The following is a 121,896-nucleotide window of genomic DNA, read 5'->3' on the forward strand; positions in this document are numbered from 1 at the left end:
CTTGAAAATGCCAGTCAGTACTGTTCAATCACTTTTTAAGAAGTGGAAAATTCGGGGATCTCTTGATACCAAGCCAAGGTCAGGTAGACCATAAAAGATTTCAGCCACAACTGCCAGAAGAATTGTTCGGGATACAACGAAAAACCCACAGGTAACCTCAGGAGAAATACAGGCTGCTCTGGAAAAAGACGGTGTGGTTGTTTCAAGGAGCACAATATGACGATACTTGAACAAAAATTAGCTGCATGGTCGAGTTGCCAGAAAGAAGCCTTTACTGCGCCAATGCCACAAAAAAGCCCGGTTACAATATGCCCGACAACACCTTGACACGCCTCACAGCTTCTTGCACCCTGTAATTTGGAGTGATGAGACCAAAATAGAGCTTTATGGTCACAACCATAAGCGCTATGTTTGGAGAGGGGTCAACAAGGCCTATAGTGAAAAGAATACCATCCCCAGTGTGAAGCATGGTGGTGGCTCACTGATGTTTTGGGGGTGTGTGAGCTCTAAAGTCACGTGGAATCTTGTGAAAATTTATGGCAAGATGAATGCAGCATGTTATCAGAAAATACTGGCAGGCAATTTGCATTCTTCTGCACGAAAGCTGCGCATGGGATGCTCCTTGGACTTTCCAGCATGACAGTGACCCTAAGCACAAGGCCAAGTTGACCCTCCAGTGGTTACAGCAGAAAAAAGTGAAGGTTCTGGAGTGGCCATCACAGTCTCCTGACCTTAATATCATCGAGCCACTCTGGGGAGATCTCAAACGTGTGGTTCATGCAAGATAACCAAAGACTTTGCATGACCTGGAGGCATTTTGCCAAGACGAATGGGCAGCTATACCACCTGCAAGAATTTGGGGCCTCATAGACAACTATTACAAAAGACTGCACGCTGTCATTGATGCTAAAGGGGGCAATACACAGTATTAAGAACTAAGGGTATGCAGACTTTTGAACAGGGGTCATTTCATTTTTTCTTTGTTGCCATGTTTTGTTTTATGATTGTGCCATTCTGTTATAACCTACAGTTGAATATGAATCCCATAAGAAATAAAAAAAATGTGTTTTGCCTGCTCACTCATGTTTTCTTTAAAAATGGTACATATATTACCAATTCTCCAAGGGTATGCAAACTTTTGAGCACAACTGTATTAACAATTTATTCATGTGCAAATAAATTACTAAAATTTGATGACTAAACAGAAATAAAAAAAACTGCTATCTACCATTTAAATTACAATATTATTTTTTTAGATTATTTTTTACAAAGTTAAAGTTTTGTGTGAAATTGAGTAAATATAGTGCTAAGTAAGAGTTTATTATTCTAAAAAAAAAAGAAAATCGCAATTTTATGTTTATGTTATTTACTATATTAAATTGTGTGATATATCTGCATTGTATCGGCCTATCGGCCACCCTGCTCTCTGGATATCGGCATCGGCCATTAAAAAACCCATATCGGTCGACCACTACTAGTAAGTAGGAAAGCAGTTGCCTGGGACAACGGTCAATTATACAGTTTAGCTGTCATTCTACAAATTATTTGATTGCAGGATGCTATGATTGACCAATAATAATCAAGTAGCCTATTCCAGTCGTGTAGTAATGTTATGAAAATGTAAATAATCCAAGACTCTGTTATTTTGTCTGTATTTATTGATAGCTATTGACATCAGCAGTTACTTTTAATACTGCTTTATCAACTAACACACAAATGTAAATGTAAACTGTAGGTTCTGTTACTTCCCTAAGTTGCTTTCGATTTAAATGGGATGTCTAATGAAGCATTTGGGTCTAATGGTTGGCATTCATATTGTAACTTCTAAGGTTTTAGTTTAATCTAATATTTTATTTTAAATATATCCTGATTTTGTGTTATATAGCAGTAATGTTTTCCCCAACATCATCTGTGACATTAGTCATGACATCATCACCTAATCTTTAATTTTTATGCTGCAGTGATCTTTGTCCATGATTACAATGGTGTCATGATGGTACAATTCACGATTACTGTCACAAACAGTAATTCTATCCAAACTGTGCAGCCTAGATAGTTTCTGTAAAGCTCTTTATTTACAACTCCTGTGCTACTTACTGGCAGTGGTAAAACCTTAAAAATGGCAAATTTGTCATTTTAAAGAGATGTTATGGTCTTGGTATTCGACATTGGGAAAAACACAGCTTTGCTTTGACTCATTTAGTAGTTGGAATATTTCAGCGCATCACACATTGGTTAAACATCCAAACAAACACTTTATTGTAGTTGTCCCTGTAGTTTTATGGCAAAGAACCCATAAATTATTATAATGTTTTCATATGATGACCCAATATTTCCAGTCAAAGAAAGCATTCTCAGAGTGCTCTAAAATAATTTAAAGAAACAGTTTTTCCCCATAATTTACTCACCCCCATGTCTTTACAACCCTGAATTATCTCCCTTATTTTGTGAAACACAAAAGGAGGTATTAGGCAGAATGTCCGAGCTGCTATTTTCCATGCAAGTTTTGTAGCTCTCAAATGTAATTTGTGGTCACATATATTTAAACTTATTGCGTCACGATCTCTCATGTGACACAAAAACCAAAGCTGACATCAAACCTAGCGTGATGCATATAAAGGTAACATTTTAGAATTTTATGCAAATGCAAATTAGATTTATGAACTCTAACGGAGGGCAAGATTATCGTAACGACTTATATTCCCATGTTTTCCTTATAAGCAAGCTGTCTTATGGCTTCAGAAGACTTGGAATATATTGCACAAGTCATAAGGACTACATTTATGATACTTTAGTGGTGTTTTTTTAGTCCTTTTTTAGAACTTGTATAATTTAATCCTCCACTTTTGTTGTATGGAAAAAAGCAGCTTGGACATTCTGCCTAACATCACATTTTGTTTTTCATAGAAGAAAGAAAATAATATATGGTCAAAACAAAATGAGGGTCAATAATTTTTTAGGTGAAGACTCAAAAAATGTTACACTGAATTAGTGAGCCATATTTAGGTCAAAAATCTCAAGTATTTTTGAATTGTCATTTTTGACATTTGTCACCGCAAATTGAACAAAGGAAACTGAAATGAAACTCGACCCAAAACAATGCCTTACTTACACTCATGTCTGTTACATGTCACTATGTGTCAAAACAGCCGTGCTTTCTGGATTCAAAATTGAAACCATTTGTTTAAAAAAAAAAGAAGAAGTTTGGCTGTATACTTGCTCAGCTTTTGCATGAAAAACGTTTTTGGTCCCTTTACAGGAACAGCGGAAAAAACACAGACAAACGAAGACAGACATGTGTAGACGTAATGTGTTATGATATTAAACACATGTTGCTAAATTTCTCAATTATTTCCCACAATTAGTTTCCTTATGTCTTCCTATAATTATCAACCAAAATCATGCGTCCTTGGTGATGACATGGTTATCCGTGGTCTGGCATCACTCTCTGTAACGCAGCAGTTCTGTCCTGTTCCTGCTGGTTTGAGAACAGCCCCTATATGACGTATGTGGGAGTAAGAATTGATATAGCAAAAATGTTGTGTACTCCTCCATTCATTTGGAGCCAGTGAACACATTTTTGAGCCTGCGCCAGGAACACAGTGTACTGCAGGGAGAGAGAAAGAGAGTAGCGCGATGTTTGCTGGCAGGCTGCCCTGCAGAGTCAAGTTGATTCAAATAAAATTTCGTGTAGGCTGTTTGGTGCGCTGGAATGCTGATCGTGTCTCCACATGATAAGGAGGCAGCCGATTTTTCCAGAACAAAACCAGTTTGTGACAGCTACACAGACACACAGAGCCCATTGCCCCCCCACCCCCTTTTGCTGTCTTTTACAACCTGTCATAAGGCCCACGTTGTATCTTATGCATGTTAGTTTTATCTGTGGAAAGTATCTTCTCTTTGTCTTTTCTTTTTATTGTTTGTTTGAGGGCGTGTATAGACAGGAAGAGCAAAGCCACAGAAAAAGGGAAATAATAGCAGATACATGTGGAGGTGAGGGCGTGGTCGAGGGCCCGTCTGGGGAGAAAGAAAACGGTAAGGACATCCACCTGAGATGAATTGTGACTAATTACCGTTTCCAAGTTCACAGTGAGAGTCGGGGGAGATAAAAGACGGCCCAGTCCACCGAAAGAGAGAGAGAGAGCCCAGCTGAGAAGCTGCATGTGTGTTGGCCACTGCCATTGATCTGTAACAGGTAAAGGTGGGCAAGGAGGAGGCGGGAACCGGCTAAACAGTAAACATAATCTTTAATGATATAAATGAACTTAAAACAACATAAAACATAAGGACATAGACACACATGCAACGTGGCCGCGTGCATCTCTCTCTCTCCCGAACCAGCACCTCCGGTTCCCCTTTATCTCACTTTCCCGCTGGTCAGCTGATTCAGCGCCGGCCGTGCATCGACACGGCCAGCCACACCCTCCTCCTTGTCACACTCCTCCCCTGCCCGATTCAGGCCGGGGCACCACCGATCTGATCAACCAGCCCTCCTGGCGGATGGCAGCGGCGATGACTCCACAACAGCGCATCCCTCCTCCCTCCCGGGTTTCGGCACCACTGTAACAGGTAAAGGTGGGCAAGGAGGAGGCGGTAACCAGCTGAACAGTAAACATAAACTTTAATGATATAAATGAACTTAAAACAACATAAAACATAAGGACACAGACACACATGCAATGCGGCCACGTGCGTCTCTCTCTCTCTCCCGAACCAATGCCTCTGGCTCACCTTTATCTCGCTCTCCCGCTGATCAGCTGATTCAGCACCGGCCGTGCAGCGTGAAAGCCCGGCCACGCCCTCCTCCTTGTCACAATACATTTATGTAAAAAAAATTATACAAAAGTGCAGTTCGCACACTTGCTCCAGATCTTGAGCCTTGGTGCTCATGTAGGTTATTGAGGTTTGAGTCTGGATTGTGACGTGTCTAATTCCATTCCTCCTTTCTCTCCAAAAATATTTTCCTGTCTTCTCTCTACTGTTGTCAACAAAAAAACTGTCAAAAAATGTACGTTATAAAACAAATTATGAAAGAAAATAAAAATGAAATAAAAATACATAAATGTATGTCTTCTCTCTAGTATTGTCAACAAGAATTTATCAAAAAAAATCTAAACGAAAATTAAAAAGGAAATATACAAAATACATTTAAAAATAATATTACATATAAATATAATAACACTGTACCATTGTCTTCACATGTCTCCCTTACTAACAATATCCTCTTATTTTTTGTCTCCGGCTGATATCTCAGACTACTCGTCTAATGATGATGAAGATCCAGAGGAAAGCAGAACAGACTCATCTCTTCTTGATCCAGCTGAAATTGGCAAGCAGTCAGCCAGCGAGTGGGTCCGATCTGCTCAGGCGATTCTTCAGACACCTCAGAAACAAACAGCCAAAAGTGTCAAGACCCCAGAGGACTCCAGTAAAAAGAGGAGGAAGTTTGAAAGGTATGATTGGTGGAGCTTGGATCATTTCCGTTCAACTCCATGCATGATGAACCAAATTTAATTTGGATTTTCATTCTAAAAATGAAAGTTCATTCATCATTTACTCACCCCATGTTGTTCCAAACCCCTCTATTGGCCACATGCCAGACTCAGCATCAAAGGTCTTATTATCTGTGGCCACAACCTACTTACTGTAAGTGAGCAGTTTATAAGATTTTGTGAATGGGAGTGGATGTGAGGTTGGATGCCTGTCAGAGTTTGTCCCCTCATGGGGGAGCTGTGTCTCTGTTTGGCTCACGGCTGCAGGCCCACAGATGTTTCCGGCTGCGGGTCCACACATGTTTTCAGCTGACCCTCAGTCCCTGCTGCAGGCAAGCACAGAATAAGTTGCCCCTTAACCACAGATGTTAATGCTGTGACTATGTTAATTTGTCTGTTTACATTTTGTATTATGCCTTTTTATGAACTAATAAGTTTCATACGGGTGACCTGACAACACACATAAAGTAAATTAGAATAAAGCAATATGCATGTTATAAACCATAAACAAAGCAAATAACAGTTAATAAATTGAAGCAGAATGAATCTGATCCTTCCTTTCATAAGAAGCATGTCCTTCAGCTAACAAGCCTGTAAGTCTATAAAGTTTTATGAAAGACAAATCTTTTTTGGCTGAATGCGGATCTCTTTTTTGTAGTGTTTAAATCTGTGATTTCTCTGTGCAGTTAATTAGTTTAGTCTAAACTGATTTATTCTGAGTAAATCTTTCTCTTTGCTCAATTTTACCTCTGTAACTGAATCTGTGGGATTGAATCTATGGATCTGATTCAGACTGATTCTCCGTGATTGATCCTATGGGTTTGATTCCATGGAACTGAATCTGTGAGATTCTTTGAGAATGATTCTTTAGGATGGTTGCTGTGTGGTTGATTCTTTATGATGGATTCTGTGCAACTGATTCCTTGTGATGATTTGATTCCATGTGGTTAATTCTGTGTGGGGTTTTTTCTATAGGAATGATCTTGTTTAGTTGATTTCAATAGGAATGATTCTGTGTGATTTGATTCAGACTGATTTTATTCAATGGGATTGATTCTGTGTGGTTGATTCTATTGGAATGACCTTGTGTGATTGATTCTTTTGGAATGATTCTGTGTGATGAAATCTATGGGATTGATTCATAGTGATTTGATTCGATGGGATTGATTCTGTGTGGTTAATTCTATATAATTGATTTTTAAGGAATAATACTGTGTGAATGATTCTATAGGATTGATTCAGAGTGATTTCATTCTGTGGGATTGTTGTGTGTGGTTGACTCTATAGGAATTATTATCTGTGATTTAATATATGGGATTGATTCAGAGTGATTTAATTCTACGTGATCGACTATGGAATTGATTCTTTTTTGTTTATTCTACTGGAATGATCTTATGTGGTTGATTCTTTTGGAATGATTCTATGTGTTTAAATCGATAGGATTGATTCACAGTGATTTGATTCTATGGGGTTGATTCTGTGTGGTTGATACTATATACAGCAACAAGAACAAGTATGTGAACCCTTTTGAATTACATGCATTTATGTATAAAGTTTATGTATAATTTCTTAAAATCTGTTTTGATCTTCATCTGTTACAATAATGAACAAACACAATCTGTTTTAACTAATAACACACAAATTATTGTATTTTTCTTGTACATATTAAATACATCATTCAAACATTCAAAGTGTAGGTTGGAAAAAGCATGTGAACCCCTAGGCTAATGACGTCAACAAAGCTAATTAGAGTCAGGAGTTGGCAAACCTGGCATCCAATTAATGAAACGAGATTGGAGGTGTGTGTTAGAGCTACTTTGACATTTTGAGTTTGCTATTCACAAGAGGCATCTGCTGACATGGACCATACCACAAAAAAAGAGATCTCAGAAGACCTACGATCAAGAATTGTTGCTTTGCATAAAGCTGGAAAGGGTTACCAAGTTATCTCGAAGAGCTTAGATATTCATCTGTCCACAGTTAGACAAATTGTTTTTAAATGGAGCTGGTTTGGTACTGTGGTTAATCTCCCTAGAAGTGGCGATCCAGCCAAGATGACTCAAAGGGCATGCCACAGAATGCTCAATGAGGGAAAAAAAGAACCATATAGAGACAGCTAAAGACTTTAAGGAATAATTGCAACTGGTTAACATCTCTGTTAATGAGTCTACTATACAGAAAACATTAAACAGACATGGTGTCCATTAGTGGTTGACCGATATATGACAGTCTGTCTTCAAGTTTGCTCATATCTCATTTAAACAGATGTAATAAACCAACCTCACAAAACTTCAGCAGATCCAGCATCCTGTGGAGCACTCATAAATCTTCCTCTAAAGCATGTATTCTATCAGCCTCTCCTCAACAGTTCCCTGTTACATTTATCTTTCTTTTCTAATGACAAAAGGCATATATCAATAAAAATTCTATTATATACTGTCTGCAAATATGCAGATATCTTGTTAAAACAGATGTAATTCATGAACCTCACGAAAATTCAGCATTTTCTTCCCGTTTAGCGCTCATCTAATATCTTCCTCTGAAGTGCGTATTACATCAGCCAGAATCAAAAACTTCAGATCAGGATCAAAAGTTCCTCTGATTCACAAAACATGACGGTAACTCCATGACAATCCAAGCAGGCGATCCAGGCTGTTTAAACTGTCAGGAGATTGCTGCTCATACTGGATCCGCATGAGCGCGTGAGTGCAACTTCAAAGTAAATGTCTTATTCGCTATGCACTGTATGTGTAATTGGTTTGATTCTGTATTTGTTGAGGAATGCGATTGTTAATGTGGACATGCCATCCATGGTTGCTGGACTACTGTGTGTACTGTTATTTCCTTCTTCCTAATATATAAAAAAATTTCTTCATGTGCAAATAAATTACTAAAATTTGATAACTAAACAGAAATCAAAAGAAGCTGCTATATACCATTTAAAATACAATTTTTAAAATATTTTTATATTTTATATTATAATCATAAGTTAAAGTTTAGTGTGAAATTGAGTAAATATAGTGCTAATTAAGAGTTTATTCATTATTTAGCAATTGAATGTTTATGTTATTTACTATATTAAATTGTGTGATATATCAGCATTGTATTAGCCAATCGGCCACACTGCTATTTGGATATCAGCATCGGCCATTAAAAAACCCATATCGGTCGATCCCTAGTGTCCATGGCAGGACACCACGAAGAAAGGCACTGCTTTTCAACCAAAAAATTGCTGCGCTCCTGATGTTTGCCAAAGACCACCTTGATGCTCAACAACGCTACTAGGAAACTGTTTTGTGGACTGATGAAACTAAGGCTGAATTGTTTGAGAAGAACACGCAGCACTACATATGGCGTAAAAAGGGCACCACATACCAACATGAAAACATCATCCCTACGGTGGAGGGAACAACATGATTTGGGGTTGATTTGCTGCTTCGGGGCCTGGACCGCTTGCCATCATCGAGGGAAAAATTTATTTATTTAAAAAATGAAAAACTTAAACCAAAGACATTTCTAAGTTCAAATTGCACTTCAAACAAAACGAAAAAGCAATTAAAATAATGAAGTGGTCAAAAAAACAACAACATACACTATGTGGCCAAAAGTTTGTGGACACCATATGTGCTTGATGAATATTTGATTTCAAAACCTTAGGCATCAATTTCCTCCTTTGCTGTAATAACAGTTTTCACTCTTTTGAGAAGGCTTTCCACTATACTGTATGTAGTGACATGGCTGCAGGGATTTGCTCTCATTCAGACACAAGGCTATCAGTGAGGTCAGGAACTGATGTTGGTCGATGGGGCTTGACTTACAGTTGCTGTTCCAGTTCACCCCAAAAGTGATCAGTGGGGTTCAGGTCTGGGCTTTGTGCAGGCCAGTCAATTTCTTCCACGCCAGACACAATAAACCATTTCTTTATGGACCTCACTTTGTTCACAGGGGCATTGTCATGCTGGAACAGAAAAGGGCTATCCCCAAAGTTGCCACAAATTTGGAAGCACATAAATCCCAAGCCATTACATAAAGAAACATTAAGATTTTTCTTTACTGGATAAATGGAGTAACCAAATTCGTTAATTAGAAGAGGGTGTCCACAAACTTTTGGCCATATAGTGTATATAACAGCATTTCCATTTACCGTCACGCAAGTATCCGTCTATGACAACAGGCAGAAAATTACTAATACAAATTAAGATCTAAAAATAATTATAAATGTAAACATAATTATACTGATGATAATAATCACTGAAATATAAATCATGGTTCAAGGTGAACGTGTTTTTGTATTATTTTATGATTTAATCACAGATGTATAGGCTATATATAAAGTGACCCTGCAGAGTTGCGTTCACAATGAACTGTTCTGTGGAAATAAAGCGAACTGAACTCAGAGCACCTCCTGAGCTGAAATGGTCTGAGGTCATTTGTAGCATTCTCATAGACAACATTATTCTTGCAAAAAAAAAAAGAAAATCAGAAGACTGAAACCCTTTACATACGCGTGTTCCACGAGACTGCACGCCTCTGAATAAACAGCGCATCAGACATGCACACAGACGGCTTTTCTGTCATCTGTTCTTCAAAATATAATAAAATGTGTTTCTCCAAGTGCGTATCTAACAGCATTTCTTGTGTCATTCCAAATCCGAGACGTCTTACAGTTACCCACCATGCACATTATATTCGCTACCTGCAACTAAACGTCTTCTGTCAGTGTACATACAATGTTGCCTGTTTAATTTGATATGTTGGTAAAGAACATCTGGCTTTCAATACGTTATTTAGGTTCATTTATCATGGGTAGCAAACTCTTCATTATGCAACTATTCTTTATTTAAGGCTATTCTATTCGATAGGCTATTGTAGTGATAATGGAAATTCCATTCATAATGTTTCCCCCTTTTACCCGGTATAAAATTTCACACCGGTGTTGTCCCTTGTACCAAAGTAAAACCGGTAACACTGTACACCGTGGCAACCCTAGTGTTCAGTAAAGACATATAATTGTTTGTGTATTGTTTGCTTAAGCACATTGTGTTTGTCTATACTTGTGACATCACTGAAGATGAGATCACATTTTATGACCAATTAATGCAGAAAATCAGCAAATTCAAAAGGGTTCACATACTTTTTTTTTTTTTTTGCCACTGTAATTGATTCTATAGGAATGATAGAGACTGTGTGATTGAATCTATGGGACTGATCCAGAGTGATTTAATTATACAGGATTGACTATTGGAATGATCTTGTGTGGTTGATTCTTTTGGAATGGTTCATATGTGGTTGAATCTACATGACTGATTCAATAGTCTGAAGATGTCAATCTGTCTGATTGATTCTTTGGGACTAATTCAAAGTGATTTGATTCTATTTGATTGATTATATAGGAATGATTCTGTTTGATTCTATAACTGATTCCATGTACCGTAATATCTCTTTATAGAGGAGGTTTTGCTGAAAGACTTAACCGACTCCACAGCAGACAGAGATCAGCCATCAGTTTCTGGAGACATCAGTGCAACTCAACCACATCAGCTGTTAAAACATGTTTGTTTATGAACAAACTCATTAACTTGACTTTTGTTCTGGTATCATTTTGTCAGATCATGAGACATGAGCCCACTGTTGCTGACCACAAATGAGAATATTATTAGAAATAATTGTCATTTGTATACTCTCAAGGCCCTTGTCCAATATGTGCCAGGAAAACATTTAATCACCAACCAGAGTTTTTTTTTTTTGTTTGTTCTTGATTTGCTTATCATGTATCTGTAAAAATCTGTATGAAATCTCTGGAATATTCCATTGATCAGCTTTTACAGTGAGGTACAGTTAGAACAGTAGGAGTCTTTGTTGGCATGTTAAAAAACACGTACAGAACACCCACCACTGTGATACAGGTGATATTGGGACTTAATTGTCTCTCAACCAAAGTAAACTTCTGAAAGTGACAGGAAACCACAATCTCACACACACACACACACACACACACACACTCAGTCATATACACATGAAATCACAATTCAGACAAAGACACACGCCTTACGTTTTCATTTTCCATGGTATAACGACTTTCTTTTCATTTGGTAGCCTACAAGGGGTCTTTGGTATGTTTGTGTGTTTAGAGGGGGCTGTTCAAAAACGTTAACACTTCAGTTGACAGTGGAAAGTCCAAAAAGTTAAAATGCACATGGAAATAAAACGTCTATGAAGCACTCTTATGTGAACAAGAGCAAAAGTCATTCTCAAAAATGTCATCATGCATCTCGTCATGTTTAAATTTCTGTAATTTTACAATAAATAATAAATGCATAGCCAACCAGCATTACAACAAGCAAGTCTTTTTTGTGGCTTATTAGTCTAATATCTCCAGAAAATGTTAAATCTCTCACTACATTTGTTATTCGTCTTAAATGTTTTTTTTTTTTTAATAAAATGTATGGTAGTTTAATAAATGCTCTTGTCTTCCCACATGTACTTATTCATGCATTCCTGTCTGTGAATTGCTAGCTGACTAAGCCTGACAACTCTAAATTTAGTTTCAATTTCATACTTGATTTGGAAAAGTGATTTAGGATTACTGGACATGGCTATGGGCAGCATTGCTGCACATTTACACTGGCATCATTCCCAATAAAATTCCACAGCCCAAAGAACGCAACTCCCACTTGCAAGATTTATTATTATCAGTTTTTATAGTCCATCGTATTAGGTGTTCTTATGGCTAAAAAAATCAGATGTCAGTGGGTGCAACAACAGTGAACTCTTTTGACACAGTTTTAAAACAAAAAAGCTAAAAAAATAAATAGTCTGTGTTCCATGGTTTTGTTTTGCATGTGATTGGATGGAGTAAACATAGCCTTTTTCTCTCTCGCCCATTGCCTGTTTTAATTTTGTGCAGAAATTTTCCATTACACATCGCCCTGAAGTTTTTCTGCTGAAGTCTTGGCTGGGGTTGTTCTAATTTCAGCTGAGTCAATTGTGTTCATTTGTCCAATGGAGTGGGCCGGCCAACTATTCGCTGAAAAGTCAGCATGGGAATATAACTGCATGCATCCCTTCAGAGAGCTGGATTTTATTTCAGTTCCTCAGAACTGGCTGAAATGAAAAAGTTTTCAATGCTTAAGCCAAAATATCCCTCTGCTGTTATTAATTTACTGGGCCTAGGTTGTATCGTCATTGTTTTGCAAATCTTAACTTCGTGAATGAAACAGTCTTTTTGGGCTGATAAGTTTGTAAAATTAAATGTATACTTTTAGGCCAAGTGTTTATGCTGTTATAGCATTTTACATCAAAAACATTTAACATTAACTTTGATTATTAACAGTGAAAAACTATAAGCAGAGAAGTCAACATGAAATCAAATTTGACACACATTTTTTGACAAACATTTTGGGATAAAATGTCTTTTAATTCTTATTTTGATTTTCTAATCTTTTATTTTCTTTATCATTTCCATGTTAAGTAGGGATGGGACTATATATCGAATTTCGATATATATTGCAAACCAAAAAATGACGAACCATATCCTGGCATAACTTGATACTTAAGAAATTTGCAACATTGTTTTTTGTCCATGTGATCATAAATGAAATGACCTGTCAGACATCATAATCTCTCTATCGATTAATTACGTGTACTGTTTTATTTCTTGTTCTATGTCCAAGCTGACAGGCCGGGTTTGCTAATGCTGAGGATTCTGGGAGTTTGGGAGGAAAGTGTCATGCAGGCTGCTCTATGTGACAGACTGCCAAAGAGAGAGAGAGGTGTGTGGCGCTTTTCAGCAAGGATACGGCCGCCCAGCTGCAGCCTACGCCCGGAGACATCTTCCACATTTTACCTCCATGGTGTTAAACCTGGTCCTTCTTACAGAACAAAATTAGTCTGTAAAATGAATATAGAATAAAGAAATATGGAGTATAGAAAAAAGGGATATAGGACTACGTAAATATATACGTTTTGACTGTTAGTTTATTGTGTTTGGTAATAATCGATATTGTTTTCTTATGCAGACAACCATATACAAATTGAACACGATCTGATAATAAACAATATTGACAATCCCTTACATTTTCAAGGTTGTTTACATTCATTTATATATTTGTAATTTTTAAATACATTTTTAACTCGATTTTGAGATTTTTAAAAGAAAATGAGAGTGGTTTTTATCTTTACTTTACTTTATTGTCCACTGACATGGACATTTTTCTTTGGCTTCTCACAAAAGTACACAGACACAGAAGAAATAGAAAGCACAAAGTAATCACACACAAGAACTACATAAAATCCAATAAGAAAATACATCGTACACCATTATGGTCTTGCCATTCTTACAATTCTAGACAACTTATTTTTGCTCCTCAATCCCAGATTCCCATACCAAACTTTTTTATGAAACATTAAAATACTCTCCACATGACTCTTGTACACCATTTCCAAGACTGATCTGCGCAAAACTCATCAACACGATGCTAGAGTGTTTTGGGTTTTTGCTAGGGCATTGCTATGTGGTTTCAAGGGTGTTCTGAGTGTTTTTTAAGCATGTTGCTATGCGGTTGCTAGGGTGATTTGGGTGGTTGCACAAGTCTGATCACTCAGAAAAGTAATAGCACACCTCTTGTATAGTGATGGGAAGTCCGATTCATTTCCGCGAACCAGTTCTCTCGGACGGTTTGTATCAATGAACCAGTTAAAAAAACAATTCAGCAGTTCTTTTCTAACATCATGATATTCACGCTCAAATATTCAAATAATGCCATTGTGAACTCCTATTGTTGATTATTACTTTTTATTCAGTTAAGTTATAATAATAAGTTTAAGGTGTTTATTGTCATCTGTGTTTCATTCTGTGATCCTGCATGTCGAATAGCCTACGACTGTCAAATATTGATTACATTTTGGATAAGTTTCCTACAATAAAGTTTTGCTTCTAAAGCACCCAATACAGACACTGATGCACAAATGCGGATATCTTCTATGTATCTAAAGCAAATAAAGAGAATAAACTAGTCTTAATCAACTCACCGGAAACCATGATTCAGCTTATAACAACCTAAAATATAATCTACAAGCACAATAAACAATAGTAAAATTCATTTACATTATATTTTCAGAACATTTTGTTTGTTAAACAAGAAACATACATTTCACCCCAGTCTTGCTCAAGTCCTCAGTACACGCATGCTCATAGTATCAGCAGCTCACTCATAAGACTCCACTATAATACTCGACAGTTATTTGGACTGGCTCATTCGGTTCATTTTGAGTCGGACATGACCGAAAAGCTGACTTTCCATTCTGCCTGTAGGTTTGAGTCGTTCATTTTGAACAGGTTCTTTGGTTCAATAACTGGTCTAGTAACTCGTAAGAGCCACCTAGCCTGTATGCGTCTGACTCGTTCGTTTCGAACTCGGTCTCAGGACTCAGGCTACTAGTCATCTGCATTCAGTTTAGTTTTAGTATGTTGTTGCTGATACATACTGTAAGTTAATGAAATTCAGATTTCTTGAAAATGTCTATCACATACAAACACAACTAAAAAGTAATATATTGTTAATAATTTATATTAGTAACATCATCGATGAATGCCTACTTAATTCTCACACCTTCATTTGCAAAAAAAAAAAAAAAAAAAAATATATATATATATATATATATATATATATATATATATATATATATATATATATATATATATATATATAAACAGAAATAAACATCTGTAGGTTTATAAATGTTTTATTTGTCAACTGCCATTAACATCTCAACATATAGCAAGTCCTCTCTAATTTTCTGCAAACTTCAACAGTTAGTGAGTCCGGCTCATTTGGTTCTTTTTAAGTCGGACAGTTTGACGTGCTCCATACAAGTACTTCAGCTGTGCGTCTTACATCATCAACCCAGAACTAAAGTTCGATTCAGTTCGATATTGTGAACTGGCTTGACCGGTTACATGCTGAGAATTGGCTTTAAAGAACGATTTGTTCAAGAATCGGAGAAAACAATTTGAGATGTCCATAGCTGAATGAGTACCATGGCAAAGTTTAATACTTAGGGTTAAGCGTTTGTTACAGTGCCTAACCTTAATATGAGAAATAGTGATAGTGATGCTAGCGTTAGCAGGTACCACTAATATATCTATAGCTTCCAGTTTTTATCTAAACGTTAGACGCACGCACACTACAACTGTTTTGTGATACTCTTTAGTACAGTCAACGTCAGGCGCATGTGCAGACGACGTATGAACTGTGTAGGAATGTGCACTGGTAATCGAATAATCGAGAACTCTTTCTGCACCAGCTAGCTGTAGGAATGTGTACGGGTAATGTGGGTAATGTGCACCAGCTGTATGAATGCGCATGGGTAATTGATTAATCGAGTACTCGTTCTGCACCAGTTAGTCGACTATTAAGAAAAACGACTCGAATATCGCTATTTTATTTTCCTTTGCACATTTGCCTGCTGTGGGCAATGCTGAATTACACTGTACTTTCCCTCTGGATCTCTCACCAAATCTTGCAGTTAGAATTGTGTCCACCGGGGCTGCTGTGGATGTGTGTTCGTCGAGGTGTTGGATGAGAGAAGGAGATATGATGGTGCCTTTGTGTGCTTTCAAGCAAAGCAATGTGTGGCAGCACTACTAGTATTTTGATTCTTATTGCATTCTATTCTATTAGTATTCTGCTCTTTTTAGAGTCATGCATACCAACGGACAAGGACCTGTTTTTATAGTGGAAAAGAAATACGAAGCGGTACAAGAAACTCTTAAGCTTATCAGACCAGTATGTGCGTTAAATATCTGAACATGGGCAGAGCGTATTTTATAAAAAGAAAACTTTCACCACTTGTTTTTTTTAAAATAATAATACGTGAAATTATAAAACTGTGATAACCTTTATGTAGACTCAGAGTTTATTCATGTGCATTACCCTATTGCTGTCAGTATTGGTTTGTATGTAAGCTCCTGGTGAGTGCAAATGTTTTTACGTTTTACTGTTATTTTTAAATCTTTTTTTATTATTATTATTATTAATGAATATTGTTCATTTAATTTTTTTCCCCAAATGAAAAGCATAGTTAGTTGATTATAGCTTATTTCGAAACCTTCTTGTCAGTTTATATTACAGGCAGTATTTGTGCTGCTCTTGTAAGTTTTCGAGAGACACTTTTTTCCTGTTAGTAAATACGGTTGTCAGTTCCAAACAATGACTGAGTAAGCATAGCCCCTCTCTCTCCCTCCCATGTAGCGTTGCTCCCACGTCATTCCCCCAGCTCCAGGGAATGGCATGCATACCTCTTCCTGGCAGCTCTGAGCTCATTTCCAGCAAGCTGGGAAAAAACAGCGCTGGATCCTTTTTCTTCCCTTGCCTTTTTCCCTTTTTTTTCCAGGGTGCATAAAGCAGTGGATCACAATAGCTGTGACAGAGGCCAGAGAGAGGAATAGAAAACACATGCAGCACAGTGTGTTACTGGCACAGTTTCTCCTCTTGTCTCACTTTCTCTCCCCCTGCCGAGTGTTTGCTTTAAGGGCAGGCAAAGTTGACCCTGGAAAGTCCAAGAGTTCATTTTACCTTGGAAAGTCCACAGAATTAACTCCAGTTCAGCCCCCAAAGTGTGCAGTAGAGAACATGGGCAGCAGATGCTAGCACTTTCCATTTATCCATCAAATATACTTACAAACGTACAGGTAGTTGATAAAATAACATAGACATGGAATGTTGTTTTTTTTAAGTTCCGGATTTTAGGTATAAAAAAGTATTTTTATTACTACATACATTCCACATTGTACAATAATAGTAATGTCATCAAAATTATGAAATAACACAAATAGAAGTATGGCAATTATGTAGTGACCAAAAATAGGTTAAATTAATCAAAATAGCCACTAGATTCCAGCTCTCACAGTTTTTGCATAGTATTGAGGGAGTTCCCATGTATGCTTCACACTTGTTAAATGCTTTTCTTTCAATATCTGGTCAAACTCATCCATTACAAAAATAATAGCATTTCTTTCTTTTTGTAAATAAATTTATACAATTTATATTTGTCTACTATTTTCAAGCATTTGCAGCCTTTGCCTTTAGATCAAAACTTTTTTTGATTATGAGAAACAAATTCAATGTAGTATTTCAACTTCTGACTGATAGTGTATGTATAAGATAAAAAGTGTATATTTAAGGTGCTGTATCTTTTTACCACCATTTTTAATCACGTGTAAGCTCTTTGCAGTTCACTTAAATAGTCCTGTACTGCAAAATACAAATATTCCATGTAGTCTCAATGAATATGTGGTCATGTATAATAAAATAAAATCAAAAAAGGGGTTTTAGAGAGAGTATGGTATGTTATTTTGCAAGTTGTACTGCTTCCCAACCTCCCAAATATACATTTAAAGGGATAGTTCACCCAAAAATGAAGATTCTCTCATCATTTACCCACCCTCATGTCATCCCAGTTGTGTATGACTTTCTTTCTTCTGCAGAACCAAAACGGAGATTTTTAGAAGAATATTTCAGCTCTGTTGGTCCATACAATGCAAGTGAATGGTCACCAAAACTTTGAAGCTCCAAAAAAACATAGTAAAAAAGGACTTAAATATTGATGTTTCTCACCCACACTTATCATATCGCTTCTGAAGATATAGATTGAACCACTTAAGTCGTATGGATTACTTTTATGCTGCCTTTACATGCTTTTTGGATGTTCAAAATCTGGCCACCTTTCACTTGCATTGTATGGACCTACAGAGATGAGATATATTTTTTTAAATCTTTGTTTGTGTTCAGCAGAAGAAAGAAAGTCATACGCATCTGTGATGGCATGAGGATGGGTAAAAGATCAGAGATTTTTTTATTTTTAGGTGAACTATCCCTTTAATATATTCATCATTATACAGTGGTGGCCAAAACTATTGGCACACTTGGTAAATATGAGCAAAGAAGGCTGTGAAAAAAAATCTGCATTGTTTATCCTTTTGATCTTTCATTCACAAAATTCACAAAAATCTATCCTTTAATTGAAGTAAAACAACTGAAAGAGGAGAAATATCTCATTATTAAATAAATATTTTTTCTCCAAATCATGTTGGCCACAATTATTGGCACCCCTAGAAATTCTTATGAGTAAAATATATCTGAAGTATATTCCCATTCATATTTTATATGTTTTAGTGCACATGGGTGACTAGGCACATGAAATTGTTCAGCCATGACTTCCTGTTTCACAAGGGTATAAATATGAGGTAACACACAGGCCAAATTCCCTAAATCATCAATCACAGTGTGTTAGACTAAAGAATATAGTTCTGATGTGCAGCAAAAGGTTGTTGAGTTTTACAAAATGGGAACTGGCTATAAGAAAATAGCAAAAGCATTGAAAATGCCATTTCCACCATCAGGGCAATAATTAACAAGTTACAATCAACTGGAGATCTTAAGAATCGGCCGGGAAAAGGACATGTGTCTATATTGCCTCCACGCACAGTGAGGAGGATGGTTCAAGTGGCCAAAGAATCTCCAAGGATCACAGCTGGAGAATTGCAAAAATTAGTTGGGTCTTGGGGTCAGAAAGTCTCAAATAAAATATCAGATATCACCTACATCACCACAAGTTGTTTGGGAGGGTTTCAAGAAAATAAGCCTCTGCTCTTATCCAACAACAAACTCAAGCGTCTTCAGTTTGCCAGACACTACTGGAACTTCAAACGGGACCGGGTTCTGTGGTCAGATGAAACAAAAAAAGAGCTTTTTGGCAGCAAACACCAGAGATGGGTTTTGCGCACACAGAGATGAAGAAGTACCCAATGCCCACGGTTAAATGTGGTGATGGATCTTTAATGTTGTAGGGCTGTTCTTCTGCCAGAGTTCCTGGACATCTTGTTCGGATACATGGCATCATTGACTCTATCAAATACCAACAGATAAAAAATCAAAACCTGTCTGCCTCTGCCAGAAAGCTTACAGTGGGCCCTGGTTGGATCTTCCAGCAGGAAAATGATCCAAAACAAACATCAAAATCAACACAAAAATGGTTCACTGACCACAAAATCAAGATTCTGCCATGGCCATCCCAGTCCCCTGACCTGAACCCCATAGAAAATTTGTGGGGTGAACTGAAGAGGAGAGTCCACCAACATGGACCTCCGAATTTGAAGGATCTGGAGAGATTCCGTATGGAGGAATGGTCTCAGATCCCTTGCCAGGTGTTCTCCAACCTCATTCGACATTATAAGAGAAGACTCAGAGCTGTTATCTTGGCAAAGGGAGGTTGCAAAAAGTATTGAATAAAAGGGTGCTGATAATTATGGCCAATGCGTTTTGGAGAAAAATATTTATTTAATAATTAGATATTTCAATTGTTTTACTTCAATTAAAGGTTACATTTTTTTTATTTTTTATGAAAGATCAAAAGGATAAACAATGCAGATTTTTTTTCACAGCATTCTTTGCTCACATTTACCAAGTGTGCCAATATTTTTGGCCACTGCTGTATTTGTTTGAACTTATAAATTATTGATCAAAATCTTCTACCAGTTTTTATATTATTTCAGATGGAAATGTAATTTTTTTTTTTCTGTCAGTCCTCTTAATCATGCATTAAAGTGAGTCAAATCAAAATATTCAAAACAATGCTGGTCCTTTATGTTCTGTCTGTATTCCAATAGTGGTATATATCCGGTGGCCAGCTCAGTCTATCACACATCACACACACACACACGCACGCACCTCCTACACAATCCAGTAATGAAGGAAATACCTGTCATCGCAGGGCTGTGATTACACCTGTACCGCACCCTCACCTGTTTCTGCTCTGACGTCAGCACAGTCTGTTATGTTTGTTCTAAGACTTCCTGCTTCGATCTACCAGTAAAGAAGTGTGTCACTATTTGAACTTTTCTTAAATATCAGTTAAGGCTTTGTGTCCTGTGGGACTGATAACTTTATCTTTAAGATTTTGCTTTGTATTATTACAGCATTTTTATTTCCTTAAAACATAAGTATCCAATTCAGTAGATCTCTTGTGTTCTAAGAACTTCCATTTATGTCGTTCTGGTAGTATTTGTAAATAGCTACACAATAGATACAATTCTTTTTTTGTGATTCATCCCCCTCTAATTCTTAATCGAATGAATTAAGCAATTATATAATGTATATATAAATATTATTCAATATTTAATATAATATAATTACATTTACACTGCAAACACATTTTCTAAACATTTTTTGTCTATAGTAATATTTTACTTTTATTCTAATAAAAATATTGTAAATAATATTCATTTACATGAGAAGCAATATTGCAAAAGATATTAAGACAGAGAATATATCTTGGACTTTATTTTTCTTACCCTGCTGGAAATTTTGTTGTTGTTGTTGTTTTAAGCATAAACCTAATTTTAAATATTACATGTTCTTAGGTGTGACAACCCTTCTACATATTGTGGCCATTATTATTTCTGGATTGTGCATTTGAATTCACAGAATTTTTACAAAGTGTGTTACTTATTAATTATAAATAAACCATCGGTTTTTCATATCGCTATTTTCATGCTTATAACCATTATGCTTATGGTTTTAATTTGGTCAATAATCGGCTGATAAATATCGCTGGCCGAAACATTGGTGCATCTCTAGTTTTTGCAGTGTGTATATATAATGAAATTAAATAAACTGTATAATAATATTAATCATACCACACAGTTAAAAGGCTTCTTTGCGTCAAATTGTTTTTGACCAACGAAGTTTGGAAAATCTAATGTTCCATTTAGCTAAAGGTCATTTTCCGTCCTGTCACTCTTGGTTTGTCAAAGATTGGAATTTTCTTGCCTTTTTTCTTAGATTGACAACATTGAAAAACCTCTTGTTTGCACAAGGGTGGAGAGAGCCACCACCTCTCCTGTGTAAACTTGCCTGTGCTGGCTGCCCTCAAGCTACTCACAGTTGGCTGAAATTCAATAAGTTCACTTAGATTACTCCTCTCTGCTGGCACCTGTAAATTTTTCTCTCAGGGTAGGATGATTTGAATGCTGACGTACGTGCTACGTCACATGACATGAGCTTTGCAGGCCTCGGCTTGTAGTAGTGGAGCTGTCAGCAGTGCTTATGTTTAGAAAATATCTGTTTCTTTTTTTTCTTTTTTCTCCCCTTTTCTCCCCAATTTGGAATGCCCAATACCCAATGCGCTCTAAGTCCTTGTGGTGGCGTAGTGACTCGCCTCAATCTGGGTGGCGGAGGACGAATCTCAGTTACCTCCGCGTCTGAGACCGTCAATCCGCGCATCTTATCACATGGCTTGTTGAGCACGTTACCACGGAGACCTAGCACGTGTGGAGGCTTCACGCTATTCTCCGCGGCATCCACGCACTACTCAACACGTGCCTTACCGAGAGCGAGAACCACATTATAGCGACCATGAGGAGGTTACCCCATGTGACTCTACCCTCCCTAGCAACCGGGCCAATTTGGCTGCTTAGGAGACCTGGCTGGAGTCACTCAGCACGTGCTGGATTCCAACTCGCGACTCCAGGAGTGGTAGTCAGCGTCTTTGCTGATATCTGTTTCTTAAACAAATTACCCTACATTCAATGCAAAGACTCACTGGGGCTGTTTGTAACTAATGATAAATTCTCGTGGTTTCCCTGGTAGCACATTTTAGGACAAATCGCCGTTTTGGTAATGGCACTTCCCCATTTTATTGCTGGACCAAACTAAAAAAATAAATATAAAATGTAATCTAATTTTAACTGAAGAAGCAAAAATTCCAATATTTTGTCATATTTAATCAGTGATTTGAAATATGCTTTTGACACAAACTTTGTGAACAAATTTGCTGATTTAGATTTTTTTGCCTGCTTGGTTACATACTTGGTTAATTTTACCATTCATTTTTTTTCCCATAGGGATTTCATAAAGTCCTTTATAAAAGAGTTCTAAGCCATGGACCAAACCAGCAAGCCCTGACAACATTACAAATGTTTGATTTGAAAATCGGATAAAAAGGCAAACATACAAGACTGTGTAACTTATCCCATGAAGCACTGCAAATTGATTGCGTCATTTATAGTGCATTATGGAAGTGGGTGGTCGTTGCAGAGCTCTTTTGATTGAAATTTTGTAGATCGTGATTCTCTGCTTGTTGGATTTTCCCCCTCAGGATCATGGGTAGTGTAGTTCTTCACTACAAATTCTACTATTAAACGTTTTTTATTTTTATTTTTTTTAAATGATATTGAAAGAATGTTGACTGATGGCTTCAATAGAAGCATCCCATCAATGAACAACCTCATAGCTCACAGTAGTTCTGTCTTTAAAGATTTATAAGTTATCTTCAAAAAAAATCAATTCGCCTATATTGAAAATTTTATTGGATTTTTTACTTCAGGAACCATGGTGTTGTACTCGTTTCATACTTGATACATCGGAAATGACTGGTAGCCCATCAGCAATAACATGGCACTGTCCAATTTAGTCCCAAAGTTTACCAAATGTAATTCTTTATTGTTAGCTTTGGCATTATCTTGTCAACTGCCATCGTCACTATGTTGGCTTGACGAAGCCAAAAAACTATGATTCTAGTAACTTTTGTTTAGGTTTTGTTTTTTCCTAAATCCCTTAACCGAAACCAACATTTCTGACACTAACTCCCGGCTTGTAAGGCTAATGCACATGCGTGTTCTAGAGTTGATTGACAGGTGACAGGACTTCCTTTCTACATCCGTTGACCGTTGGGGCTCAGAGATCCTTGGTTGAGCGTTCCAATTCCTCCCATTCATTTTAATAGAAGTGACCCATATCTACTAAATAATCTCTGTCTTTAATCTGCTTAAAGTTGCTCTCACTCTCTCTCTGTTGATCAATCTGACGGTTTATCTGACTTGTGACTGTCTATCTAGCTAGCTAGCTGGCTATTTGTCTTATTGTAATGTCTGTTTATCCATCAAACATCAACATTTTTAAACTAGATTAAACTTTCAGATAAGACTTTGTCAAGCATAGAGAAGAATCGTAGCAAACCACAAAATTGGTCAAATGACATATAACACTTGTTTTGTCTCTGTGTGTGTATTTTTGCACTAAAAGTGCACCATTATCCTGAGAGCATAGCTTGTATCTCAGTTGACCTGTTAGATACCTAGTATGTTAACTTCAACAAGTTTGGTGTTTTGACATGAAGATTTTTTTTTAGTGCATGTGAATTCAAGAATGAGAATATCTCTTACAGAAGTGGAAAAGAGCATCTTCTTGATCAGTTAATGTCATTATTTATCACCAGCGGTTGTTTCCAGGGGAAGGGCTTGAGGGCACGTGGTGTACCTGTGGTTATTCTTTGTCTCTTTTATATGTGTGAGAAGTGTGGAGGTGGTTGGCTTACAGTTCACTCAGACTCATTATTTAAGGACACTATGAATTTGATTTCAATTTTCAATTTGTGTAGTGTTTTTCTTTAAAAAAAATCAAAAGCAGCATAAACACCCCGTCTACAATTAATACAAATGGCACGATGCATGTCCAGCATTAATCACGTCAACAGAATTACTGTTTGTTGACCACGTTTTTTTTTTTATTTCGTCAATGATTAGCAAAGAAAGATGCATCTTCTAAAGCTTCTTAAAAGTAGCTTAAACTATACTTCAGTGTGCTATATTCATTAAATGCTATTCAGGAGCTCAGGTTTTCCTGACATTGTTCTTACGTTGTTCGTGTTCATAAATATTATGGTTGATACATGTTTAAATAATGAAATGTTTATATTGTTCATTTTGGTTTAATTTGGTCTGTTACAGTTTGACATGTTTTCTTGTCACTTTGCAGAAGTCAGAAGTTTACATACACCTTAGCCAAATACATTTAAACTCAGTTTTTCACAATTCCTGACATTTAATCATAGAAAACATTCCCTGTCTTAGGTTGGTTAGGATCACTAATTTATTTTAAGAATGTGAAATATGAATGTGAATAATAGTAGAGAGAATGATTTATTTCAGCTTTTATTTCTTTCATCACATTCCCAGTGGGTAATAAGTTTACATACACTTTGTTAGTATTTGGTAGCATTGCCTTTAAATTGTTTAACTTGGGTCAAACGTTTCGGGTAGCCTTCCACAAGCTTCTCACAATAAGTTGCTGGAATTTTGGCCCATTCCTCCAGACAGAACTGGTGTCACTGAGTCAGGTTTGTAGGCCTCCTTGCTCGCACACGCTTTTTCAGTTCTGCCCACAAATTTTCTATCGGATTGAGGTCAGGACTTTGTGTTGGCCACTCCAATACCTTGACTTTGTTGTCCGTAAGCCATTTTGCCAAAACTTTGGAGATATGCTTGGGGTCATTGTCTATTTGGAAGACCCATTTGCGACCGAGCTTTAACTTCCTGGCTGATGTCTTGAGATGTTGTTTCAATATATCCACATAATTTTCCTTCCTCATGATGCCATCTATTTTGTGAAGTGCACCAGTCCCTCCTGCACAAAGCACCCCTACAACATGATGCTGCCACCCCCATGCTTCACAGTTGGGATGGTGTTCTTCGGCTTGCAAGCCTCACCCTTTTTCCTTCAAACATAATGGTGGTCATTATGGCCAAAAAGTTCCATTTTTATTTCATCAGACCATAGTAAATTTCTCCAAAAAAAATATCTTTGTCCCCATGTGTACTTGCAAACTTTAGTCTGGCTTTTTATGGCAGTATTAGAGCAGTGGCTTCTTCCTTGCTGGGCAGCCTTTCAGGTTATGTAGATATAGGACTTGTTTTATGTGGATATACACTGGTGGCCAAAAGTTCAGAATACTGTACAGATTTTGCTGTTTCGGATGGAAATTGGTACTTTAATTCACCAAAGTGGCATTCAACTGATCAAAAAGTGTAGTCAGGACATTACTGATGTAAAAAACAGCACCATCACTATTTGAAAAAAGTCATTTTTTATCAAATCTAGACAGGCCCCATTTCCAGCAGCCATCACTCCAACACCTTATCCTTGAGTAATCATGCTAAATTGCTAATTTGGTACTAGAAAATCACTTGCCTTTATATCAACACAGTTGAAAGCTATTTGGTTCGTTAAATGAAGCTTAACATTGTCTATGTGTTTGTTTTTTAGTTGCCACAGTATGCAATAGACTGGCATGTCTTATGGTCAATATTAGGTCAAAAATGGCAAAAAAGAAACAGCTTTCTCTAGAAACTCATCAGACAATCATTGTTTTGAGGAATGAAGGCTATACAATGCTTGAAATTGCCAAAAAACTGAAGATTTCATACAAAGGAGTACACTACAGTCTTCAAAGACAAAGCACAACTGGCTCTAACAAGGACAGAAAGAGATGTGGAAGGCCAGATGTACACTATATTGCCAAAAGTATTCGCTCATCTGCCTTTAGACGCATATGAACTTAAGTGACATCCCATTCTTAATCCATAGGGTTTAATATGATGTCGGCCCACCCTTTGCAGCTATAACAGCTTCAACTCTTCTGGGAAGGTTTTCCACAAGGTTTAGGAGTGTGTTTATGGGAATTTTTGACCATTCTTCCAGAAGCACATTTGTGAGGTCAGACACTGATGTTGGACGAGAAGGCCTGGCTCGCAGTCTTCACTCTAATTCATCCCAAAGGTGCTCTATCGGGTTGAGGTCAGGACTCTGTGCAGGCCAGTCAAGTTCTTCCACACCAAACTCGCTCATCCATGTCTTTATGGACCTTGCTTTGTGCACTGGTGCGCAGTCATGTTGGAACAGGAAGGGGCCATCCCCAAACTGTTCCCACAAAGTTGGGATCATGGAATTGTCCAAAATCTCTTGGTATGCTGAAGCATTCAGAGTTCCTTTCACTGGAACTAAGGGGCCAAACCCAGCTCCTGAAAAACAACCCCACACCATAATCCCCCCTCCACCAAACTTCACAGTTGGCACAATGCAGTCAGACAAGTACCGTTCTTCTGGCAACCGCCAAACCCAGACTCGTCCATCAGATTGCCAGATGGAGAAGCGTGATTCGTCACTCCAGAGAACGCGTCTCCACTGCACTAGAGTCCAGTGGCGGCGTGCTTTACACCACTGCATCCGACGCTTTGCATTGCACTTGGTGATGTATGGCTTGGATGCAGCTGCTCGGCCATGGAAACCCATTCCATGAAGCTCTCTACACACTGTTCTTGAGCTAATCTGAAGGCCACATGAACTTTGGAGGTCTGTAGCGATTGACTCTGCAGAAAGTTGGTCGACCTCTGCGCACTATGCGCCTCAGCATCCGCTGACCCCGCTCTGTCATTTTACGTGGCCTACCACTTCGTGGCTGAGTTGCTGTCATTCCCAATCGCTTCCACTTTGTTATAATACCACTGACAGTTGACTGTGGAATATTTAGTAGCGAGGAAATTTCACGACTGGACTTGTTGCACAGGTGGCATCCTATCACAGTACCACGCTGGAATTCACTGAGTTCCTGAGAGCGGCCCATTCTTTCACAAATGTTTGTAGAAGCAGTCTGCATGCCTAGGTGCTTCATTTTATACACCTGTGGCCATGGAAGTGATTGGAACACCTGAATTCAATTATTTGGATGGGTGAGCGAATACTTTTGGCAATATAGTGTACAACTAAACATGAGGATAAGTACATCAGAGTCTCTAGTTTGAGAAATAGACGCCTCACATGTCCTCAGCTGACAGCTTTATTGAATTCTACCCGCTCAACGCCAGTTTCATGTACAACAGTAAAGAGAAGACTCAGGGGTGCAGGCCTTATGGGAAGAATTGCAAAGAAAAAGCCACTTTTGAAACAGAAAAACAAAAAGAAAAGGTTAGAGTGGGCAAAGAAACACAGACATTGGACAACAGATAATTGGAAAAGAGTGTTATGGATCTTAAACCCATTGAGCTTTTGTGGGATCAGCTAGACTGTAAGGTGTGTGAGAAGTGCCCAACAAGACAGCCACATCTATGACAAGTGCTACAGGAAGCGTGGGGTGAAATGTCACCTGAGAATCTGGACAAACTGACAGCTAGAATGCCAAGGATCTGCAAAGCTGTCATTGCTGCACGTGGAGGATTTTTTGATGAGAACTCTTTGAAGTAGTTTAAGAAGTTCTGAAAATTTTGTTAAAATTGTAATAGTAATTTTTCACATTATTAATGTCCTGACTATACATTGTGATCAGCTGAATGCTACTTTGGTGAAGAAAAGTACCAATTTCTTTCCATAAAAGCAAAATCTGCACATTATTCCAAACTTTTGGCTGCCAGTGTAGATACTTGTCTACCGGTTTCCTCCAGCATCTTTACAAGGTCTTTGCAGTTGTTCTGGGATTGATTTGCGCTTTTCGCACAAAACTACATTCATCTCAAGAGAGAGTGCATCTCCTTCCTGCGGTATGATGGCTGCGTGGTCCCATGATGTTTATACTTGTGTACTATTGTTTGTACAGATGAACGTGGTACCTTCAGGAGTTTGGAAATTTCTCCCAAGGACGAACCAGACTTGTGGGAGTCCACTTGGATGATTTCTTTTGATTTTCCCATGATGTCAAGCTAAGAGGCACTGAGTTTGAAGATGGGCCTTATAATACATCCACAGGTACACCTCCAATTCAGTACATCTCCTGTCAGAAGCTAATTGGCTAATTGCCTAAAGGCTTGACATCATTTTCTAGAATTTTCCAAGCTGCTTAAAGGCACAGTTAACTTAGTGTATGTAAATTCTGACCCACTGGAATTGTGATATAGTCAATTAAAAGTGAAACAATCTGTCTGTGTACAATTGTTGGAAAATATACTCATGTCATGCACAAAGTAGATGTCCTAAACGACTTGCCAAAACTATAGTTTGCTAATATTAAATCTGTGGAGTGGTTAAAAAATTAGTTTTAATTACTTAAACCTAAGTGTTTGTAAACGTCTGACTTCAGCTTTAATTATCAAGTAAAATATGTTATTTTCATCAACTAAAATTACACTCACTGGGCACTTTATAGGACTTTATACTATTTAGGAACACTATTGTCCTAATTAAGTGCCCTACGTTGTCTTCTACTGTTGAAGCTCATCTGCCTCAGGGTTTGACGTGTTGTGCATTCTGAGATGATATTCTGCTCACTACAATTGCACAGAGCGGTTATCTGAGTTACTGTAGCCTTTCTGTCAGCTCAAACCAGTCTGACCACTCTCCGTTGACCTTTCTCATCAACAAAGCATTTCCGTACACAGAACTGCCTCTCATTGGAAGTTTTTTTTATTTTTGGCACCATTCTGAATAAATTCTAGAGACTGCTGTGTGTGACAATCCCAGGAGATCACCAATTACAGAAATACTCAAACCAGCCCGTCTGGCACCAACAATCATGCCACAGTCGAAATCACTGAGATCACATTTTTTTCCCCATTCTGATGGTTGATGTGAACATTAACTGAAGCTCCTGACCTGTATCTGCATGATTTTATGCATTGCACTGCTGCCACACAATTAGCTGATTAGATAATCGCATGAATAAGTAGGTGTATAGGTGTTACTAATAAAGTGCTCAGTGAGTGTAAATGTCAGTTTAGTCAGAGTGCAAATAACTAAAATTAAGGAATATGACAGGAGGAAATATTTACAAATTTTAAAGGCTATTTTCGTCAAAATACAAAAGTTGTGATTAAAATAAAAAACTGGGTCAAATCTGTTTCAGAAAAACGCTCTCAGTTACCGCATACTTTGGAAAATGATGACGTTAGAAAACTGAAAGCTGAGTTTTCAAACGTGTGGATGTTACCTAAATGTTTCCATTTTTTTCTGCCTCAGGAGTTGTCCTGGGTGGATGGAAGGGGAGTTAGGAACTCTCTGCTGGATGCAGTGGATCATCGGGAGTATTGTGGATCATCGGGATCTCAGAGCGGTCCTGTTGAGGTGTTGGTCCAAAGGATCTACTGTGTACCCATCATGGACTCCTTTAAAAAGAGCTTCCCTCCAGCACAGAATGCTGGGAAGACCTCCACCAGAATCAGCACCACCGGTTCACATTGGCAGGTACCAAACCTTGGTGTTTTGTTTGTTGTTTTGTGTTATTTTATGTCTCATTTTTAGGTCCGTTTGGGTACATTTTGTGTACAGAATTTAAAGTTCTAGTTGAAAAAGCAAACACATTTATATAGGGATCGTTCTCCCAAAAATGATCAAGAACCCTCTTGTTGTTCCAACCCGTATGAATTTCTTTCTTCCGTGTAACACAAAAGGAGATGTTAGGCAGAATGCATCTTTTTTCCATACCATGAAAGTGAATGGTGACCGATAAGACCCGATAACATTTATTTTTATGTTCCATGGAAGATAGAAAGTCATACAGTTTTGGAACAACATGTGGGTGAGTAAATGATGACAGAATTTTCATTTCTCGGTTGAACTTTCCCTTTAACAGCATTTTTCTCCCCATTTCATTTTTTTATTTTTATTTCTTGTTTAGCATTAGGTTTGGGTTAAGTTAGGTTAGGTAGGATTAGGGTTAGGTTAGGGTTACCCTAACTCTCGCAAACTAGCATGTTTTAAACAACAATTGGAGCCGAAACCAGCACATAGGTCTTGTTTAGTCTTGTTTGTTGACCTTGAGATCTGCTATAAGTAAATATGACATGCAGTTTATCAGTGACTCCTTTGTCTGTAACCTGCCAAACTAGTTTAACAAACCAGTAACAAGTTTACTTTTCAAAACATTTGTCTAATACAATTTGCAGTTATGCAGTTATCATGCAAGGGCCTAATATGAATATCAACAGATGCACTTTGTCAATCTGAAATCCAATACATTTTTTGTTGTCTGTGTATGTGTATACTAGTTTTACAAGATATCTGACTGTCGTCAGATTTTATGTTTGCTGTGTGTGTGGACGTGTACCCAATGTTCCGGTGACTGTATAATTAGGCCAATGTCTGTTGTAAACTCCACCGCTATAGCTCCAAGAGGTCAATCTCCTCATAAGAGTGATAAATGGAGAGAGAGAGAAATAGAGAGCAACTTTGCTCCATATTCTGTTAATAACTAACCAAACAACCCCTCTTAGTACACTGAGTACTCTCTCTCTCTCTCTCTCACTCTCTCTCTCTCTCTCTCTCTCACTCTCTCACAGTTCTTCAAGCCATATGGTAAGACTCTACAAACATCTGTAATTAAACCCAGCGATGTCAGTAATCTATTGCTACATGCTTCTAAGGAAAACAGGATAAAAAGGAGAGAAAGAGATAAATAACTGTGACATGCAAGGGAAAGAAATGTGAGAGATCTGGCCCTGAATCAACATCTAACCAAACAAAATTTTTACATTTTCTTAACAAACTGTAAATGGTTCTTGTTCATGCAAAATGCTCTATCAAGATGCTAGGCTGCTGCCAAAGCTTACTATGTGGTTGATAGTCTTGGTATCGGTGCCTTTTTCATGCATCGGTAATCGGAAGATTTTTCCAATGAATATCGATATATATATATATATATATATATATATATATATATATTGGGATTTTTTTTAGATATAAATAGGGCTACCAGTTGCATAATAGTCTGTATTTTCAAACATATTTCTCAACACACCTTTGGTAAAGCATGAGCGGCAGGGTAAATTAATAGGGGTCGCACACCAGATGTGTCTGACAGATGACATGGCGAATCTGAAAAATCTGCAGTGCCACGGAGTGTAACTCGTGTAGTTTTCCATTAAATCAACCCAAATCATTATCAAAGGACAAAGATTATTTACTCTAGCCATCAGTGATATCAGTGAGCATGCAATATATTGTGTATATGCATCTTTCATATAGCTTACACAATATATTTTCAGTTACAAGTATGTCTTTTAGTGGTTTGACAGCTTGAATTAAACCTCTTCAAAATACATACAAAGAAATTGCATAATCATTTCTAATCGTTCAGTTTGAGCAGTTTAACCAGTTTTTTTTACACTAACCTGTAAACTAACCAGTGTACAAAAACCTTTGTAACTTTTGTGTGTTTGCGTCCTGTGCAAGGGGCGCTAAAATACTCGGCCTATGTTGTACCTGTGCCTTGTAAATGTTATATCACCCCCATGTTATTTCTGAACTCTATTATACCAGACATTCAACAGAAGCCCAACTAAGTGAATTGGAAAGCATGCAAATTAGGCTTCTAATTTTAATGACGGCTAACGTTGATATATCAATGCCTCAAAAATGTATTGATAAAATAACGTGCCGATCAATAATCGATATTTATATAAATATTTTATGACATGCCCAGTGGTTGATAAGGTGTTGTTAATGTTTTTAGCACTTTGCTACTGTATGCAATTGCTAGAGTATTCTGGGTGGTTGCTAGGGTGTTGCTAGGCAGACTGGCCTAAGGGAGAACCGGGACTTTTCACGGTGGGCCGGCTGCAGAAAGGGGCCGAACAACCCTGCTCAACATCTTTTGGGCAACTTCCCTTCCCTTTGATTTCTCTTCCCAGTTCGCCCCTGTTGCTACAGTAGGTGTTTGCTTACTGGCCCAAGTCAAAAGTCTTTATGACATTCTGGGCCCGTATTCACAAAAAATCTTAAGGCTAAAAGTAGCTCCTAACGTGAAAATTTGGGAGCAACTCTTAAAAATTAGGGGCGTGTCACTCCTAATTTTAGGACTTGTAAAATTTTAATCTAAGAGTAATTCATGAAGCATTTTAACGCTAAAAGTAGCTCCTAAACCCACAACAGCTTAGAAGTCCTCCTAAGGACTTCTAACTCCCTAAGAGTGACTCACAAATGATCCGAAGCATGGCTGCTGTCATCAATACACATTAAAAACAATATATCGCGAGTGTGTTTTCATTATTGTCAACTTAGAAAGAGATGCAGTTACCTATCCCACGAATTGAAACAACTCAATTACACCGGAGATAAAGGTTTTGACAAATTTACGCTCCCTGGCCACATCAAAAGGGAACTGTGTAGCACAGATGAATTGGGAATTTCTGTCATCCGTCAGCAGAGTAATATATCAAACTATAAATGCCCTCTCCAGACCACACATAGTCTGATAATTCATAGCGTATTTTTTTCCATACGTGCTCGCTGCAGAGGAAAAAAGGGGGCATTCACACAGAATCACAGAAATCGTGGGGCTACCATTTTGGGGCTACTGTTGACGGGATGCACGCTCGTTTAATTATATCAACACAGAAGGAAGTTATGTTCATCATCCGGGAAAAAATATCTATCTATCTATCTATCATCTACCTGTCTATCTATCTGTCTGTCTGTCTGTCTGTCTATCATATGGATGGATAGATATATATTAGTGCTGTCAGTCGATTAAAAATTTTAAGCACGATTAATCGCATAATTTTTTTGTAGTTAATCATGATTAATCACAGATTTTAAAAGTGCTGAAATTTGACATCTCCCTGGTCTCTAGATATTTCCTGGAAATATCAGTGAATTTTAAAACTGTGATTCCCAGGCCTTGAAATTAATTGAAATTAATAAAATCTTAAGCTTCATCAAGTTTATGTCTATGGGATCTCTCCCCCCCCCCCCCCCCATTTTTTTTAATGGCCAAGCAAAAGTCTGATAAGTGAAATTGCTTAGAAAAGTAATAGTGCTCAACAGTGCATTCATTTTTTTTTCCATAGGGATTTAATAAAGTCCTATATAATAGAGTTCTAAGACATGAACCGACCATCTTTAAGGTCAATCACAACATTGCAACCCTTGATTTGAATCAAAACAATATTTGAAATTCAGACAAAAAGACAAAACCACTTTAACAAACTACAATCCCATGAAGCATTGTAAATGACGTAATCAAAATAAAAATGATGGACAATTATAAATCTGTTGATTTAAAGGGGTCATGACATGCCTTTTTTTGTTATTTGAAATGTTTCTTAAGGTTCAAATATAATATTAGTAAAGTTTTTAGCACAATAAGCAGTCATATATTTGTAAAACATTATCATTTTCCAACCTCATTCTGACCTTTGGTCAGAAACGCTTGATTTTGATGCTGTTTAAGACTTGAAAGTACACGCCCACTGTTATGATTGGCTCTCTGTTCTCCTTGCCCTCTCACTGCTCACTCAGAAGTGATTTAAGGTAAAGTAGGTGTTTACGTGTTATTGTGGAGGCAGTCAGATGCTAATTTCTACCACAGTGTGACATCACAATGTAGAGGAAATAGAGAACAAGTTGTTTTGGCTGCTTGGTTTCAACAAATGCTCTTTTTGCAGTGAGGAGGAAGTTTTGAGTTCTGAAACTTACAGTATGTTTTTGTAGTACTATGACCTCTTAAATGTCAAAAGACCAATAAAAAGTGTTGATCATAAGTATAGAATCAATGTATTTTTATGTTATTGCAAAATATTTAGATATATATTAATATGTAAGCGGTTTGAGAGTGTTGTTTGCCGTGATTCTTTGATTGGTGGATCTTTCTCTTCAGCAACATCGGTAGTTTATTTCTTCATCAGAAATTCTGCTATTAAACTTGATTTAAAAATAAAAAGTTAATATTACATGGACTGATGGCTTTAACAGGAGCATATAACATATGTTAACAAATTTGGAGCTCATGGTTGATCTGTCTTTAAAGGTTTATAAGTTATTGTTAAAAATCAATTCTTCACTGGGAAAATGAATGGGATTTTTACTTCAGGAACCTGACTGTTGTGCCATATAGCACACGTTTCCTCAACATGCTGCATGTTTTGAGGTATCATTCATGTCTGAAGTGCAAACAGTATGGGACGAGATGCATGCCAAAGTTTAATACTTAGGGTTAGGTGTTTGTTGAAACCCCATACCCCTAAGTATGAGCAATAATAGTGATTTTATCCTAACATCACTAATCAATGGTATGTTTTCAAGCTTTGTGCTTCATTTAAAAGCATCAGTGTGCTGGTTTTATTTATAGATGTTCTAGATAAATCCAACGGGAAGGAAGGAGTTAAAATCATTTCTACAGGTTCCCCTTTCCCCTCCCTCACTCTCCCTCAATTTCTCCCCTGCTCCGAGACACGTTGTTTTGTTGTCAAAAGTGCACGTGGTGCCTTGTTGATGAAGGGAGATGGAAAAAGAGAGAGAGAGAGACAGAGTCACTTGACTGTCGGTAACTGGATAACCTGTCAGATGTTGCAGCGCTGTAAATATTGGAATGCAGGAAACTGAGACACCCCCGCTAGGAGTGTGTGTTGACAGGGTTATTATATGGAAGGGGGAAATCCAGACTGGGCTCATCCTGGTGTGAATGATGGTGATGGCAAAGATTGAGCCAGCACACAAACACACACACTCCAAATTTTAGCTGACCTCAGCTCATACCTAGCTGGCCATGGTAAACCCTGGTTCTTCCTTTGTCCCCTACTCTATTTATAATGTTTTTTCCTCTATACCTTGCACAAACTGTCTGTGACTTGATAAATTCTCGTCCTTTATGCATGACCCGTGGTCTCTGATTCAGAGAGTGAAAAAGTGGTTTATTATGTCCTTTTTCAAAACACAAACCCAGTTTTACACCATGTCCTTCTAAATGTTGTTAGATTTCTCTGAAAACAAAACATAATTTGAGCCTGATCTCATTAGAAATATGTGACTGTGGTTACTTTTTTGCAAAACGACAAAACTTGGGTCCTTACAAATTAGACTTGCCACGAAATCATAATTTTCCCACCGGTGCAGTGTTCACGTTCAAACCGACTAACACCAGTATTACCACTGGTTGGATGCTAAGTGGTACTATGAGGTAATTTTAAGCAATTAAGCAATTAAGCATTTAAGCGTTAAGCAATAGCCTACACAATATCTTAAGGCAGCTTGATTTCAAACTTTGAACTTTATCTTGTATTTATTTTAACTAAAAATTCTAATGAAACTGAAAAAAATGAAGTGCAGTTAAAATGTGTGTTGCAACATCTCTTTGGCAACGAACTTACTTCATCTGTGCATTCTGTCCATCATGGGCTACTGGTTGGGTATTTAATTGTCTGGGTAATTACATCACTTATTCTGGGTTGTTGCGGGTTTAATGTTGGTGTTTTATTACCTTTCATCCCAGGACCCAGTTTAGCTGCTTCGGAAGGGTAATGACTTTGAATGTGTGTGAATAAATTTATTTTGTTCCCTCCTAGGGCTGGGTGATATGCAAGAAATATGTTCACGATATTTTTATACAAAAATATATCACAATATTCAATTACAACGTCAACCATGATTTTGCATTACAAATTTAATTGATTTATTTAAAAAATGAAAAACTTAAACCAAAGACATTTCTAAATTCAAATTGCACTTCAAATGAAATGAAAAAGCATTAAAATAAGGAAGTGGTCAAAAAAACAACATATATTACCACCTTTCCATTTACCGTCACGCAAGTATCCGTCTATGACAACAGGCGGAAAATTACTAATACAAATTAAGATCTAAAAACAATTATAAATGTAAACATAATAATTATAATAATTATAATAATCACTGAAATATAAATCATGGTTCGAGGTGAACGTGTTTTTTTTATTATTTTATGATTTAATCACAGATGTATAGGCTATGTATAAAGTGACACTGCAGAGTTGCGTTCACAATGAACTATGTGGAAATAAAGTGAACTGAACTCAGAGCACCTCCTGAGCTGAGATGATCTGAGGTCGTTTGCAGCATTCTCATAGACGATACTATTCTTGCAAAAAAAAAAATTCAGAAGACTGAAACAAAGAGTGAGAACCCGTTACATACGCGTGTTCCAAGAGACTGCACGCCTCCGAACAAACAGCGCGTCAGACATGCGCATAGATGGCTTTTCTGACATCTGTTCTTAAAAATATAATAATGTGTGTTTCTTCAAGCTCATGTGTAACAGCATTTGTTGTGTCATTCCGAATCCGAGACGTCTTACAGTTACAATGCAGAACACACACACACACACCAAAATGAATTGGTGAGACCATAACACATCTACAGTGCTGAACACACACACACACACACACACACACACACATTCATCTTGTTACAACCAGGGATAAATTAGGTTATTACTTGCTATTCTACTCATTTCAGGTATGCAAAAACTGAAAAAAATAACCTCAAACAAATCAAACAATATGCTAAACTTTGACAAAAGTAGTCTTTGATAATGTTTAAATATATATCTAAATTCAGAACTTGTGACAAAATCTATAAATCATCATTTCTTCAACCAGGGATGAATAAGTAGCTCTCTGCAGCCATCTAGTTTTTATACTTGTAACTTCATCTGGTTTTTATTTTTTTTAAATGGACAGCACAGTTTGATTCTTGAGACTTTAAGCTTTCAAATGGTATATAATTTATGAGGATTGGTTCAGTATTTGAGAAAATATTCGTAAGAAAATCAAAAAAGTCCATTTTCAAGCTCAAGCTCAAGGTCATATAGATAAATAAATTAGTAAATAAAATAAAATAAAAAAAAAACACCCAAAATGCACAACTTTAGTGATTTTACATTATTTAATTTAGAATTGTTACATCTCTTTCATAACAATTAAAAGAATTACACGTTTATTGTTTCCGGTCACTTTTGACCGGGAACAATTGGAACGTGATTTAATGATGAATAGTGCATAAGGTTTAAATGTACTGTGTAAACAACAAATTTGACTCTTAAGTTCATCATATATCAAATATGCTTCACATATTATTTGCTTTGCTCATGTTGGTTTAAAAAATATTACCAGTCGAGAATAAAAATGAAATAAGTGCCACATCCTAGGTTAAGCGAACACAATTTTAATACAATTATGGCATGTCAGTGTTAACAATCTGTCAGTAAAAAATTAAAGATGCAAGGTTCGTTTGGCTTAGAATGACAAAACAAACAACCAGCTTCTATGTTCTGTTATACCCTATTCTTTGTAAGTCAAGTAAACATTTTTGCTATACAAAATACAGTATTGGTGTACTACTGTATAACTAAAATGGAAAAAATCCTAACGATGATATTACATGTAAACAGTAAACGCAGTAAGAGAACCGAAACCTTAACTTTAAATGTGTTTACAATTTCTTCAATTGCACTATTATATTCCATCTAGCTACAACTGGGAATAATTATTTTTCAGAAATATGAGACCACCCTGTTACCCAAACAAACACCAGGCTCCAGATAACTTTTTCTATTATAGCCAATTATAATAAAAGTTAAAATGATACATCTGTGAGGTGTCATTGATAAAAAGTAAATCTTTAAATATTACTGGAACTAAAAGGTCCCACTAACTTTTGTTTTATCCTCAGATTCGCTTAAAGGGCAGATTTTTGCTTTAACACTATGCAGTTTAAAACATGATTAAAAACCACTTCTTTAGCCCCTTTCCATAGTTAAATCCCATTGTGCAAAACTGACAGTATTATATCATTGTTTTGTCATATGTTGTTTAAGTTCGTTTAACAAAGTTAAAAGGCTGTTAAAAAAATAGATGCTTATGAGGAACCATGACAAGACCAAGACCATAAATATATGGTCTTGAGACCGAGTCCGTTCTTGAGTACTGTAAGACACTGCAACTGAAAGTGTCATAAAAATCAAATTTGACATGAAGTTGCTGAAGTAACCATGTCATTTTGTGGTGATTCTATGTCACTTTCTACTCAAGTGACGACACACTCTTTAGGACTTGTACTGCGGTCCTTTGTGTCGCAAGTGCAACGCTCTATCAGTTGAGCTACCGCACAACTTGATCAAGCTAGAACAAGCTAAGAAATGTAGTTGGTTACACAATGCAAAAGTTAAAATGTATCACCTTACAAGTCATGCGGTACAGTAAAAGTGTGAAAGGAAATAAAAGTCGTTGTTGTAAAGCCTGTAGTGTTCTTTTCACCAGGAAACCACAATACGTAGAAAGAGCCACGTAAGAATAATATCTGTGAGGCCAGGTTGGAGCAATTTTGCTTTTCAAGTACATTTATCTTGTGTGCCTGCATGGCATCATCTACTCAATACTGTGCTCTGTACAACCTCGGTTCATTACACCATTCCATAATAGCTCCCACTTGATTTGATTGTTTGGACGTTTGTCTTGGCCAAAGTATTTAGACTGAGTGAAAGAACATAAACTTTGTGTGGGTTTGTGTGTTCAAGGGATGAACAATAAACCGTCTTCCTCTGTAGAGCACCATGTTTTGTTTCCACAGTATGACTCCACAGTATGACTGGGTCAGCTGACTATGTTCTGTTCAACTTTTTCTGCTCCCTCACAGTTTAGAATATTTCACCTGCATTTTACCCTAAAAATATGAACATTTTATTAGTGGTTCTTGCTAAGGCAAAGCTCAAAATTAGCTGGGATATCCCTTACCCTAAGTATTAAACTTTCAGCTTGTAACTTGTCCTGTACCTTTGTGTTACGACATCAAAGATGTCTGTAATCGTAGCTTGTTGAAGAGAGATGTGCTTTTACTTTTCTACTGGCCAAATTATCAGCATAGTACGCACGGACACCTGTGTGCAGCAAATTATCTCCGATCATCTCGGGAGGTGCTGTGAGTTTAGTTCACTTAATTTCCTCGTGGTTGGCATGCATTGCAGATTCCGTGATGCAAATGGAGCCGTTGAAGACCGTAAATGGATCTGGGGAGATGGTTAAATATGATTTTTTTATCACTTCGTTATTTTATTGCTTTTCATTTAGTTTAAAGTGCAATTTGAATTTAGAAATGTCTTTTGTTTATATTTTTCGTGTTTCAATAAACATTTTTTTAAAGCAAAATCAAGAAAGTAAAAATATTAACCAACCCTCGGCAGGAAGTTGACAATGTAATCAGATATCGCAATATTTTTTAAGGCAATTATCGCAAAAATATTTTATACATATTGCCCAGCCCTACTGGGATTCCCCCAATGTACTTGAGTGCATATACGCAGACGTGTGGGACAGTTGATATTTTGCATTGGTGTGTATAAATGGCAATAGTTTATAGTGTATGTGCTTTTCCCACTGTAATCCCAGAAATTTAGAATTCTTTCCACTGTGTTGACTTGTTAAAATGATGGATGGCTCCATGGTATTATGTTAGTTATCCAGTCTGTTCCATGCATGTGTGCACTCTTCAAAAACCTGTAAGAATGGCGCTTTAACATGGCCACATAAGCTGCATTCTTCGGGAGAAACCTGGGTGTGTTAAACTGCTTTCTCTTAATCCCTTTAATGGCGTAAGGAAAACAGCATTCTTGTATACATGACGTTGCAAAAACCCTGGAATAAACCTTTTTTCTTAAAGAATTAGTTCACCCAATAATGTAAATTCAGTCATTGTTTACTCACCCGTGTTGTTATAACCCTATATGACTTTCTTTCTTTTTGCTTAACACAAAGGGAAAAACTGTGAAAAAATGCTGTGCTCAGTGATGTCATACAATGGCAGTTTATGGTGACTACCTCTTCAAGCTTCAAAAGAACACAAAAATGTAATTCAGAAGTCTTATGAATTATTCCATGAGCCTCATGATTGTTATGAAAGCATAAGATAAAGTTTGGTGAGAAATGTGAAAATGTTCACTGACCGTTGATCTCCTGTGCACGTTCATGATAGGGCACAAGAGCAACAGTTCATGCAGTGCCCTCGCGACACTGGGGCGTTCAAGCGAAAACTCATTTTGTTTATCTAAAAACAGGTCCTCCACAGCGATAGTGACAACAGAACACTACACAGCTGCACACAAAACAGAGAACAGAACTTACTAAACATGTCTGAAGAGTTTGTAGTCGAAGAATTGATGCATTTCTATGCCCAGCCTTATTTTTTTTACTAGGAAATCAAACAGAAACATAGAGGAGGCTACAGTCACACCGTGTCCTAAACTGACGGCAAACGACACATGATAAAAGGTATATTTTGTCTGGTAATCAGAATTTCTGTCCTAACCAGCAATGATGAGTGACGGTACATTCTATCGATCGATTTTTTTCTATTTTTTGCATCGCACGGGTAGCTCCGTCCGCTGTGAACTGGCACCGGTCCAAACACTTTACAAAAAAATAAGGCTGTGCATAGAAATGCATACATTTTTCGAATTACAAACTCTTCAGACATGTTTAGCATCATGAACATGTTTGATCATGAGATCAAATAATACTAAATACTACATTCGATTTCAGTTTGTTTCTCACCAAACTAGTGATGTTCTGATACCATTTTTTGAGTACCGATATTTTTTGTAGTACTCGCAGTTACCGGGTCCGATACCTGTTTTTTTTTTGTTTTTTGTGAACTCAATATCAGCAGTTTATTTAAATGTTATCATCAAAATTGTGTTTAAATAAATACATGAATTAAAACTTTAATCAAATGAAAGTATAACAATACATTTTCAACATGAAATTGTATTCTTTTTTCAAATGAAGTGATTTTATACAGAACCTCACAGCACAATCCTAAATACAACATTGGAGTTATTTTTGTCAGATAAAGTGCTGCATAATAGAGCATCACAGATAAGAAATATTGCTTAAATATAATACAGTTACTATTGATTTATTATTATTAGTAGTAGTAGTAGTAGTATAACAGTGAATATTACATAACTACACAGTAGTGATCTATTTCTGTCTTTTTTCATTTAAACTGAGCTTTTATTTTGGCAGAGTTTTTATTTTGAAGTGTTTCTGTGTTGTTAGACCAAGGAGCTCTGATGTAATGACGGCAGATTCCCAATCCGGAAAAGCAGGTCACTACGTGAATCACAGTAATTATTAAACCACAAAAGGCTACTATATAAATAAATATGTATATAATGTATATAATAAAATATGTAGTCTGTATACACTGATCAGACCGACCTCCGTGGTCGTGTACACGGGAAGAAACTTGGGAACAGAAACTTTTCTTCTCCTTCTCCTCCGGATGGCCGAAGTTGACAACGCTGGCTCTGGGATGGATGAGGCTTCTAGCTGGTTGGCCGTGGTAGGCATGGGCGCAGACAATTTTTGAGGTAGGGTCTTCATGGACCAACACACCGACATCAGTGGCAGATCATACAACTTCGAGACAGGGGCCATGGAAGGCTTCGAGACAGGGACCGTGGAAGGCTTCGAGACAGGGACCGTGGAAGGCTCTGGGACAGGGAGCCGAAGACGAAGGTTTTGGCCCGGGGTTCATGCCATAATCCATTGTATAATGGGAACCGCAAAGTTTCGCCGAGCATCCAGTGAGGATCAGCCGGAGGCATCAGTTCCCTCAGTGCACTATTCAGACCAGCCCGGAAGAAAACCACCAGAGGGCGGTCTGGATAGTGCACTTCATTTGCCAGCTCTAAAAACTCACGGACATGATCCTCAACTGGACGGTCCCCTTGTTGAAGGAGTAGAATTCTGACAGCCGCTAGATCCATTCCTTGGTCAGTCTTTCTGTGAGGAGGCAGGCAAGGAATGAGGATCTAAATGCAGCTTTTAATGGAAACCAAAGATAAACAAATTACTCAGAATAAAATGAAACAAAACACAGGAAACCAGGCACAGAGTGTGACAACACATGTGAAGACTGACAAAGAAACCAGGGGAAACAAGGGATTAAATACAAATGGCCAAACAAGGAAACGAGGAACACCTGGGGAAAACAATCAGGGGGAAACCAATCATAAAATTAACTACAAAGGACTACAAAATTAACAGGAAACAGGAATGGGGAACTAAACAAGAATTTCAAAATAAAAGTCTAAGCAAAAACACAGGGAATACGTGACACTAATATTGTGTATGCCCCCCTCGTGCTGCCAAAACAGCGCCAACCTGCATCTCAGAATAGCATTCTGAGATGATATTCTTCTCACCACAATTATACAGAGCAGTTATCTGAGTTACCGTAGACTTTGTCAATTCGAACCAGTCTGGCCATTCTCTGTTGACCTCTCTCATCAACAAGGCATTTCCATCTGCAGAACTGCCCCTCACTGGATGTTTTTTGTTTTTGGCACCATTCGGAGTAAATTCTAGAGACTGATGTGTGTGAAAATCCCAGGAGATCAGCAGTTACAGAAATACTCAAACCAGCCCGTCTGGCACCAACAATCATCCATGCGATTATCTAATCAGCCAATCGCGTGGCAGCAGTGCAGTGCATAAAATCATTCAGATACGGGTCAGGAGCTTCAGTTAATGTTCACATCAACCATCAGAATGGGGAAAAAATGTGATCTCAGTTATTTGGAGCGTGGCATGATTGTTGGTGCCAGATGGGTTGGTTTGAATATTTCTGTAATTGCTGATCTCCTGGGATTTTCACGCACAACAGTCTTTAGAATTTACTCAGAATGGTGCCAAAAACAAAAATATCCAGTGAGGGGCAGTTCTGCAGATGGAAATGCCTTGGTGATGAGAGAGATCACCAGAGAATGGCCAGATTGGTTTGAACTGACAAAGTCTACGGTAACTCATATAACCGCTCTGTACAATTGTGGTGAGAAGAATAGCATCTTAGAATGCTATCCTGAGATGCAGGTTGGTGCTATTTTGGTGGCACGAGGGGGACCTACACAATATTAGGCAGGTGCTTTAAATGTTGTGGCTGATCGGTGTATGACTCTGCCTGCTGTCATGTGCTACAAACAGAGCATGCAATGCTCATAATAGTGTTTTCCGTGGATGGGCCAAGGATCTCTAAAGGTATGAACAGTTTGTGTTTTTATGTCAGCACAACACCGGCTACACACATTCACAGGCACTCACATTTAAAACACAGCACGTGAAAACGATCTATTTATCGAATTAAATTGCAGTTTTTGCTGTTAAATAATCTCACTAGGACATGACGTGATTTTAATCTGTGCGCTGAATGTTTACGTAATGACATTCGTTCGTAAAATGCTATTGGTTTTTGGGATCTGAGCATTTTTACAAGTACGAGTACAAGTACATGAGTGCGGTATCGGACCCGATTCCGATCCCTATACCAAACATTATCATATGCTTTCATAACTATCATGGGTCTCATGGAATAATTTATTAGACTTCTGTATTCTACTTTTGCATTCTTTTGAATCTTGAAGAGGTGGTCACCATAAACTGATATTGTATGACAACAAAAATTCACAATTTCTCCCTTTGTATTAAAAAAAGAAAGAAAATCATATAGGGTTATAACAACACAGGGGTGAGTAAACAATGATTGAATTTTCATTTTTGGGTGAACTATCCCTTTAAGTGCATGTATATATGGTCATTGTGGCGGCAACTTTGCACAGGCAAGCACCACTTACATTTTCTTAAGAAAATAAAAAATCTAACTTCTTTTTGCACTTTATGAACAAAAGAATGCTTTTTTGTTGATTTGTTTCAGCAATTTTGTCTCTTCTAAATAAGAGTTTTTGCTGCATGCTTTATAAAGAGAAAGTGGCCCCTTCTGTGTAAGATTTCTAGAAATGTATCACCATCATCTTGAGATTCAAACTTCTTCACAAACAAAAATCGCCATAGAAGAAACTGTAATATATTAACATTTTCATACTTTGCCAGTAAATTCTAGATTCCAGTAAAAAGGATGTATTGTTCCCCATGTTTGAGCTGTCTTGGCTAGGATCATAAACTCACTACGGACATGCTTAAACTAGATTTTATGGATATCCTTGAAATCCTTGAATTCCCTGTTTATCTCTTCTGACATTCAGATGTTGACAACATCTCTGTGCATTCATATGTGTGCCCCAACAAGACCAACACATCTCATTACAAATCACTTTTGTGGATTTTGGACTGTTAGTTGGCAATAAAAAAAATTCCTTAGTTTTTGCGGCCACTTTCCAGACAATAATTAGGTTTTAACTTTGAGTCCAAGAAGATATGTTGTTCCAGTAAAAACTCAGAGCAGTATAAACAAGCTGAAGGAGTTCTCTGTGCAATGACAGGAGGCATTGGATGTTTTCTAGAAGAAGTGGAACACAATGTGCTTTAGGTGTCGGGTTACAGCCCTGTTTATCAAAAGCTCCGCTCCTATTGGTCAATTCCACCCGGAAGGAATCCCGCCCACTCTGCCTCAGCTAATCAGGTTGTAGAGAAGTTGTGTGTGTGTGTATGTGTGTGTGTGTGTGTGTGTGTGTGTGTGTGTGTGTGTGTGTGTGTGTGTGTGTGTGTGTGTGAAGGAAATGGAAGGGGAGTGGGGTACCTCCATCGAGTAGGCTCATGTGAAGTGTATGTGTGGGAGTGAGAAAGAGCGTGTGTGTTTGGACTAGCTGAATGGATCGCAGTTCCTGGAAGCGCCCCTAAGTTGCTGTGAAATCCTGTGAACACTCACAATAACAAATTCCTGAAAGTGGCTAGTGACTGGAACTGACCAATGATACAGGTCTCGCTCTGTTGAAGGAAGAGCCTGAAACAGGCGAGATGGGTGTAAAAGAAGTTTTTTTTTTTTTTTTTGTCAACCTGGCCATACCACAAAGTGCTACTGCACTGTCATCCTTCCTGCTCTCTGATTTCATAGACACACTGGTCTAAACAAGCCTCAGTGTTTACAACACTGCTCTCACTTAACCCGTGTGTTCTTTAGCAGAGCGAGAACAGAGTAACAATAGGTAAAAATTACTGTCATGGTTCATCAAAGGTCATCTATCAACCCATCACCGTTACTCTGATACATCTTTTCATATTCAGTTTATTTGTTTTTACAGTATTTGTTTTTTAATTTAAATGGGAAGCTCATGTCCCTTTTATCTGCATTTGGACATTTGTCAACCCTTGGAGTCAAAACGCTTTAACATGAAACATCTTGTAGCTTAATCCTGATCTGGCCCAAGTTGTATTGACCACAATGTTTCTTACAGTCAAAGTGCTTTTAGTATTTTTTTAATCGCTCTGATGTGGACCAGCTGAAAGTGAACAAAAATACACCAGATTAGCATTTTCTGAAGGAAATACCAGTGCTTGCAAGGCAACAAAAGACTTGTGTTAAATTTTTAGGTAAGTTTAGGTTTTACGATCTGGTTTTACGTAAATACGTAATTGAAAATCCACATCAGAGCCGTGACACAGTGCACGGTGTCTGTTGGCTGTGTGTGAGAATAAACGCATAAATGTGGCGTCTTTTCCACCTTTTGTATGGAAGACGGATCTCGCCACATAATAAAAAAATAAAAGAGGTGATTCTGACTTTTTTTTATCTTGCAATTTTGAGAAATAAAGTCACAATTGCAAGATATTAAGTCACAATTGTGTGATATAAACTTGGATTTGCCACTTTATTTCTCACAATTTTGACTTTATAACTCACAGTTACGTTAAATAAACTTGCAGTGACGTGATATAAACTTGCGATTCCATAATTCAAATTCATAATTGCGAGATATATAGTTGCAATTGCGTGATATAGTCGCAATTACATGATATTAACTCGGAATTTCGACATTATAACTTGCTATTGCGAGATAGAAATTCGCAATTGTGATATAAAAACTCGGAATTGTGACTATTTCTCGCATTTTCAACTTTATAACTCACAATTACGTGATATAAACTTGCAATTACATGATATAAACCTGCAATTACATTATATAAATTCGCAATTGTGAGCTATATAGTCGCAATTGTGTGATATAGTCGCAATTGCATGATATTAACTCGGAATTTCGACATTATAACTTGCTATTGCGAGAAATAAAGTGCAATTGTGATATAAAAACTCAGAATTGTGACAATTTCTCGCATTTTCGACTTTATAACTCACAATTACGTGATATAAACCTGCAATTACATTAAATAAACTTGGAATTGCAAGATATAAAGTTGTTATTGCGTGATAAAAACTCGGAATTGCGACTTTATTTGTCGCAATTCTGACTTTTTTTCTCCATTTTTTTTATTACGTGGCGGGATCCGTCTTCCATTCTTTTACAGTGTATTGCAGCAAAAAATCAAATCACAATTCAGTATTCGAAAAAATTCCAATCGCAATTCAAAGATGACGTCACCAGTATTCGATTTGAATAGTAAATAGAAGCATAATACAGAAATACTATGTTAAGTAAAGATCAGAGTAAAAACTGAGCCAGAGACTGCATTATTTTCATATATCCTCTATCCAATTAAATCACTGTTTAGCATGTGAAAATACAGTATATTTAAATACCAGCCAGTTTGTTTAGACTTGTGGTGTACTGGCTCCAAATAAAGTTGCCAGTCTCTTCAAAGTTACTTTCTAAGGAGACTATTAATACCAGCAAAAATATTGTTTGTAGTATAGAAACACCACCATGTGACCGCTGTCTGTCATGCCTTATATAAAGTCATTAGTTACTGTCTGTCTGGTGCCAAAGCAAACATATTATTTATAAACTTTAGCAGTATTCATGTGTGTGCTTGTTGTTGGGGTGAAGCCTGCTTCTTAATCAGAGACTTGAATTTGCAGTAGGCATTTTTTGTCATCTTAGAGTTTAGAGTTTGTAAAATAAAACTCTTTTTACTTGATTTTTACCTTTCTTAATCTCTCTCCCTCTCAATTCAGTTTCAGTTTCAATTTGCTTTATTGGCAACAAACACCGTACACTGAAGCATTGCAAAACATGAAAAATGAGTTAACGTAGTAAACGAGTAGTATCAACAAATAAAATAAAACAATAGTGTTGATTGTGAAATAAAATAAATTATGATCATTAATAATATCAGTGCTGAGCAAGATGAAAGAAAATAGGTTTTCCTTTTTATTAAGTTATTAAAAGGCATAAAGGTGAAAATCTCTCTCTTTCTCTCTCTCTCTCTCTCTCTCTCTCTGTCTCTCTTTCTCTCTCGGGTTGTGTGCTCTAGTTCAGGATCATTATGGGATGTTCAGTGAAGTTTTCTTGCAGTATGTATCCACAGAATCAGAGATCCAGCAGACCTGTGAGCAGCTGGAGGGGCGTGTGTGTGTCCTCCAGACCATGAGAGTTGTTCAGCGTCTCACCCGCGACAGGTGAGTCTGAGAAAGAGGTCATGTGATCGCATAACACTAATAACAGGGCTCCAGACTAACATTCGAGAGTGGTGGCACCGGTTCCACCAAGTTCTACAGGTGCTAACACCTACAGTAGATACTGAACATTTAAAAAGTAATAATTGTGGCCCAATACTGAAACTCAAGATGATCTTCTGTTTTTACCTGTCCTGCTCAGATTAGCAGTCCTTTAAAGACTCACAGTGTCTAGTCTCGAACACTGTGTTGGACATTCCTGGCATGTCCTCTCACCCAAGGTTGTCTGCGGTCACTCCTTAAAAATGTTGTTTAAACTAAAGATGTGCATGTGATCAGAAATTCTGGTGGCATGTTTTCAGAAATTTTAACATGAGCTGTGTGCATGAACACAAGATTCCTTTTAACATGCATTGGTAATGTGGGATCAACAGCCATAAGTGACATGTGTAAAGAATTCATAGCGTATGTAGGGTCTCTGAGACACTGGACACACTAAGCAATAGTGTCTGCCATCATTTACTTGTTCCAAGTGGAAGAAGTAGTGAATATTACATAACTATACAGGAGTGATATATATCTGTCTTACTTTTTTCCATTTAAATTGAACTTTTATTTTGGCAGAAGCTTTTATTTTGGAGTGAAGCCCTTTCCGTTTCTGTGTGTTTTTGATGGTAGCTCACTTCCGGAAAAGCAGGTTGCTACGTGACCCAATGTGATTATGCCCCTGCCCCTACTTTTCTTTAAATAAAGCACAAAAAAGTTCCTCGTCATGGTCGCTGAGCTAGCGCCATCTTTTGCTCCTGATCCTGTGCTGGCTCCATGCCATGTCACAGCAACGCCTCAGCCTGCTCCATGCCATGTCACAGCAACGCCTCAGCCTGCTCCATGCCACCTCACATCAACACCTCAGCCTGCTCCATGCCACGTCACAGCAACGCCTCAGCCTGCTCCATGCCACGTCACAGCCATGCCTGAGTCTGTTCCATGCCATGTCATGGCCACATTTTTTGCTCCTGATCCTGTGCCAGCTCCATGCCATGTCACAGCAATGCCTCAGCCTGCTCCATGCCACCTCATAGCAACGCCTCAGCCTGCTCCATGCCACATCACAGCAACGCCTCAGCCTGCTCCATGCCACATCACAGCAACTAGTGCTCAGCTTAATAATTTAATTTAATTTTCTTTATTTATCACATGTTATACATTTGCACATATACAGTGAAATTATTCTTTTTTTCACATATCCCAGCTAGGCTGGGGTCAGAGTGCAGGGTCAGCCATGATACAGCGCCCCTGGAGCATATAGGGTCAAGGGACTTGCTCAAGGGCCCAACAGTTGCATCTTGGCAGTGCTGGGGCTTGAACCCCCGACCTTCTGATCAGTAACCCAGAGCCTTAACCGCTGAGCTACCACTGCCCCCAAGCTTGCTCCATGCCACGTCACAGCAACGCCTCAGCCTGCTCCATGCCATGTCACAGCCACGCCTGAGTCTGTTCCATGCCATGTCATGGCCACATCTGAGCAGTTGGACCTGGAGATGGTTCCCGCCTTAGTTCTCCTGAGCAGGCAAGGTGAACTTTCAACCCTCTGACCCCGCCTGGACCCTCCGAGTCCTGGACTCCACCTTGGCCTGTCGGAGCCCTGGACTCCGCCTTGGCTTGTCGGTCCCTCGACATTGCCTCAGCTCTATGTTCCCTCGGCTCCGCCTTGGCTCTCCGATCCTCTGGCTGCGCATCGTCCCTCTGATCCATCAGCTCCACCGTGGACCTCCTTCCCTACGGCTCCACCTTGGTCCTCAGTCCCACCAGCTCTGCATCAGTCTTCCGATCCCCCAGCTCCGCCTTGCTCCTCTGAGCCTCCAGTGCTGCCTTGGTCCTCCCTGCCTCCGGCTCCACCCTGGCCTTTCGAGTCTTCGGCTACTCTCCGGGCACCAAGTTCCATGGTGTCACCCTTCAAGTCTCTCACGGCTCCGCTTTCCATGGCTCCACCCCTCAAGTCTCTCTCAACCCCACCTTCCAAGGCTCTGCCCCTCGAGCCTCTCAGGGCCCCACCTTCCATTGACTCTGCCCTGGTCCCATACCCCATGCCCTGTCTCACAAGGCCACGCCTATTTCTAGTTCCTGTTTCATGTCATGTGTTCCCTAGTCATGTGATTCCTGTTTACCTCCATGTTCTTGTGTCTTGTTTTCATTGGTTGATTGTTTAATTATCTTGTTTAGAGTTCTGTTTGTTCATTGGTTTGTTCTCCCATGTCCATGTATTTAAACCCTCTTGTTTTCCATTGTCCTTTGTTAGGTATTGTGTTTGGTAATGTTGTTCATGTCAGGTCAAGTTTATGTCAAGTCTATGTTAAGTCAAGTTTATATTCAAGTTCATGTTCACGTTTATTGTTCATGTTTATAGTTAGGGTTTATTGGTTCTCACTTTATGTAAATAAATTGCACTTGCGTTCTTCATTTCATCATCATTGCCAGCAGCAGCAGCAATGTTACAATGGCATCAGGGTTAGTGAATAATGAGAGAATTTTCATTTTTAGGTGAATTATTCCTTTAAGCCACTAAAGGCTGCTATTTAATTAAATATGTATTATGTCTGTGCCTTGCGCTACAAAGTGAATTGGTGCTCTGCTCACTGTTATCTGCTACAAACAGAGCACACAATGCTCATGATGGTGTTGTCCATGTGTGAGCCAAGGAGCTCTAAAAGGTATGAGCAGCCATTGCCGGCACAACACCAGATCTACACATTCACTTTGAAGCATGCAGCACATGCAAACTATATTTTTATCTCTTTAAATTGCAACATTTGCAGTTCAATAATCACACTAGGACATAACATGATTTTAATTTGTGTGCTGAATTTTTACTGAATGACATCCGTAGGTCAGATGGTATCGGTTTTTGGAATTGGAGTATTTTTACAAGCATGAGTACGAGTACAAGTACATGAGCGTGGTGTCGCACCCCCATTCCAATACCAGTATCTTAGTTTGTACTTGCCCTCTGCTCCTCTCTATAGTGATTTGAGCAGATGCTCGGCCGTGTCTAAGTTCCCGCTGGACTGGATGGGGCGGTTGAGCGGGTCACAGGAGGAGAGGCAGGGAGAGGCAACTTAGACTGTGATTAAGATGGCTGTAGAACTAGTTAGGAATGATCACATCAAACTGCACTGTGACACACACACACTTAAAAATACAGGTCAAATTTGTCAAAGGAAAATCCTTGAAGTTCTACAGAAAACGGTTTATTCTCTAGTTCCTACAAACCAATGTGCTAAACTGAAGAACCTGTAATGTAACATTAGGAACTTTGTCTCCAAAGAACAATACAGGCAACTCAAGAATGCTACACAGCCAAAAATTGTTCTTGATAAGTAGAGGGTTCTTTGGTAAACCTAAAGTGCTGCAAATAAGCATTTTAATTTGTATTTTTAAATGAATATTAAATACAATTTTCAAATACCACAGAAAATAATTCCAGAAGTGGAGTTGTATACAATAAGGTTTCATTTGTTAACATTAGTTAAGGCATTAGTTTTCATGTTTAAAATAAAAAATATTTTTTTAACATCAAAATACTTTCTTGGATCCCAGCTTAATATGTAGAGTCAACAGTAAGCCATTTGTAGGCTGATTATCCTGTGGCTCTGTGGCGCTATCAAAACATTGCTCTGTTTGTTTGAGCATCCCAGCCAGCCCGATACCACACCATTGGCTCAACCAATGGCGTGAGCTTTGGGCGATACTATCTTTTTGACTGACCAATTGCAGACGGGGTTTATACTATATGTCAGTCTGTCAGAGATGTTAAAGCAGAAACTCTTTAATTGGAGTTTTAAAATAACTTTTAACGTTTGCTGGCCAAATATTAAATGGACACTATTTTCATTGAGCAATTAATTTTGTTCTTGATTGTTTAAATGGCAGTCTATTTACTCCTGTGTGTGTATAAGAACAAGCCTCTGCCTGCTAGAGAAACTGATCTCATACTTGTCAGTAGACACATCTCCAATAGAAGCTCGGGTTGGCAGCATGTCAGACTGACTGAAGCTAATGAGTCTGACATTGTAAACACTCTTCTTTTCTACTGCCTCCTGTGTTTCTGGAAGTGTCCCTCAGTTTGTGCATTCTGAGATCGATTCTCTCTTTTCTTCTCTTTGCAGATGTTCTCTGCTCTTTAGAATGATTGACGGTTTGTGGCCTTCACTGGTTGATCTTAAATCTCATGAAGATCTGCCACAAGTTACCAGCGTACGTCTTCATCAGCTTAAACTGATGAACAACTACATAAATCACAGCCATGTTTATTTCATATTTATTGCACATTTCTGAGAATTTTCACTGGGTCAGTAGCTCATATGTTCAAAACAACCACTTCACTGCATACTTAATGGAATAGTTTACCCAAAAATTATATTTCTGTCATAAAATCTTGATGTCGGTTGTGTGTTCATGAGTGTTATGAGAGAAGCTCGTTCACACTCATAAACGCACATCAGCCTTCAAAATATCCATTGAAATCAAACTCATTCAGTTAATCAGAACCATTATGTTTAATTTTGTCTTGGTGGTTTGTATGTAACAGGACAGAGTTCCAGCACCCAGTTTCTGCTATAGACTGAGTGTCCAGCAGGATCACATGATTCCTTTATCAGAACAGACTGTATCTCCACTGTACTGACCACCTGTACTACAAACACTTAAAGAGATCCTTCAGGTACAACATTCAAAACTAAATGTAATATTCTTCAAAATGTAATATCTTGCTACACCTCTGAAATGACTTTCATTTTTGGCCCTATTATTAACCCCTGCCCTATAACCATTTGTCATATACCTAGAAACATCTTTTAATGATTTAATCAATTGTCAATGGATAAAATTACCGATAAAAACACAGTTAGGAAAATGGGGTCCAGATGCTATTTCATGTCGAAATTAAAATAATAATGACTACATAAATTCAGTTGTAATTTAAGATGATATGCTAAAGATATCTTGTTTTTTCTTTCTTTTTCTTTTCCTTTTTTCCTTTGTTTGTTTCTTTCATTCTTTTTCTTTTCTTTTTGCTTTCTATTTTCTTTTCTTTCTTTTTTCTTTTTTATTCTTTCCTTTTTTCTTTCTATTTTCTTTCTATTTTCTTTCTTTTTCCTTTCTTTTCTGTTTTTTTCTTGGCATTTTTCTTTTTCTTTCTTTCTATATTTTTTTTCTCTTTTCTTATTTTTTTCATTCTTTCCTTTTCTTTTTTCTTTTTCCTTTATTTCTTGTTTTCTTTCTTTCTTTTTTCCTTTGCTTTTCTCTTTCCATTTTCTTTTCTTTTTTCATTCTTTCCTTTTCTTTTTTCTATATTCATTCTTTTTTCTTTTCTTTCTCTTTGTGTTTTTCTTTCCTTTATCTTTCTTTTCTGTTTTTTTTTTCTTGGCTTTTTTCTTTCTTTTTTGTTTCTTTTCTATTCTTTTCTTTCTGTCGGTCTGTCTGTCTGTGTATTTTTTCTGTCTTTTTCTTTCTTTCGTAGGATGAATCTTTGAGGCATCATTTCAGCTTTCGGGCCACTGTAGTTCATAAACAATGGCTGGTAAGTTTTTTTTTTCATAAGCTTTTTTTTTTTAATGAGCCCACATGTGTAAAAACCTTAGATAACCATTTTTCATTATAGCTATATCTTTGTGTACCACCTTGGCATGCCTGGAAAACGTGTAATAAATAGTCCAAATGGCTTTGCCATTAGATTGTCTTCTCAAGAACCAACCATAATTGTTTTCCCAGCAAGTTTGCCAAGAGTTCACCCCTCAGGGTATCCTCCACACAGTACACCTTTGGAACAGATTTTGGAAAGCTGCAAGCTTTGTTTAATGTTGTCTTATCGTAAGTCACATCGACTAGTGGCAATCTATATGATTGATCTGACAAATCTTTAGACTTTGAACTTTGATAACCAGGGATTTATTTGTACAAGGTGACAAGTCAAGCTTACAAGTGAGATGCTTTCCTGGACAGTTTTTTGAAGATGGGATTTTTGTTTTGCTTCTTTTGACATTGCATGCTTGCATAGCTTTATGTTTGAATTAGCTGTCTGGGAAACTGTGCCTAAAGCAGGTTTGCGATGTTGACGCAAACACACACATATCATATATATATATATATACATCTGTATATATATATATATATATATATATATAATTTTAACTCATGCAAACTGATGCAATGCCACTGTGGGGGGAATTCACTGCCCATGAATTATGTGAATTGAAAGTGTTTTTATGCACGCACTGTCTACAATGTTTTAGCGCTTGATTTTCTAAAGAATTTATGCAAATCATGTACATGTGCCCTCCAAATTAGTGCTGGATGGATATTAGCAGACTACTACAATTTGGCAGACTTATTTGTGAACAGAACAGTTTTTTTTTTTTTTTTTTTTGCATTGTCATGACAATTAAGCACATTCCCCCCCATCTCATTACTGAAATGTGAAATAATTATAATATGTATACTGTATATATATATATATATATATATATGTATACTGTATATATATATATATATATATATATGTATACTGTATATATATATATATATATATATATATATATATATACACAGTTGAAGTCAGAAGTTTACATACACCTTAGCCAAATACATTTAAACTCAGTTTCCTGAGCGGTATGATGGCTGCATGGCCCATGGTGTTTATACTTGCATACTATTGTTTGTACAGATGAATGTGGTACCTTCAGGCATTTGGAAATTACTCCCAAGGATGAACCAGACTTGTGGAGGTCCACAATTTTTTTTTCTGAGGTCTTGGCTGATTTCTTTTAATTTTCCCATGATGTCAAGCAAAGAGGCACTGAGTTTGAAGGTAGGTCTTAAAATAAATCCACAGGTACACCTCCAGTTGACTCCAATTAGCAAATTAGCTAATCAGAAGCTAATTGGCTAATTGCCTAAAGGCTTGACATCATTTTCTGGAATTTTCCAAGCTGCTTAAAGGTGCATTTAACTTAGTGTATGTAAACTTCTGACCCATTGGAATTGTGATATAGTCAATTAAAAGTGAAACAATCTGTCTGTAAACAATTGTTGGAAAATTTACTTGTGTCATGCACAAAGCAGATGTCCTAAATGACTTGCCAAAACTATAGTTTGCTAATATGAAATCTGTGGAGTGGTTAAAAAAATGACTTTTAATGACTTCAACCTAAGTGCATGTAAACTTCTGACTTCAACTCTATATACAGTATATATACACCGATCAGCCACAACATTAAAACCACCTGCCTAATATTTTGTAGGTTTCCCTCGTGCCACCAAAACAGTGCCAACCCGCATTTCAGAATAGCATTCTGAGATGATATTCTTCTCACCACAGTTGTACAGAGCACTTATCTCAGTTACCGTAGACTTTATCAGTTCAAACCAGTCTGGCCATTCTCTGTTGACCTCTCTCATCAACAAGGCATTTCCATCCACAGAACTGCCGCTCACTGGATGGTTTTTGTTTATGTGAACATTAACTGAAGCTCCAGACCCATATCTGCATTATTTTATGCACTGCACTGCTGCCACATGATTGACTGATTAGATAATCACATGGATGATTGTTGGTGCTAGATGGGCTGGTTTGAGTATTTCTGTAACTGCTGATTTTCACGCACATCAGTCTCTAGAATTTACTCAGAATGGTGCCAAAAACAAAAAACATCCAGTGAGCTGCAGTTCTGTGGACGGAAATGCCTTGTTGATGAGAGAGGTCAACAGAGAATGGCCAGACTGGTTTGAACTGACAAAGTCTACAGTAACTCAGATAACTGCTCTGAACAATTGTGGTGAGATCAATATCATCTCAGAATGCTATTCTGAGATGCGGGTTGGCGCTGTTTTGGCAGCACGATGGGGACCTACAAAATATTAGGCAGGTGGTTTTAATGTTGTAGCTGACAGTATATATATACAGTATATATGTAGTATTTGTTTTGCTATCTTTAATTTATGCAAATTGTAATACATCTCGGTAGATTCTTATAGTACAGTAATAAGAGTAAAAGGAGAATCACAATTGAGATGAATGGGAATTACAAAAAAAAAAAAAAAAAAAACATTATAGTAATGATAATTTTGAAATTAATTTGCTTAAAGGTGCTGTTAGCGATTTCAGCCGTTCTACTTCCACGAGACTGAGACATTGAATTAGACATGCCCCTGTTTAGCCATACCAAATTAGCTTTATTGAGACCGACATAATGCAGAAACAGTTGTCTAAAACAACAGCAGCAAAAAAGTGCCCTCAACAGACAACTGTTCTGAACAACATGGTTTAAAATGGCATTAAGCCTCAATAATTCGCTGCAACTACAATACTATTAGAATGCACAAAATAACTGACAGGTCGAAAGCATCATTGTCCGCGGTCTGTGGACACATTATTTTTTGCTGTTTACAGAGTCTAGAGTTGTCACAGAGACAGGTAAGATATCTTACAACACTTATTTAAATAATATCTTTCAGGGAGTAGGAACATTTTTTTGCATACCTTTCCATGAAAAAATCTCTTACACCACCTTTAATTTGTCATTGAAGTAAGCTTTTCTTGTGCAAAATATAATTTTCTTTTCTTTCATTAGATTTACCAATGAATACTTTATAATGCATTAAAGATTTTTGGTAACACTTTACAATAAGGTTCCATTTGTTAACAATATTAGTTAACATTAACTAACAATGAACATTACTTTTACAGCATTTATTAATCTTGGTTTATGTTCATTTCAACAAAGTAAAACATTTTAAAAATCAAAAGTTGTATATATTAACATTAATTAATGCACTTTGAACTAACATGAATTACATGATCTAACAATAAACAATAGTATTTTTATTAATTAACGTTAACTAAGCTTAACAAATTTTGTAAAAAAATATATTCATGGTTTGTTCATGATACCTAATGCATTAACTAATGTTAACTAATGCAACATTATTGTAAAGTGTTACCGTTTATGCTTGACTGTTATTTTTAAAAAGGCTCAATGCTACTGAATGGAAGCCATTCAAGTTTAAATTCTCTATGGTTGCTTCAACTATTTTGAGATTCTTAATGTTGTCTTTCTTCAGAACTGTGTCTGTAGAACATGCTGTGACATAACGGTACTGGTCCTTTTTCAAAACCAGGTCAGGTATTCTGCTGGGAGCAGACAGTGATCCAACTGGAACCAGAAGATCCATGTTTCTCCATTCCCCAGTCCATAATACTGGAGCACCTCAGTCCAGAGACCCTCCCATTCTCTCTCTGCACTCTTCCAGGTTGGTACATTCCTCCTAAAGCTCCCCCTTTTTCCAGGGTTGGTACGTTCCAGCCTGACAGAACAGAATCTCAGGGGGGTAGAACATGTTTGTCCACTTAAACGAAACCAGTTGTTTCTTTGCCCTGGTTTTGTTCTTGATGCTTTGTTAGGGATCTTCTTATGGTTGTCATTTGCTTTTTCTCTATTCCTCTATAAAGATCTCTTTCTGTCTCATGTTGAAGTTGAGTTGTCTGTTTGCCTAGTTTTAAGATATAATTGTCCTATTTTGTTACAAAGTGTTCTGTTCTTTTTCTTATTAGATTATTTTTACTCATGCAAACTGATGCAATGTCACTGTGGGGAGATTTCACTACCAATGAATTACCACAATTGATAGTGTTTTTATGCATGCACTGTCTACATTGTTTTAGTGCTCAGTTTTGTAAAGAAACTATGCAAATAGTTATGGTAAAGGCACACACGTACCCACAAAATTAGCGCTGGATGGAAATTAGCAGACTACCGTGATCTGGCATACGTAACTGGGACTGTACAGTACAGCATCACTGATTTTAAAACATCTCTTTAGAGACTATAAACAGAATCACATTGAGAATAATGAGAATTACAAAAAAAGAAAAAGAAAAATACATTACGAAAATTTGATTTTGGGAGTGAAATGCATTGTAACCTTGACATGTTTTCATGAGATTCACCCATGAATGTTTTGTAATTCATTAAAGATTCTGCTTGTGATTGGCAAATGCCAGAAGTCGACTGAAGTTGCTCTGTTTGAGTAACCAGCCCAACAAAGGAACATTGGCTCAACCAATGGCATGAGTTTGGACGGATCTATCTGTTTTCCGACCAATGGCAGGGGAATAGTGTTTGGGAAACTTGTGTGAAAACAGTATCTGCATTCCGATTTGCATACTTCAGCACAATTCTACTCTATTTTATAGTGTAAGTATTGCAAGTAGTGTTCATACTGAAAAATGCAACTAGAAGTGCACTACGAGTTCCCGTATGATGTACTTTTTCAACCGAAATAATGCTGTGTGGAATGTTGTACACTTCATGCACTCACATGCACTCACCCCACGCTGTGTGAATACATACGTTATTTGAAATATACCGTGTTAAAACTAGCAGAAACACATTATGTGCGTTTGAAATGTCACTTCCGTCAGCTAAAAAATGGCAGAATACTTCCGTGTTGTACAAAACCATTTGTATTCCGTTTGAGACGATACTACCCTTTGAATATTCATACACTTTAGTGTATAGTGCAAGTTCACAGTGTAAGGCGTTATTTGAGACACAGCTAGTCATTATTTTCTAGGGCTGTCAATTGATTAAAGTTTTTAATCGAATTATTTCCACAGTATTTAAAATAAATAATTGAATGATCGCATATGTAAATATTTGTTCAAGAAAGGCCCTCGAATAACAATAATTCAGTATATAATGATTAAATAATTAGAAAGCAGTGTTAATCTCTTCAAAGAAATCACTGACAAAAACATTCCTTGACAAAGGATTTTTTGATTTCGTCAGTGAATATGAGACAAAAAATACGCATAATGACATTAATTAAAACGATTTTATTAAAGCATACTGTTGATGAAAATATGAAAAGAAAAAAATAATACTGCAAGAAACAAACAGTGCAAGATATAAACAGAAAAAGAAACATCTAGTGAAACATCTGTTTATAGAAGAAGATATTATATATGGATTCGTCTAATCCAATAATCCAGTTAGGGATTTCCCCTTTGAGCTGCGTGAGTTGAACACACTGAACACCGAAACCACTTTAAACCACTCAAACACATTAATCACTATATCCGCAACATATATGTAAAATTACCAGTTACATCTGCACAGATAATGAAGTGAATAAACAGGTGAATTTGAACTAAGTTACATGCTATTCACAATATGCGTAACTTGCGTTGTGCAGGTGTCATTGTTGAAATGGATGAATGCACAGCCTTCTCTATAGGCCTACCTGCAGCTGATGTGAGAGTTGCCTTTTACAGACGACTCAAGAACAACAGTAACTCCAAAGTTCTGTTGCAGAACAGTTCTTGGTCCAAACCACCAAACTTTAAAGACCAGATACACTACTTTTTAAGTCAAGTACCTACCTTGTAGTCTGCAGCAGGGATGGGCATACATATTAAAGGCAGTTTTAGAGGAATACAATAAGGAAGAACATCATTATGTAAAAACACTAATTGCAGTGCCTACAGACATTAGTACTTTTCAGAGTGAAAATTCCCAATGAATCATCTTGTAAAATTAGATGTTTATTGTGTGCGATAAAAGTTCAACTTTTCTCTTTGTTCTATTATTTTATTGTAAGTATTAAGCAGTAAGTTAAAAGTAATTGTAATTGAAGTAAACAGTAAAAAAGTAAAAAAATAAAAAATAAAAAATAAAAAAGTAATTGAGCTTCACAAAATCATTAAAGACATTTTCCCGCTTCTCTGTAGCAGTTTATGTATTCCCTGAAATCTACTTATAATGTTAGTCAAGGTTCACTGGGAAAAAACATGACTAGTAAGATTTGCTTGATTTTTATTTTGCAAGTTTTTACACTCAGTTTTTCGAAGTAAATTTGAATGATATAACATCAAGTAAAATCTACTTAACTTCAACACACAATATTGATTAAAGTGAGTAAATTTTAACACTTTTTAACACTTAATCAAACTTAAACATTTTAGTTAATACAAAAACTTTTCAACAATCAAATCAACAGTGAAACCATGCAAGCTCATTAATTATTCAAGCCCTGTACATGCTGGGAACACCAGCTTTGAAAAGTAAAATGTACTTATTTTATTTACCTGTGAAATTTACTCAAATTAGCCAACAAATATGATGGTGCATTGTTACAAAAACAAACAATCACAAATAACATTGACTCATAAGCAAGAGCATTAATTTTTACATGTTTAAGTTAAGTACAATTGTAGAATTTACTTAATATATTCAAGTTCACACTTTAACTTATTCAGTGTTGAACGTACTTAATCTTTTCTGCTATATTTACTTCACCACAAAATCATTTTTTTTTTCAATGTTTCTTGTGCCAAAAACTAATTTTGTTCTCGTCACTCTCTCTCAGATTCATGAAAATCAAGAAATAAAATTATGTTCTTTGGATAAATTAAAAAACGTTCTTAGGATAAATTATACAACCCCAATTCCGAAAAAGTTGGGACAGTATAAAAAATGCTAATAAAACAAAAAGGACTGATTTGTAAATTATATTCATCCTTTGCTATATTGAAAGCACCACAACTAAACATTATATGATGTTTTACCTTGTGAATTTCATTGTTTGTTTTTTTTAAATGTATGGTAATTTCAAATCAGATGATCGCAACACACCCCAAAAAAGTTGAGACAGGAGCAATTTAAGACTAATAACAATCTGACGAGTTGAAATAACAAGGCAATGTGAAACAGGAGATGTTAAACAGGTGAGGCAATTGTGTCATAGTACTGTATAAGGAGCCTCCAAAAACAGCCTAGTCCTTCAAGAGCAAGGAGCATTCAAGACTTGTCAATTTGCCAACAGATGCTTCAGCAAATAATCCAGCACTTTGAGAACAATGTTCTCCAAAGGCAGACTGGAAGGATTTGGGGCATTTCACCCTCTACAGTGCACAATATAGTTAAAAGATTCAAGGAATCTGGTAAAAACTCGGTGCGTAAAGGGCAAGACGAAAACCACTTCTGAAGTTATCTCTGATCCATCAGACGTCACTGACTTAAAAAACATAATTCATCTGTAATGGATATCATGTACATGGGTATGGGATTACTTTAGTAAACCTTTGTTAGTCAACACCATTCGCCGCTGCATCCACAGATGCAAGTTAAGACTTTACTATGTAAAGGAGTAGCAATACATCAACACTGTCCAGAAGCGCTGCCAACTTCTCTGGTCTCGTTCTCAGCTTAGTTGGAAAGTAGAACAGTGTAACTGTTTTTTGGTCCGATGAGTCCACATTTCAATGTTTTTGTTTTTTTTTTAAAACACAGCTGTCGTGTTATGCGGGCCAAAGAGGAAAAGGACCATCCAAGCTGTTATCAGCGTCAGGTCCAAAAGCCAGTGTCTGTATGGGCCAGGGGTGTGTCAGTGCCCATGGCATGGTAACTCGCACATCTGTGAGGGCACCATTAATGCAGACAAATATGTACAAATTTTGGAGCAACGTATACTGCCATCCAGCACCATCTTTTCCAGGGACGTCCCGGAATTTTCCAGCAGGACAACTTCAGACCACATAATGCCCGGATTACAAGTGCATGGCTGTGTAAGCAGAGAGTGTGGGTGCTAGATTGGCCTGCCTGCAGTCCTGACCTGTCTCCAGTTGAGAATGTGTGGCACGTTATTAAGCGCTTTAGATGGCAACGAAGACCTCGTACAATTGTACAGCTAAAGACCTACATAATGGATGAATGAGGGGAAATTCCACTTTCTTAACAAACTTGTGTCTTCAGTGCCTAAATGCTTAATAAGTGTCATTAGAAGAAATGTTGATGTTTCACAGTGGAAAACACTCGACTGTCTCAACTTTTTTGGAGCGTGTTGCAATCATCTGATTTGAAATTATGTACATTAAAAAAAAATTTAAAAAAAGATGAAATTCACAGTGTAAAACATCATATAATGTGTAGTTGTAGAGCTTTCATTACAGCAAAGGGTGAATACAATTTTCAAATCACTCGTTTTTGTTTTTATTAGCATTTTTCATACTGTCCCAACTTCTTCAGAATTGGAGTTGTAAGAAGTTTGGCTCCCACTTTCTATTAGGTGTCTTTAACTAATATGTACTAACATCAAAATACATACATTACAATGTATTTATTGTGTAACTTCATGTTGTTTTGCAAAATTCTAACAAGATTCACATTTGCTGCTACTGAGGTTGAGGTACAGGTAGGGTTAGGTTTAAGGTTAACAGTGTTACTATTTAATTAAATGTTAGTACAAGGCAACCACAAGTATTTACATAATAAGTACATCAAATGTATCAAATGCTTAAGTACATAGTAGTTAAAGACACCTAATATAAAGTGGGTCCGAAGTTTGTAAGAAGGTATCTAGCAATAACCGTTGACAGTTTAAGTGTTTTGGATATATTTTTTATTTTTTATTTTCTTTCGGAATACAAAATAACTGTAACTTATAACAAAAGCTTTTTTCTGAAGTTAGAAAATACAAAGAAAAAAAATATTTGGGAGGAATTTTATTTTATACGGTTTTGTGAATCTGGCTCCAGGTTTTTTTTTATGTATCTTTAAGACTGTTATGATTTGCTTAAGTCTTTGTATATGAAATGAGTAACAATATCCACTCCATATTGGCGAATACTAAATAAGTGTTTTATGTAAATGTGTAACCTTCATTGTGAATGTTAACTGCATGGCGTATACATGGTACATTATTTTGTTTCTTTCAAAAAAGCAAGGAAATCCTGTATTTTCTGATGGCCCCATTAAGTCCATTTTGGATTACCAGATGCATTTATATTGTTGACCTGTGTTTGTTCAGAGTTAATATATAACATGCCTCCTAGCCATCAATTTGAGTACAAAAACAACCCACCGCATGGCTAAATTGTTTTCACATTCCGGTTGAAGTTGAACTGATCATAGTGACTTTTGAGCACCCCAAAATGACAATCTATCATCATTTGCTCTCCATCATGTTTTTCAAAACCCGTTTGACCTACTTTCTTTCGTGGAACACAAAAGGAGATGTTAGGCAGTATGTTGGTCTAAATCACCATTCACTTTCATTGCATCTTTTTTCCTTACAATGAAAGTGAATGGTGACTGAGACTGCCATTCTGCCTGACATCTCCTTTTGTGTTCCACAGAAGAAAGTCATACGGGAACAACATGAGGAAGAGTAAATGATGACAGAATTTTCATTTTGGGGTGAGCTATCCCTTTAAACTGAAATGCACAATAAACATCTTAAAAGCAACAATAAAATTTGCACCTGTATTGGTGGGTTTGTTTCTAGGAAAGGATTTCTCTGTTTAATGTGTGGAACAATGACGGCGGAACCAACCACAAAGATGCAGTTAGAAGTGTGTTTGAGCCGTCCCTTACTAAGCAACTGTACTGTCAAAATCAAGGTGAGATGACTTAATCTGAAAAATGTTGATTCTTCATGTGGATCAGACATTATACTGTTCTAAAGCAGTTATTGAAAGCATAATTGTTATAACATCTTTTATGATTGTAAAAATCTGCATTCTGCAGAATCTTTTTTTTAATCAGAGAGATCATGAATATTTCCTTTTTTTTTTTTTTATTATTAATTACTGCCAAAATGAAGGTATTTGACATAAGCTATTTACATATATTCCACAAGACAAAGTAATAACTGAATTAATACATTTTGTTTATTAAAGGAATAGTTCACCCAAAAATTTTAATTCTCTCATCATTTACTCACTTTCCTGCATCCCAGATGTGTATGACTTTCTTTCTTTTGCAGAACACAAACGAAGATTTTTATAAAACATTTAAGCTCTGTAGGTCCATACAATGCAAGTGAATGGTGATTCAAACTTTGAAGCTCCAAAACTCACACAAAGGCAGCATAAAAGTAATCCATATGACTCCAGTGGTTTAGTACATGTCTTCTGAAGAGATGCAATTCTGAATGGTATAACATCATATGGATGTCATATGGATTACTTTTATGCTGCCTTTATATGATTTTTGGAGCTTCAAACGTCTGGTCACCATTCACTTGCATTGTATGGACCTACAGAGCTGATATATTCTTCTAAAAGACTTTGTTTGTGTTCTGCAGAAGAAAGAAAGTCACACATCTGGGATGGCATTTCATTTTTAGGTGAACTATCTCTTTAAGCATCAATGTCTGTAGCCCCCCAAAAAAAAAAAAAAAATCAAAAGAATTTTTGATATCTCATTTTTTTTTTTTTATGCTGAATGATTCTGAAAGGGGTATGTGAACTTACCACAACTGTACATGTCAAATCGTGTTACAATGATGAACTCAAGAAGCAAAAGCTATCATGATTTTATCACCTCGTTCGTGATAAAACTCATTCGCCTTGAGTTTATCTTTATTTGGTTTTATTCCCTGGAATTTAAGAGATAGTGTTAAGCCTTATATATGGAACAGATTTCACAAAATATCTCCTATGCGGTATCAGAAATGTTCACCTGAGTAAAATTGTTGAGTTTGTGGCAACAAGCTGCAATTTTGGACCACTAAATGTTGTTTTTCTAAAATAAACCTCATGCGTAGCAACAGATGTTTATTTATTCTATTCTTAGAATATCATATTGTCTGTAATACTTGCTTATATGGACATTTCATTAAAAAGCCTCAGCAGGTTGTCTTGAAAAAGTATAAAACAAGAATGTGTTTTGGTAAAAGAATCATTGCATTTACATAAATGAAGCTCTAAAGATGATTCTGTCAAACACTGTTATACAGCACATGTCAAGTGCAGATTTCCCAAGAGAGTTGATTAGAGACGGTCAGACAGGGTTGATTTCCTAAGGCCCGGAATTCTAAGTTCATGTCTCTGTGTGTTAACAGAAAACAGTATGGTTTCATAGTTTTTTTTTTATTTTTATTTCTGCCACATTTTAAGAATACAATTATGATATTAACGGTTGCATGCATGTGTTTACAGTTGCAGCAAAATACTATAATGTCTCTCCTAAACTCAACAAGAAGTAGACAGGTAAGCTTTTTGACTGTTACACTCCTCCGCAACTGACTTATGTTTGTCTCTGCAAATTACAAGATGGGATAGAAGGTATTTTTACTTCAAAAATTGCATACATCACCCTTAAGTTAAAACCTCATAGTCACATTATCTTTATGCCTTCAAGAATCTTCCAACAACATGTGAAACTGTCAATGTCAATCATTTTGATTTCTTTAGGTGTAATGAATGATAAAATGCAGCATGACTGTAGACCTGTACTAGTCTTAATCATTTTCACAATTGTGCTTCGCCAATGTTTCAATTACAGTGCATAACTGACAGTTAAATGTCAGCTTTTAATATTGTATTTTTTTGCCTTAAAGGTTTGTAGTGTGGAAAATGTTCTTGGGATGGAGATCGGTCCTTTCGATGCCTTCATCCATGTCGTCAAACAAAGTCACACTGTTTGGATGGGTTTGGAGGAGTTAAGCCTTTGACCTACACTGACTGGCACACTTATTTGTCATTATTGTTCAAAAAGAGTAATGAGTTCAAACTGGTCTGCCCTAATTCCCAATTGATGCAGGGGGAAGAAAGCAAGCTTCTATTTACAAATATAGTTTAACTGTGTACTACCTGGACCAAATTACTTTTTGAATGGTGGCCATTCCTGTACCCTTTAGTTACCAAACCAGAAATGCAAAACTATTATTATTAGTATGAAAGATACTAATGTGATGTTCAATATAAGCTAAATTAATGAATGGCAATTGCTATGCTGTCAATCAAACACCAGCTATGTTGCTGATAGCCAAATGATAGTGTGTTTAATTTATATTATTTGTAGAAATAGGTTCATGCTTCTGGTCTGTATTACATATTTGTTTACTGCTGTCTATGACAGTTATGTAAATAAAGTTTAATGCCACCACAGCATTGTTGAAATTATTTAGTTTTTACATAACTAATAAATCTGATTTAGTGTTTTTGCACTATTTAATGCATATAGATTTTTTTTCCCCAATGCTACAACACATGGTCCCATTGTGGTGTTCAATTTTGACAGCTACTACTTTCCGGGAGCCACGCCCCCTTAGACCCGCCCCGCCCCGCCCTTCCGTGCACACATGCGCGTTCACATGGAGCAGATCGAGATTTTATTACATTTTTAAATCGTTTTATTATACATTTATACACACTGTAAAATTGCAAAACATGCTCTGGCATTAATACAAAGTTTTGGAATAAAAAAAAACAAAAAAAAAACAGGTACCATAAAAACATATATATGCAGTTTTTCTGTAATAATTTAGAATACAAAAACAAGAAAATAAATTCACAAAAATAATCGCTGTTCAGTGCGAAAGTCCAAAGTCATCCAATGTGTAACTGAAAACACGTCTGTCACAGAAAACAATAATTCGAGTCCACTGAGGTATGTTTGAGAGATTATTGGCAGGATTTGTTTTGGGGAAAGGGGGGCGTCACCGACTGTCAACAGCCGTGCGCGCCCCGGTTCCCGTGCCAAACGCAGGTTCGGGCAGCTGTTTAAAGAAGTTTCTGAGGCTGCTCAGTTCTCGTGTCAACTGATCGATGGTTTTGTGCAGGCGCTCATTCTCCGCGTTCAACTCGATCATCTTCTGCTGCATCTCCAAGTTGCGCTGCTTCGCCTTGTCCCTGCTTTTACGCACGGCGACGTTGTTCCTCTCGCGTCGCTGCCGATACTCCGGACTGTGCCTGTCGGTTGTCTTTTTGCCCTTCTCCTTACCCAACCTTCTGGATGGCTGGCTTATAGCCTCGGGTTCTGGCGTGGTGGGCGGCGTCGGTTGACCCGTGTGTAGGCTCACCGAAGTCTGCGCGCACGTCTCGATCTGCGACGGTAAAGAGGAGGACAGGTCACTGTCACTCCAGTCCGCCTCATTCTTGACCGGTGCGCAAAACGCGCCTTTTCCAAAGACCCCATCTTGGTGCTGCTGCCTCTCCAAGCTCTTTTGCGCATAGGTGCCATGTGTGCTTCCCAGCAGCGCGTGGCTGGGCATGTAAAAGTCAGTCTTTTCTTGCTTGACAGTGCTGTTAAACAAGTCTGCAAAGAGTTCGTCGTTGCAGATCTCCAGGGGCACCGTGGAAATGGACTCGATGTACGCGCTGAAGTCGATGGCGCTCTCGTCGTCGTAAACGGCAGGGGCGTTACTGAGCTCCACCATGCTGCTGCTGTTGTTGTTGTCCGCGGCGATGCCATGCTCACCCCCTGGCATTCTTGTCTTGGCATCCCCTGGCATCACTTTATTATCATAGAAGTTGGCTGGCTCCATGGCCCAGCTCATGTTGCATGGTGGCGAGTCCAGGTTGTATATGTCAGACATGGACGCAGTGAAAATACACAAAAAAATCACTCAATGGGTAGGAAAATAACCCAACGCAAGCAGATCCCTGCTGGTTAAATTGTCCCAGGCAGTCCAAAAGTTAAACTTCTTTTGCAATCACACCTCTTCTCTTATGCGCCCAATATTTCCAAAAGTTCACCTCTGCGTTCAAGTTCGCACGTTGTCTGATCGTCTCTTGAACAGGTGTTAAAGTCCACGCAGCTCTCTATCTAAACTGAGCTGTCCTCGTGCATAAGTACAAGCACACTGCTGACGTCACAAGGTCGCCACCCCCTTCCAGAAGCCAGTGAATGTTCAGTGTCAGTCACATGTTCCGCCCGGGCTCCTATTTGAGGAGAGACGGGTGTGCATTGAACGCCTACCAGCACCAGCACACTCGAGACAATCTTTTAAAACGCAGTTAGTAAAAAGTTCGAAGAGCTGTTTATATATATATATATATTTTAACACCATAACATCACTGTAGACTTTCGGCACATGGTGTTTCCATATAGAAATGTGAAAAGAAATTAATGAAATTACATTTAATTAAATTTTGAACAAATCCGGACATTATACGCGGAAGATATTGCGCATACTCAGAGACCTGCTATTAAATTAATTTAGGCAACAATGAGTTCTATGACATAGAAAACACGTTAAAACGTTAAGATTAATATGTTTTTTCTTGACATAAGAAACTTGTTTGAATGCATTTAAATAGCCTAAATATTATCATTAATAATAATCAAATATAGCCTAAATACTAAGTATTATTAATGTTAAGTATAAATAATAATACATGAAAATTAGAATTAATAATATTTGTATTTGTATTTATTATTTATGCAAGTATTTACATTTTTATTTATTTATTATTATTATTATTATTAACAATAATATGGACTCTGTGAACGCGTTTAAATGTAAATTACATTTACATTTATGCATTTTATCTAAAGTGACATGATAAATATGAATAATTAATATGAATAAATATGTGTACTTATTTACCATTATTGAATGGACTTTCAAGGTATACATTTTGTGTGTGTGTGTGTATATATATATATATATATATATATATATATATATATATATATATATATATATAGTTTTTATTTATTTGTATTTATTTTTTTCAAATAATAATATATACAAATTATAACTTTTAATATTTATCATTTGGCTATTTTCATGACTCATATTTTTGCAGTGAGCTTTTGAATATTGTTTTTTCTCTTCCGTGTTTTCACTACACTGTAAAGTCGTAATGTTTCATTATAGTTGTACATGTTTTTTCATGCAACCACCGGAGACATGTGACATGGGAAAATCCTGTCCTCAACTCAGGTTGAATTTTTGGGGAATGAAATGGATTATTTTGTCAACCACATGGCCATCTAGTGGATGTAAGTGGAAATACCTCTATTTATTCTGCGCTGTTATTTCTTTCCCGCGAAAATGTCGGACGATACCAAACAGTTGATTAGCCCTTTTTATAACAGGCCTCCTAAAATTGTTAGTCTACATTTAAGAACATTTTAAAAGGCTTTAGTATTATTTTAAAAATCTATATGTACCATTTTATGATATAATATACGCAGTGGTAATTTTTTAGAGGATATATGTACACAAGTAGCACACTTGTCCCCCCTCTGGACCGATAGCAAGAAATGTACATTCTTGATTGGTCTAAATTTCCCCGCGAAATATACGTCACCGCCAGTTTCGCGCCACCGCTAACGCTGGAAAGGAAACATTGCTGAAGGTACGTGCTATTTCTCTGTAAACTCTAAGCCACTATTGAAAATAAACAGAATCACAATAACCTTAAAACAAGGCTTTGAATAATAGGGAGTTAATGTACATTGTGCGAAATTAAAGTGCAGGGTGGAAAACTGAGGAACTTTAATCGTGAAATCATTGTTGTGATGAATAATGGCACATGTTGTTTCTATTATGTTCACTGGTACTTTAGGATTGTTATAATATACGAAGTTACTTACTCGTAAAACTCATCTTTACTTTTCCAATCGTGATTAAATAATAAGCATTCTGTTTATATGCCTTTGTGTGTATTGTTTATCTACCCATTTATGTTTTCTGTGCATGTAATTAGTATTTTTATTGTCTAATGTCCCTGTCCAATAATCAATTGCAGGCATTTATTTTAGTCTGGCTTTAATGTTGTCTATTTACAAAATGAGTTCTTGTCCTTGTGTGTTTAATTAAAGCTCTTGTTGCATCCACACAATAATACTTTTCTGTACAGTATAAACTGCAGTGATGTTGATTAATTTCTTTTTGAATTTGAAGTGACTAATTTTTTTATTTTTTTTATTATTGATTTCTGCTTTCAATAGGGAGTAATCAGTTACACAAACTAACAAGTCTTAATAATAGAATGAGGAATGAATTACTGTTAAATAAACAGGTTAATAAAGAGTAACACTTTATATTTACTTTAAAATGTCATTAAAAATCTTGCAGATCAGTAGTTCACGTTCAGTGTTTGAATAACACTTTTTACATTTCTAACTATCTGAATGAACAAAATATAATTTGCTAATGTTAATAACAATTATTTATATAATAGTAATTACTAAGATTGATATAACATTTTGGTTTCAGTTCACTTATTGTGTGCTTTACCTTTTCAGATTTGAATCAAGATGTCTTCACCATCCTCGTCTCAGAGCAGCCGTAAGAGAGACCCTCCAACCCGTACGTTTTATATATTTATTTATTTATTTTTTCTTGAATGCACACAAACATCGACATGCATGGGGAAATCAAAGGTTCATAAATGCCAGACAGCTTATTAGCAATTTCTAAGTACACATTTAGACTGCTGTCATTTTCTGTGTGTACAGCTGCGAGCGAGGACCCTCTGTCCCCACCGTCCCAGCGCTCTAGAGCCCATGACACGTCCACAGAGCTGCAGCCCATGCCCACATCTCCGGCCATGGACAACCAGAGTCCCGCCGCACAGGATGTGTCGCTGTTCTCCAGTCCTGTGGCCCAACGCTCTGGTAACATCTATACTCTCATTCCAGATATATCTGTTATTGTGTTCATGGGAGCATGATTTCATAATCAGCGATTATTTAGCTTTGAACCAAAGCATTTATCCAGATTTTTAGAGGTAATTTGAAAAATGTAGGTTTTAATTCTTTGAGATTAGTCTAATGAAGATTTCTATATATCTGGATTGGTTTCTTTCAGTCGTGCAGAGTGAGATCGATGCAAGTTCTCCGCTCATGTACGGCACTCCCAGCTCCAGGGTGGAAGGAACTCCCCGCAGCGGAATACGTGGGACTCCGGCCCGTCAGAGGGCTGATCTGGGATCAGTGCGGAAGGCTCCGCAGGTCGACATGCACTCTGAACCGGTGAGCGAAAGTTCTTTTTTTTTTTTTTGTGTCTTTGTGTTTGAGGTTGTTAATACTCCATGATGTCACAGATAGATAGTCTTTTATTTATTTATCACTTCATTAAATACTTTGCTCCTGTTGAGCAAGACATTGAGAAATTTTTTCATTGTATTTTTTTTTATTTTATTGGATCTGTCTCCATTTTCAGCCATCTGGAGACGCAGCGCCTGGCAGTGAGCAGGGAGCGGGACAGAGACTTGTGATCTGGGGGACTGATGTCAATGTGGGGACCTGCAAGGAAAAGTTTCAGGTGCGGATGACGTTTTTGGAAAGCATCCACAGCTGTTTCAGTCAAACGTAGCATTCCTGCGAAAATGACCAATTTGTGTTTTTTGTTTTTGTTTTTTTGTGCAGCGTTTCCTTCAACGTTTCATTGATCCCAACTCCAGAGAGGAGGAGAGTGCCGGTCTGAATCTGAATGAGCCTCTATACATGCAGAAACTGGATGAGGTGAGATTCACAGAACTGATTGGAAAGAGATTTTGGGGGAAAGGACATTATTTTACCATTTTTAATAGAATAGAGATGTAAGTTAGGCTTAGATTTTCATGTATGGTGACGCACCAATACATAATAGCAGTAATCGTATTGTTTTTTGTGTGTATTTTCAGATCAGTGTTGTTGGAGAGCCTGTGTTGAATGTGAACTGCAGTCATATTCAAACATTTGATGCTGATCTGTACCGTCAGCTGGTCTGCTATCCACAGGTAAGACCAACAGCGGCTGCAAGTGAAATCTCTAATCGACTAATGTAGAATATAACTAGTCCCTGAAGTCTTGGTCTTTTTATTGTTGCTGTAATTGATGACTTGAAAATGTTGGTGTTTACAGGAAGTCATTCCGACCTTTGATATGGCAGTCAATGAGCTGTTCTTCGATCGATTTCCGGACTCCATTTTGGAGCATCAGATTCAAGTGCGTCCCTACAGCGCCGTAAAAACCAGAAACATGCGTGAGCTCAATCCTGAAGGTAATATCAAATGCAAACAACAAATCCGCACTGGGATTTGTAAAAAAGCATACATTCATTGAAATTAGGGATGTCCCAATACCTTTTTTTTTTGAGACCAAGTATGAATGTAGATGCTTTTTGTACTCGCCGATAACCCTTTTTTTTTTTTTTTTTTTTTTAAACAGTTTATTTAAATTTTATCATCAAAATGATGTTTAAATAAATTCATTAAAACTTGAATCAAATGAAAGTATAACAATTAATTTACAACATGATATTGTGTTATTTTTGTCAAATTAAGTGATTTTATTCAGAACCTCACAATACAATCTAAAATACATTGGAGTTATATTGTATCAAATAAAGTGCTGCACTACAGAGCATCACAGATATAAGATATTGCTTAAATATAATACAGTTAATATTTTTTATTATTATTAGTTGTAGTAGTAGTCGTATAACAGTGAATAGTACATCACACTTCAAATTGAGCTTTTATTTTGAAGTGTTTCTGTGTTATGACCAAGGACGTTGTGACGAGCTTCCCACTCCGAAAAAGCTGGTCGCTACGTGACTCAAAGTCATTATTAAACCGTAAAGGCTGCTATTTAATTAAATATGTACTCCATTTGTATCTCGTGCTACAAAGTGAATTCGCGCTCTGTTCTCTGTCATCTGCTTCGATCAGAGCGCTTGATGCTCATGACAGATTTCCCTGTATGAGCCAAGGAGAATTAGAAGGTACGTGCAGCCGGAATCAGCACAACACTGTCTCCACACTTTCACAAGTGCACAAACTTTGGAGTGCGCCACTCATGCAAACAATATATTTATATAATTAAATCACTGCTTTTGTGGTAAAATAACTACCACAAAGTTTACATAATGACATTCGTACATTAGATGGTATCGGTTTTTGGTATCAGAGCATTTTTACGAGTATGACTACCAGTACATGAGCGCGGTATCAAACCCAATACCAGTATCGGAATCGGGACATCCCTAATCGAAATGCATTTTTTTCAAGCAGTTTAAAGAAATAGTTCACCCAAAAATTAAAATTCTCTCATTTACTCACCCACATGCCATCCCAGATGATAGTGACTAACTGACTTATGCAGAAGATTTTTAGAAGGATATCTCAGCTTACAATGCAAGTGAATGGTGACCAAAACTTTGAGTCACCAAAAAGCACATAAAGGCAGCATTAAAGTAATAAGACTCCATTGGTTTAATCCATGTCTTCTGAAGCAATCCAATCGGTTTTGGGTGAAAACAGACCAAAAATAACTCCTTTTTCACTGTACATTTTGATATTGCAGTCTCTAGGCACGATCATGATTTCAAGCTTGATTACACTTTCTAGTGCTTGACACAGCACTAGATGGCGCTATAGGAAGTGTAATCGAGCTTGAAATCATGATTGCCAAGGAGACTGTTGATGTCAAGATTTACAGTGAAAAAGCAGTTTGGTCTGTTTTCACCCAAAATTATTTTTACAAATATTATTACAAAATGACCTGATTAGCTTCAGAAGACATGGATTACACCACTGGAGTTGTATGTATCATTTTTATGCTGCCTTTATGTGCTTTTTGGAGGTTCAAAGTTTTGGTCACCATTCACTTGCATTGTATATTCCTCTAAAAATCTTTGTGTTCTGCAGAAGAAAAACTCATACACATCTGAGATGGCTTGAGGGTAAGTGAGAGAATGTAAATTTTTGGTGAAGTAGTCCTTAAAGTGGATTAATATAGACTTTTCATATTAATAAACATCTATGTTCTCTAATGCACTATCCCGGAACAGCTCTGTATTTTCCCAACATTTTTTAACAAAGAGCAGATGTCAGTGTAAATAATAAGGTCTTTGAGCCTATTGGAAATGACACTTCCTCCTCATGTGTATCTTCTCAGATATTGACCAGCTCATCACTATCAGTGGAATGGTGATCCGAACATCTCAACTGATCCCAGAGATGCAAGAGGCATTTTTCCGCTGTCAGGTGTGTGCATTCAACACGCGTGTGGAGGTGGACCGCGGACGCATCGCTGAACCTGCCGTCTGCCGGAACTGCAATACTACACACAGCATGGCACTGGTTCATAATCGCTCCGCTTTTTCCGACAAACAAATGGTGAGTGATGGTTTCTATTATCAAAGGAATTTCTTGATTTGAGCCATTACCTTTGCTAAATAGTGCTAATTGGATGTTTTGGCGTCATATGTTGATTAGGGAAGGTTTTCCTTTGTGACAGCATTAAGATTTGTCTCTAGAATCTGGTGCCGTGACCCGGTGTCATAAAGGTTAGAAATGTCTGCCTTTATACCTTTTGTCCTTTTTATATCTTTTTCCCTGACAGATAAAATTACAGGAGTCTCCAGAGGACATGCCTGCTGGTCAGACGCCCCATACCACAGTTGTATACGCACACAACGACCTGGTAGACAAAGTGCAGCCCGGAGACAGAATATACATAACTGGTATGACCTGTCATATGTGCTTTGTTATAGGTCTAATTTAAGAGTCTTGTTTTGTCTTATGTTTGTATCTATGTTCTACTCATTTTGTTTTTAAAATTGTGCTTAGCACAAATATGAAAAGCTGAAAATGTTTTAATGGCTTTATTAATTCAGCATGGCTTCCAGCCCTTGTGTATTTCTAATTGCGAGGTATTAGATGAAAAAGCGTCAATTTCTATAAGTTCTTCGTAACCCAGAATGTCTGTTTCCTGTGTCTCAGGTATTTACAGAGCAGCGCCCATGCGTCTAAACCCTCGACAGAGCCAGGTGAAGTCCGTGTACAAGACGCACATCGATGCCATTCACTTCCGTAAAACAGATGAGAAACGTCTTCACGGTCTGGATGAAGACGGTGAGCAGAAACTCTTCACCAAAGAGCGAGTCGCAGTGCTCAAAGAACTAGCCGCAAAACCTGATGTCTATGAACGCCTCTCCTCCGCTCTGGCACCCAGCATCTATGAACATGAAGACATCAAGAAAGTGAGTTCTAAGTATTTTAAACAATAGATTTGTCTTGAGTTTGGTCTGTTGGCTCTTATGCTGGCTTGACAAAGCCAAACCATAGTGCTGTTTAGATGTTAAAAGATTCATTACGTACGGTCTAAATAACCGTCAAACTTCAACTTTTTAAACCGGTTTTAAACTTTCAGACAAAGCCTCAGTTTTTCTTTAGTTAAGATTTAAAGGGATAGTTTGCCCAAAAATGAAAATTCTCTCACCATTTAGTCACCCTCATGCCATCCTACATGTGTATGACTTTCTTCTGCAGAACACGAATATTTCAGCTCTGTAGGTCCATACAATGCAAGTCAATGGGGTCCAAAACTTTGAAGCTCCAAAAAGCATACAAATGCAGCATAACAGTAATCCATAAGACTCCAGTGGTTAATCTATGTCTTCTGAAGTGATCCAATCAAACCTTTATTCTTTCCAAGATGTAAGTTTATAAAAGCTGTCCATCTCTTTTCAGGGCATCCTGTTGCAGTTATTCGGTGGAACCCGTAAGGACTTTACTCAAACGGGCCGCGGAAACTTCCGGGCCGAGGTCAACATCCTGCTCTGTGGTGATCCGGGCACCAGCAAGTCCCAGCTGCTCCAGTACGTGTATAACCTCGTCCCACGTGGGCAGTACACATCTGGGAAGGGTTCCAGCGCCGTGGGTCTCACAGCCTATGTGATGAAGGACCCAGAAACCCGACAGCTGGTATTGCAGACGGGAGCGCTCGTGCTTAGCGATAACGGCATCTGCTGCATCGATGAGTTTGATAAGATGAGCGACAATACAAGATCAGTGCTGCATGAAGTTATGGAGCAGCAGACGCTCTCGATTGCCAAGGTGAGGGAAAGAACTGGATTGAAATCAAAGTTTTTCTTGCAGTAGTTTTGATGCATTGGGGGATTTATAGTCCAGTAGGTCCATTCTAAAAAGTTCTGAGAATTATTAATACATTTTGTTAGGATGGATAATTAATGCAGTTTTTTTTTGTGTGTGTGTGTGCGTGTATTAGGCTGGAATCATTTGCCAGCTCAATGCTCGAACCTCCATCCTCGCAGCTGCCAATCCAGTGGAGTCTCAGTGGAACCCCAAAAAGACGACCATTGAGAACATCCAGCTTCCTCATACACTGCTGTCCAGGTAAAAACACAAATGCTAGATTAGAACGAAGAAGTGTTTAATGACAACTTCTAAAGGCAATCACAATGCATTTAACTTATGTGATATGACACATTTCAGACTTAAAAGTATATTCATTGGAGAATAATATAGGAATGTATTTGGAATTAATTTAGGATTTAATTGGATTCTGACATGCTAGGCTGTGATACGTGTTATTTGTCCCTGTCCACACATACAGCTTAACTTTGAATTCATTTTAGACATGGAGAAAAGCATCTGCTAAATACATGTGTGTAAACTGAGAAAATTATTGCATTTTGATAGAGCATCATGAAAAGCATTTTTGTATTACTTTGTTTTCTGATGAATCATTACATTAACCAGGGTTATTGAACAATAAACAAGGTACAGAATGTATGGCTAATAAAGTGGCTTAATATAACATGGGATAGCTGGCCATTCAAAATTTAACACATTCCTCCAAGCAAAATGGGTGAGTTTTCATGAAACCTCTCAAGACATTGTCCTAATACTATTTTACTCCCCAAATAAAAAAGTATAGCCTTTTAGGCTTTTAAGATGTTTTTTTACATTGTGACATTATTTTCATGACTGTTACGCACATTTTACCCCCCGATACTTAACGCCTTGCAAAAAGCTTTTTTTTTTTTTTTTGGCTGATTTTACTGAAATACTGAAATAAAAAATGTGTGTGTGACAGTAATGACAATCATCATTAAAAACAATAGAAGTTGTAAAACATTCAAAACGGACATTTTACTCCCCAATTCTCATTACAGTGATGCAATTATTTATTGTCTTATTTTTGGCTGATTTTAATCAATTGTCTTTTTTTTTTTTTTTTTTTACTGTAATACTGAAATACATTGATGTGTGACTGTCAGGACGATCATCATTAAAAACAATGGAAACAGTAAAACATTTGAAAGTGTAAGACATTTTACTCCCCAATTCTAATTACCACGATGCAGTTATTTATTTTTTGCTTATTTTAATAAAAATTGTACAGCAGCATTTTTTACTGTAATACTGTTAAAAAAAAAAAAAAAAATGCCGTAATGACGATCGTTATTAAAAACAATGGGTATAGTAAAATGTTTGGATGTGTTACAGACATCTCCCCCCCCCCCCAGTTCTCATTACCGTGATGCAAAAAAGATGATCGTTATAATATAATTTCCACAATGTACAAATTTTATCGTAAAGCATTTATACATAATAGTACTCCGTTGGTACTGCCTTTTGTACAACAGCATTTTTGTTTTACTGTAATACTGTTAAAAAAAAAAAAATTTTAAATCCATGCGTGATTGTAATGAAGATCATCATTAAAAACAATAGGAATAGTAAAAAGTTTGGATGTTACGGTAATGAGCGTTGGGGGATACAATGTGCTTGAGTGTCCGAAATTTTAAGTTCTTTTAATTTTCTTTATGCAAAATATAATTTCATTTTTTTTGGAATTTCAGGTAAAAATGACCAGGACATTTTCTTGACAGGATTCATGAGAATTACCCAAATAATTTTGAGCATTGTTGTTAACCAATTTTGTAAGCTCAATTACCTGTGTCTCTCAATGAAAATCGAAAAACAATTTCTGTTGAAAGAAAAAAAAAAAAAAAACTCAAACTTGAATATTCCCTTCTCTTTTTCTCAGGTTTGATTTGATCTTCCTGATGCTGGACCCTCAGGATGAGGCATATGACAGACGTCTCGCCCATCACCTGGTGTCTCTGTATTATCAGAGTGAAGAACAAATTGAAGAGGAACATCTGGACATGGCTGTGCTGAAAGACTACATTGCTTTTGCTCGCACATCTGTGCACCCCAGACTCTCTGAGGAGGCCAGTCAGGCCCTAATTGAGGTATATAAATAACGTAGGGTCCTGTTGTAGTGTAAATATATTGTATTTAATACTTTGTGTACAATATTGACATTTTTTATTTGTGCCCTGCAGGCGTACGTAGACATGCGCAAGATCGGCAGTGGGAGGGGAATGGTGTCTGCTTACCCCCGACAGCTGGAGTCTCTCATCAGATTGGCTGAAGCTCACGCTAAAGTGCGTTTCTCCAGTAAAGTCGAGTCCATCGATGTGGAAGAAGCCAAGAGACTCCACAGAGAGGCACTGAAACAGTCTGCGACTGATCCCAGAACAGGATTCGTGGACATCTCAATCCTCACCACAGGTATGACTTGGAGATCTACTACAAACAAACCGTTCATGTTTGGTTGCACGTTCTCATTTATTTGCCGGGTTTGGGCTTTAACTGCTTGTACACACCCTTATGTCTGACTTATTAAATGAAAGAAGAAAAAGTTCCTCTAATGTGTATCTGATGTTTTTGATTGGTTTGTTGGACAGGTATGAGCGCTACAGCACGCAAGCGTAAAGAGGAAGTGGCCCAGGCCCTGAAGAAACTCATCCAATCAAAGGGCAAAACACCAGCTATGAAGTACCAGCAGCTGTTTGATGATCTTCGTGGCCAGTCTGAAGCTGTAAGCATGTTTTATTGTTTGTTTTTTCATATATTTAATCTAATGCATAAGCTACTCTGTCTTGAAATATTTAACACAATTTTTTGATGTCTTCTTGTTTCAGGCCATCACTAAGGACATGTTTGATGAGGCACTTCGAGCACTTGCTGATGAAGATTATCTGACCGTCACAGGAAAGACTGTGCGACTGCTGTAAACACACATGGCTGCTGCTGCTTTTTTCATTGTTACTTATTCTATTCTGTTTCTTTAGAGCAATATTTGTTGCAATAAATAAGTTTTGTTGATCTTCAGTAGCCTTTAATTTCTTACAGAGTTGATACATCCATGCTATTGACATTATGCGGATGCTTTTCAACCTAAGCGAAGTAATGTGTTAATTCTAATGCATTTTTGTTTTATTACTGGAGAGAAATAATCTTCGGTTATGATATCCAAATCTATTCACTGGCCCAAATGAATTGATTCACTTTTTTTTTTTTTTATCCAATACGTAATTTTTGTTATTAAAGTCTCAAGGAATGGCTTAAAAGCAAGGTGCAAAACTCGATGGAATATTGCACCCCCCCCCCCCAAAATAAAAGACCTGCAGTGCATAGCTTAGGAAGTATAGATATAATTGGACAAGCATGCTTAAGAGCAACACATAAAATGTTATATATTAAAAAAATAATAAAAAGGCTGTGTGGAAATGGGTGAAATTGGGTTTTTTTTTTTGAATAAAATATTTCCTTCTAAACAAACTAATCAACAATCTTAATGATACTTTATAAAATATAATGTATTAAACCAATTAAAGAAATATTCTGGGTTCAATACAAGTTAAGCTCACTGGACAGCTTTTGTGGCATAATGTTGAATAAAGCAAAAATGTGAGTTACAGTGAAGCACTTGCAATGGAAGTGAATGGGGCCAACCCGTAAACGTTTAGATGGTGTTTTAAAAGTGTAGCCACAAGACGTAAATAATAACAGGATTTTAATGTGATATAATCGCTTGCTAACTGTTTCTGTGTAAAGTTATATACAATTTTACAACTTCGTTGCCATGATGGCGTAACGCCGTAAAACTCTAAAACGATTTGAACAACTTCACTTCTCGAATAATAAGAGTTTTAACAGAACAGTTATGTAAAAGCTTCTATAAAACTATAAGCTTCACATTTCTGTCTTTAAGCCCTCCAAAAATTGGCCCCATTCACTTCAATTGCAAGTGCTTCCCTGTAACTCACATTTTTGCTTTATTCAACATTATGCCACAAAAGCTGTCCAGTGAGCTTAACTTGTATTGAACCCGGAATATTCCTTTAAGTAATAAAGTCTACATACTGAGAACAAGTTAACTTTCATTCAGATTCACTCTATCTTTTGCACACACACACACACACACACAAAAGAAAACAAAAACAATCTATAGTGTCTTTGCAGAGGTGCCACGCCCCTCCCCAAATTCCTCCAACACTAGCGTTGGTGTTGTCCGATTCTTTTTAACGAATCGATTCGTTCGGACAGTATCTTTCAATGAACCGGTTCAAAAAGCGATTCACAGATTCTTATGTGTGACTACTCGAAAGTGTCGCCAGAAAGCCCCATGCGACACTTTACGTTTCAATTTTGTAGTAAATGTATCACTTTATTTTGGTTTAGGTTATCTGGCGTCAAAGGTGTGGTGCATAGACCTTATTCACACATGAGGCTGTGAGGGATAGACGTACCGTCTCTTCAGTCGGTTGTACAGATGTTTAAAGTGTTTTTGGATCCTTTTGCTAAAGAAACACTGAAAAATATCTTTCCAAGAGATTTCTGTAGACAAAAATCTCAAGACAGCATGAGTTGTGGGAAATTAGATTAGATTTTTGGTAGCTTTATACAGTGCATTGCCAAAGATGGTGTTACTGTGAATAAGGTATCTTGTTTCAACACTAGGCTATGGTTCACTTAAGTCCTTTGTTAATGATATAATTAACATGTTACCGATACTGTTAATAATATAAAGCAATATGTTAATTATTTACACTGGTGGCCAAAAGTTCAGAATACTGTACAGATTTTGCTGTTGCGGAAGGAAATTGGTACTTTAATTCACCAAAGTGGCATTCAGCTGATCACAAAGTATAGTCAGGACATTAATAATGTAAAAAACAGCACCATCACTATTTGAAAAAAGCCATTTTTGATCTAGACAGGCCCCATTTCCAGCAGCCATCACTCCAACGCCTTATCCTTGAGTAATCATGCTAAATTGCTAATTTGGTACAAGAAAATCACTTGCCTTTATATCAACACAGTTGAAAGCTATTTGGTTCGTTAAATGAAGCTTAACATTGTCTTTGTGTTTGTTTTTGAGTTGCCACAGTATGCAATAGACTGGCATGTCTTAAGGTCAATATTAGGTCAGAAATGGCAAAAAAGAAACAGCTTTCTCTAGAAACTCGTCAGTCAATCATTGTTTTGAGGAATGAAGGCTATACAATGCTTGAAATTGCCAAAAAACTGAAGATTTCATACAAAGGAGTACACTACAGTCTTCAAATATAAAGGACAACTGGCTCTAACAAGGACAGAAAGAGATGTGGAAGACCAGATGTACAACTAAACAAGAGGATAAGTACATCAGAGTCTCTAGTTTGAGAAATAGACGCCTCACATGTCCTCAGCTGACAGCTTCATTGAATTCTACCCGCTCAACACCAGTTTCATGTACAACAGTGAAGAGAAGACTCAGTGGTGCAGGCCTTATGGGAAGAATTGCAAAGAAAAAGCCACTTTTGAAACAGAAAAACAAAAAGAAAAGTTTAGAGTGGGCAAAGAAACAGAGACATTGGACAACAGATAATTGGAAAAGAGTGTTATGGATCTTAACCCCATTGAGCTTTTGTGGGATCAGCTAGACTGTAAGGTGCGTGAGAAGTGCCCGACAAGACAGTCACATCTATGGCAAGTGCTGCAGGAAGTGTGGGGTGAAATGTCACCTGAGTATCTGGACCAACTGACAGCTAGAAAGTACCAATTTCTTTCCATAAGAGCAAAATCTGTACATTTATCCAAACTTTTGGCCCCCAGTGTATGTAATTAGTAGTCATTGTTTCCACCTCGCAGTTTTACTGTTTGTGAATCGGTCCGACCGAATCATTGCAAAGAGTCAGCACGACTCGTTTGTGAATCAGGCATCATTATCCAGTACCGCTACTGGTGACGTATTAGTCACATGACGCTGTCGTGCGCTTTTGGATTCGGGCTGGACATGATGGCGGCCTCCTCAGGTTTGTCTCTCAATCTCCTCAATCCTCGCATTGTTCCGCGGTCGTATTTTCACAACAGAACCGTTAACCCCACGGCTCACAAAACAAAATGCATTATTCGAGGTGTTCACGGTTCTTAATTATCTTTATTTAGTTCAGTTAACCCAAGTGTGTGCAGTTAGGACTGTGTGTGTATTAGCATCGAGCTAACGGCCCTCAAACAGACCTTTATAGCACCACATTTATTTTACATAATCACTCAAACTTTAAAGACGCATCTAATTTAAATACGCTCCTTTATGATGCTAAGATATAATTTGAATGCGATATTAAGGAGTTGGGCGAATGTATTAGTGCTAATGTGAGGCGAGGCGGAGCGTTGACCCGCGTGCCGCTGCTGGTTCCGTCCAGTGTCATGACAAAACGGGCCTTGAACTGATGTTTGTGTGTCAAAGCAGAACCTGAGCAGGTTAACAAACCTTTACTGAGTCGTTTAAACATGTTAAAGATCATTGAATATTAGAAAAGTTTGTATGGGTGTTTGAGAGGCATATTTAGGTGCGTACCATGACACTCCTTACAGTGAATTAATGTCCTATGAATGTAAATATGGCATTAACCCTTGTGCGTCAATTAAAAAAGTTACTCAGAGGTCCTTAGAGGACAAATGTCAGCATAAAAAAACTGCCATAAAAATATTATGTATTAATATTATTTTCCACTTTCAATTAGATTTTAACCAACATCAGTCCTGATCATAACTACCAAATATTTATTCATTTTCAGGATTTTAACCCTTTAAATGCCAGTTTGTTTATAAAATGCCACTGTTGTGTTATATATATATAAAAACACACAAAATTATTCATTTTCCATACACTAAATGCTAAGGGCATTCTTTTTTTTGGATTATCACAGTCTGGGATATGTCAATGATTAGCAATAACATTGATTTTGATGCATTATTATTTTTTGTGCAGTGTCTGATTTAAAAAAACAAAAAAAAAAAACAAACTCACACTCAATACCTTTGAGGACAAAAATGTCTGCGTCAAAAAACTTCCATTATTATTATATATTAATATTGTTTTCCACTTTCACTGACTTAGATTTTTTTTAACCAACATCAGTCCTGATCATAACTACCAAATATTAATTATTTGGATTTTAATCCTTTAAATGCCACCTTTTTCTTTTTTTTTTACACATACACACATTCAAAACACACTCTGACATCCATATCAACACACCCACACAGTTTTAGCTGCATCATTTATTCAGTTGGCCTGCAGTGCTCTATAATACAGCAAACAGAAAATAGGAGAAAAGTATGTATTTGCTCCATAGGCTAAACATGAGAAAAATGGTGCCATCTGGTGGAAAATATAAAAAAATTAACATTTTGAAGCCAGGGCTCCTGAATGAAAACATAATATCATAGAATTCATGATTTTATGCTTTAAAGGCACTGGGATCAAATATTGCGGTTTTAATGGGGACATTTTTGTCCTGAAGGTGCTGAGTGTAACTATTTTGTGTACACAGTGTATTATAGATGTATTATAGGAACTGAGGTTGAAATTCCAAAATTCCTCCCCAAAAAATACACACCTTTGGCAAAATTTATGCTGGTGTCATTAACACAGCCAAAATGATCGAAAAAATTAAAAGGACAAATATGTCCCGAAGGTCGCACAAGGGTTAAAGTCTATATTTGAGTATAAAAATTTAATTTTGGTATATGTAAGATCCAACCCATCAGAGGGTCACTTTAAGCTTTAAAATTTGTATAATTGGAGAAGTTTGAGTGAACCCAATGTTGCATGTAATGACAATTTCCAATGTGGAGCCATTTTATAAGAATATATCTTAAGTTTAAAGTTTATATGCCTAGAAATGTATAAACCAACCCCCCCACCAAAGAGATTTTTTTAGTCCGCTAAAGCTCAGATTAATTGAGAAATTCATCATAATGCTGCAATATGGGTTTTTATCTGCATATAAAGACACTAAACGCAATTTAAGTTATATTGAGATTATATTATATTTAAAGTTTACATATCTATATATGTTAGAAGCAACCTTTATCTTAAGGCTAGTCCAACCTGTTTAAGCTCATAGGTCTTAAGAAAAGTTATTAATAATTGTGCAATTTGGACATCGTTGCATGTCAACACAATGTAGAGTCACATTCAGATTATGTTGATATATTTAAGAGTTGCATGCAGAGATGTATCTGCTGATCTCTTAAATATTCAGTAATTAGTCTTCTGCATGCTTTCTTTGCCTTCAGATTTGAAGGAAGTGAGAGAGGAAAACCTATAGAGTGGGTGCCATTTGCTGATTATTCAGATATGAGTGATTAGTTCTTGCTTTAGACAATCACCTAAACTTGTAAATCTCGTCCCTCCACTTTTTCGACATCGCAGTATCTGTGAAAAACACTTGGTGTCTAGCCTGCATCTCTAGTTACAAACATTGCATATTTGAAACATCACAGGTAGATAGGACAGGATTGGTTTCTCTAGTCTAAATCAGGTAGGTGTCATTAACTTTTTGGATGATTTGGAGATTACAATCATACTTCCATTATCAATGTTTTGGCTTGAAAGCATTTAAAATAGTTTAGAAAGTTTCCTCTTTAAGTACATCAAATGTTTCTCAAAAAAGAGGTTTTACTCATGCACAAAAAAGGAAAACTGATTTTGCTTTCATATTGAATGAGATATTCATCTGTCAGAAATGTTTGTCATCATTCTGAAATTCTAAAACCCAGCATATTGTCACCCCACTATTGCATAGAGTTCAGTTCATTTCAATTCAGTTGCTTTTTTGTTATTCTACCAGTACAATAAAATTTGTACCTGGGTAGTTGACAAATGATATATGCATGAACTTTTTGTTTCATCAAGATTTTAGGTTTATGTATGTATAAGTGAAAGTGTATAAGGGTCATTCATTGACAAATAAGGTTACCTTTGGTGATAAAAATGAGAAATCTTTTAAAAGTCTAGTTAAAACACAAGTTCATAGAGTATAATCTTTGTGTCCATTTTGTATTCATACATTTATAGTATATTGTACTATATATTTGCCTATACTTTATATTTATCTAATGACTTTAAAAATGTCATGTGGTGCAACCATTAAGTAAAAGGTATTCAAATGCTTCCCTTGCATCTTGAATACATGTGTACACAACTTCATTTATTAAACACATTTTTTCATGTAGAAATGTGTGTGTATAATATATATATATATATATATATATATATATATATATACACACACACACACTGGTGGAAATTGGTACTTTAATTCACCAAAGTGGCGTTCAACTGATCACAAAGTATAGTCAGGACATTACTGATGTAAAAAAACAGCACCATCACTATTTGAAAAAAAGTAATTTTTGATCAAATCTAGACAGACCCCATTTCCAGCAGCAATCACTCCAACACCTTATCCTTGAGTAAACATGCTAAATTGCTAATTTGGTACTAGAAATCACTTATCATTATATCAAACACAGTTGAAAGCTATTTGGTTCATTAAATGAAGTTTAACATTGTCTTTGTGTTTGTTTTTGAGTTGCCACAGTATGCAATAAACTGGCATGTCTTGAGGTCAATATTAGGTCAAAAATGGCAAAAAAAGAAACGGCTTTCTCTAGAAACTCATCAGTCAATCATTGTTTTGAGGAATGAAGGCTATACAATGCTCGAAATTGCCCAAAAACTGAAGATTTCATACAAAGGAGTACACTACAGTCTTCAAAGACAAAGGACAACTGGCTCTAACAAGGACAGAAAGAGATGTGGAAGGCCAGATGTACAACTAAACAAGAGTATAAGTACATCAGAGTCTCTAGTTTGAGAAATAGACACCTCACATGTCCTCAGCTGACAGCTTCATTGAATTCTACCCGCTCAACACCAGTTTCATGTACAACAGTAAAGAGAAGACTCAGGGGTGCAGGCCTTATGGGAAGAATTGCAAAGAAAAAGCCACTTTTGAAACAGAAAAACAAAAAGAAAAGGTTAGAGTGGGCAAAGAAACAGAGACATTGGACAACAGATAATTGGAAAAGAGTGTTATGGATCTTAAACCCATTGAGCTTTTGTGGGATCAGCTAGACTGTAAGGTGCGTGAGAAGTGCCCGACAAGACAGCCACATCTATGGCAAGTGCTACAGGAAGTGTGGGGTGAAATGTCACCTGAGTATCTGGACAAACTGACAGCTAGAATGCCAAGGATCTGCAAAGCTGTCATTGCTGCACGTGGAAGATTTTTTAAAGAAGTTCTGAATATAAAAAAGTTTTCTAAGGGTTTCTCCATATGACCTGAACAAAATGTGCCTTTTCATAAAAAAATGTTTTCCCTTCAACATAATGTTGATTACCTACATGTTGGTAACACCACATGACTTTAATTTGGTGGACAAAATTTTTCAATTATTAATATTTTTAAATAAAATTGTTCCACTGCTTATTTTTAATAAAATATTAATCTGTTATTGAACATTTATTTTTATTTTTTTCCAAGAATTTAAGCTTTTAAATACTTTGAATATGTTTTATAAAAAAATAATTATACTGTCTCTGGACATGACATTTTTTATTTTAAGCCCCAGAAAAAATATAAACATAGAAATTAAAACATTCTCATCATACTGTAGAAGAGTTATATTCAAGTAATTGTTTTGTGTGAATTGCATTTTTTATGTATTTTAGAATAATTGAATAGATCTGTATAAAAAAAAATTTTTTGCGTCACATCATTGACCCACATTTCAGCTCCTATAACGTTTTCATTATTTGATCTCATTATTTCACTTAAATATTCCTGCAGTGTGGCAAATCAGTTTTTAAAAATGCTAATATTCAATATAGGCTAGTCATTCAAGTAATATGAACTGCATGTATAATAACAATAATGTTGTTTAAAATAGTTTTAGATGTAGTGTAACTTCACGTCATGTCAGTTACTGCGCTGCAAATGAAACAAAAGGTTTAACTTGCTGCACAGAGAGACGGTGTCTTGTTTACTTGTTCCTAAATTGTCTTTGGCTCTTTGCAGGAGTTAAAGTTCCTCGTAATTTTCGTTTGTTGGAAGAGCTTGAAGAAGGGCAGAAGGGTGTTGGTGATGGTACAGTGAGCTGGGGTCTGGAGGATGACGAGGACATGACGCTCACACGGTGGACAGGCATGATCATTGGACCTGCACGAGTATGTTCACACTCTAATCACATTTTTCTTTTTAATGACGAATTATTACATTCGTAAATTCTGTCTAAGCGGTGACCAGGAAATCATTCTTGTATTTTTAATATTGCAAATATCAAACTCCTTTATAGGGCTGTCACGATTATGAAATTTGGCTGACAATTAATTGTTAAACGAATAATTGCGATTATGACAATTAATTGTCTGTTTTAGAGCTGTGACGATTAATTGTCTCGTTAAGGTCTTTCACGATTAATTGTCATATAAATTGTCATATTTTTTTAAGATGTGCTTTTCTCTGCATGTGTGCTTCATACACCTTATGTAATTTTTACATATTTAACTTCAAATATATAAATCAAATAATAAAATAGGAATAAAGAATGATTTCCGTTTAAGGCTTTAAAAACAGACACGCCAAGGTGTTTCCTTTAAAGACGCTTTGACATGCAAGTTTTGCTTAAGCGAAACGGCAGCTCCGGCTCCGCTTTATTTCACAACGAGAGTGCTTCTGTATTTGCTTATTTTGTATTTTTGTATAATTTCCTAATACTTTGCGATCGACGTCACCTCTCCTCAACCAGGCGCAAGCTGCGATTGGTGCTCATCTCGCGCGCCCTCATTAGAGTTTAATGTGATCTAATGTTAAGTTAAATGAGATCAAACGACTATTCGACAACGAAAATTTTTGTCGACAATTTTTTTATTGTTGACATTGTCAATAACTAATTGTTTCAGCCATAATGCCCAGTAATCGCGTTGTCTCAAATAACCGCGGTTTGATCAAATAACCGCGATCAGACGGTTATTTAATAATCGCGACAGGCCTACTCCTTTTAAAGCACGATTGGAAGTGTTGAGCACCAATGTGCCTCCATCACACCATACTGTATATCAATCAATATACAGTCAATATACATTTTTCTAGTTATGTCAGCTCTACAATTTTTTATCAGTCATGTTATGCAAAGTCATGTAAATTTGTTGGTCAAAAGGTATGGTAACCCTGTAAACTCTTTGATCTTGTTGGCACTAGCGTGATCTAAAGTGGCGCGAAAAGCAAGTTAAATGAAACGCTGTGCTTACATTGGTTCATAGGTGTGTTGGTCTGTTCTCTTTTGATAAATAGTTAAGTTCACTTTCCATTTGGCATTCAGCTCTAACCTTTGATCTTTTGTTATTTTTCAGACTAATTACGAAAACAGGATATACAGCCTGAAAGTGGAGTGTGGACCTAAATATCCCGAATTACCACCGACGGTTAGATTTGTAACAAAAATTAGCATGAATGGAATAAATAATTCCAATGGGATGGTAAGTGGAATCATCTTTATAACATCATTTTGAGTGTTGTCATATTTTGAACTAAAATTGTTTGTTAGCAATAGCATATTGCTCGTATACTTCACTAAATTTTATTGTAAATCATTATATAATAATATAATAATGTCAATAATGACGTTGCAGTACTTTGAGTGACAGCCAGAGGTACTTTGGTCAGTATTGCTTGAGCATTTTTCCGATATTTAATCGAAAACACTTCTGCTAAAGTTGTTTGCAACTGGAAACAGAATAGAAAATTATCCACTTTAAAGTAGCAGCTATTTATTACATCACAGAGGATTTTTGTTTCATTGAGACCTATTTTGTCTTAGTTGTTCTTAATAGTTGGTCAAAATATGTCATACTGTGTGGCATATAGAATCACAATCTTTGAAATGCATGCCCTGAAGTCAGAGATGTTTGTCTGGTTGAATTATATTGGTATGAGAGTAACTAAATTCCAGGCTCAGAAAGCTGGCTTGTTGAAACAAATGCATGCTACCATAATTATTGAAATCCTCCAATTTACTGCCTACTAGATGCATTTGAATGGGCCTGTTTAAAAATGTCCCCCTGCTGCAAAGTGTAGGAGAAATACAGAGCCTGTTTGTACATCCCTAACAAAATGTGGTACCCACAATTTAGAAAGCCACAGTTCTCATTTAGCAGTTATACTGATACCACAGGACTGATTTAGCAGAATGTTTTTGTCACACTGTTGTTGGTCTTGGAAGAAATGTTTAGTATGTTTGTGGGCTATAGGGATCCTCTGTTATTTTTTTATTTTATTTTTTTTCTTCACCAATGTCTACCTACATGTTGGTAACACAACATGACTTTAATTTGGTGGACAAAAGTTTTTCAATGATTAATATTTTTAAATAAAATTGTTTCACTTCAAGGTTCATGTTTCATAATCACATTACCCACTTTTATTTGCTCTTTTTGTTAAAGATGCATGTTTTGTTGGCAAGAAAATTTAGAAGAATCTAAGCGGAGACGTTTTACTTAAAGCAATGTTCTGGGTTCAATGCAAGTGAAGGTTTATCCACAGCAATTGTGGTATAATGTTGACTTAGCACCCCCAAAAAAAATTTGATCAAAAATCACAGTTACAGTATCACACTTACAATGCGAGGTAATCGTTCCAGAGGGTTTAAAATCAGAAATATGAAGCTTGTAATGTTGTTGAAGCACTAACAAGAATTATTCAATAAAATACCATTTATTATCCAAGCTGTAAAGTTGTCTAAATCACAGTGTTGGGGAGTAGCTAACTACATGTAGCGACACTACTGACTAAACTAAATCTTTCAATAGATTGACAGTAGCTCAGCTGCTTTTAAAACAGAGTAGCTTTTCCAGTAGTGAACTACTATCAAGTAGCGGTGTAGCGTGACCAAACGCTACATCATGTTGGTCAGATTATAGCTAATAGCCTTATTGCGTAGAAGCCAAACTTTTACCGGCAAAACGTCCGACAAACTGGCAGCATATTTCTGTCTGCTGATCAGAATCAGGCAGCGTCGTCGTCATCTTTTGTAACGGCAGATCACAAACAAAAATAGTGAATTACCGCCATCTACTGAGAGCTTATTACAGCTCACTTGGATAAGATGGTCTGATGGTTATGGAAAGCAAGCAACCACAGTTTGTTTACCTTTACAAGACGTACAGGGGCAGGTAAATCTGAAAATGATAAAAGAACACCATTTTATTCTTCTGTGTAACAAAGATTGTTTCAGACACTGTTCTTAATAGATCACACAACAGCATATTTACCTTTACTATTTTAAATCAAATAATTCAAAAAGTTATTATTACCTTTTTGAGGGATTTTGTTTCTGTTCCAAATATGTTTATTTCGCTTCTCATCATCTGTGCATTATTGGGAGTAGCGAGTTAATTATTATTATTATTATAATATTTATAAATATACAGAATATATTATTATGATAATTACTATCATGCAGAACTATTTGATTTCTCCATTTCTTAGCATTTAATTATTATTTTCATGTAAAATAAATAAAATGATTGGTAAAAGAAATCATTTATGGCATGTATTATTATGCAACAATCTAGAATGACCATCCGTCCACTTTTTTTGGACCTGAACAAATATTTGTAGCGCAACATCTGAATGTGACCTGTAAAGCTGGCACTTGCATGTCAATGGCACAAATGTCAGAAAATATAATGAGCATGAACCCAGGTGAGGGGAGAAACAAGCCCTGAGTCTTTATTCACATATTATCCACACAAAATATTATGTGACAAGAACAAAAAATGCCAGCCCAAGGAGAGTTTGTCATAAAAATTTGATCTTTAGGGAAGTAGGCTACACCTGGCCACAGCAGGACTGAAAAGTGTGACGTATAGTATAAAAATGATTTTTAATGGTTTTTTTGTTTTTATTTTATACTGTTGTATTTTATTTTATGGCCATTATTAACTGTATTAATGTTACTATTCATTAAATGTATTAAATGCATTTAATATATTTAAACACATTAAAAGTATTTAATACATTAATAAATGTCATTAGTGTAAATTGTTATTAATATTATTGGTTTGATAGTAACATTTAAAAAAAATATTGCCTCATTAAGTAGCTTCAATGTAGCTAGTTACTCTTTGATAGTAACTTGTAGTGTAGCAAACTTCTTTTTAGTAGCTTGACTGTAGCTTAACTACTTAAAATTATGAGTAGCTTGTAGCTTGTCAAACTACAGTTTCAAAGTAGCTTCCCCAACACTGCTAAATCGTCCTTTTTGAGGTGGGTAAACTTTTGGTAATGTGTTACTGATAGTTTTGTCACATCCCATTCTGGTGCGCAAGTTAGTTTTGCTGGAGTTAGAAACCTGTTTTTCTGTCCATCCGCACTTTTCTTTTATTATTTTCCTATGTAAATATGCGCTATACGGAGGTCTTTGACCTTTGCGCTGCATCGTGATGTTTTATCTGCTTTTTAGGCAAGAGCGCCACATTTTAAGACACTGTCATATTAAAAAGAAAAGTAACTGTTAAAAATGTGTCTCAAGGCACCTGCGTTCTGCTCTATTTGTGGTGCTGCGTCAAGCTTTTTTTTTGTGTTAGATCTAGGGATGGGCATTTTCAAATTATTTTGCAGTCAACAACTCTAACCCACAAGAAAAAAAGAGTAATCGATTACTCGTAAATTAAAATTTAAGTTAAAAATAAGATGTAAGAAGAAAACAAGTGGTAAAAGTTGGCTTTTTATAAAAATGTACTCTGTCCGTGTTCAGATATTTAGTGCTTATACTCGCATAATGGTCCGAGTGGACTCAATTGTAACTGCGAGGTTTGGTGAGCAATTCTGATGGAAAGTGCAGTATAAATCAGCGTTGCCCATGACACGCAAAGGAAAATAAATTCTTAAAATTTGAGTTATGTTTTAAATAGTCAACTAGATGGTGCGGAATGAGTAGTCGATTGCTTGTGCGTATCTCTAGTTAGAACACGTTTGAAATATAAATGATTTTATCACACTAGTCTCATGGCAACTTATATTATTTTTAAAGGCCAAAGTATACTTCGGTTGTTTGCATTATGCAAATTTCGTCATCAGCACAGTACGTGCGGACTGTTCGTGTGCAGCCTAGTTTTTCTAGACATGTGGACCGAGTATCACAAAGTAGTCGTAGTGCGTGTGCGTCGAATGCATTCGTATGGGTTTGCGGTCAAAAGAGGATACTATAATAGGCTGAGTGCTCGAGACAGAACGGCAAGTGAAACAACAAAGTATACCTTAGCCTTATGTCTTGTGGTTATACTTTCGAAACAATGTGTACTTTAGTAATTACTGTCTGGCCCCATGGACTTCCATTGTAAGTGCGCTACTGTAACTGCGGTTGTTGCTTAAAAAAAAAAAAAACTAAGGGATGTCAAAATTATTTTCTGTGCTAATAAGCATTATGCTGTCAATAGAGCTTAACTATCATTATTAAACCCAGAACATTCCATTTTGTGGCAGATTATTAGTGCTGTAACCGTGTTTAAATTAAGTATGCAGCTCAGATAGTGAGTCACTGTGTTACTACAATCAACATAACTCACTTCTGCATTTCCCCTCCCTTTCTTTCTCTTCTGTCGTTACAGGTGGATGCACGTAGCATACCAATTCTAGCAAAATGGCAAAACTCATATAGCATTAAAGTCGTTCTTCAAGAGCTAAGGCGTCTTATGATGTCCAAAGAGAATATGAAGCTTCCTCAACCACCAGAAGGGCAGACATACAGCAATTAATTGTAAATGATTGTTATGACCCTCTGTCTTAAACCTTACTCTCTTAGAAATGTCTTGTAAATCATCAGATAACAAAGAAAAAACAAAATAAAAACAATATTGCTCACTCCACAGTCAAAACAGTCTCCGCTGCAGGAGCAAGATTGGACATTTCTAATAGTTTAGCTTGAGAAACCAAGAAAGAAAAATGTCTGTAATGTGTTGGCACCATGTTCAATTCTATTTTAAAATTGCGAGTGCACAAATCTCTCTCTTCCAGGAACATTACATCGACCGCAAGCTTTATGTTGAACTGAATCCTGTCGCCATAGACGCAGAAAGAAAGGCATGTTAGAACGGTGAGGTTTATACAGATCTATACATTTTAAGTTAGTTACTGGACACCAAAACTAAAAATTAGGATGCATATACAACAGCATGCTTGTTTAAAAAATAAAAATGAAAAAGCAGCTGAATAAGTTGTTGAATAAGTTAGCTGAATTGTTTTTTGTGTATCTGAACCCCTCACTGATAATATCGTTAAGGGTCCTAAAAGTGTGCCTGTAGTCTACTAGTAGTATTGCAGAGGGGTGGGAGTGGTTCTGAACTTTCTTCTTTTTTTGTTTTTATTTTTAATGTCTGTATTTGAGACAATAGCAGTTCGTTACAGCGTGGTAGCTCTTGACTTTGTACATTTATGCTCTCCTCTTTTCACAAATCTAACCATGCGCTTAACATGTCGGATGCTTTAAAATGTGACTCCAATCCACTGTCAGATTCTGTTTGTATATCACACACAGCAGAAATATGCTGAGATGTTACTAAACAGCAAACCCTTGCCATTCAGGGACGAGATATGGTTCAGATTCGAATCGCTTGATTCTCAGATTTTGAATCACACAGCCTTACTCACAGTGATCGTTTAGTTCTACACCAAACTATACTTAAACCTACCAGTAAAAGCTCACATAGATACATTTCATATCAGTGCAATGTAACTGATCAAGAGAATAAATGCAACAATTTCTTAAAGCGTGTTGTAATATCTAAAATTTAAATAGCTCATCACGTATATATTAATAATTTTAATTTTGATGAGCTGCAACGTATACACTGCTGTTTTGCATACATTGTAAGGTGACGTACTGTGAAAATCACACATTAAAAAGTGAGTTTGGAAGCTGTTCTCATTGGTTAGGTTCTTTGAATCACTGATTATGTAAATGGTAAGGATTTGCTGTACAAAAATTGCCCTTGCTTAACCACAGTGCTTTAAAACTCCACCTATAACTGCAATGGCATGCTGTTATGTAGCTATCATTACAACAAACTAGTACTTCAGTTATTCTAACATTAGAAACGCTGTTATAATCCTTAGGTACTCTAACAAAGTTGATAATTGTAATTCCAATGAATGGTGGGGGTTTGTTGTACTTTTCCTTTATGCTTTGGTTGGCTTTGACCATTTCACTAAAGTCTTCATTAGCAAAACGAATAGGCTTGTTATCGTGCAAATTAATATATGTAGTGGCAATTTCTTACAGTCTTGACATTTTTCAGAGCCACATATAAAACACCCTGCTGTTGATTGACTTGTGTAATGCATCTATGAAACATTTTTCCTCCCTGTTCATTTTTTTTCTTTCTTTTTATTTTAAAAGACATAATCAAATTAAGTTGATTTTGTGACACTGGGGCTATGTTCAGAATAATAAAACAAACATTGTGGAACACACTGCTCTTACTCTGGTTATTTTATTGCAGGGTTACTTACAGAATATTGAAATATTTATCCCAAAAAATGTATTATTATTAGGAAATTTTATTAAGGAGTGCGTTTACATGCACAACATCAGAATGCTGATGCCCAATAAAAATAGGTTTATTCCAAAAATCCGATTATGAAAGACAAACGCGTTTACATCAGATTTGAAATCACCTGTTCATTCTCTTCTTTTGACGTTAAAACGTAAACAATCATGCACAACACTTGCACACATTGGATAATGTGGTAAGAACACCAGTAGAGGTGTTGATCGGACTTATGGGCAAAAATATACGTGTGCCGATTTTTATTTTTTGCCCTTACCCTGATAAAGGAACACCGTTCATGCCTTGTGTTGCCAGCTAATTAAGAATAATCAGTGTAAATATGTAAACGTGCTCATTGAGAACAATTTCATCTCAGTTCAAGTTCTCTAGGTTAATGTACACTGAAAAAAATTATTTTGCAGTGAAGTAAATATAGCAGAAAAGATGAAGTTCTTTCTACATTGAATACGTTATAGAGTGAACTAAAAAAATTAATGCTCTAGCATATAAGTAAATCTTATTAATTTTTGTTTGTTATATTTACAATGCGGAATGTCTGAATCCTAAAGGAGAAAACCATGTCATATTTATTTGCTAATTTTAGTTAATTTCACGGGTAAATAAAATAAGTACATTTTACTTTTCAAAGCTGGTGTTCTCAGCATGCACCGGGCTTGAATAATTAATGAGCTTACATAGTTTTACTGTTTGCAAGCTGATTACACCAGTTTTGTTGTTGATTTTGTGGGAAGTCTGAAGTTAGTTTTCTACTCGAAATTACCTATTCATGATAAAAATAAAAAATAAGGTCTGTTGATTGTTACTGCCATCGTGTTTTATGCACCAAGTGATGAGGTCTGCGTGCACAGCTCTGGATCTTGTTTCTATTGCCATTAAAGCAAGGTGATGTTGTCTTAAAAACTACAAAGCATGCATTAAGCTTCCCTGTGGAAGGCTTCCATGTGTCATGATTAAATATGCCAGTACACTAAAAGCATAGCTTAACTCAGTGCTACTTCACTTGAGTAAAATGTACTTGAGAAGTTCTTATTAAAGCCACCAAGAATTGTGTGTAGCCTTTACTTGAAAATATGGTATGTTAAATTTACAAGCAATTTCTTTTCAAGTAAACCTCCAAATTTTGGGGAAAATATATATATTTTTTAAATATTTGTTAGATGTAGTTGACTCTTTTTAGCAGTGGTTTTGCCAGATCGATTTTTTTTTTTTTTTTTTTAGTATAATAAAAATGTCAAGTTTTATGGCCTGGGGCATTGTCTTTAAGTGTGAGACAAAGTGTGCTTTGGAAAACGTCCATAGCGACATAACTAAGTCATTGACCATGTTTGACCGTCCATTATTGGTCTAAGTTGTCTTTCAAATTCTCCATTTTATCTTCTTTTGAGCCATTAAATGTGTTTTCTTAACTCTCTCTTGACTCTTTTACAGTTTCCACATGAAGGGCTAAAATACTCTAATCTTCAAATTTACCGGAAGAATGGTGGATCCTAGCAAGACATTCTAAATGCATTTTTCAAATACAAGTTACATAGTTCAATCATATAAGAGGGTATGTTCTTTGCAATAAATCACAAACCTTATAACATAAAGTTGCCCACAAAATTTGCACATGTAATCCACACTTAAAATGACAATGACATTCATACAATTTTAAGTTGCCTCACATTAAATTTTACATTCCCTTCCCTTGTAATTATTTTGGGTTCCCTCGCAATAGCTTTATCTCTTATGAAAATTAACTATGGTTTTTATTACAGTAAAAATAGCTGAACTGTGGTATTTTAGTAAAACCATAACCACAAAACTTAACATGGTTTTTCTACAGTAGCCATATTTTAACCATGATATTTATAGGAAACCATAGTTATAATACAGGAATACCAATACCTTTAACTATGGTAATAAAAATTGTAATCATTCTGAAAAAAAATAAAAATAAAATCTTGGTTTACTGTAGTAACACTATGGTTAATTTGTGGTGCAAAAAAATATGGTTAATAGAGTCATAGTTACTGCAGTTTTACTATAGTGAAACCAAGATAAATATTTGTAAGGGTGTTTTTATTATTATTCCATAGTTTTGGTTTTCAAATATTATTACTGTTTTACATTATCATAGTTAAACTATGGTTACTGAAGTAAAACCATAGTTATTGTTCGTAAAGGATGGACAAAGCTATTGTGAGGCATTCCAAAAATAATTGTAAGCGGATGCAAAAGTATTTCAGAAAATACATTCTTTCCCTGTCCTCTAAGAGGCTCAATAGATGCATATAAAACCAAGTGGCATTTAATTTAAAGAAAGACAGCACAGGCACACTTTTCAAGCTAAACATTTCACAAAAACAAGTTTTGGTTGTTTCTTAAATTATAAAAAAATATATATACTGTTCAAAACGGCACTTTCTGGTTGTCAAGCTTTAGTTGACCATGTCAATATCTAATATGGTTACTCTGCTAGTAGCTCACCTGTGTGAACACACTCACCTGTGTGAACTTGAGAACTGATTTCATACATCCATTAAAAATCACCTTAACACCAGTTAATTGCAAATATGGCTCAGAGAAGTTAAGTTTGTTTTGAGAAAAGCTCTTGCATTATTTGTTGCCACCTGGTTTGACGTTTTGTTGTCTTGTGCAATACAATTCTTTCTCTGAGATCTGAAGGATGCAACTTCTTAAGTTCAGTGGCATAACTAGTGCATTTTTAACCTTGAACAGATTTATTGTCTAAATGATCAAAATATGTCAACGCATGCCCATACACACTGCATCTAGTATGTGTGTGTGTTCTTCAGAATATTCATTCAATACTCCAAGGTTAACAAAAACTGTCACATAATGCCCTTGATCACCAGTAAGCCTTGCAGGAATTCTAATGATCAAACTGAGCTTTGACATGTTATTCTAAACAGCTGTCACAAGGAGGCGCTATATGCTTGGCCATAAAATTAATTCATCCACTTTTCAATTTCACAGGCATGCAAGATTCTCTGTGCATGCAGTATCAAGAATAATCACTAGAGTGCGCTATCATGATTGTTGTATCTGTGGCCCAGAGCTGCAGCAATGCATTATTTTTATGTTTCCAAAAAAGTCATGCTTTATGGACCTTGCCAAAGGGAAATCTGATGACAAAGTGAGAACCAAAGCAGTTGTCTCATGGCTTCTCTTGGCTGTGTCATGCTGTCTTTGTGTCTCAGACTTGAGTATAATTGGAGCATTATCCTCAACACTTGTAAGCGGTTTGTCTCTGTCCAAGGGGGCCTTTCATCCCGAATTAACCGCTACTGAGCGGGGAAAAGTCCCTTATTAAAGAAAGAACCAAACATGTGTCAGATGTTAACTCGATTGCGCTATCATTGAGCTTGCATGGCAACTGTGACCATGAAGTCATGCATTTTTGCTGATTCCTATCAAAAGTCAGCTAATTAAAAAACAAAAAACCTGCGTTTACACAAGATTTAAAATAATCGGATTCTCAGATTTTGGCATCAAAACGTAAACAGTTATGTGCGCACATTGGATAAACCGGTTGCCGGTAAATGTGTTATCAGCCAAAGCAAAATCAAGATAATGGGCTAAAATTTACATCGGTTTTAGCTTGAACTGTTTATGATCTTACACAGATAAAGGAAATTAAGGTGTTTACATGACTTTACATGTTGTCTGTTTATTAGGCATAATTGGTATAAGATTGTGCATGTAAACGCACACCATGGCACTGAATGATTTTTTATTTAAATGTATGGTAGGCTACTTCAAATAATGTGGTATTGCTATGGTATATGTTAAAAATGCAGGTTAATGCCATGGTACATTTTTTTTGTAAGTGGGTGAATTGGTACAATGATACTTTTTTGGTAGTTTTTGCTTTGTAATAGCTTTAAGAAACATAATTGAATTAGAAAATACTTACCAGATTGTTAATGCACATTAAAATAGTTAGAAATGTCAAGAAACTTTGATTCATGTATTTTCATAAACAGAGGGGTCTAAAAGTCTCAGACCACTAGTGAAAGTTCTTCTGTTTTGTATTTTTCAAATATATTAATCAGCATAATAATTTGAGTGAAAAGTTGAATCCTAAGTTTACATTGATTTCAACCAAGTTTTTAGTATTTGATATGTTGCCATTTTGCTTAAATGACAGCCTGCATTTGAACTGACACAGACTCGACAAGTTTGTGCAATACCCGATGATCTATGTTATCCCAGCATGATTTGAGAATGTTCCAGAGAGCATTTTGTGTTCTTTCAACCAGGGTTCCCACGCATCCTGGAAAACCTGGAATTTTGCAATGCAGTTTTCCATTCGTGGAAAATGAGAAAAATACCCAATTGTCCTGGAAAATATTTTAGTATAGTGAAACTGTTGGACTGTGTCACTAACAAGGTTTTTGATACATGGACAAAAACATGGTATTGATCAGGATTCGGGATTGTTGTCAAATACACAAATTTGTATCGTTCTGGTGTATTTGTGGAACAACGTCAGTGGTTGACTGTCATGAAAGAAGGCCTGTCATGTACATTCTGTACTCATCTGCTGTCATATCTGCTTTACTACAAAATAGTTTAGGTATCCCAAGGTAGTAGCATGGTGATGCGGCCTTTATGCTTTGGCATGTAAATACATTTTTATTTACAATGATCCGAGTCCACTTATTCCACGGTTACCACATGTAAAGCCCTATGATTTCTGTGATGGGAAAACATGGACAAAATCACTGAAACCAGTCATAAAAACGGCATTAGCTATAAAAAAAAAATTAAAAATAAATAACGCGAAATGTCACGGAATTTCATATATTTATTTTTTTAAATGCAAAATTAACCAAATTAAAATTGCGATGTCTTAGTGTGATTACTAAACTGCAAAAGGCTGTGATTTCGTTTAATAAATATACTGTATAATCTGCAACTGCTGCACCCTTTAAATGAATGTGTGAAGCCAGCCGCTCATACACTGAAAACACTACATCGTGATCATGCGCACTCGTGTGTGTGTGTGTGTGTGTGTGTGTGTGTGTGTGTGTGTGTGTGTGTAGTAGATAACAGGAGCAGAGCACTCTGAAACTTGCAGCATATACAGTAATGTTTACTGTTATTTCATAATAATATAAATGCATTAAATCAATATCTCACATTTTTAATGTTCTGTTGTGCAGCACTTCATTTGACAAAGATTTTGTATAAAAACATTTAATTAGATAAAAAAAAATGCAATGTTTTGTTCAAAAATGTAATTAATACAAATAATGAATTAGATTAGACACAATTTTGAAAATAAAATGTTATTAAATTGTTGAATGTGGAACTGTGTAACAAATAACCGTCCAATAACCACAATATACATCATGACCTCTTGTGTGTGCTTCAAAAGTCAAAAATGGGTGTAAAAATTACACCCAATAGGCGCATAAAATGTCCTGGAAAATTGTGCCTTGAAAAGAGTGGGAACCCTGTCAACTTAACATGGTCAATGTCACAAATGTTCTTACACTTGATTAGTAACCTAGAAATAATGCAGAATCTTAAATTAATATTTAAGTTTCAATACAAGTCAAGACAAATCGACAGTGTTTGTGGCAGAATGTTGATTACCACAAATAAAAAATGTTTTTATGACTCGTCCCTTCAGAAATCTAGGTTATAGTGAGGCACTTGATGAAAAAACAAACAAAAAAAATATATATATATATATATTTTTATTAAGATGTATATTTTTTATATTTGAGTGTGCATGAAATATATATATATATATATATTTATTTATATTTCTAGCATTAAATAAAGTTAGCTAAATACTTAAAGTTATTATAAAGTGTTTTCCTAACATCCCCCCCCCCCATTAAATTCTCAGCATCTTTGCTTTGTTCAATGCCAAACTTGACAGCCAGTGAAGTTGTACAGTATAAAAAAATTGCTTTGTTGCAGATGCTGATACACATGAATGGCCTTTTCATAGGGTGAGAAACTCTGGCAGATTGAAATCATATGTGAGTCTTCTCATCTCCCCCTGTCGCCTGTTCTCACTCTTGACTGATGAGATGCAATTGTAAATTTCAACTGGAGACAGTCTGCTAGTCTGTTTACACAACGCTCTGCCGAGCTGCAAACCATGACATCGAGTTTATTATGACATCACAGAGTAATCAATACAACGCTGCAGGCTTGCCACTTATATAAGAACAACGAAGTATTGGGGTCTAAAGTTTGATAGCACCTTATAATAACTTTGCATTAATACTTCATTACACATTGTATAATACTAATTTAAGTGCATTATGTATTGTGTATACTGTATAATGCATAACATACATATATACATATACTGTATATATGCACACACGTAATCCATATGATATAACATATGCTAAAATAGATTACATTTAATTTTATGAAAATATAAGAATCAATGTTTTATGACATTTCTATTTGGAATATTTCTTAATAGAACTAATGATCTGTTAACCTTTGTATAATGGTAAAATGTTTAATAATGCAAGTTATTATAAAGTGACAAAAGTCACCCAAGGTTTTTCATTCTTGCATCATTTGACCTAATTAAAACTATCCAATGAATATTTTCTGTTCAAGTTTTTAATGGCACCAATTTACATGGAGTTTTAAAAGTTTTTAAAACTTTGTCCTTTGTCGTAAAAATAGGGCAAAGAAAATATTCATGTCAAGGAGAAAGGGAAGAACAAATAAGCTGTATACGGATCACATTCCAAGTTATTTATTCAGAGGGCAAAGCCAGCAGACTTTGTGTCTCTGACTTGTGAGCACTATTAAATTACTGCTGGATGTTTTTAATTACCGCCCATAAATGGAGCAACACAGCACGCTCGGAGTATTTCAGCCCCCTGTCCTCAATTCTGGAGGAGGGGGGATGGCCCTGGTCCCTCTTCATCTCGGTGGTCTTCCTGTGTGTTTGTCTCTGTGTGTGAGTGTGTGTTTATGTAATGTAAGTGTTAGAAAGTTTGCTCTTTTAAAGGGAAAAGTGAGCATTCCTGTTGCCTGTGGAAGAGAGGAAATAGCTAATAACACAAGGGTGAAAACAGAGTTAGGGAAGCATGAAAAGTGGGCCGGGGTGGCAACGGGGCTCTGATCCACTTAATTGCTCTTAAATGAAAATAGTTTTGGCTTCTTGTGCACTGTTTAAGGAGATTTAAACACAATCCCAGATGTACGGCCGCAAAACGTCACTCGTGCTGGCCCTACAGGCTGTAATCCATCTCTCGCGCTGGTGCCGTCAGTAATAGCACTTGTCGCCAGTAGAATTGCTGTTAATGTCTCTTTCGAAACCTCAAATCTGCTGCCATTTCTTTTCATATAACTGGAGCTGTTTATGCTAAATCAAACAGGTCTACTTATTTATTTATTTTTAATGTAGAGCCAATGGCTTGTTTAGTTTTGATACAGTGCATTCAGAAAGTATTCAGACCCCTTCATTTCATGTTGCAGCCTTATGCTAAAATGCTTTCAATTATTTATCAATCTACACTCTATACCCCATAATGACAAAGCAAAAACTTTAGATTTTTTCCCCTTTTTCACCCAATTTGGAATGCCCAATTCCCCATGCGCTTTTAAGTCCTCGTGGTCGCGTAGTAATTCGCCTCAATCCGGGTGGTGGAGGGCGAATCCCAGCTGCCTCCGTGTCTGAGACCGCCAACCCGCGCATCTTATCACGTGGCTTGTTGAGCGCGTTGCCACGGAGACATAGCGCATGTGGAGGCTTCACGCCATCCACCGCGGCATCCATGCTCAACTCACCACTTGCCCCACTGAGAACGAACCACATTATAGCGACCACGAGGAGGTTACCCCACTTGACTCTACCCTCCCTAGCAACCGGGCCAATTTGGTTGCTTAGAAAAATGAGATTTTTGTTAACTTTGCAAATTTATTAAAAAGAAAAAACTGATATCACATTGACAAATATTTAGACCCTTTGCTATGACATTTGAAATTTAGCTCAGGGGCATCCCATTTCTCTGGATCATCTTTGAGATGTTTCTACACTTTGATTGGAGTCCGCCTGTGGCAAATTCAATTGACTGGACATGATTTGAAAAGGCACACACCTGTCTTTATTAGGTCTCACAGCTGAACATGCATATCAGAGTAAAAACCAGGCCATGAGGTCAAAGGAACTGCCTGCAGAGCTCAGAGACAGGATTGTGTCATGGCACAGATCTGAGGAAGGCTACAAAAAAAATTATGCTGCATTGAAGGTTCCCAAGAGCACAGTGGCCTCCATAATTCTTAAATAGAAGAAGTTTGGAACAACAAGCACTCTTCCTAGAGCTGGCGCCTGGCCAAACTGAGCAATCGGGGGAGAAGGACCTTGGTAAGAAAGGTGACCAAGAACCCGATAGTCACTCTGGTTGAGCTCCAGAGATCATGTGTGGAGATGGGAGAAACTTGCAGAAGGACAACCATCACTGCAACACTCCACTGATCTGGACTTTATGGCAGAGTGGCCAGACGAAAGCCTCACCTCAGTGCAAGACACATAAAAAAGCAACTAAAGGACTCTCAGACTGTGAGAAACAAGATACTATGGTCTGATGAAACGAAGACTGAACTGTTTGGCCTCAATTCCAATCGTCATGTCTGAAGGAAACCAGGCACCGCTCATCACCTGCACAATACCATTCCAACGGTGAAGCATGGTGGTGGTAGCATCATGCTGTGGGGGTGTTTTTCAACAGCAGGGACTGGGGGACTGATCAGGGTTGAAGGAAAGCTGAATGCAGTAAAATACAGAGATATCCTTAAAGAAAACCTGGTCCAGAGCGCTCAGGACCTCAGACTGGGCCAAAGGTTCACCTTCCAACAGGACAATGACCCTTAGCACACAGCTAAGACAACGCAAGAGGGGCTTAGGGACAACTCTGTGAATGTTCTTGAGTGGCCCATCCAGTGCCCAGACTTGAACCCAATCGAAAATCTCTGGAGAGACCTGAAAATGGCTGTCCACTGATGGTCCCCATCCGACTTGACAGAGCTTGAGAGGATCTGCAGAGAAGAATGACAAAAAATCCCCAAATCCAGGTGTGCAAAGCTTGTCGCATCATACCCAAAAAGACTTGAGGCTGTAATCGTTGCCAAAGGTGCTTCAACTTAAGTTAAGGGTCTGAATACTTATGTTATATTTCAGTTTTTCTTTTTAATAAATTTGCAAAATTATCAAAAATCTGGTTTTTGCTTTGTCATTATGGGGTATGGAGTGTAGTTTTGGTGCAGATTTCACAGAAATATGCTGTCAAAATCCATAAAAGTCAACATATCAGCGTCACTATATCGTGTCAAGTAGTGTGTAATGCCAGAAACATACTCTATACAAGTTAACGCATTACAAGTGCAAGGACAAATTGTACATAATTAAAGCCAAAACGTACTGTATGTGAGCGTAGATGCTTTTAGTGATGCAAACTCGATTATGTGCAGTTTTGCATTACAAAATGTTTCCAACCGCAACCTCAACGCAAGTACGCATTCTCAACATTCCAACAAGGGGTGCTATAGTGGATATTAGTGTGAACTGTCTGCTTCTAGTGTGAGTTTTCTTTTTCAAGTCACCTACTGTCACGGCAGAACAACAGTTTGAAGCGAATATTGCTTACATGAATAAACAGTTATGCAAATAAAACGTCCAGTTTTATGGCACAAACTTTTGAAGGTAACTCAATCGCCCCCTTGAGTTCAGAGGTTTGTTACCGCTGCAGTAACGCAAGAATGCACGTTAAACATGTTCAACAGGACCATGCTTTGGCAAAGTGTTTGCCAAGCTCTCAAATCTGCATACGTGGACTTGAGTATAAAGTATTTTTCTTGTCTTAATGATAAAGTTACCTTTGAATGTCTGTTCCATTTAACCAGATCTGTTATTATTCAAGTAGCTAGCGATATGTTGACAATTTAACATTATAATCCTGAAGTGAACTGTTTTGTTTTGAGTGGTTTCCAATCAACCAATCAGATGTCCTACTCATTGACTGACAACAATGGAGACGAATTGGAGTCCACGGGTAGAACGTGACTTTCTGTGCTTTTAATAACAAGCTGTTCCACAAGGGTTCCAAAGGACCCAGCTATAAACCTGGAGACATGGGGCTGATGGACAAATGCTCTGGTGACAGAGTGTCTGTGACAACAGTTGGTCCCTGTTGGTGCTGTTGTGGCACAGGTTGCAGAAATGGTACACAGGATGTAGGACAATACCGGGAAGGAAAGAGGAGGCAGCGTGGATAAGAGACATGAACCTGCCAACCTATGAAGCCCTTATATAGACAATAACTCTCTCCATGACTTTAGCATTAGAGCTTTAATGAATACAATCCACTTACTTTAAAGACCCAATGAACTGGGTTGACAAGCACAGTTTTATGATCTGTGTTGATTTACTGAAATATTGGGTCGCATCCCTTTTATTTAATTGCCAATAACCTTTAGTTTACATCACAGCTGTGAAGAACGGCATTCTCCTTCTACATTTACATTTATGCATTTGGTAGACACTTTTATCCAAAGTGACTTGCAGTGCACTTATTACAGGGACAGTACCCCCAGAGCAACCTGGAGTTAATTTCCTTGCTCAAGGACACAATGGTGGTGGCTTTGGGGATCGAACCGGCAACCACCTTCTTACCAGTCCTTTGCTTTAGCCCACTATGCCACCACCACTCCAAGAGAACATTTTATTGGACAAACATTTTAAAACCCCTTTTAGTAGAAGATGAGTCCTCAATTATTTTGACCACTTTTACAAATTTTACTAAAATCTTAAGTGCGTATATCTGCTAAAAGTAATAAGTATACTAGTATTTCAATGGCCTCAAAGCTGATTAACTTGGACTAAAAGCCACAAAACAAAAATTTTGATTGGTCTTTAAAAGACTTTTTCGCTTTCAAGATAGTAACTTTAAGGCCAAGATAGGTCATGTCGTCCACACAAATACTTTTGGAAATTTTGTTCTATTAAAAGACATTTCTGTGTTTGGTTTCTTTTATGTCATGATTTTTTTTGCTGCATCTTTAAAGAGTTAATTAGATGTTGTTAACTGATAAACTTTATCTCGCATACTTTTACAGAAAATTTAGAAACATTGCCATATGAAAACACTAACCACAATAGAAAAATTGCTGTTGCCATATGGCAACCTTGTACTGCAATGGAATTGCACTAATGGATTTTCACTTTGGGAATTTTTTTTTATAGATTGTGACATCTATTATATTATTGCATTTATTCATTTATTCGGAAATGTTTACCATAATTGCATTTATGCATAAATAACATTATTTGTATTTCTTTTTTTTAGACAAAACTTAACATCCTATGGAAAGGTCAAGAAGAGAGCACAGTTAATTTTACAGATTGACTACATTGAGGATGAGCTAGGCTTTAGTGGCAGCAAAAATGAAATCGGTAAGTGACAAATATTAAAGAACACATTATAATTATTCTCTCAGTTTTAGTTTATAAGAGTTCTAAGTGTTTAAATACATAAATACCGTAATTATTTAATTCAAGGAGAAATGAATAAGCTTTAAGAAAAACTAGTTTTTGGACAATTTTCCATTGTGGTAGAGTTGCCATGTGGCATCATTTCACCATTTTTTTTATTCTTCAAAAAAGTATTTTTATTTTTAGCTTTTTCTGTTGTCAGAAAATCAATTGGGAAAAAATATTCCATCATTAGAACATAATGCGTACCATACGGGGATATTAGTGTAGAGGTGGCCTTGCAGTTTTAATCTCGTAGCAATATTTGTTGATTGGAACAGGTGAATTATTTGTTCTCAATGTTCTCAATTCACCCGCTGTTGGCCAGTGTGGTCAGACACAAATTTTGGATGCCTTATGGAGTAATGTGAAATAGAATTATCACTCTCCTCAACGCTACCAAAATTAGATAGTCTGTTTCCTTTGAAAGTCTTAAGAAATCATATCAGTTTTCTGTGCCTTGAAAAAGTAGACAACCCAAAGCTGCTCTATAGAGCGCTGTGGTGGTTTGGGATGATGTTCCTCACTGCTGGAGGGGATGGAGCTGGTCGCGGCTCAGACGGGAGATGGAGCGCGAGAGGAGTCAGGATCGAGTGGGGCCGGTTACTTCTTGTCAATGTCCAGCTACAACGACATCCAACCTTCCCAATCCATGACCATGCTTATTTGCTTTTTCTCTCTTTGTCCATCATTTAGAACCACTTGATTTTTATATGGTAGATTTTATAATATATTGTTTAGGTGATTATTAAGACTGAAAATTGATGATGGGTGACCCATGCACTCTGTCAATAATTATTTCAAATGCATGATGGCAGACCACATACCAAATGCAAAAGTTTGCGATTTCAGCAAAACTTTGTGGTGTGTTTTATTCGTGCATGAAAGCAAACTTGGATTAAAGGCATCAGAGAGCTTCTGTGTCTCCCCTGATAATGCAAACACTGGGAACAGAAGAGCCAGAAATAACTTTCTCAAGCAAGATGTGGAAGCCATTAGCAGTGTGTGTGTTAAAGGCAGTTGTCAGTCGGCAGAGGGTTATGAGCGACGCCAGCAAACGGGAGGTGTGTGTGCTAGCTTGGGGAAGTAGAGGGGGGAAGGTCTGGCTTTGTGCAAAAAACCCATAAAAGTCACATTTGTTCGTGATGCATGAGGAAGTGAAGGCAGCTTTGGCACATGTGTCTCTGGTGCTAAATTAACTGTTAACACAAATAATCAAAGTGCAGTGCCCATTGAGTACTGGCGCCAGTCAAGCAGGGGGAGGGGCCCCGGAGCCGGGCTCCCGGTCTGTAAGACTGTACCTACAGCAATGGCGCTGTGTGTACCCTTTCCCCTTCAAAACTGACCTGAGATCAGATTTAGTCATTTGTCTTTAACTCAATGATATCACTGTCTCTTCCTGGAAAGGTGGTTGGACCCCGACTTTCATTGAGCCGGCCTCTGGCAGGTGGAGGTCTCTCTGTGTTCAGAGGGACTTTCACAGGATGGAGGTGCTTACAAAACAGGGCCGTCTGCCCCTCTGACAGAGGAAAAGCTCCGTCACACTTCTTCTTTCCAGCTATTGTTGCCACGGGAGCCGCGGCTCGATTTAGACCACCACTTTTGTATGCGCTGGCTCGGACAGGCACAGGACGTGGCATCAGGAAGAGGCTCTCCAAGTGGTGGTTCTTTCTAATCAATGGGGTGTAATTGTGACTGATCTTTGGAATAACAGATTAAACTGTTGTGTGACGACGGAATGCAAACTGTCAAAATGTAGAGGGACTTTACAACAGGATTAACTAAAAATAGAACGTTTACACTATATAGGTAAAGTTTGTCTAGACAATCAGACTTTTCAAAGATTTTTCAAAGTTTTGATCGTACGCTGTGTGAAAACCGTAATTCCAATCAGTTAGAAAAGTCATAGTAACCCAAATCAGAACAGTCTAAAAGTATATGCCAAGATTGGTGAACGTGGCTTAAAAGATCTAGGAGTTACAATACATTTTTTTGGTCTTGGTTTAGGGATTTTTGAAAAGCCCTGTACCAGTTCTGTAGAATAACTGTCAGTATATTGGCTTTGTCAAGCCAACATAAAAATCAAAAATTGTGACTCAACAAACTGCGCACAACTTGTTCTGAAAATGTCATGTATTTATGTCTGTTTTAATCAATTATGGCTGCACCGTAATTTCTGATTGGGGCTGCAATAAGCAAAGAAGATAAATAGGCACCTATTTTATCTTTTAGTTTTCATATTTATCCTTTCTAGCTGGAGGTCACACTGGCACACTCATTGGGTAGGGTCTGAAAATTCCTGGTGGCCATTTTGGGATCTGTATCCCAAACTGTCTAGAACCACCAACAGTTCAAAGTTTTGTGTACATTTTAGCTTATAATGTTTGAACCAAATGGCATAGTACAAAAATCTTTTTTCTCTGATTGCTATCATACCATTGGTTTCAATCCCAATTTTTTGGGATTTATTTTGAATCTAGTCAAAAACATACACAAAGTTAGGAAACATTATGAAATGTGTATGTTTGTGAAAGAAATATCATAATTTTATTCACTAAAGATACTTTAAATTGCTCCACTTGCTACAATGACACCGTAGGCATTCTAGCAGTCAGTTTATGCTAAATCTTCAGGTAAAGTTTCATCCCATGCTTTCTGAAGCACTTCCCAAACATGTTATTGGCTTGAAGGGATCCAAGATTTTCTAACAACAGCTCAACAACTCAAAGTTTGGTTCATCCATACATAATACTCATTTCTAATAATATACCTTTCAATATGTTAAGTTGTTTTGCACATTCTATTCTTTATTTGCCAGTGTCAGATGTAGCTTTTTCATTGAAAGTCTGCCATCCCAGACTACATCCCAGAGTCTTCTCTTAACTGTTGCAGATACAACTATTGTTTGGCCTGTACTGGTCATTAAAGCTGCCAGTTTAGGACCTGTGAGGAGTCTCAAACTCGAGACTCTGATGTACTTGTCTTGTTGTTGTTGTGCATCTAGGCCGTCCAATTCCCTCTCTATCCTGGTTAGATCCAGTTTTTGAGTTTGATTTCTTTTTTCAAGACAGTAGTGCATGGAATAGCCTTAATCTCCAATAATAATAATAATAAAAGAGACTTGTTTCTTTTTAGCCATTTTTAAAACCAAAATTTGATTTGCAAGCACTGACGTGCACAGAATGGGGGCAGCAGTGGCACAAATCTAAAGGTACTCTTGGTCGTCCAGAAAAAGGGGAGAAATTGTAATCATTAAATTAAAATAGTTACATAAAACGAAATTAAAATATCGTCATAATCTCACAATAACAGTAATAATGTGTTATTATGATATTTCTTTGTAAATCGCTGGCGTATTAAAGAAAATTAAGCGGAGGTGTTTTTAAGAGCATGCGCTACAGCAGATCGGGGGAGAATTCCAATCGCAAGTGATCCTCCCTATGCCCTACTCACTCCGAACTGCAGAGCCCTTAAAGTGGGTACTCTGAAGGGAACATGGCATTACTGTATGACTGTACCCTTCGCTAACAGTCTTGTGGAAGGGCCCTGTGAGAAAAGATTCATTTTCTCACTTTTATTTTGAATGAGCTTTCGAGTGGTGTCCCCTCCCGCAGGAGTGCCCTTCAAGGAAGCAAAAAATGCAGTTTTGAATTCGCATTGAAAATGAATGAATCGAAGTGCTGTTACCTCAGATGAGTAACAGGTCAGATAAAAATACACTCCATGTATTGTGTTGTGAGTTCATCAAAAGAATAATGCTCGATTGCTACTGCATTTATTTATTAAGTATAATGTGAGCGGTTGCGTCGCTTTCAGTCATATAAATTCAATTAATCTTTTATAGAATATTGACAAACTGAAGGAGCTGTCTGGTTCAGTCAAAGCCAGTTTGGTTTTGTAGAAACTAATAAGCCATTAGACTAATCACTTTCAGAAAAATACCATTAGGCTACCACAGTACCGCAGCTCCCAATATGCATATTACGCAGTCTGTGTAGGGCACCAACTCCTTAGGGGGCCACCATCATACCCTGGGGGGGCACCAGAAACTCCAATGGCTGCCCTTACTCGCATGTTATACGTTATTCAAGGCCCCTGTAGCATTCGCAGAACACAGTCGATCTCCTCGAGTCCTCGCGTTAGCACTTTCTCATTGCGCCTTCGCGTCGTGCACCACGTTACCAGGGTAGTGCCATGGTACTGAATGATTGATCATATTCATATTTCAAGATACTGTCATGATACTCCAAGGTACTTTAAAAAACACCATGTTTTTACTATGGCACATGTCATAAACATGGGGTTATCACAGGACATGTCTGACAATAAATAAACAAGTGTATTACAATGGTGCTTTTTGTGAGAAATATAACAGAATAGGCTATTATTTGTGATGGAAAATAAAAATGGAAAACATTATGTACAGTATATACTCTATATACAAGAAAATGGTTAAATACTCAAAAAGCAAAGAAATTAGTGAAGTATTTGTAATTACTACTCATAAAATAAAAAATAAAAAATGTATCCTTCCGCCCCTGTCCCTACTAAGGCCTGTGCACGTCATTTCTTGCAAGTGTAAAGTATTGAATGTACTCAATACATCAGCAACTGAAGAAACGCACTGTATTGTGATTTCCATACTTCATTAAGTAGCACGACCGTTTTTAACTGTTTTAACAAAAAGAAATGGTTTTTGAGTACCAAATTAGCACATTAGAATAATTTCATTGAGTACTATATTATGCATTGTTTTCATAGTAGGCTGGAGTAATGACTGTTGAAATTAAGCTAAGCCATCACAGGTAAAAATGTAATTTTAAAATAAATGAAAATATAAAGCAGTTATTTCATACAATAATAATAATAATTTGCAGCATTACTACTGTTTAAGGTAGTGTTTTTGATCAATTAAATGCGAACAGAAGCATCAATTTCTTTCAAGAACTAAATTGTCTTAAAGTGTCTAAAGTGTTTCCAAACTTTTGAAGGGTAGTCTACTTTTCAAACTCATACAGCATTCATGTAATCCCCCTCAGATTTGGATCAGACCAGCTTTAGACAATGCTTGTCAAAATTTGTTTAAATCTTTTTGATACACCAGTTAATGTATCGCATTGATACATTTGACGAAGGGGATGCCAAACGGGAAGTGAGGCCTTATCTTTGCAATGCTTTGACTTATTGACATGAAATGTGCTATGTGGTATTGCAACAATTACCCTTTTTTTGCATGTCACAGGTGTATTTGGGCCCCATAATTACTGCTTGCAGCTATATTAGCTCTTATTTTTAAAATGACAGAAACCTTAGAGGGTGAATTGGAAGGAAGGGTGCATCAGTAATGTCTGAGGGCAAATACTGGGTCATGGGTCAGTTTCCTGTGTCGAGAGCACCACACATTTGTTAATGGATTGTTCAGAGTGTCTCCAAACTCAGTTACACTGTGATATCGCTGTTATACGTTTGACATTTTACATTTTTTTCTTGACATATTCAACAACTCATATTCATTTTTAATGTAATTTGGTATTTGTGTTTGGTAAGTAGCCTGTAATATACTGGGTAATATACATGTACAGTCACATGTAGAGGCCGACCGACAGTGGATTTTGCCGATAACAATAATTAAGGTGGTGGTCGATTTTAAAAACTATCGGCCGATTAAACGGTTAAAAAATTTAGTGAGTGGCACAGACATAGAGGCTACAAGGCCAACTGAAGGCCTTATAGTGCAATCAAAATCCCAATAATATCCTGAAAAGAAAAAAAAAAAAGATTTGGTGCATATAGCAGGACTTTTAACTACTACAGTATAAACAAGAAATACACTTTGTTATTTCAGGACTGTTATTTTGCAATAACAGAGACTTGGCTCTGTTACATTGCTCTATATTTAAGAATTTACAGCCTATATATTTACCAGATGAAGTATTCTATATATTTATATACACATATATTTCACCAGAAGAGGTTTTATATCATTATTCACAAGATATGAAGTTGGAGACACGATGTGCTGACAGTGCACATTTCCATATAGTCAGATTTTGTTCTTTACATGCCCTCGCTTCAATTTAGAAAATTTGATTATCTAATCAAAATAACAAATATGCATTAAAGTGAGGATAAAAATATGGATGAATATTTTCAATGATGACTGATTTAAATTCCCATTTAGTGTCAGTGATTGTTTTTATTTCACCTCTAGAGGCCGCTGTTATATTACAAAGCCGTTTCAGCTGTAGAATCCTCCAGAGAAGAACCCCCCATAAAAACAACTTTCCCCATAGATTTTTGCAGATAACCGAAAGTTCTAAAAAGCAACTATCGGCACCGATTAATCGGTAAAACCGATATATCGTCTACCTCTAGTCACATGTTTATAACCCCTTCAGGGTGATACAAGATGCCTGTTAGTGCTTATTTTGTGATAATGGCTTGCTTACTGGACGGTTATCCCTTACATAGACAACCTTCATGAGTGTTTATTTTTAAATCAGCTCCTCAATATTCTTGTTTTTATACAGCTAATCCTTCATGCAAGCTTTTCTGCATTGCTGGTATCCTCAAATATTCTGGTCTCTTACACCAGCTCTGACCAGTAAAAGCAGGTCTTACCGCAGTGTGGTAACAGGGAATTCAGCCACACTGATGTAGAAAGTAAGTTTTCAAACAATGTGCTGAAAAAGGCAAATTATGCTGCAGACCTCTGTGACATCAGCACAAAAACAGTTTGGCTCCCTCGATACTCCCCGTTTCCCATGAAGCCTCAGAATGTGGGCAGCAGTCTGCACTTGCCTGGCGCCACAGTCATCATGCATGTCAGTCATTTGCGAAACTTTCTGTTTTCCTTAGAGGATGAGCTACGCTCCTCCTTTAGCCCTAACGATTTATTTTAGGCTCCGCCATCCAAGACTAAATTCTCCCCCCAAAATACACACATTCTCGCACACATACACACTACCTTCCTTCAAATCAGCGTTTACCTTGGCCTTGTTGTTTTTTAATACGGACCAATCGGCTGAGCCACTGCAAGGAATGTCCCCCGAGACTTTGCCTGCTTCCCAATAGAGCCATTCATTCTCAGGACACAAGCGCATGTAACATCTGGTTTCTCGTACAGTAGTCAGCTGCTAGTTGATTGCAATAATTGTCCAAAACTAGTTAAAAGTAGGAATGGGAATCAGCAGTTGAGATGATGATATAATATTACATTGATATCTGGGTCATGATACAATAATATTGCGATTCTAACTACATTTATTGTATTGTGATTCAAAACTGAAATATTGCGTTTTTTATTTATTTATTTATTTTTATCTCGTTTCTCATTCACATTCATTGGATATTCTCATTCACATATTTAATTGTAGAAACATATTGGGGGCCTGGGTAGCTCAGTGGTAAAAAACGCTGGCTACCACCCCTGTAGTTCGCTAGTTCGAATCCCAGGGCATGCTGAGTGACTCCAGCCAGGTCTCCTAAGCAACCAAATTGGTTACCCCATGTGACTCTATTGGAGGGTAGAGTCACATGGGGTAACCTCCTCGTGGTCGCTATAATGTGGTTAGTTCTCGGTGGGGCACGTGGTGAGTTGAGCGTGGATGCCGCGTTGGATGGCGTGAAGCCTCCACACGCGCTATGTCTCCATGGCAACGCACTCAACAAGCCACGTGATAAGATGCGCGGATTGACGGTCTCAGATGCAGAGGCAGCTGGGATTCGTCCTCCGCCACCCAGATTGAGGCGAATCACTACGCGACCACGAGGACTTAAAAGTGCATTGGGAATTGGGCATTCCAAATTGGGTGAAAAAGGGGGAAAATCCACAAAAAAAAATAAAAAAAATGATGAGAACATTTTCATTTTACTTTACGCTAGCAACCACAGGCAACCGCGTTTCCGGGTTCTTTTGAGCCGCAGATTTCAATGGGCAGTGCTGCAGTTTTAATAATCTTTTAAACATTTTATAATGTTAAAATATTTGTTGGTGTTAATAAAAGTTATTATACAGGGATATCTATGGTTTACAGTAAAGAAATTATGTAGGTTCTTTCTGAATTATCAGAAAAACAAGTTTTAACTTGATTCAACAGGCCTTTATTATGATGTCGGACATGTAACAGGTTGATGAATACACATGCTTGCACATTTAATACACTTTTAAAGCATGAGAAATTTGGCATATGAAAATAAAAACTCCAATCAGGCATACAGTATGCATTTTTAATGCTGAAATGATTAACCCACATTCAGTAAATAATACTATTTGAATTTGGGTTGTTTTATAAAACATTTAAACATTTTATACAGGATACAGCAATTCAAGATAAAAACTTCTCTTCTGTTATGACTGAATAGTAATTACTCTAACTTAGATCAGTGGTTTTGATTGAGGACCCAGATTTTACATTAGATAAGAAGATATGACCAAACACAATATCAAATTATATTTTGAAAATGTAAACAAAAATATACTTAAAATCAAACTTTTACCAAGTGACAGATGAATTTGTGCCAAAATACGGTAGAGATTGATTGGACGCACGACGACAACAACAACAAAGGTTATAGGAAGCGTTTTCACCATGCTTTTAAAATGTGATAAGCTTATTTATTTTGCTGTCATAACTATGCATGATTGTATGGTTAGTTGCTATCAATATCCACTTTCACTTTCACATTCTTCCTGCATTTCGCCACTTACTGGGCAGGGAGGAGAATTTATAGTGAAAAAGGACTTAAATATTGATTTGTTTCTCACCCACACCTATCATATAGCTTCTGAATACATGGATTTAACCACTGGAGTCATATGGATTATTTTCTGCTGCCTTTGTGTGCTTTTTGGATGCTGTTAAATTAACTTGCATTGTGAGGACCTACAGAGCTGAAATATTCTTCTAAAAGCCTTCATTTGTCATACATATCTGGGCTGGCATGAGGGTGAGTAAATAATGAGAGAATTTTCATTTTTGGGTGAACTATCCCTTTAATAGCTATAATTCAGTCATGTGTGATCTCCTCAAAAGGCAGAATGTATTTATGAATTTGGATTCAAATGTAAATGAGAGGCAGTTTTTCCTCTGTCAAAACCATTACATTTCAGTGAAACCTCTAGAGCTATAGCAGAACCCTTATAAACACAGAATACGTCAAGTAATATTTTTTTCTCAGATTCTTTCGGCTTTTCGAAGTCAGATACAAAGCGAAGCTTTTGGACCAAATTCTTGCTGAGGTTGCACCTTAACAACTAAATAGCCTGTAATTATGAGCGAACTGCTGCTAGCTGGAAGGCTATTAAAGGAATCGTTCAGTTTCAGCTCTACATGCATGCTCATTACTTATTCTGTTCCACTTCATTTTGACATCATGGGCACCTTTGCTCTCTCTGTGGCTGAACGACTTTATCCTCCTAAGCATGACTGCTGTGTGCATTTTCCATTTCCCTTTTTGATTTGTAACTAGTAGCACCTAATAAACAAGCATACAAATAATTTGTAGAGCAAACATTTTCTTAAAAATGTATGTCCACATATATGGACAGTGGGACTGAGTTGTGAAATTGTAAGTAATACCAAGGTATAGAAAGTCAGATTTTTTTTTTTTTAAATCAAATTGTTTATTATGTTTCCAGAAATGTTGGTTATTCATTTTTGAGATGTTACAGACATTACATAAGAAATTAGCATAATTAATTCTGATTCAAAGTAATGGCCAGCATCATCCAATCACTGCCAACCATGTTCAAATAAAATTAAATTACACATTCTGAATCTATGTACTGATTACTATTGTCCCATGTCTGACAAACATGTTGAGTGGTCCAAACATCAGCTGCAGCCTGAAACTGAACTTTTGCTGTCCTATTCTGCATATTGCGGCGTTGTTTTGTGGCCCTCTTCAGCCTGTTGTGACCCGTTTGGCATAACGAGGCGGCCCGTTTCAGATTATCGCGGCCCATTCGGCCCCGTTTCGCAGCCGGCCAACCGGGAAAGGTCCCGGTTCTCCCGATGGCCAGTCCGCCACTGGCGCCCGTAGAAGCGCTTCAAGGAAATCAAAGCCATGCTGTGTCACGTGACTCAATCAATGACAGTCTAGAGTCTTGTGAACAGTATTCATTCAGTTTAAATTAATTTAAATTATGCATTAAATATGGCAAAGCCAAAATAAAATGTCTACGGATGTGGATGGGGGGGTGGGGGCGGGGTCGCAAACAGTGTTGGGTAACTTTACTTTTAAAACTACCTTGTTAGAATATTGCGTTAGTCCTTAAAAAAGTAACTTAATTAAAAAGTAAATTTGTATGGAAATTAAAGCGTTACCTTATTTTTGCGTTAAGGTAAATCACAATTTATCTCACAGCCACTTTCTCTTCTGCTATGCTATGCATTCCATACAAATAAGCCATGCATTGCATACAAGAGACATTACAGGTCATGCTAGCTACTGTACAAAACATGTCAAAACAACATAGTAAACAAACAGATATTTAGAAAGTAGGTCTTCATGTCATATTTATAATAATCAATAATATGAATATGCATTTTGTTTTTCCATCAACATGGCAGCCAATATAAATAATGAAGAATAACCACTGTCTTACCTAAAGCAGCAAAGTCCAACACTTGAACCTGCATCATATATGTCATCATGTGCTGTGCCTATCGACAACTTAAGATGTTTTTCAAAAGTCAGGATAACATTCAGTGGGGAATGCCAGTCTAACGTCTTCAAGGAATAAGTCTGATGAATAAATGAATATTTTTCACTTAAGTCGTCTCAGTGCACGCTTGTATTGAGTTGAACCACGGTGCGTTCAGACGCCACTGGTTGATCGTGCACAACTTCAAAGGTGCATGCTGATACAACTTGAATGGAATTGTTTTTAATGCTACCAAAATGTCATAAAAACGGTTTGTTTCATGAATCAAACTACTTGTTTATTATAAAACAAAAATGTAGAATCTTTTTAGAAACTAAGACATTTTCTCTGTGTACACAATCGATGTAGAACATTGCTCGGAGTCACTGATCCAGAGTCAGCTTTTCTCATCCCATTCTCCCAGTTACGGGGAGCTGTAACACGGAGCAGTCGGCTGCATAAGTCAGTGAATTGAGTGAGTATTTCACCCTTTGTATCATGTCGTGACCAGTGGAAGACTAGTCTTATAATCCCTCTGCCTAAACTCATTTACTTATTTTTTAATGCAGCTTGTATTAACACAGGAATCAATCGCATTTCACTCAACCGACTGTTGACCACATATTATGCTAAAACACGCAATTTTCCTGGAGCATGCACGTTAGCGAGTTGATTGACAGGTGATGTCTGTATCTAAAAGGTGATTGGCTCTTTTACCTGCAAGGTGGGACTTCCTTTCTACATCCATTGACTGTTGGGTGCTAGAGCTTCTTGGTTGGGCATTCCAGTTTCTTCCATTTATTTAAATAGAAGTGACTCATCTCTCTATGCAAAATAGTCTCTGGCCTCACACACTATAGAACTACAATGCCAATCATGCACTACATCTCCTCCCCGAAGTTTGCACACTTTTACGCCTGATTTCTCACAATACAGGAAAAGTAGGGGTGTACAAAAGCAAAATGTTACTTTATTTAAAAAGTAACTCTGATATTATGGTCTAAAATAAAAAAATATTACGTTATTTGTTACTAGAAAATGTAATCTGATTAAGTAACGCGCATTACTTGTAACACGTTACCCCCAACACTGGTCGCAAAAGGTTATAATGACTTTTACTCTGTGTGCTTTTGTTTAAAAGTGAAAAAGCATTGTTGTATTATCTAAATGAATTTGCCAATTTGTCATTTATATGTATATTTAGTTTTGTGTCTGAACGTTTTAATTTAATTTTTGCTCCTTGTTAGCCAAAGATTTTATGGTACAACAAATGCCTGTTATTGAATTGGAAGATATTGTAATGCTGCTTCTGCTAGGAGTGGATGATTATTTAGTGAATGCGTAACGTGTCAGGACTCACAGTAAATCACAAGTTAAACTCATCTATTGCCATCTCTCTGAGCTCGAAGCATTTAACCTTTGACCCAGGAGAATGTTAGTTTATGGCACAACTTTTTTTTAACACATTTCTTTATGTGGAACAGAAGTATATCCAGACTTGGAAATTATTGATGATCTTTAATTAATAATATTTGATACTTTGTAATCTCATTTATTTCGTAAAAAAAGAAGCTAAATGTAACTAGTCACATCAGTCCATAGGGATGTTTTGAAAATTTAACATCATACTTGTTTTTTAAAGTATAGTCAGGCCACACAAGCACTCAGCAGATCAGTTACACATCTTCTAAACTCTTATACACACCATGTATGTCACAGTTACAGATCCACAACCCATTAAACAAATACACACTTAGCACATCGCAATTATACACATACTAATTGCCATATGCAAACCCCAGCACACTTACACAAAACATTACCGCAATAACTTCCAATAACGCAATCACTTTTAGCAGTGGAAAGAGATACAGGGAGCCAATTAGTGCTCATGATCTAATGGCTGGCCATCACAAAAGCACATTTAGCTCTCAATGGCACAATTAGAGCGAGCGAGCTGTTAAGGTCAGGTTGGTGTGAGAGGCAAGTGTTTTACAGGTCATTTGGGAGCAGGGGCTTGGAGACGGCCTCACAGTGGGGAACAGCTTGTAAACGTGACAGAGTCTGCCGCCAGGGCCGTGCCACACAACAGGCCTGTTTTTCACAGCATGCCGTTTGGAATGTGTGTGTTGGGGGTGAAGGGGTGAGGAGAAGTCACTCAGAGGACAGAAGAGAGATGGTTCGAGGTGGTGGTTGGGTTTGGGACTGTAGCTACACCATCAAAGCAGCCTTTGAACAACTGCTGTGTTGTGATTCCGAGTCACTATCAGACTCTGTGTAAAGGCATTTAAGCCCTCCCACTGGGGTCACGTCCAGCCGCTCTGGAAATGGTATCTAAAAAAATCGTCATGTGTCATGAATACAAAATGCTTATTTGCGATCTAATCACAGTTGTTTAAAAAAAGCACGGGAGATTTGACTAACAATTGATTTCAATGGAGTTTGCCATTTTTATGTTGCTAAGCTAATGATTTGATACTTTAATTAGCATAAAAATACATAGCACACAAAAATGTTGGATAAAATAGTCCATCACTGTTCTTTGGTATCGCCATAGTAATATTTTGTATCAAAAAATAGCCATTTCATCATAAGTGGCTCTACCCATGAATAGCTTTATTGGCTTTACTGAGTAAATGCTAAACAGCGTCAAGGATCACATATCGAAGTCAAAATTCTTGGGATTGTCACGGCCAAGGGATAATAACTGGGATAAGTGTACAATTTGTATGAGCAACAGGGAGTCGGGTTTATGACAGTGTTGCTTTCCTCAAGCTATTGCAGTCTGGTTTTATAAGCATCTTAATGGAGCATAACTAGATCCTGAGCTGGAGGTAAATGCTATTGTTCATGTTGAATTGTTTATTGTTTGTGACTGTTGGTCAGGACACTGGTAACAGAGCGACATTTTTAAGGTGATACTTCTTCCAGATGGGTAAAGAGATACGATAAGATTGAGTCATTGCAGAATGTTGTGTTACTATTACATTAGTAAACAGAGCCAGTAAAGATATTGGCTTCAGTATTAGGGGGCGTTCACACTGAATGGTTTTTGCATCCTTCTGTGCTGTTTTTAACTGTTTTTCTATGTAAACATGTGCTAGGCCGATGTCTTTGACTGTTTCCAGGTTTTAAATGCAAGAATGCATTCAATCTGAATGGCCACTGTTTAGCAAAATGGGTGTTATTTAAAGTCAAAACACTTGAATTTAAGGAAATCCAGAATCAAACGTCATATTTCTGAAGGTAAAAATCTGATCTAGAATTTTGTCTTAGTCTTGTTTGACTATAAAGTCTGGTACATGTTATAACTTATTTTGGCCAAGAACTGCCAACATTGATTAATGACACAGCTGGCAATAAATGTTGTTTAGACAACAATGAGGAAATAAATGGAAAATATGTGGACTTTGTGGTCAGAATTTCCTTCCATCCCAAAGTAATAACTACCTGCTATTGTACAAACATTTCTCTGCATATTTCATAATAAATTGACATATTGAGTGTATATGATGAATATTGCATTTGCTTGCTACTGACTGACTCAAACAAAACTCTTGAAAATATATGACAGATTTAATGGCAACAATCTTCCATGGAAGTGCCCATTGTAGCAGCTTTTTAATTTGTAAATTATACTTTGTTTCTTGGATGTTTCATAGTGGCCAGCCAATAAGATTCAAACTGTCAGATTTCACCAGCTCTAAGTGTTTAATATGGATCACACGGTCCAATCTGGGCCATAAGATCAAGGTAGGTGTTCTATCCTTTCTATGTGGATAGAAGAGCTGATCTTGGATGAGGTCTGACTAGTTTGACACATGACAAGGTGATTTGTTGCTCCAAGTGCTTACAGCCATGGTACTCAACAGGCGGCCGCAAACCATCTTTTTGTGGCCCGCGTGATTTTTGAAAATTATTGAATGTATATGAATTTTGAGGTGTACATTTTCTAGAACCTTTACACTAATTCTCAGTATTGATAAACTGCTGTGCTGAATAACTATAGAGGAAAAGAAATGGCAAACTGATAAAAATAATGAATTAAATGACAAATCCACTAATATATCTGATTATAAGCCACTTTATATGACATGAGTGTGACTATAAAGTCACATTAAAAATGCATGCACTGAGTCTCTCCTCCACACCTGCTCGTTACTGCCATAGTGCGAATCAACCGAGTGTCAATTATACAGCTCTAGAAAAAATTAAGAGACCACTGCAAAATTATCAATTTCTCTGGATTTACTATTTATATGTATGTGTTTGAGTTAAATTAACATTTTTGTTTTATATTTTGCTCCATGCCACACAGCCAGGTCAATCAAGGTGTGGATGGAGGACCACCTGATCAAGACCCTGTCATGGCCAGCCCAATCTCCAGACCTGAACCCCATTGAAAACCTCTGGAATGTGATCAAGCCATCAAACAAAGCCAGGCTGCTTGAATTTTTTCATCAGGAGTGGCATAAAGTCACCCAAAAGCAATGTGAAAGACTGGTAGAGAGCATGCCAAGACACATAAAATCTGTGATTGAAAATCAGGGTTATTCCACCAAATATTGATTTCTGAATTCTTCCTCACTTAAACATTAGTATTGTGTTGTTTAAAAATGAATATGAACTTGTTTTCTTTGCATTATTCGAGGTCTGAAAACACAGCATCTTTTTTTGTTATTTTGACCAGTTGTCATTTATTGCCATTTTTTACCTATACGTAGTAAATCCAGAGAAACTGATAATTTTGCAGTGGTCTCTTAATTTTTTCCAGAGCTGTATGCTCATTGCAAACAGTAATAACAGAAAAAAAGGTAAAGCCTACAATAATGGAGTTTAGTGCTTTTGGAGCTAGTATTGGACATAAATGTCTTGTTTTGAGGGCAGTGTGTGTGTGTGTACAGGTTTGGGTGGTTTACGAGGAAATCTTTTTAGGTTACAAACTGGTAATTACAAGGGTATTATGCTATAAATGTGGTTTATGAGGACATTTCTAGTGTCCCCGTAATTCAAATCGCTTAAAAAAACATACTAAACGATGTTTTTTTGAAAATGTAAAAATGCAGAAAGTTTTTTGTGAGGGTTAGGGTTAGGGTTAGGGGATATAATCTATAGTTTGTACAGTATAAAAATCATTATGTCTATGGAGAGTCCTCATAATTATAGCCACGCCAACGTGTGTGTTTGTTCACTATGTGTCCAGTGTGTCATGACAATCTTTGACAGTGACAGCAGATCATCATCATTCTATATATGCCAAAAAAAATTGACATTTCTCAAAATGTACATTTTAATTGTACATTGTCATCTTTTAGAGTGGTGCATTCTGCTGCAGTATGTGGTCTACTTGTGAAAGTGTGGGTCTTTTAAAACAAACAAACAGAAAACGTATTGGCCTATATATGAGCATTATAATAGTAGTACATCAAAGTTTTTATTTTTTTAAAGAACCACACTTTTACAAGAATTCTGCTATATATCTACAGTATATCTGATGTTTTATTTTGCTTGTGTTAATTACATGTGTCCATGATATATTAAATAGCATAGTCTGCTCACCTTATTAATATAAACAATTCATTAAAATATATTTTAATAAATAAATAAATAAAGACTGTGGTCCTCGAGGCTAAAGGGATCCTGCTTTCTGGCCCCCCGGCTTTCCAAAGTTGAGTACCCCTGGCTTACAGGATCAGCAGTGCCTGTAGGAAGCAGATCAGGCAAAGGAAGAATCTAGAATTCTGGGATGTGTTCAGGAGGTATTTTAGGGCTAATTTCTGTTCTTCCTCAACTCGTCTTTTACCCCATCCATCTTTCTTTTCTGATGCTTTGATTGAGTTGCCAGCATCAAGGCGGTTCTACAGAGGATGGCTCTCACCCTCCGTTACCTTTACAGTAACCGTATACCTGTTTAAATTCATCCCAATTAAAGCACCATTGCTACAGCTACACAAATGCAGGCAGACATTTTTGGCTGATGCATCACATCTTGAGGTGTTTTTTGAGCTCTTGCGATAATCTTTTTAATTTTTAAGATGATGTGTCAGGTTAAAATCCAACTTTTAAA

At 36.9% G+C, this 121,896-nt stretch overlaps 3 protein-coding genes and 1 long non-coding RNA gene across 7 annotated transcripts; 2 read left to right on the top strand and 2 right to left on the bottom strand.

Annotated features, from left to right (window-relative positions):
* Positions 1 to 4,031: 4,031 nt before the first annotated feature.
* Positions 4,032 to 5,335, bottom strand: LOC127431503 (uncharacterized). Of its 2 annotated transcripts, none has more exons than XR_007895616.1 (3): positions 5,188 to 5,335; positions 4,732 to 4,996; positions 4,032 to 4,560 (listed from the first exon to the last, which is right to left on the bottom strand). It is a non-coding gene; the product is annotated as an uncharacterized LOC127431503 (long non-coding RNA). The 2 variants fall into 2 exon arrangements; XR_007895615.1 differs by having other exon boundaries at positions 4,032 to 4,601.
* Positions 5,336 to 65,519: 60,184 nt separating this feature from the next.
* LOC127431499 (CCAAT/enhancer-binding protein delta-like) lies at positions 65,520 to 66,980 on the bottom strand. The gene has a single exon (XM_051681938.1). It carries the CDS (start codon positions 66,740 to 66,742, stop codon positions 65,864 to 65,866), a length of 879 nt encoding a protein of 292 aa, XP_051537898.1. The 5' UTR covers positions 66,743 to 66,980; the 3' UTR covers positions 65,520 to 65,863.
* Positions 66,981 to 68,447: 1,467 nt separating this feature from the next.
* Positions 68,448 to 78,080, top strand: LOC127431492 (DNA replication licensing factor mcm4). The gene is made up of 17 exons (XM_051681926.1): positions 68,448 to 68,513; positions 69,406 to 69,469; positions 69,619 to 69,777; positions 69,971 to 70,134; positions 70,325 to 70,426; positions 70,531 to 70,626; positions 70,788 to 70,883; positions 71,008 to 71,146; positions 73,045 to 73,265; positions 73,492 to 73,612; positions 73,872 to 74,131; positions 74,622 to 74,987; positions 75,160 to 75,287; positions 76,948 to 77,155; positions 77,249 to 77,477; positions 77,654 to 77,787; positions 77,891 to 78,080. The coding sequence occupies exons 2-17, from the start codon at positions 69,418 to 69,420 to the stop codon at positions 77,981 to 77,983; spliced, it is 2,568 nt and encodes an 855-aa protein (XP_051537886.1). The 5' UTR covers positions 68,448 to 68,513; positions 69,406 to 69,417; the 3' UTR covers positions 77,984 to 78,080.
* Positions 78,081 to 81,004: 2,924 nt separating this feature from the next.
* On the top strand, positions 81,005 to 121,236 carry LOC127431501 (ubiquitin-conjugating enzyme E2 variant 2-like). Of its 3 annotated transcripts, XR_007895614.1 has the most exons (6): positions 81,005 to 81,049; positions 86,108 to 86,256; positions 87,442 to 87,567; positions 104,997 to 105,103; positions 116,199 to 116,304; positions 120,148 to 121,236. XR_007895614.1 is itself a non-coding variant. In XM_051681941.1 (5 exons), the coding sequence occupies exons 1-4, from the start codon at positions 81,031 to 81,033 to the stop codon at positions 105,054 to 105,056; spliced, it is 354 nt and encodes a 117-aa protein (XP_051537901.1). In that variant the 5' UTR covers positions 81,005 to 81,030; the 3' UTR covers positions 105,057 to 105,103; positions 120,148 to 120,901. The 3 variants fall into 3 exon arrangements, 2 of the variants coding, with proteins under 2 accessions (XP_051537901.1, XP_051537900.1); XM_051681941.1 differs by lacking the exon at positions 116,199 to 116,304 and having other exon boundaries at positions 120,148 to 120,901; XM_051681940.1 differs by lacking the exons at positions 104,997 to 105,103; positions 116,199 to 116,304; positions 120,148 to 121,236 and adding an exon at positions 91,699 to 93,559.
* The last annotated feature ends 660 nt before the right edge of the window (positions 121,237 to 121,896 follow it).

This window comes from Myxocyprinus asiaticus, chromosome 41, assembly GCF_019703515.2.
Source record: "Myxocyprinus asiaticus isolate MX2 ecotype Aquarium Trade chromosome 41, UBuf_Myxa_2, whole genome shotgun sequence".
Taxonomy (NCBI): domain Eukaryota; kingdom Metazoa; phylum Chordata; class Actinopteri; order Cypriniformes; family Catostomidae; genus Myxocyprinus; species Myxocyprinus asiaticus.

Excerpts from the sequence above, each read along its gene's own strand:
- LOC127431499 (XM_051681938.1), bottom strand. The coding sequence starts at position 66,742 with ATGTCTGACATATACAACCTGGACTCGCCACCATGCAACATGAGCTGG.
- LOC127431492 (XM_051681926.1), top strand. The coding sequence starts at position 69,418 with ATGTCTTCACCATCCTCGTCTCAGAGCAGCCGTAAGAGAGACCCTCCA. Across the intron at positions 73,613-73,871 it reads AGACAGAATATACATAACTG|GTATTTACAGAGCAGCGCCC; the intron begins GTATGACCTGTC and ends CCTGTGTCTCAG. Across the intron at positions 74,988-75,159 it reads AGACGCTCTCGATTGCCAAG|GCTGGAATCATTTGCCAGCT; the intron begins GTGAGGGAAAGA and ends TGCGTGTATTAG.
- LOC127431501 (XM_051681940.1), top strand. Across the intron at positions 86,257-87,441 it reads TGATCATTGGACCTGCACGA|ACTAATTACGAAAACAGGAT; the intron begins GTATGTTCACAC and ends GTTATTTTTCAG. Across the intron at positions 87,568-91,698 it reads TAAATAATTCCAATGGGATG|GTGGATGCACGTAGCATACC; the intron begins GTAAGTGGAATC and ends CTGTCGTTACAG.